Source organism: Lissotriton vulgaris, chromosome 11 (assembly GCF_964263255.1).
Source record: "Lissotriton vulgaris chromosome 11, aLisVul1.2, whole genome shotgun sequence".
Lineage (NCBI taxonomy): Eukaryota > Metazoa > Chordata > Amphibia > Caudata > Salamandridae > Lissotriton > Lissotriton vulgaris.
The window spans coordinates 1072341892-1072476486 of record NC_141699.1 but is presented as its reverse complement, the minus strand read 5'-3'; the positions used below and the strand labels follow the sequence as shown (position 1 = coordinate 1072476486).

The following is a 134595-nucleotide window of genomic DNA, read 5'->3' as shown; positions in this document are numbered from 1 at the left end:
TAGTATTGTTCACAAAAGCATGGTCATTTCTGTAGCCTTACTACCCCTGTTTGGGCGCTGAAGTGATTCCACATGAATAGCACTCTACGCCATATGGAGTTTCTGGTTGTAAGGGTGTTGTCTTTGCTGTGTGCCCATGAGGGAAGTGTTTACACGCTGTGCTTGATGACCATTGAGGTGGGGTTATCATGTTATGGCTCTTGGTGCTTTGTGGTGCGAATTACACCAGGCACATTCCCCAGCAGCTTCTTTTAGGAAGAGGCTGAGCAAGAACAAGGGGAGATCAACCATGGGAAATGCAAACATGGCACAGGTTGACATCAATTAGACCAAAGACCAATAGCTGAACTATCCAAAGGCCACTGCTTTAAATGGGCCGGTACTGTCTGGTACTGAGTACCAGCACTTTTTTATTTTGAGAGGGTGAGTTCCTGCATTTCTCAAGAGTGATGTAATACTTTTTATTGGAGAGTACTGGAACTTCTCAGAAAGAAGCAGGTACTCTGGTACAGAATACCTGCACTTCTATTTTTCCATTTCAAGCACGGCAAAGGACTCTCCTTTGTATCAGCAGCCCAGACTGACTTTGTCCAATTAAAAATAGAAGCAATTGAATTATTTCGCAATATTCAAAGACACGTTTACTTTCATGAAAGAAATAGGATCATCAGCACTGAAGTAACAGGGTTGCAGAAAAAAATCTACATTTGTACCTGTTAATTCTGAAACCTCTCCGAAGATCATTACTTTGGAAACTAAAGTACTGTCAGCTATAAGCCATTTGGAGAAGAAATGGCTTCTCTTCAATCTCTTATTCATGGGGCCGTCCGACGGACCGAAGAGGTTAAGTTCAATTAAAGTTGAAACATGAGCGCCCTCTCCTTACCATTGATCAAAACAATCCTCTTACTATTGTCAACTGCAGAATTTCTAAAAATGACACTATCTGTCGAACATCCAGAACAAATAATTGTATTGTTATTTTATAAATTCAAAAAGATCCTTTAGAAATATATCTTTATTCAGTATTTTGTTAGATTTGAGACTCGACCAATAAAGCCCTCTGGATTAATTAGGGTTTAATTCCAGTTAACTGTCACCTGGGCAATAGCCTACTAATTGGGCATTTAATAATGTGATTCACAAACAGCCACTTTAACCCCTTCCATGCTGATGACGGAACAGTTCCGTCATCAGCGTCGGTTGAGCTGTGCTGATGACGGAACCGTTCCGTCATGACTCCGCCCGCGCAAGGCGGAGTCAGCACAGGCGGGGAATACGCCCCGCACGCAAGGGGTTAAGAAGAACCAAGAATAATATTTTTCATAGTTTGGCTCACCATTGTTAGAACTACATGCATAATTACATATGTAACTATCCCTGCATGTGTAAAAAAAAAATATTGCCATTTGGAAACAGTGGCGGCCGGCACGGATCAGGAGTGGCATGGTGGGAGGCCTTAGGCGGGAGGTGGGGTGGGGTGGGGCTTAGGGGAGCGAAAATAAGAAATAAGACATACATTATTGCAGCGTCTCCTTCCGCGTCAGTAACAGAACAGGAAACACCCAGGCTCCCTGACCAATTACAACACTGCAATGCAGTGTTGTGAAGTGTTGTGATTGGTCTGAGCACCGTGGTTCGGTGCTCAGCCAGGGAATGGGACCCTGGGCATGTTCTTCATCCACGGTGTATTGCAGCCTGGGTGGAGACCATGTAAAGAGCACATGACTGTTTCGCCACCTCAAGAGGACCGGCCAATCAGTCATTGCACACTCACAGAGTGCCCACCTCTCCTCCCCCCTGCTCTGAGAGCAGAGCATCCCCGTCCCGCATGGATGCAGCAGCAGGAACAAATAAAACTTTGAGTTATTATAATTTTATTTTTCCTTTATTTCACGGCTAAAAAGCCATTGCAGAGGAGCCACCACTATTTGGGAAGAGGGGGAGCAGCATAGACCACTGACACAAGGGTTGTGTGAAAAAGGCTTCTTTATTGAAACAGGTGCACATCACAAAACAACCTGGGCCTTTGCCTTAAAAACCTATAACCTCACTATACAGCTTATCTAACCTATGTTAAGCTACCCCCTCCCCTAGAACCTCTCTCCCCTACAACAACTTAACACAGTAATGGTGTACCTGCTCCAGAGCTGTTAAACTACAACAGTGACCCTTAAACTCCCCAACCCCTTTCCTACAACTCTTATCCCATACTCTTTTCTATAATATGTTTTTATTAGTTTTCATAACCCAGTTCACATCAATACACAGAGCACGATAGATAACATATGTGTCTTCAATTAATCGGTAACAACTGCTGTCACATAACACAGTAGCAAGATAGCGTTACAGTAAGGATGAAAAAAGGATAATATACTCTGGAGCGATAATATTACAGTCTGCATGATTCACTAGTCGGAGTGCAAGCAATTACCATGTAGGATATACAGCTGTCATATTCTTTTTAAATCAATACTCATAGAACTTATTATTTTTTGGGTCTCCCCCGTACAACCGTACAACATACATTCATTCATTAGCCACACTGCCGCCTTGTTTTACCACTACATATAGCTCATATATACCTGAAAAACATTTTGGATGACTTTTGGGGGGCATCAGCTCATTATAAACATCTGACTGGGTGTTACAGTAGAGCATATCCTTCTCCCATTCTGTCACAGTAGGTATAGTCTCCTGACTTTCTTATTCAGAGGTTTCATGTAACCAAAAAGCACTAGTAGGGGATCAGGGGAAAGGGATTGACCTGTAATATCATTTAATGTCTGAAAAATGTGTTTTCAAAAATTCCGCCACTGACTGACACAACTATGGCACATGCAAAAAATCTGCGTCTGCCTCCCCACAGCGTTCACAGCTGTCTGTATCCCTAAGTCCATATTGAAATAATCTCTTCGGTGTGTAGTGTACTCTATTAAGATACTTGAAATGGGCCAGTCTGTGCCTTCAATTAACCTCATAGATGCTTGTAAACATCCGTCCCCAGTGCTGCGCTGTCCATTGGAACTAGTGCTGAATGGACGTCCAATGGTCGTGCGCAGCACTGGGGAGGTAGTGCTGCCGTCGGCCAGCGCCCCGACGCAGCACTTAAGGGGTTAAGGGAGATCTTTTGCGTAGCTTCACAGCAGTCAATCAATCATAGGCATTTATATCGCGCACTACTTACCCGGAGGGTCTCAAGGCGCTTGGGGGAGGGGGGGGTCTGCTACTGCTCGAACAGCCAGGTCTTGAGCTTCTTCCTGAAGGAGAGGTGGTCTTGGGTCAGGCGTAGGTCGGTCGGGAGGGAGTTCCAAGTCTTGGCGGCCAGGTGGGAGAAGGACCTTCCTCCTGTTGTCGCTCTGCGGATGCGGGGGACGGCGGCGAGGGCGTGACTGGTCGAGCGGAAGTGGCGTTGGGAGCGTAGAAGTTGAGGCGGCTGTTGAGGTAGGTCGAGCCTTGGTTGTGTAGGGCTTTGTGTGCGTGGGTGAGGAGCCGGAAGGTGATTCTTTTGTTGATCGGGAGCCAGTGCAGGTCTCTCAGGTGTCTGGAGATGTGGCTTCGTCTGGGGACGTCGAGGATGAGTCTCGCCGAGGCGTTCTGGATCCGCTGGAGTCTCTTCTGGAGCTTGGCGGTGGTTCCAGCGTAGAGGGCGTTGCCGTAGTCCAGTTGGCTGGTGACGAGGGCCTGGGTGACCGTCTTCCTGGTCTCGGTGGGGATCCACCGGAAGATCTTACGTAGCATGCGCAGGATGTTGAAACAGGACGAGGAGACGGCGTTGATTTGTCTGGTCATGGAGAGGGAGGAATCCAGGATGAAGCCCAGGTTGCGTGCGTGGTCTGTCGGTTTGGGTGCGTTGCCCAGGGCGGGGGGCCACCAGGAGTCGTCCCAGTGACACCAGGTATCATCAGTGAGGGATACCCCAATACCATGTTGCCACTTCAATCTAGCGTTGGTGTATTGCTTATGCATAAATCCTTGTGAATTGGCATAAATGTTGGAAAGTAGCTTAATGGGGGAATCTGAACGTATCGCTAACGAGAGAGCAGGTAACTCCGGAGGTTCTTGTAGTCCGTCTCCAAGTAAGGCCCTCGGTGCATGGCAAACACTAAAAAAATCAAAATTGTGTAAGAGGGGTAAGGTTGGGTATGCCCTCCACTGCCTCCTCCCAGGTGCACATTCTTCCCTCCTCAAACAAATCGCCCATCACGTGTATCCATAGAGATCTCAGCAAGTGGAGTGCCCCTCTTTCAGTACTAATACTCAGCCAGTGGCACCAGCCCACTGGCATTAGCAGGGAGTACAATAAGTCACCTTTTCTTAGCAAGACGTGCAAGGCGTGTACAGCAGAATTAACTGAATCCAGCACACTGCAGCGCCTAATCAGCGCCTGAAATAGACAACGAGAGAGGGATGGGGCAGATTGTGTGGACTATGGATCCAATTGTGAGAGTGCAAGCTTTGCGCCACCGTAATATAGCTCCAGATACGGTGCCCCCAAACCCTTGCCGAATAGGGCAAAGTTAGTATGTCCAGTTTAACACGTGGAGTTTTATCAGCCCAAGCCAATTTACCTAACAGTGTTCGTCTTGTTTTAAAAATATGTTGGGGTACAACCACCGGCATGTTAAAGAAGAGAAAAAGGGATCTGGGAAGTATTATCATTTTCATCAAGGAAACACACCCCACAAGTGAGAGAGGAAGGTGAATCCACCTTTCTATATCTTCTTCCAATTTATTAATAGTCCTGCCATAATTTGCCCTGAGTTCTTGTTCCGCGTCAGAGTGGACCTGTATACCCAGATATATGACTGGTTCGGATGTCCATTGAAGGGGATATTCTAAGGCCGTCTGCTTTGTGACCTGGGTTAATGGGACGATTTTAGATGTATCCCAATTAATTTTAAGGCTCGACTTGCTGCCAAATCGCAACACCTCTCGTATAACTGGAGAAAGATTAGTGTCCGTATCCCTATGTACAATAGCATGTCATCCGCATAAGCAGAGACAAGGAGATTATAGCTGGGGAAGCGTATGCTTCTGTTGCCATGATACTCACAAAGAGCACTAAGTCAGGGATCCTCAGCCAAGCCACATAGCAATGGTGCACACTTGTCTTGTGCCTCTAGAAATCTGAATGGGAGAGGAGACAGTGCATCCAGCAACTGTTGCATGTTCCGTTTCTTATTTTCAGATTGCCTGGCTTCCATTATCCCGGAGTCTATTTCGATTTTCAGAAATTAGATAACTGGTGTGGGCCCTACTGTCTTTTCAGGTGCCAATGGCACTTCGAGGTCCCCCATGAGCTCCTGGAAACTTGACAGTGCACGCCGACAGTCTGTAGAACCAGAGGTCCCCACAAAAAAGAAGTCATCTAGGTAAAATGTGACATGCTTGTAGCCCATACAGCTGATAAACTGCTAGTGTAAAAAGGTACTGAAGCATTCAAACAGGGCACACTAGATAGAGCAGCCCATTGGTAGTGCTTTATCCACTTACCATTCACACTCAAACTGTATTCCCAACAGCTGAAATTCAGCATGGTGTACTGGCAACAAACGGAAGGCAGATTTAATGTCACTGTTTGCCATAAGTGCCCCCGTTGACCTTCCCCAACTAGAGACAAGGCCAATTAGGCCATGTCCACTGATGATTAAGTGACCATGACCTGATCCTCAGAAATAAAGTCATTCACTGACTGGCCTTCCGGCCAAGACAAGTGTTGAATCAGTCTGAACTGTTTCCTGATTCTTTCTTGAGTGCCACCTGATGGGAGATACAATCAAGTCAGTCATTGGCCAATCGTCAAAAGGCCTGCGATCTTACCGTCCTGAATTTCTTTGTGCAACTTGTCGCACACTGCCTGCTTGTGCTCAGTAGCTGATTTCAAATTACCTACCCAACGTCTCATCCTTGGGCCCTTGTACCCCAGTCTGAAACCCTACCTAAACCCATGCAGCAAACTGCTGGCATCATCCTGTTTGTCATATGTCACCAGACAAAAAACCAATCCACCTTAATTTGGCTTACAAGCACTTCCCTGTAGGTCCTTGACCTCCCCTCCCTGACCTGTAGCCCTATGCATGTGTCTGCTAAGCCCCACTGTACCCCTGCTGCTGACCCTGCCATGCAATGTTTCGGGCTGACCCCCACCCCGAAACAGTTGGTCAGTGAGTGTCTGCCTGTGGAGCACTGATGAAGGAATTTGCAGTATTCCTTCACGCAGCTCCCTTTATTGTAGTCCCAGTAAGTGCACCATTGGTTGATCTGACCTCTACCTGCTCCCCCACCCCTTCTCTGGTGTGGTGCCCCTGAAATGGCCGATACACTATCTGCAAACCGCTTGCCATGAAAATTGTTTTACCAAACTTGGCAGGCCCATTGTAAGCTGCCAAAGGTCCATATCAATCTCACCCCATTAAGTTTCTGAATCAAATGCCATATGGACCTAGAGCCCCTCATGGTACTAGATCCATGTGTATCCCGCATAATTTATTTGTGCCTTTCTAATAACGTCCATGTATTTAAACACTGCGACTGACCTCTCCGGATACTTTTCACAATACACGCTAGTGTAGATAAGGAAAGCTGCCTTCCAATTCTCAATAGTTACAGGGACCTTCAGACGCATTGACAGCTCAAATTCTTCTTCCTTGGACACTTCCTTTCACCATAGCTCTCTGTGCAGCAACTTCATCAATTCATTGAACTCTTCCTTCCATATTTTCTCTTTTGTGGATGCCATGAGATGTGCTCCCCAAGGGCTTCGATGTCACCACATAAGGCAATTTATTAATTTTCAACTCCTTACTCTCCAGCTTATTTGTCTTCCCACTTCCTTTGCCTTAACAACTTGTTTGTCGTCCTTTTTCCCCCACAGACTTTTCAGACCCTATAAAGACAATCATGTTTGTTCCTTGCCCAGCTCTGTCACCCCTACCCCACATACACTGCCCTACTTTTTTACCCCTGCCCCTGAGCCACCTGCGCCTGGTGTGTGGTCTTGTGTACCCACTCCTATATCCTTCACATAGCGACCTTTGTTCAAGCGGGCCTTCCCGCTGACCTGAGGATCATTTGCCTTTACACTAAGCCTGGGTGGAGTTCGCAGAGTTCTGCTATGCGAACTCCGCAAAGTGCAAAAAAACTGCTGCGCTAAGCGTAGTCCCATCAAGTGGCTGAGTTTCTGTAGATAAACGCCAACAGTGATTTTCAGTGGCAGTTGTCCGCACTGTGCAATCATCGTGAATGGCACCATGCACAGTGCAAGCGGGCGCTGCATCCATTCTGCTGCTCGAGTACATTTTTACTTAGGTGGCAGCTTTCTCAACACGAACGGGCGGTTTCTCAACACGAGCATACGCGACCACTCGCAATAAGAAACCTGACCACCCGCATTGAGAATTCTCGCCGGGAGGTTGATTTTCCACGCTCAGGCTCGCCAACTTTAAGTTGACGATCGTGAACGAGGAAAAATCTCTCCAGGAGGTGGATTTTCCTGGCTCGTGCTTGTCAACTTGATGTTGATGAAAGTAAGGTGGTAAAGCACTTGAAAACGGGAAGGAGTCTTCCCCTTTGTGGATGCATGCGCAAATATTTTTTAAGGGCAAAAATGAAACGGAAAAGTTTAATTTTTTTTTTAAATGCATCCCGGTTTCCTTTGAGGAAAACGGGCTGCATTTTTTTTTTAAACTGCTTTTTTTAAAAGCAGTCCCAGACTTGGAGGTCTGCTGACCCTAGCAGGCCACCATCCCTGGGAGTGCTAGTCATTCCCAATGGTGTCACAAATTGCGACAGCCTCATTAATATTCATGAGGCATGCAATTTGCTACCCCATTGGGAATCGCAAACAGTGTCTCAGACACTGTTTGTACATAGCATTTTGCGACTCACAAATGGCGGGTCACAATTTGCTGTGGTCGTACATCTGGCCCTACTACTTTTATTTTGTGCTAGTGATAACGATACTTAAATATTGTAGGCCTGCACGTAGTTAAAGTGCTGAATTAAGTGAGCCTAACTGCTGATGCCATGTTAAATGCAAATAATGTATTGGCACTGAAAGGCCTGGTTTCACATTAAATATGTTTGTGCAAGATCTTATTTTTCTCTTTTGCTGCAGCTGCTGCAACTTCAGAACCCACAATGTTATCTAGTGAATAGACATTTGTTTTGCATTAGTGAGGTTCTCACCAGGAGGAGATGAAAAGGACAGGAAGGATGATTCATGGGAAGACGTTTTGGACCACAAGAAAACAACGCTGTATCATTTCAAGGACTAATGTCTGAAAGTTGATTATGCTCTGGTAGGAGCATGGGGAGTGAATCTGTTACCAGGAGTCTGCTGAATACTATTGGTGGATGAAGAAGCTGAAAGAAAATAATGTTGCAACATTACATTTGTGTTTTTATAGAAATGTTATTTCCTTGCATTCTGACTAAAGAATCATCTTTGATCTCTTAGACTTCTCTACATAAGAGGTAATTTAGTTTAATTCTATATGTCTGCCGAGTTATGAATGTGAATACATTTTCAGTCTGATTTGCAAAAGCGGTATGCTTACACATTGATCTCTCACTCTCATCAGAACTCTTTGTGGGTATCTGAACTGACACCTTTCCTCTCATAATCCCAGTTTATATAGAATAGGGAGCTTTCCTTTATGGAATACACTTGTATTATTACTATACTGATGGTGATTCTAACCAATATCCTAATCTATATTATAATCAAAGATCGATTGATGAATTATATTAACTTTTAATGCTGGAATTTGCCTAATGAATAAATAGATAAACAACTAAAATGTTTGAAAATAAAACACTAGCTAGATCATAACCCAATTTCTATTACTTTTGAGATTACACCTGAAGATTCTTCTCCACGACTTTTCTCATTTCCTAGATTTTTATTTTCTGACAATGGATTTGTGAGTCAACTTAAAGAACACCTGAAACAATTCATTGATATCAATATTCAGTCTAGTCAACCCTTAATAGTATGGGACGCCTGTAAAGCTAGCATACGTGGTTTTACACAGCAATATATATGGCATCAAAATAAAGAACACCGAATTCTGAATGAGAAAAGGCTTGGTGAAATACGTGATATTGAACTTCAGTTATCAACAGCTTTGTCTGATGAGGCACTGATTTCAGATATACTCAAAGATCTTCTTAGAACTAAAAGCATTAATAAATTAAAAAAATATCAGCTTGATCAGTATGAAAATGCAGATAAAATTGGTAAACTTTTGGGTTATAGAGTTGCCGAATATCGCGCACAGAACATAGTTAAAGAAATCAAAGGAGACAATGATCAACTGGTTAGCAATTCTAAATCTATACAGCTACAATTTGCTTCTTACTATCAAGCTTTATATACTCCAGAATATGTAACCTCGGAAGATAGTGTTAAAAAGTATATAGAACTTAACACAGTAAATGTCTTAAAACCACAACAAACAAAACAACTAGAGGAAGACATCACAGTAAAAGAAATTAGAGAGGCTATTAACTCCTTAGCAACAGGGAAAGCAGTAGGGGAGGATTCTATTCCTCTGGAACTATACAAATGCTGTGCTGAGGAATTAATACCTTTATTATTGGAAGTGATCCGGGCAATTGGTAATGGACAACAAGCACCTAAATCTTGGAATCTAACTCAAATCATTTTTTTCTTAAAAAAGGGTAAAGTACCTCATGAGAGGGGATCATATCGACCAATCTCACTTATTAATAGCGATGCCAAGATTTTTGCTAAAATATTGGCCATTAGGCTTGCACCAGTTATGTCTCAACTAGTATCTTCCCAACAACATGGATTCATACCCAAACGTGATACAACAGCGCACATTAATATGGCCATTTCTGCTTTTGATGCTGCACGGATACAGTCCGCCCCACTCGGTATGATCTTACTAGATGCAGAAAAAGCATTTGACCGAGTTGGGTGGGGCTTTTTATGGCCAGCCCTACATGCATTTGGCATTAATGGTCAATGTTGAGGTGGATTCAATCACTCTATGACAACCCAATGGGTAAAATATCTTACATGGGGAAATACTCTCCTATGTTTCCAATCAAGAGGGGGACAAGACAGGGGTGTCCTTTATCACCCCTGCTTTTCGCTCTGGGTATGGAACCTTTTTTAATTGCTCTCCAACGTCAGACTTTAATTAATCCATTTTTTAATGGTTTAAATAAATTGGATATCACGGTATATGCAGATGATGTAGCAGTGTTTTCCTCGGATGTACCTCAAGCTTTGAAAGGTATTTCTATCGAAGCAAATAAATACGGATCAGTCTCTGGTTACAAACTTAACATTATTAAGACTCAAATTGTTGCAAATCATCATCTTCCTACCTCTATTTCAGGTATCTGTAAGGTCGCAACATATGCAATTTAAGAAATGGCACAAACTTCCCCTTAATATTATCGGACGTATAAATCTAATTAAAATGAAAATTCTACCTAAATTTCTATATTTATTTCGGGCAATTCCTCTACGTGTTAATAACTCTTATTTTGTCAGATTAGAAGGGATTAGTAGTAGCTTTATATGGGGATATAAAAAGGCCCGACGGGCAATCTCCTCACTTAAGTTTCCTTTTAGTCAAGGAGGTTTGGCTCTTCCAGACTTCAAACTTTATTATTGGTCGGCTTTCCTAACTCGTTTTCGTAGTTTAACAATTCTGGATAAATGTTTGTATTTTCATAAATTTCTGTTAGGACAAGATGCCACTATGTTTATTTACAGATTAAATGACCCTAATATTTTAAAAGGGTTAAGTTTAAGACTATACGAGATACTGTTAATATTTGCCGCTCCATCATGATGAAATGTAATGCCTCTTACTTTCATTATAAAACACCTCTTTGGGGTAATCCAGGATTTCCTTCAATTTTTCATGAATCAATATGCAGACTATATTCAGAATCTGGTATTAGATCATTGGGAGACCTGTATGATCATCAAGGGTTTATGACATTTGAAAAATTGAGGCAATGCTATAATGTATCTGAACTGGCTGGGTTTAAATATTTTCAAATTAAGGATTATTTAGTGAAAAAATTAGAACTTAATATGATAATAGATTCAGACTTTTGGGATTGTATTTATAGAGAATCAGACCAAGCTTTGATTAGTATAGGATACAAATTATTTGCGGTCTTTTATACTAACGATTTAATAAAATTAACTGCGAAATGGAATACAAGGCTAGCTGCAAATATACCACCTGATCTAATTACCTTATCTTTTAAGAGCTTAGATATGTCAGTTCATTCCTCTAGCCTTAAGTTGCAAATGTTTAAATCTATATGCCAACTGTATCATACCCCAGAGAGAATTCTTAAATGGACAAGGAATAATAATTTTACTGAACGGACGAAATGCCCTAAATGCGATCTAAGCGGTGGTTGATATCACTCACATGTTTCTATTTTGTCCAATGCTTAAAGATTACTGGAGTGGTATACTTAAGGTGGTTTCGGATAGACTTAATCAACCAATCTCTTTTTCCTCAACTGATGTACAGATTGGTACATGCGTGGGTCAAAATGAATTTAATGATTTGTTGAACATTTTAATTTTGTGTGCAAGACTTATTATTGCCAGAGCTTGGATTCAGAAAAATACACCAACTGTTATGGAATGGTGGAGCTTTGTTAAAGAAATCTATGCTATGGAGACCACTCTTGCCAATTCAAAGGGCCTTCGGGCTAAACAAAAAATGGACAAAATCTGGGGAACATTTATGTCGTAAATTAATGGCATCTTTTCTTTCTTTTTCTCTTTGACAACTCGACTTGACAATCTCGACTTGACAACAACGCCCACAACAGCAAGGAACTTTTCAACATCGTCAAGGAATTTTCCAACCCCTCGGCCAACTCCAACGACATCACCCCCTCTCAAACCCTCTGCGATTCCCTAGCCTCTTTTTTCCACAACAAGATTGCTGACATCCACAACAGCTTTGACAACCAACCCGGAAGCCAACCCACCCTACCATCAGCTGACCATCTTCCCCCCGTTAACACCCTTAACGCCTGGAACCCAATCTCCACTGAGGACACCATCCGCCTGATGAATTCCATCCACTCTGGATCCCCCACAGACCCATGCCCTCACCACATCTTCAACAAAGCAGACTCCGTCATAGCTCCGCACCTCCGAGACGTCATCAACTGCTCCCTCAACTCCGCTACCTTCCCAGAAGACTGGAAACACGCTGAACTCACCGCCCTTCTGAAAAAACCAACAGCAGACCCCACCGAACTCAAAAACTACCGCCCCATCTCGCTTCTTCCATTCCCGGCCAAAGTCATCGAGAAAGCTGTCAACAACCAGCTCGCCGCCTTCCTCGAAGCCAACAAATCACTCGACCCCTCACAATCTGGCTTCCGAGCCAAACACAGCACTGAGACCGCCCTCATCGCAGCAACAGACGACATTCGAACTCTACTGGACAATGGAGACACAGTCGCCCTCATCCTCCTCGACCTCTCTGCAGCCTTCGACACAGTCTGCCACAGCACCCTTTTACAACGCCTCAGAAACATCGGAATCCAAGGAAAGGCACTGGAATGGATCACCTCGTTCCTCACCGGAAGAACCCAGAGAGTCCGCCTCCCACCATTCAAGTCCGAGGCCTCTGAAATCATCTGCGGCGTACCACAAGGATCATCACTCAGTCCCACCCTCTTCAACGTATACATGAGCCCCCTCGCGGCCATCGCCCGCCAACACAACCTCAACATCATCTCTTACGCGGATGACACTCAACTGATCCTATCTCTCACCAAGGACCCCAGCACCGCCAAAACTAACCTACACGAAGGAATGAAAGAAGTCGCCGAATGGATGAAACAAAGCTGTCTGAAACTGAACTCAGACAAAACAGAAGTCCTCATCTTAGGTAAATCCCCCTCTGCATGGGACGACTCCTGGTGGCCGGAAGCCCTCGGAAATGCACCCATCCCGACAGACCACGCACGGAACCTTGGCGTCATCCTGGATTCTTCACTCTCAATGAACAGACAAGTCAGCGCCGTATCCTCTTCCTGCTTTAACATTCTTCGCATGCTCAGAAAAACATTTCGCTGGATCCCCTCCGAAACAAGGAAAACAGTCACCCACGCTCTAGTCACGAGCCGACTGGACTATGGAAACACCCTCTACGCAGGTACCACCGCTAAACTCCAGAAGAAACTACAACGAATCCAAAACGCCTCAGCCAGGCTCATATTAGACATCCCACGCAACGAACACATCTCTGGTCACCTTAAAGACCTCCACTGGCTACCCGTCAATAAGAGGATTACTTTCCGACTGCTTACCCACGCACACAAATCACTCTACGACATCGGACCAGATTGCCTCAACTCTCGACTGTCCTTCTACACCCCCTCCCGCCAACTTCGCTCTTCCAGCCAAGCCTTCGCCACTGTACCTCGCATCAACAAGACTACCATGGGAGGCAGATCCTTCTCATACCTGGCTGCCAAAACATGGAACTCACTCCCCGCTTACCTTCGCCTCACCCAGAATCACCTAGCGTTCAGAAAGCAGCTTAAAACGTGGATATTTGACAAATAATCCTCCTCCCCTTCCTAAGCGCCTTGAAACCCCCTGGGTATGTAGTGCGCTATATAAATTTTATGACTTGACTCCTCTTTCTTTTCTTTTTTTTTTTTTTTTATATGACCGTATTTTCGTTTGGGATTAATGGAATGCCTAAATGTGACTTTTGTATATTTTTGATTTGCTTTTTTTGGTTCTTGTGTACTTTTGATGCAAATAAAAAATACTTTAAAAAAAAAAAAAAAGAAAATAAAACACTAGCTCTCTTTATTGACTGAATTTAGAGTCTTTAATAATGTATTATTAATGTAGATGATTGTTCCTCATTTCTCTTCATCGACCATGAAAGGTCTATATGACTAGTGGCTGGTGTTATTTAATGATTGCACCCAAAGATTGAGAAATAGAAAACGTTTCTCCATCAGACTACCCATGAAACCTTGCCAGCATCAAGCATCAAGCAAGACGCACATGTTCCAAATAAGGGCTGATTGTGAGCACTCACTATAAGCAGATTTATTACCAGCTGACCACGTAAAGAAATCCAGTAAAGAAATTGGACATCTCTCAGTCCAAATCACACAGATGAGTACAACACACAATTTGTTTTTAACAACTCAGCCAGTCCGCTTTTATCACACCATCACTGAGATTTCCACTCTCTATCTCCAATTTAGACAGCAGGGCCCTGCGAAGGTGAGACCAGCTTGTGGTTTGGTCTAGCATGACTTGCACCACCTTGCTATCTCAAACGCACTCCTGACTCTCTTTTTTGATACTTGCAAGCTGTACTAGGACCACTTAGTTTGATTAGACGCCTCAACTGACCTATAGAGTACCAAGTATGATCATTACTTGGGCATGAACATATTCACTTACACCTTCTCCTAATCGGACTACTCTCACACTCTGATTACTAATTAAAGAACCACCTTTTTCATCCAAAGAAGGCCCTCATTTAACAGGAAGGAAGGAAGTAAAAAAACATTGAACATTCCCCCTTATGTTTATACACACTGATGAAGTGATTGTTTAAATGTTATCCCCTAATCCCAACACAGAGACATCACCAGCCCCTGTCCGGAGGAGACCTCATCAGTATAGATCGATACGTGTTTACACCCAGATGATCAATGGAACAAGACCCACAGAATGCACAAGGAAATTTAAATCAACACAATATCCTAACGACAATAACCATTGTATAATATGCTCTGGGTGGGATAATCCTCGCCTCCGTGTCCTTAAGTTAATATGAAGAATTCTGATGCTAATATGAAAAACGATACATTTAAGTGTGAGAATGAAATCAAATTTTTACTAACAAATTCGCTGTGAACTCCACATCTATTCTGATTCGCAAATATGTAGTTATTCAGGCTCTGAGACCTAGGCCCGAGGTCATTGATTGATAGGTGACAGGTGAGGTGGAATGTAGCCGGCAGACAAAAAGGAAACCCTGGATCAATCCCACAGACAGGCGCAGCAACACTACAATGGTCCAGGGAGATTGGCCCCCATAAATCACACATGGCCGGAGGGGTATGCACGCTCCCAAAAACACCATAAAGTCAGATGCCACATGAGGTAGGAACATATAGCCAATCAGGACACAGCACACACAGTGATCACGCACTCACTGTGTCAGACATCTGGACATATTACCCACTGGCCACATTGTGTCAACGCAAAATTGTGGCCCACTGATACTTTCATTCAGACAATTAAGTTGTAACTCTAAAGGCAGCAGCTTACATTCCTTACCATACATGGACCTCCTGAAATACTTTATTGTCCACGAGAAATTGTATAAAAAGAGACCACAGACCGACTGTAAATTGATTCAGTACTCAGACCCTGCAACTGTAACTTTTCTCCCGGACGCTTTGTTAAATTAAACAAACTGTTCCACAAACCCTCTTGTCTCTTGTTTTTTCAAGGTGTTTCATGTTCAAGCAACACTTAACAGACTTAAAAATTCTTGATGCACTAGCTAGAAAATGTTTTATTCTATGGCAGGACCGGAAGCTTCTCATTATGCTTGTGTAAACTTTGCAACCACTGTTGAAGCCACATCCTCAATAGGTTTATGATAAAATATTTTAAAAGTGGAATCAGATAACCAGTCGGTGGCCGCCATAATATCCTCCAATCTAACTTACGTGGAGAAGGCCTGGGACGCCATGGTGTCATGAACCGAATGGGCAACAAAGATGGACACATTGATTCCTGCTGCAGCTAAGAGCCACCAGGCCAGCATCGCTAAAGAGACCAGACCAAAGGGCTGTTGGGGAGAAATAAGCAACTGCTCAGCATTGTCCCTGAAAACTTTGTGAGTACAAGCTTCATAGGCCTTAATACATATGGCCATGTCTGAACTGGGGTGGTGGAGTGAGCTAAAGAACGGTGATGGATTAAACTCAGATCAGTTGACTGGGGGTGAGTGTTTGTATTGTCAGCGCTCCGTCCATCATCCCCTTTGGTTTTTCTTTGTTCACCCTAAGTTGGCAGGGTATGCTCAGACGTGAGTCCCTTGCTCACTTTGCCACTGGATTCAAGCAAGCCCGGCTGAAGATGGCTGTAATGCCAGAAACCGGTCCTGGGAAGCTTGATTCCGGTCCAGGGAAGACATGGCTTGGCAGTTTGGGCTGGACTGTTCCCATGAGGCACAGGGTCAGACTGATTTGCATATGGCCATGTCTGAACTGGGGTGGTGGAGTGAGCTACAGAACGGTGATGGATTAAACCCAGATCAGTTGACTGGGGGTGAGTGTTTGTATTGTCAGCGCTCCGTCCATCATCCCCTTTGGTTTTTCTTTGTTCGCCCTAAGTTGGCAGGGTATGCTCAGACGTGAGTCCCTTGCTCACTTTGCCACTGGATTCAAGCAAGCTCGGCTGAAGACGGCTGTAATGCCAGAAACTGGTCCTGGGAAGCTTGATTCCGTTCCAGGGAAGACATGGTTTGGCAGTTCGGGCTGAACTGTTCCCATGAGGTACAGGGTCAGACTGATTTGCATATGGCCATGTCTGAACTGGGGTGGTGGAGTGAGCTAAAGAACGGTGATGGATTAAACCCAGATCAGTTGACTGGGGGTGAGTGTTTGTAGTGTCAACACTCCGTCCATCTTCCCCTTTGGTTTTTTCTTTGTTCGCCCTAAGTTGGCAGGGTATGCTCAGACGTGAGTCCCTTGCTCACTTTGCCACTGGATTCAAGCAAGCCCGGCTGAAGACGGCTGTAATGCCAGAAACCGGTCCTGGGAAGCTTGATTCCGGTCCAGGAAAGACATGGCTTGGCAGTTCGGGCTGGACTGTTCCCATGAGGCACAGGGTCAGACTGATTTGCATATGGCCATGTCTAAACTGGGGTGGTGGAGTGAGCTAAAGAACGGTGATGGATTAAACCCAGATCAGTTGACTAGGGGTGAGTGTTTGTATTGTCAACGCTCCGTCCATCATCCTCCTTTGGTTTTTCTTTGTTCGCCCTAAGTTGGCAGGGTATGCTCAGACGTGAGTCCCTTGCTCACTTTGCCACTGGATTCAAGCAAGCCCGGCTGAAGACGGTTGTAATGCCAGAAACTGGTCCTGGGAAGCTGGATTCCGGTCCAGGGAAGACATGGCTTGGCAGTTCGGGCTGGACTGTTCCCATGAGGCACAGGGTCAGACTGATTTTCATATGGCCATGTCTTAACTGGGGTGGTAGAGTAAGCTAAAGAACGGTGATGGATTAAACCCAGATCAGTTGACTGGGGGTGAGTGTTTGTATTGTCAACGCTCCGTCCATCCATTTAACCACACACAATTTCTGATTGTCAGGGAAAGCTGGGTCATTTACACAATGGGAATTCGTCTTAGTATGATACGCCACCTGCATATCAAGGGCCTTGACATCGGATGCTCGTCAACAGGAAATAAGACACCGAAGTAGGGTTAATTTAGCCGATAACTGCTTCCTTGTGTGATCTTCATTTGCAGGCCATGTCTGTAAAAAATGAAGAATCACATCAGCATCCCACAGGACATAATACTTTGATTTGGGAAATAAACCATCCTAAAACCCCTTAGAGCTAGCATACCAACAGATGTTTTCCCACCGGTTTACTTGATAAATTTGGGTGATTAGCTGAGATGGCGGATCAGGAATTGTGATTCGACCTGTAGGCCAAGCTCTGTGCAGCAAGATGAAATGAAATGAAATGCAAAAGCATTTCTTAAACAGTAGACACCCCAACCACATCAGGGGAAGAGCAAAGTTTTTAGAAGTTTACGAAAGGCAAAATGATTGGATTCCCTGCGTAATGGGAGTGGAAGAGTATTCCACATCCTGGCGACATTTTATTAGAACAGGCAGCCCCCACTTCTAGTCTTGTTGATACGGGGAACTACTGCAATATGCAGGTCGTCTGAACGCAGGCGTCTATTCGCAAAGGTAAGGCAGGACAATGGAGCGGTTGATGGATGGTCCTTTCCCTGATAGCATCTTGTGGACAATACACATGGCCTTAAAATTAACTCCCTCCTGGATAGGGAGCCAATTAAATGATTTCAGGGATGGTTTCGCAGATTGACGATTCAAGATCCCAAGCATCCACGCTGCGCAATTTTGCACAGTCTGGAGTTTTGAGATGGTAGCCCATGGGGCACCTAAAAACATTTCCATAGTCCAGGTGAGAAAGAATGAGTGACTGGACCATAAGCCTTCTTGCAAGTAGGGGAAGAAGAGGGATGACTTTCCGAAGCATCCTTAGGATGCCGCAGCAGGAAGCCGCCACATTCCGCGTCTGTACCTTAAAGCTCAGATCTCGATCAAGCCAGATACCTAGACTTTTTATCTGGTGCTTGAGAACAGGCAAGGAGCCCAGGCAGGCTGGCCACATTACTTCTCCTTAGAAAATGGAAGGATTCATAGAAGCATCATCTCTGTCTTTTCTCCATTCAATTTCAAATATGAGTGATTCATCCACTTGGCTACCTTCTCCAGGCAAGGTCGAAGGCCAAGAGAGAAATTGTCAAAATGATTCAGTGCCACAACCAGCTGAGTGTCATCAGCATAGGTCACTATGTGAACCCCAAATGGAAGCACGATCTCCGCTAGCGGGCTCATATAAACATTGAATAGGGTGGGACTTAGGGACGATCCCAGCGGAACCCCGCAGCGGAGGGGCATACATTTGAAGGTCGCATTACCTTCGAAAACCTGGAAGAATCTAACTTCCAAGAATGATTGCAGCCATACTAAGTCTTTCCCAGTCACCCCGAAGTTTCTGAGTCTGTGAACTAAGATTTGGTGATTAACGGTGTTGAAGGCTACACTGAGGTCCAAAAGGATGGCGGCAGTGGTGCCTCTGGCATCCAGAATTTTCTTGGTCTCTTCAGCTACCACTAGAAGGGCAGTTTCTGTTCCCTGTAGAGGTCGAAAGCCAGTCTGTGAAGGATGGAGAAGATTGTGGGACTCTAAGAAAGCAGAAAGTACTGAATTAACGCGCTTTTCCACCATTTTACTGATCCCTGGGAGAAGCGAGATGGCACAATAGTTTCCCAGGAGATCAGGCTCAAGACTAGGCTTTTTTAACAATGCCTTTACCATTGCACATTTCCATGGAGGAAAACTACTCCAGTAGAAATGGAGGCATTAATCAACTCCAATATAATAGGGGTGACAGTTCCATATGCTAGTTTTAAAATACTAGGTGGAGCTGGGTCTCTAGGCGACTCCGACTTCACGAGCGCCAAGATGGTTTTAAATGACTCTGTCCATCAAGGGAATTACCTCCAAATAGTGTTCCCTGCTCTGAGGACTGATATTCTATGTTTGATGTTTGCAAGGGGAATGACGTATAGATGGTATGAATTTTGTCATAAAAGAAATCTGCCAGATTGTTACATCATAAGCCGGTAGCGCCAGATATAACTGGAGATAGGGGGGCTCTAAGCAGTTTTTTCACAATGCAAAAGATTTTGCGAGGAGAATTAGCTGCCAGGGAAACTTTTTCTTCATAATACAAGGCTTGGGACAGTTTGATTTCAGCATTATACATTTTAATGACATTCCCTATATTCCACTTTCTTGATTGAGGAGAAATCCTTTCGCCAACTTCTTTCGAGTCTGTTGCAGGTTTCTTTTAGCTCACGGAGCTTAGGAGAATGCTGTGCCATTCTATTGATCCCTACTTTAACCTGTGTCCATTTCTTCGGGACATTCCGGTCTAATGAACTCTCCATCCATTTAGTAAAGTTTTCATTAGCAATAATAGGATCTGAATCAGGGACTGGCTTGGTATTTTCTAAGACCAAGATCCACTTTTTTAAGGGGAGTTTAGGTAAAAGACGGGACAGGATTCTGACCGGCCTGGTAGATGGGGTAGCACTAGTGGGGGTCCAGATAAATGGAAAAGGAAAGTGATCGGACAAGGGCACTTGAATGGGGTCCCTTCCTGGTAATTCATCCATGTTGCAGAAAATAGGGTCTAATAGGTGACCTTTCGCATGGGTTGGATGAATAACCTTTTGTTTAAACTGATACGCCGTAAGATCATTAATGATCTCCTCTGCAGCCACATGTGAGGGGTCATCAAAGCGAAGGTTAAAATTGCCTAGGAATGTAAAATTTGCAGGGGCACTGGATAGGTTTGTAGCCAAATCAGGCAATAATTAGCAAAATGTATCCAATGCCCCAGGAGGACGATAGATTAAAATACCTGACAAAGTAAGCAAGGTTGTGAAGCCTATCATAAATGAGAGGCTCTCACAGTCTGGTAGTGGGCCTATGGAACTACGGCAGGTAAGTTGGCTTTTATAAATGATGGCGATCCCGCCCCCTTTACCTGAGACCCGGTCTAGCCTCTGGATAAGGTACCCAGGAGGAAGGGCTTGAACAAGATTGGGATCGGATTCTGTATTGAGCCAAGTTTCTGTTAAAAACAAAACTTCTGGACGTTCTTCCTCTAACACAATAGAGATTTCCACTGCATGTTTAGGCAGTGACCTACAATTTAACAAAAGCATTTTATATGATTTCTGATGGGGCGGGAGATATGAGAAAACAGTGAAAATTTGAAGGAGCAGTGGGAACAGCCGATATCCATACTACAAGGATCAATAGAATGTGAACAGTTGTCCTTAATTGGACCCTTTAGCTGTCGGAGATGATCTGAGTTATAAAAGTAATTATTTGTAGAAAAAGATCCAGGGGTTGTGGCCCCTGGCCCCGAACAGATGCAGACGGGCGCAGACGCTCATGCAGCTGGAGCGCCTTTGACATGCCAGCAGCGTGCCCACTGTGCGCTTCCGCTGTGCGGTTGCATCATCCGCCCCTTATGTAGCTCCCGAGTGATGGTGTAGCTACTAGAGCGCTGACCAAGACGGCTGCCTAAAAAGTGCAAGTGCAGAATTAGCGTTGTTTTTAAAAGGAAGATAATCCCCCTGAGCTTTAACACAGCTCACACTAGTAATATAACAGTGAATTAAAAACAATTCCACAACAGGATCATATTAGCAGTTTTCAGCCCTCAGAGCCTTCGCAGTGCTCGTAATGACTAAAGTTGTCTTCAGTGCGGTTGCGTCATCCGCCCCTTATATAGCTCCCAAGAGATGGTGTAGTAACTAGAGTGCTGACCAAGATGGCTGCTGAAAAAGTGCAAATGCAGAAATAGTGTTGTTCTCAAAAAGAAGATAGACCCCGAGCTTCAACACAGCTCACACACGTAAAATAACAGTGAATTAAAAACAATTCCACAACAGGATCAAATTAGCAGTTTTCTGCCCTCCGAGCGTTCGCAGTGCTTGTAATGACAAAAGTTTACCGCAGCGCGGTCTGGTCATCTGCCCCTTATGTAGTTCCCAAGAGGTGGTGTAGCTACTAAGGTGCTGACCAAGATGGCTGCCTAAAAAGTGCAAGTGCAGAATAAGCGATGTTTTTAAAAAGAAGATAGCCCCTTGAGCTTTAACACAGCTCATTCAAGTAAAATAACAGTCAATTAAAAACAATTCCACAACAGGATCAAATTAGCAGTTTTCCGCCCTCTGAGCCTTTGCCATGCTCATCTGCTCGCTTATCTCCAAGGGATCCACACTCATTCACTACACCTATGGGCACAATAGCGTAATGTTGCAGCATGCCTTCTATGGATACTGGGACCCAGGATTGAGATAAGAAGAAAAGAGCCTGCCACGGTCCCCTGAAATTATCCACGCCATTAAAGGCAACCACTCCTCGACCACCAAAGGGTCAGGAATCCCCATTGGGTTAGGAAAAAATTCATTGAAGGACTAAATTTGCATCTGAAGTTAGCACAATAGCGACATCGCTACAGGGAATCATGACTGCGCCTTCAAACAAAGGGTCACCAGAACTACCTCCACAGCGTGACGACGCACTTGGGAGAGAACACTCTGAATCTTCACAAATGGTGAAAAGGCATAGAGAAAATTCCCGTTCAGGACTACAGAAAGGCATCCAAAGTCACTGCCTGTGAGTCTGGCCTTCAGCTGTAGAATAGAGGGAGATGTGTGTTCAGGTGAGATGCAAATAGATCTATCATACACAGGACCCATACCTGATTCAGAGTCTGCAACATGTGAGGCTGAAGCCTCAATCGCTGGAATTGCGAAGAAACTGAGAGTTCTAGTCCACCACAAGATATTCGGCAGTCACATTTATTTGACGTTCCAGACAGTAATGCCAAAAGTCCTTTGACATTTCTCCTAGGAGCCACAAGTACGTTTTTCCCCCAGCGTGTTGATATATCTTACTGACAAAATATTGTCCATTCAGAGTAGTATGCAACATTTCACTCTGCAGGAGCAGCGCCTTTACCAGCAAATGTCCCGCTAGAAGCTTGAAGCAGTTGATGTGAAGGCAAAGCTCTTCTGGAGACCATCTGCCTCCCACTTCCACCGAGCCCCACCGTGTACCCTAGCCCCATCTGCTGGCATCCAACTCTTTGACTACCTCCGGAACAGAGGTAAATATGGGCTTGCAGTTCCAGGCAACCTTATAACTCAGCCACCAGGAGATCACCATCCTGTCTTCCACCCACAAAGGAATGCATTCCAAGTAGGACCGCCTTTGCAGGAGATGAAAGATGTTGAGCCTCTGTACGGCACTATAATTGGTAGGGCCCAAAAAAATAGCCTGAATGGAGGATGCAAGAAGACCCACAAGTCTGGCTAGAATCCTCAAGGATGCTGTCAGAGAAACAAGGGCTCACCTCAACTCTCTCTTGATGGCAGTACTTTTTGTAGGGTGAGCTGGTCTAGAATAGAATCCACTTAAAACACCAGAGCTTCAGCTGCTAAACTGGAATCAAGAGAGACTCCTTGGAATTGATGATAAAGCCCTAATACTGAAGGAGGTGAACCACCCAAGAGAGATGAAGGAGAACAGTGTCTTGATGTTGTGTCAAGATGAGGGTGTCATCTAGATATATTATTAGATAGCCTTCCCTCTCCCTGAGGTACATCACCACCGGTCGTAAGAGCTTGGTGAAACACCATTGGGCCGAAGAGAGACTGAAGGGAACAGTGGTAAATTTGTACCACTGTTGATGCCAACAAAACTAAAGGAACCTCATATGAGGCAAGAAATTGGAACCATCAAGTAGGTGTCCTTCAGATCGAGACACACCATCCAACCCTCCTCCTGTAAGAGGTCTCTAAGCAGGTGAATGCCCTCCATTTTGAAGTGGTGATAAACTATTCAAGAATTTAACTGTCTGAGGTTCAGAACTAAGCGGAAATCTCTGCCTTTTTTCTGAATGAGAAATGTAGTACTAGCAAAACCCCTTGTGTGAGGAGTTGTAGGAATGATCACCTTCTCCGGAATAACTCCTGAGTTTCAGAATATATAAAATGACTTTCTGACTGGGGAAAATTAGATGAAGGGGGACCCTCCTAAGATGGATTCACATATAAATCTAGCTTGAATCTCTGCAATGTCTCCAGTACCCAAGCATCCTGCATTATTAACTTTGAATTGTGAAGATAAAATCTTATTCTGCCCTCTATTGTGACTTATAAATATGGAATAACCTTTACCTGAGTAAGAGGACACCAATTCATAATTTTCCCCATGGTAGGAACCCCTGTGGGATTGTCCTCAGCCCCTTTGAGCATGGTTTGGGTAGGAGGTGTTGGCGTTAGAGTAGGAAGCAGCTCCACTTCCTAGGTATGAGTAATCTCTGGTAGAGGCATGAGAGAATCCTCGGCCCGGTGCATGGCCCCTTTAGAGCCTGACCATTGCACAAAGGCCACTGTATGTCAAGCTACCCACGTCGTCCCTTACCTTGCTTGAACAGATGCCCTCTAGGATGACGCAGATGATTCCGCAGAGACGCAAGGGACCAACTTCCCTGATTACTAACTAAAACTTACTGGTTCTAAAATAACAGCAAGAATTTAACTAGAAATTAGGGAGGAGGGCCGGTACTGGACGTTGAAGTGAAGAATCTTGATTCTTGCTGTCGACCTGCGAGGCAACAAGCACAAAGACTTTACTATTCAGGTCCTATATATTTCTCCTATTCTACTCTAGATCTTTTAACTAATCTAGTCTAGGCACCTAAGACTCTGTTTGGGTGTTTTGATGTTCCCCTACCTGCGATCAGTAAGAAGTTGGCCTTCGTCCAGTATTTCTTTATAGGAAGCGAAGATGAAGTCGTCAGGTGTCTTCTAGGATAAGTGGTCAGCTTGTAGGCTTGTATGCTCAAATTGGATTAGGCTGGAAATTAAAGAGATGGATTACTTTACATTCATTAAAAGACTTTCGCAAAACCTTCCTAACAATTCTACCACTTACTGGCAATAAACTTCTTGCTTCCTAGACTTGGGGTTCTTGTAAATTTCCTCTAAATTCAGGAAAGATAAGCTGAGACCGAGACCAAAAAATGTACACAAATCCTATACCTAACAACAAGTGTTAACTAAATTAGCAATCTAAATATAGCGCTAAATTTTACACACAAGAAATCCTAAACAAAGTTCTTCCTTTGTAAACTGAGATACAAAGAATCAGAATCAGAAATGTCCAAGGTCTTTTCCTTGCGTTTTCTTCTGTGAGTTAAAGTTCCAAAAATTATTGTTGACCTTTCTTGCGAAGGGCGCCTTTTAACAAAAAAATGAAAGTACTTAGCTTTCTGCCTCTTTGTCTTCTAGGGTCATCATTGCGGTTGCAGAAGAAGCGCCATGAAGAGGAGCAATGAAGAAGTCCTGCCGGTAAAGAGAAGCCTTCAGGTAGGTCCCAAGTCCTGACGCGACCTTCTTCAATGGAAGTCTGAAGGCAAAGCGCCTTCCAGAAAAATGGGTGCGGTTTAAGTACAGGACCGCACCCAGCCCCACCCGGTTACGCACACAGAACGTGCGCGAGATCGAAGTTTCCCGATCCCTTCAGAAGCGCACCAAAAAGGCGCGTGCGAGGGATGTGGGGAGAGAGCGCTTCTCAGAGCGAAGGCTTGGTTCTTTGATAGAGCTGGTTTCGAATCCTGAAATACAACACATGGGAACACAGAAACCTGCACAAAGCATGCTTAACCTGCACAAAGCATGCTTTTAAAATAACCACAATAAGTTATAATAACGCTGGTTCCAAATCCTGAAATACAACAAATGGGAACACAGAAACCTGCACAAAGCATGCTTGAAATGACCATAATAAGTTATAAAGCATGAAAAGGCATGAAATACTGTACACCTAAACACACTGACTTGAAGCGTGCGGGCGCACGGGACAGGGGTGGGTTTCCAAAAGGGAAATACTACATATGCCTAAAGGGGATATGTAGTCTTTAAGGAAGGGCAGTTGTGGAATCATGACAGTACTCCCTCCTCAAGATCCCCCCAAGAACTGTGGAAATGGGTTTTGGTTTATCAGGGTGTCTTAAATGAAAGTTCCGAATCAATCTGGGAGCATTTTTAAGTTGTTCTAGGGGCTCCCATGATCTTTCCTCAGGACCATAACCCTTCCAGTCTATGAGGTAAAACAGCCTTCCCCTAACTCTCTTGGAATCCAAGATTGATCTTACTTCAAATTCTGAGTTGCCTTCAACAATGATAGGAGGCGGAGATTTGGAAATACGAGTTTGGGGATGAAAAGACTTGATTAGAGAGACATGAAAGACTGGATGTATCAAATACTTACGAGGGAGAGTCAATTTAACACAAACCGGGTTTAGTACCTTTTCAATGGAAAAGGGGCCAATGAATCTTGGATTAAATTTTCTGTTCCCTTTTAATTTCAAATTTTTTGTACTCAACCACACTTTATCACCTATTTCATAAAGAGGTTGTTCAGATCGATGTTTATCCTTGGCTTCTTTTTGGGATTCTTTTGCTTTGGCCAAGTTGAATTTAGCATCCTCCTGAATGGTGAATATCTTGGACACATAGTCATAAACTGTGGGTACGGAATCATTGATGTCGTTGTTGGAGTTTTCGGGAATGCTTTTTGGATGAAAACCGAAATTACAAAAGAATGGGGACATTTTAATAGAATGATTAGGATTATAGTCGTGCACAGCTCAGTGGTAGTCTTTGGGTTAAAGGCGTGAATCGTGCTCCTTCGTCTACTCCCTGCTTTGGAGTATGTGCTATAGACTGAGGAAAGCACTAGCACTGACCAGTGCTAGTGTCACAAAGGGCACTGATTATTTGTGCTGGATAGTCCAGCAAATTTTAGTCAATAAAGTTTTCCAAACTTGAAGTTGCTTTTCATTGCAGTATTTTATTCATACTTATGAAAATATGTTCATGGAGATATTCAATAGTTAGTATTCGATGTTCAATTCCTTTTTACAACAATCCATATGTTCCCAACAATCTATATATTCCAATGCATTTCGGCCCACTGGCCTTCGTCTGGGAAATCTATGAAACAAGAAGTGGTATCTGTCACTACTCATACTTTAACAACAACCATTTTTAAATCACTACATTCAAGATATATATTGTCTGACATCATCATGTTAAAGTTCATACTTTGCTGTATTCGACAGTTAAAACAACCCTTTATATGCGCACATTTGGAATTGTTATCCGTTATTGAAAACCTATTTGCACGTATTTTTATCTACTAGTAACTGAAACATGGTAGCATTACATATTAGTCTCACAGTTAAATTAGCTAGCATCGTGCGTTAACAAACAGACATCCATTAGCGTTATAAATCAAAAGCTCAAGGTTCTAATGATGACGAAATTAAAGTCTCCTAGAACAGGCTGAGATTGTTAAGCGTGGTACGATAACGTTACTGTGTCACCTATGTGACGGGTTAAGTAGCGCGGTGTTCACGAGCGTTCGAAAGCTCTTTAAACAAATGCTCGCGGTGCCAATATTAAGTGAATATGTGTTGCTACGAGTGAGCTACCAGCGTTTGTGCTAAATTCCTTCTACATTTTAATAGAAGAATGCTCTGCGTTGTTGTAGGCAAACTCCAAAGGACTTAACAGATCGGACCACTCTTCGGAAACATTAGGTAACATACAACGAAGATACTGTTCAATAGTTTGATTAGTTCTTTCAGTTAAACCATCGGTTTGGGGATGGTAACTAGAGGATAAACGAACCTCCATATGTAACAAAGAACTCAGCTTTTGCCAAACCTTAGAAACAAAGTGAGATCCCCTATCCGAAATTACAACTGAAGGAATTCCGTGTAGTCTTATCACATGGATCATGAGCAAGTGAGCAAGCTCCAACGCAGTAGGAAGCTTTTTTAAAGGAATAAAATGGGCCATTCGGGTGAACTGGTCTACAACAGTCAAAATTGTATTGAATCCCTTCTTGGTTTCAGGTAGTTCAACTATGAAGTCTAATGATATAGTGTGCCAGGGTTGAGGAGGAATAGGTAATGGCATTAACAACCCACTAGGAGCCTGATGGGAGGACTTGTGCTGGATACAAATGCTACAAGTTTCCACAAATTGTTTGATGTCTTTAGACATAGAAGGCCACCAAAACTTCCTCTTGATGAGTTCCATGGTCTTCAAAATGCTTGGGTGGGCTGACAGAACCGTATCATGATGAAGATGAATTATGGATCTTTGAATCTTCTCATTTGGAACAAAGATCAAGTCATGGACCATCAACAAATTGTCTTTCTCAATTAGAAAAGGATGATCTTTTTTCCAAAGCTCCAATTCCTTTTCTTTCAGAGCTTCTTTGATGTCGTTAATGATGTCACTAACAGTTAAACTTCCCTGAAAACAAGAAGTTGGGATTACAGGGTGAACTACTTCCGGTTGATCTGGACTCTTTTCTCCTAGTCTAGATAAAGCATCCGCTTTTAAATTCTCCTTTCCTGGACGATATGTGATTACAAAATTGTAGTCATTGAAAAACATGGACCAACGCAGTTGCCTAGCAGAGAGAGCCTTTACAGATCTCAAAGCTTGGAGATTCCTGTGGTCAGTGTAAATCGTTACAGGATGACAAGCTCCTAATAGGTAGTGACGCCATTCTTCAAACACTGCTTTGATTGCTAACAACTCCTTGTCAGCAATTGCATAATTTTGTTCGGCTTCTGATAATTTTCTTGAGAAATAAGCTATAGGGTGCATTTGGCCGGTATCAGAATTTCGTTGTGAAAGAATGCCTCCCAATGCAAATTGAGAGGTATCTGCTTCCACAATAAAAGGTAGATTGGGGTCTGGATGACTTAAAATTGGAGCCATGGTAAATCTCTTTTTTAGGTTTTGAAATGCTTCATCAGCGGCTGGGGACCATAAAAACTTGACTCCTTTTCTCAACAACTTGGTAATGGGTGTTATAACCTGAGAAAAGTTCTGAATGAATCTGCGGTAAAAATTTGCGAACACTAGAAAACTTTGGATTTGTTTCACAAAAGTGGGACTTGGCCAGGTTGTTACTGCTTCTACCTTTTTAGGGTCCATTTCTATTCCCTCTGGGCTAATAATATAGCCCAGAAAATCCACTTTGGTAACGTGAAATAGACTCTTTTCCAATTTTACGAAGAGTGAGTTCAAAAGTAGTCTTTGAAGAATGGCGCGAACCTGTTTTACATGTTCTTCCTCAGAATCAGAATATATGAGAATATCGTCTATGTAGACTACACAACAGATGTCAATGAACTCATGTAAAACCTCATTTATAAAAAACTGGAAGGCTGCAGGAGCGTTGCATAAACCAAATGGCATGACTTGGTATTCAAAGAGACTGAATTTAATACGGAATGCTGTCTTCCATTCGTCTCCTTTTCTTACCCTAACTAAATGGTAAGCTCCGCGTAAGTCCAGTTTTGTATAAATTTTAGCCTTCTTTATTTGGTCTAATAGTGTAGGGATCAAAGGCAAGGGGTACCTGTTCTTAATGGTCACGGTGTTTAAGGCTCTGTAGTCAATACACATGCGCAGCTCCCCTCCCTTTTTTGGAATGAAAAAAAGAGCTGATGAAACTGGAGACTAGGAGTGTCTAATGAAACCATTAGCAAGATACTCATCTAGATATTCTCTGAGATGAGCGTTTTCTGCCTCCGTAAGAGCATAGATTCGACTGCAAGGTAAGGTAGCTCCAGGCACCAAATCTATCCTACAGTCAAAATCTCTATGTGGTGGAAGGGTGTTGGCCTTCTTCTTGTCAAATACATCAGACAGATCATTATATACTGATGGTACCCCTTCCAGAATTAGTATATTGGGTGATTCCATACCAAAGTCAAAACCTTGAACCACATCCTTAGATCTCTTAGTAAGGAAGCAATGATCAGTGCATGTAGGAGATTGAAAAGTGATCGTCTTGGTCACCCAATCTATGGACGGGTTATGTTTTACCAACCAAGGCATTCCTAAAATCATTTTGAATTGAGGAGCATCAATAATGTCAAATTGTATTCTCTCCCTATGTATAGGAGAACAATCCATTTCTAATACCTCAGTCTGTCTATTTACTGGACCCGAAGTCAATTCTTTGCCATCCACTGCTCTGACGATTTCTGGATGGTCCTTTGACAAAGATCTGAAACCTAACTGAAGGAAGAAATGAGAGTCTATAAAATTGCCGGTAGCACCAGAATCTATGATGGCTTCCACCTGTCTAGAGTAAGATTCAGGAAGCAGACCTCGAAGTTCTACAAGAATTGAAAAGTGTCTACAACCAATGGGAGGAAGAGTTGAGGCCAAACTAGAGAACAAACTCGATAAACCGACCTCTCCTTTTACCGAGTTTTCTAGTTTTCCGACTTTTCTTGTGTGACAGCTAGGTTGGATGATTTAATTTTAAATTTGTTTGGTCGTGTGGGACATTCTTTCACAAAGTGTCCTGTCTTCCCACAGTAGAGACATTGATTTAATCGCCGCCTCTTTTCTTTCTCTTCCTTAGACAAGGGACCTCGGATAGAACCTATCTGCATAGGTTCTACAGAATCAGACTTGGAACTAGGTTCTCGGTTAGGTGCTGATGTGGATCTTTCCTTAAAGAAAACTAATTTGTGTTCTGACTTCCCTCTTTCTCCCTTTCTTTCAGAAATACGATGATTTAATTTCACAACTAGGTCAATGAAGGCACTTATCTCTTCGGGGGGGTCTAAAATCTGGGTAATCATGTCTTTTAATTCGTCCTTCAATCCCCTATAGAAAATTGAGATTCTTTTGTCGTGAGGCCAATCTGCTTCTAACACCAAACGATTGAAGGTAGATATATAATGTAACACATCTGATGAGCCTTGCTTTAAACCTAACAGCTCATTGTCTGCAGACTGAACAAATAGATGTTTAGCAAACATCTTTTTTAAAGCCCTCTCAAAATCTCTAAAGTTATACAAGATCCGATCGTCACTTTCCAATAAGGGGACTGACCAAAGGGCAGCGTCTCCACCCATGTAGGATAACATGAATGCTATTTTGGAAGAATCATCAGGAAAAGCTGTGGTCTTTGCAATGAAGTGCAAATGACATTGTTGCAAAAACACTGACAACTTATTGCAATCCCCATAAAATCTCTCTGGAGGGGCTAAAGGGGTGGGAACCGGAGTCACAACATGGACTTGTGTTGGAGAACCTGAACTGGAGGAGCCCTGAAAGGTGGCTGGTTTCAAGACTGACTTCTGCTGCACCGAGTCCTGGAGAGAGGATAAATCCCTACGTAAAGCAGCGTTATCCTGCCTAATTGCTTCTAACACAGCGGCCAAATCCTGCATAGATACCTGATCCATTGCGTCTGGGCGGAATTATCAACGTGGGCTTTGCCTTCTGTCAAGCTATCCACGTCGTCCCTTAACTTGCTTGAACAGATGCCCTCCAGGATGACGCAGATGATTCCGCAGAGACGCAAGGGACCAACTTCCCTGATTACTAACTAAAACTTACTGGTTCTAAAATCACAGCAAGAATTTAACTAGAAATTAGGGAGGAGGGCCGGTACTGGACGTTGAAGTGAAGAATCTTGATTCTTGCTGTCGACCTGCGAGGCAACAAGCACAAAGACTTTACTATTCAGGTCCTATAGATTTCTCCTATTCTACTCTAGATCTTTTAACTAATCTAGTCTAGGCACCTAAGACTCTGTTTGGGTGTTTTGATGTTCCCCTACCTGCGATCAGTAAGAAGTTGGCCTTCGTCCAGTATTTCTTTATAGGAAGCGAAGATGAAGTCATCAGGTGTCTTCTAGGATAAGTGGTCAGCTTGTAGGCTTGTATGCTCAAGTTGGATTAGGCTGGAAATTAAAGAGATGGATTACTTTACATTCATTAAAAGACTTTCGCAAAACCTTCCTAACAATTCTACCACTTACTTGCAATAAACTTCTTGCTTCCTAGACTTGGGGTTCTTGTAAATTTCCTCTAAATTCAGGAAAGATAAGCTGAGACCGAGACCAAAAAATGTACACAAATCCTATACCTAACAACAAGTGTTAACTAAATTAGCAATCTAAATATAGCTCTAAATTTTACACACAAGAAATCCTAAACAAAGTTCTTCCTTTGTAAACTGAGATACAAAGAATCAGAATCAGAAATGTCCAAAGTCTTTTCCTTGCGTTTTCTTCTGTGAGTTAAAGTTCCAAAAATTATTGTTGACCTTTCTTGCGAAGGGCGCCTTTTAACAAAAAAATGAAAGTACTTAGCTTTCTGCCTCTTTGTCTTCTAGGGTCATCATTGCCGTTGCAGAAGAAACGCCATGAAGAGGAGCAATGAAGAAGTCCTGCCGGTAAAGAGAAGCCTTCAGGTAGGTCCCAAGTCCTGACGCGACCTTCTTCAATGGAAGTCTGAAGGCAAAGCGCCTTCCAGAAGGCTGGGTGTGGTTTAAGTACAGGACCGCACCCAGCCCCACCCGGTTACGCACAAAGAACGTGCGCGAGATCGAAGTTTCCCGATCCCTTCAGAAGCGCACCAAAAAGGCGCGTGCGAGGGATGTGGGGAGAGAGCGCTTCTCAGAGCGAAGGCTTGGTTCTTTGATAGCGCTGGTTTCGAATCCTGAAATACAACACATGGGAACACAGAAACCTGCACAAAGCATGCTTAACCTGCACAAAGCATGCTTTTGAAATAACCACAATAAGTTATAATAACGCTGGTTCCAAATCCTGAAATACAACAAATGGGAACACAGAAACCTGCACAAAGCATGCTTGAAATGACCATAATAAGTTATAAGGCATGAAAAGGCATGAAATACTGTACACCTAAACACACTGACTTGAAGCGTGCGGGCGCACGGGACAGGGGTGGGTTTCCAAAAGGGAAATACTACATATGCCTAAAGGGGATATGTAATCTTTAAGGAAGGGCAGGTGTGGAATCATGACACTGTTAAATATATTTTTAACTGAAGATTGTGCTTTATCCAACACCGAGAATGTGGCAGCATATTTGCCAAGGTCTTTTGCAAACTTATCACCAAAAAGGAAGCCGTTAATCAATGGACTGGCCTTGATGGAGGCTAACTAAGTGAGTTTTGGATCAATTCAAGTCAGGAAGGATTAATGCCTTTGAACTAAAATGGTGCAATTGGCATTGCCGAGAAAACACAATGCATGCTGGGGCCATTCTAGCAGAGTATCCGGGATTATTGGGAGGGGGGTTGTACCTTTGGCGTGAATAACTAGTTCCTGAATGTTTTGCGATTGGTCCTGAGAGGTCCAACAACTTGTCCTGGCAGCCATGCCAGGAAGAATCTATGCTTTTTCTGTAATCTTTTGCTTATTTCTTAAGGAATGTTGCCATATTAGGGTCGAGCTTTGGTGTGTTGGTGACTTTTTCCTGGACAGATGGTCTAGGGCATTCCGAGCACATGTTGTGCACCTCTTTCAAAACCCATATGCAATCAAGACTACACGTAATCTGCCACATCATGGCAGGATGCACATTCTGAAGAGCGTGGGAGGATGATATCAACAGGATTGATCTGAAGATTCTTAGCGGGAAGCCCAGCCGGGTTCTCAATGGTATTGGAATATGTCTGTACGTCTTACATGGATTGTCCGAAGTGGATGATTGCGAGGAAGAGTCCTCCATGCCCTGGCCCAAATCATGAGAGAGTGCCTAAACTGCTGGTGCCTCGCAAGCACCATATTTGGGGCCCAAAAAACTGATGAGGCTATTTGTTCCAAAACCTCAGCAAGAGGCCATCCAGCTGCCCCTTTGAGAGGAGGTCCAGAGTCTGAGGAATTTACTCCCAGTGAGGGTTGTTCCCCGAAGAGCTGGTGCCTAGTTCCCTCTTGCCATAGCATACTAGAGCTTCAGTACAGGGGAGGACGGCTTTGATCAATACCCTTTTGACAGAATCCTGCACATGGTCATCTAGTACCTTTGCCAATCGTTCCTCCACCTGGGGCCATATTGTAGAATACAGTGCACTCTCCTTGTTAGTGCCAAGTGCACCTTTTTAAAAGGTTCACTCAGTGCTAACAAGGAGAGTGCGCTGTAATATGTTAAATGCGCTACCCTCAGGGCAGCCGCAAAGTCACGCTACCTGGGAGCAGCGCATTTAAGTGAAATAGGGAGCAGTTTTGAAGTAGCCACACCGTGTTTTACTGTCCCCGACGGCGACCCAGCTGCACTTTTAAGGGGGATTAGCAATCCGATTACAGGCGGGTGCAGTGAGTGACTGCACCCACCAGCAAGGGGATCTCTTGGGGTCCATAGGACCTCCTTTGCCCTCTTTAGAGGGTTGTCATCAGGGGGCACACTGCCAGTGCACCACCTTTGAGGTGAGGTACTGTCAGTGTGCCCCCTGACAGCTTCTTTGCCTTTGCACCTGCAACTATAATACGGCGGGCACATAGGCAAAGGGATTCCCCCATGCCCCCATGCAAATGAGGGAACACCCTCTAGTGATAGCACTGGCACTGTGTGCACGAGCACTATCTGTATTACAGAAAGGGTAGCACAAGCATCTGCTGCCTTTTCTGTGGTACCAAAGTGCCCCAGGGTCGCGCAAAGCTGGCTCCCATGCCAGTTGCGTCCCCGGGGCACTTTGTATAATATGCCCACTGGTGTTCATATGGAATGTCAATGTACTCCCCAAAGGTGTGGGCCATTCAGAGCACCAATCCAGTAACTCCAGAGAGGTTTATTCAATTAGGAGGATGTTGGAGGAAGGGGGGGGGCAGCCCCAGCCAGATGAAAAATGGCAATATCAATGTCAAGGCCAGCAAGTCAAAGTGGAGGGAGCCTTCTAGTTAAATTCTCCCTAGGGCAAGGCCCTGACTTGTTTAATCAGTCCCATCGGACGTAATATGTGAAAAAGGAGCGAGTACGTGCAAGCGCTGCCTCGCAAAGCGATCCGGAGACTGAGCGCATTTGCGGAAGGCACTCAACAGAGAAAGAGGACTACGTCATCATTGCCAAGCACCGTGTTTTCTTTGTAGCCTATGCTCCTGCTCCATGCCGGCTGGTAATCATCATAGGGATTACGATTCCTTGGTACACTTCTGAAGTTGCAAAGCAAGCCTTATTGTGTCAAATATAAGTCAAAATGAAAACTTATGCAGTAGCTAAACATGCAGTACGAGAATGTCACACTTATCTGATGTTGTGCAGCAGCAAAGAAAGAGGAAGGACTGTGGACTCATGGTGTTTTATATGTACTGATGGGACCTGATTGGTGGAGCTGTATGGAGGATGGGCGTGAGGCTCATTTCAAATGTAGTTTGTATTTCTGGTTGTTTGATTGGCTGCTGTGCTTAGCAGTAGTAAAAGAAAAGGGAAGCATAATCCGAAGCCTCTGGTCCTGCCATGGAATCTGGCAACAGTGAACAAAAACTGCAACCATGTGAGCACCTCACGCCCTTATCTATTTTTCATTTCCACTACAACTGATATTGCAGAAATTAAAGATGGACAATGGTGTGTATCTCAGTCGGACTTTGAATGTATATGTGGCGGTTGTATGACGTTACAACACATGCTTTTACCCCGCATGCCATTACAAAGCAATTGTTTACCCCGACTTGCTGTTGGGGGTTGCGCTGGAGGTTAGAATAGTATCATTTACTATTCCAACTCCAGTCTGTGAAACAGTAGGGAAAGTGTTGGAGTTAAATCCAACACCTTATACCCCCGACAGCAAGCCATTTTCGTTGTAATGGAATGCGGGGTAAAAGCACCAAAGACCAGAAGAAGGGCTTTGCCTCCGCCCACATGATGGCCCATGATGTACATGCTTTGATCGGGCAAAAGTTGTGTGCTTCTGCAAAGAAGTGCTTGACCTCCACACAGCTGTGTAATCATTTTGTACATGTATCCAGCTGCCTGAGTTTGAACTTTCAGGGGCATACAAATGGCATTGTAATGCTATTAAACTCTTCTAGGTAACTAGATAATTTATAGTGCTTGCCTTTCTTTTGCAGCAGCACAGGTGCAAGGAGGTCAATCATTAACTTAGGCATCAATTTAAAGACTATAGGCGTTTAAGCATGGATTGTTTTTACACTGTGCTAAAGCCTATAGGTAAGTATTTCACAGATTACCATACTAGGCAAGAGTTTTGGTGTTGGAGAACCACCCAAACTAAATGTGAGGATAGAAGATATGCAACACAATAGTCCAAGCTGGGCTCTCTCGGGAGGGATTGTAGTTTGCTTTGCCAGTTGTAATGTTGTATGCATGTGTACTTTTATGACTACATGTGGAATGGTTGTCATGTAAAACTTTCACTGAGTACAATGGGCTTTATTTGGTTAGCTCTCCTGTGCAAGCTGCATCGTCCTGCTTCCTCCCAATTTTTCTGTGTGCTTTTCCTGCTTTTGTCTACTTTTTAGTTTCATATCAACAAGGAGAGAGGTAGGGAGCGAGCAACACTCTTATTCCCCACTTGACATTATGAACAACAATGAAAGAGTGTTACTAGTTTGAACACACAAGGGTATTCAAGCACATAGGGAAACAACACCTATTTGGTGTGTCTAGAAAGACCTCACTCACCGACCTAGTCGGTGACATGCTTCATCATTGGACCCCACTGGGAGTGACCGAATGCCACCCCAGTGTGCTTCAACGCCAAATTTACTGCGGAGCGGGTAATGTGAAGATGTGGGAGCTAGGTGACAATCTAAGTGACTAAGGAAAGTGTAAAGTGGTGAGTTTAAAAATGTCTTTATTGTATCAAGAATTGTTTTAATGGCTGATCAAAAAAGACATATTAAAAAATGTGTTGGAGAACTAGACCAACTAGGTCGAATGGTCTGTTTCCAATAATATTAAGTGACGGTCAACATGTTTCTGCCAATGTCGGTTTAATTTACCTGGCATTCGTCAGGACCTATGGTGAATTATACCCCGGCGGTATGGACACGCTAAGTCCCACCCTACCAAAGGACGTGAAAGTTAAAAAGTCGTCTGAAAAAAGTGCAAATGAAAGGGACCACACGAAAACAGGTTTGGTGGTTGATTCCCTTTAGAGTCTCTGGATTCTAGAGACCACAAAAATTAAAATGCACCTGTGGAAGCAAACAACACGCACAAACATGAAAAGGCAAACAAACAATTAGTTTTCTGCTCAGAAGCTTGTGAGTAGTATACAGTGACTTGTGCTCGAAATGTCCAAAAAACACACACATACTCCCACTAGCTATAAAGTTATTGGCTCCGCCTGAGGGTGTGTGCTGAACTGCGTCATAGACTGCAGGTCGGTGCAATGAAGATCAAAGTAAAATACCCGTGCCGGTAGGCATCATCAAAATGTCCACAGGTGCGTGTGCGTGTTACGGTGTGCCAAACGGGGGGGCCAAGGTAATAAGTGTTACTATGGAGGACAAACAGACTATAGTTGTAAGCCCTTAAGCAGCGCAAGGCGTGCTACGTGTATGTCACAGGCGGATCAATGGGCCAAAGGCCGGTGACCCCTCTCCCCCACACACAATGATAACAAAGGGGTGATGGTTCTCACTTGCGCGGTAAGAGAAAATCACCACATAGACCTCAGGAGGGGGGTGATGGCGTATTTGGCACACCCTGCAAACAAAAAGGAAAAAGGGGACAAACTTTAAAAAAAGCCGTAAATAGTATTTAGCTGGTTGAGATAATGTGGACTCAGATGTACTCATGCCCGCGACGCCAGGCACTGCTACTCACTACATCGTCACTGGCCATTGGTTAACATCACGCCGGTGCTCTGTAGCCCCGCCCACCCCAGAAATGCGAGCATTCACGCCCTAAGCTTGCTACTTATTCTGCTCACTAGACTCGGGCTCCCATCGTCGAGACCCGGTTCAGATGGAGCGTGCAGGTTTACATTCGGGTGCCTGGCGTCCGGGCGTGAGTCTGTCTGTCCTCCATAGTAACACTTATTACCTTGGCCCCCCGTTTGGCGCACCGTAACACGCATGCGCACCTGTGGCCATTTTGATGATGCCTACCGGCACGGGCATTTTACTTTGATCGTCATTGCACCGACCTGCAGTCTATGACGCAGTTCAGCACACACCCTCAGGCGGAGCCACTAACTTTATAGCTAGTGTGTGTATATGTGTGTTTTTTGGACATTTCGAGCACAAGTCACTGTATACTACTCACAAGCTTCTGTCTTTTCATGTTTGTGCGTGTTGTTTGCTTCCACAGGTGCATTTTAATTTTTGTGGTGTCTAGAATCCAGAGACTCTAAAGGGTATCAACCACCAAACCTGTTTTCGTGTGGTCCCTTTCATTTGCACTTTTTTCAGATGACTTTTTAACTTTCACGTCCCTTGGTAGGGTGGGCCTTAGCGTGTCCATACCTCCGGGGTATAATTCACCATAGGTCCTGACGAATGCCAGGTAAATTAAACCGACATTGGCAGAAACATGTTGACCGTCACTAAATATTGTTGGAAACAGACCATTCAACCTAGTTGGTCTAGTGCTCCAACACATTTTTTAATATGTCTTTTTGATCAGCCATTAAAAATTTTTTGATACAATAAAGACATTTTTAAACTCACCACTTTACACTTTCCTTAGTCACTTAGATTGTCACCTAGCTCCCACATCTTCATATTACCCCTCCGCAGTAAATCTGGCTTTGAAGCACACTGGGGTGGCATTCGGTCACTCCCAGTGGGGTCCAATGATGAAGCATGTCACCGACTAGGTCGGTGAGTGAGGGCTATCTAGACACACCAAATAGGTGTTGTTTCCCTATGTGCTCGAATACCCTTGTGTTTTCAAACTAGTAACACTCTTTCATTGTTGTTCATACTTTTTAGTTTCTCCTTCCTTTCCCCCTTTTCTCTGAGTGCTTTTCCTGCTTTTTTCCTATTTTTTCCTGCTTTCTCCTGCCACACCTTGTTCTTCACTGCTTCTCCTTGGTTTTTCCCACATTTACCACTCCCGCCTGCTGCCCGTTTTCCCGCCTCCCACCTAGCCTCACCCACCCCCTACATGGAACCTCATAGATTTGTTTATTAGGCAAGGGGGTTGGTGCTGGTTTACCCCTTCAACAAACTACAACTATTGAACATCTGTACTGTGAGAAACTCTGCTGAACCCTATTAGGAGCTATAGTATTTAGCCATGCTAATTGTAATTGGCCATACATTTCCAGTGTTATGACTGTATGCCTAACAATTCCCTTGTGGTAAAGCGTATGCTCAGTAGAGTAGGCCTGAGTTGGTTTTGGTGTGCAGGGAAATGTTGTGCTTCATGACATAGGTCCGGCCTGTTTATTATGAAAAGTTATTTGAAAGGCAGAAGTCCTGGATTATTTATTGTGCAAGTCATATGGTAAAGCCAATACCCCTCTAACAGTGAATTGTTATCACATTATGTCACAGGCTGTGAAAAAGTAGTGTGTTACATCTAATATCACAGAATACCATAGTATGCAGTGGGTTTTGATGTTGGCCAGCCATTCTGACAAACACTGGGAGTAGAATTTCACTGTGATAATTTTTTTGGGGTTCTATTGAGAGGTGTTGCATTGTATATTTTTTTGCCAACTGCAATTTTGTACATATTTTTAGTTTTAGTTTAGCCTGATGGCTGCCAGTTTATGTTCCCTACAGTAGGCTGTAGTATATACTGTCAACCCATCGGCATTGGCCATTTCCCATTGGCATTCGCAAAGGGTCTTATTGGTTCCCTGGGAAAAGTTATGTCAGATTCCTTAGGTGTGATCTTTTTATAATGAAAAGTTATAACAAAGCAAGTAGGGCCTGTTTAATTATTGTGAAAAGCAGTTTGATAAGGGCAATAGGCTTTTAAGGTGGATTCTTATTACACTGTGGGTGGTTGTTGACTCCTTTACTTTTGAATGTTTCTTCTTTTATAGTTCCCTTTTCTTTACTTGTCCTCTTTTTATTTTAATGTTTCCTAAGAGGACACTACAGTGCTAATGGATTGTTTGCTTGCCGCTCATTTCATCTGCAGTGCATCGTATCCCGTGAGTCCGGTGGCTCTGAATCAAGTGGTTGGTTATAGTATTAATGTTTCTAACATTTAAGAATGTTGAACATGTTTGTTCTTAATGTGGCAAACATGCTTGAACTTTACAATAACAATAGACAATTTAAATGACCTTTACAAGAAAGACACCTGCTGCTTCGGTTAGCTATTATAAGCATATGTCTGCCGTGTTCAGATGACAGCATAATTTCTTTTTTCTACTTCTGTTCTTTTAATTTATCTTGCATATGTTGTTGAGTTTGTGTGTGTTTTATTGTCAGAGGGTGAACACAAGAAAGAGTCAGTGAACTGATGAAAGGATGTATGAGTGGAAAGAGTAATATAGTGCATGTATGATCACACGTTGAGTGCCTGTAGCCATCAATACCACAAAAGGCACTTTCAATCATGAGCCAGACCTATTCCATTGCCAATGCTTGTTAATTTCGGACTCTGACATAGTCATTTTGACAGGAGGTGTGGGGATTTCGGGTTTTCAGTACAATGGTCCTTCCACCTATCAATAAATTTCCCATAAAGCAACCAATGTGAACCTTCCATGATTTTGGATGAATAGAGGATTTAAATAAAATGGGTATTTAAATACAAATGATGTTTAACAATCTAAATACAGATGCTTCAGGTATGTCTCTGGCAAAGCTACAAAACTCTGGAGCACAGTTCAGGGATGTTGTTCTTTTATTGTCAATACATCTGTATGCACTTAGGAGAGGTCAACTGATAGTAGGGCAGTGATGATGCAGCAAATTCCACAGGGGATGAGCCAGTATGTGTTGTAAAAAGACCAACTGGAAAATAAACCAACACTAATTGAAATGCCTGTGATGACCTCTTCCTAGGAATACCCACAATGAACATCCTTTGTTTCTGAGGAGCACATTTATATGTAACTAGTTTTTACCAACTTAAAAGCACCCCCTTGAGCTGCCTGCTGTCAGGGCTTATGGCACAGCCTCCAAGCACAGGGCACGTGCCTGGAAATGATGGTGTGTTTATTGGCAGTACAAGTGTATGTCCTTAGGAGAGGTCAAAGGAGGGTATGACAAAAACGCCATGTCCCACCGTAGAGAGATAAGCTTGTGTGTTAATATGAAGCAACTAACGTGATCAAAAGCCTAGAAAGCAAACACCAAAGGTAAACATCTCAGTTCTAGTTGTTGCAATCAATATAAAAGGGAAAAAAGTGGGACAGAAGCAGGGGAGCGAGGGGAGCTTTTACTGAAACAGGGAGAGTAGAAGAGAGGTGTATGGGAAAAGCATATATACTGAAGAAGATAGACATTGAGGCTCGACGTAAAGGTGGAAACGCTGCTTACAAATAAGGAATTCAAAGCGCTTGAAAGAAGGTGTAATTGGGAAAGGGATGTGTTACTAAAAACGCGAGCAAGGAGAGCAAGCATGTTCAGGGAAGAGAGGGGGAGAGAGAAATACTAAGGGATATAATTACAGGATTAGTGAACGAGAAATAAAGGACACTAGGTTTAGAAACAAAAATAGTGTGCGGTTTGAATATAGAAGAAGAGGTCCATTTCGCAGAAGAACATCTAGGAACGGAGACAGGTGTGCAACATGCTGCTACTCACTCAGCTGTTAAGTGCTCTGCTTTTCACTCTCCTCATTGCACATTACTTCAAGCTTCAGTGGTTAAGGAGAAGATACCCCCCTGGACCGACTCCGCTGCCCATCATCGGCAACCTGTGGACCCTGAAATTTGTGCTTCACCACGAGACTCTCATGCAGGTACCATAGAGCTGGTTGCAATGTTGTTACTTCTTTTGAATATTTAGCCATCACACAGACACACGCACACAAACACACACACTGATACTTGAACCCAAGAGAAAATTGAAAGGCAGCTCACTGGTCACAGATTTTTTGTTTCTCTGTCTATCACAGTGGCGTACACCAGAATTTGTCTCTGGCCATTCATCTCCTGAGCCTGGCAGGAGAGTTTTTTTTACTTCTTTTTCCTTCTTCACTTATCATTACCAAGCTGAGTCACTCACCTTTTTTTAAATCTTCCATTCACCATGGGTAACGACAAAACACAAACATACACAGACAGTTTCAATTGCAAAGTTTCATAAACTACTCTTGTCTCAACAGAGTAATGTTGCTCAATTATAATAGTACTTTTACTGCTGCATGTTTTCCAATGAGTGCAATTTTAAGGCCTTCAGTGTACCAAGTATAAACGTCTCCTAAACTAATCAATACTAACTTTTACTACGCAATGCCCAATGCATAAAGTTAATTTCTCATAGGCCTTGTCCAAGATGACCAAGGATGCTGATTGCTTGTCGGTTCTCTGTGTTGTTTTAAATTTCCCCCTCCCCCCAGCACTTCAAAAGTGAGCCAACTTATTACAAGAGCAAGAAAAGTTCCCCATTTGCTCGTTCCACTGAGCTTTTCAAACCCTTTTAGAGTAATTACTGAACACTAACACTAATTTGCAAGGTGATGGCTGTGCTTAGGTGCAAAAGTATAGACAGTGTTTTGCTTACAACGTGCTTCATTGGGGGTAAGTATTCCTGTTGCTGACTGTTCACAACTAGCATTCATTTATTCAGCAGACTGGATTAGAGTAACTCTCTGGAACCACTTTCAAAAGTTATATTTCTGTTCAACTTTGATAAACTGTACATATGGGTTTCAGGCCAGCCAACTTTTAGATAAACTTCACTGTTTGAAAGGTGGTGGAGCCTTAAAGGCATTAGGTCTGTGGAGGGGGTGGGACCATAAGCCATTGCTTTTATGAGCCACAGGGGTGCGGGCCACGGAAAGAGGCTGGTACTGACCCTATTTCCCTATCTCCTAAAACAAAATCTTACACTGCTGTGGCTAATGTCCTGGGGAGTTTGCAAAAACACCTATAAACATTGCCAGTATATAGCCTCCAAACATGAGCTGGAAATCAACACTGCACTGGGGCTTTTAACCCTACACCTGCCTGATGGTATCTGTATATTCAGTATACAATCGGCGGTCAGCAATAGGCAAAATGGCGCTCTAAGGCCTATCACAAGTACAAATCAGTTATGGCAGGTAATCTGGTAATCTGGCACGGTTCATAAGGTAGGGAAAACCCACCAAATCTACACCTGTGGCCATCAATAAGCCTCAAGATCTTGAATTAAAGACATCTGAAAATACAAAGACAAGCATCATTGTGATATTTTACGTATTTACTTTTAAACGTGTGCAGAGGATTTGTATATATGGTATCTGTATATATCTACATGTTCTCAGGGACCAGAACAATGGCTGAAGCACAATATATGTCACATTAGCCCCTTCGATGCTCATGACGAGCTCAGCTCGTCATGAGGTACACCTCTCGTACGCTCATGACGAGCTCAGCTCGTCATGATTGCTTTGTTTTCTGAGTTCTTCAGCACAGCAGGGGAATTGCTGCAGCAATGATGGTGTTAAATTCAAGACAGGACCTGCTAGTTCGCACACACCTATCATCTTTGTCATGTGCTGTTTTATTAACAATGAAGTCCTAATATATATTAGAGTAAGTCTTTACTGTGTGTTCTCTCCTCTAACCCCTATAAGTATCTGAGAGGGAAGGGTGTGCCCCTTTCACACAAGCACATTAGGTCTAGCTGAGGCAGATAAATAGACTTAATTGCTGAATATGCTGCTTTCTCCAGCCTACCACTCGATCATCCTACCATATTTTACTCTTCTGTTGTTGTGTTGGAACATTTCTGACAAAAGTGCTGATGCTGATATGGTGAATGCACTTTTGTCAGAAATGCAATACTTGGTGGGTTTCCATGTCTGGTGGGAAAGCTCAACATTTAGGCACACCTGAGGGATTGTTTCTGCAAAACAAAAACAAATGTTCACCCACAATAGGCTATAGCGTCCAATGTCATTGACCAATGGTCCTTTGACGGTCAAAGATTTCTGACAGAAGAGTTAGCTCCACTACCAGAAACCTGGTGGTTCCTCTACCTGTAAGTAAAGTGGAGCAGCTGCTTGTTTGGTGAGGAGGGAGTCTGAGTCCGTTGCCCAATTTAGAGCTGGGAAAACTCTAGATTGACCACTGGTGCAGACTTGGTGACTCCTCTACTGATCAGTCATAAACACAGATCCCTTGCCCTTTATGTGTCAGAATTTATGCCCTGTGTAGGGCGTACTCCTGATGCAGAATATCTCTGTCCGGATCTGCCATTCAAAACATGGCAGACCTAACAGCAAAAACTCTCTCTGACACTCAGGGAAAAAACTCTCTGTGCATCTGTGTTATTGTTCTTGTTTTGTTTTGTATAGCATGAAAGAGCGGAATAGAAGAATTTCCTGTGCACAAACATTTTTTCATGATTAAACCTGTCATACTCCTTGACATACATTGATAGGCCTCACATAGGCATGGAGGAAGTCACAACTACTCACATGAAATTGTGACTCAAAACACCTTATAGATTGCTTCAATTAAATTAGGGCTTGATAGATGTACACTATTACCAGGGGTACAAATAGTTCCATTTTAGAAAGATGGAGAACATGGTTCTTTAGAAAGATGGAGTGTGTAAAAGGGAAATTTGCAAAGTGCAGTGTGTAAAGAAAGATTTTGGGGCATTTATTTGGATCAGATGCTGTCCTTTTTATATACATGAACTTGAAGATGTACACCTTTCAACCTGTTCAGATCTTACTTAAGTAAGAAGATTTCTATTGGAATAGATGACTGATGGGACCTTATGTTCTGTATAAGTGGTACTTATTAAGGGCCAAGTAATCAGTTTTACTACCCTGTGTATCCAGCTTTGTGTGGGCAGCCCTAACTCTGAAATGCATATTAGTGACCACCCTTAAAAGAGACCGCTTTTTAGCTGCCCCACCCCCCCTCCTCCTGATTCCTATTCACTTGTTGAGTGTTTACTTCTCATCTCCAGCTTGCCAAGACCTATGGGAACATTTTCACTGTGTGGCGTGGGCATCAACCAATAGTTGTGCTGAATGGATCCCAGACTGTAAGAGAGGGTCTAATCTCCCACTCCGAGGAACTTGTTGGACGCCCTAAAATTCCTTCTACTGAAGAAATTGCAAAGGGAAAAGGTAGGTATTCGCATGGCACAATGACATAGGTACACACAGCATATGATAAAATCTTGTTTTTCTATTGGTCTTTGACTGCAGTTTTACAATTTATAAGTCCTATGAATAGCACTTGCCAATACTTTGCATTATGCAGTTTAGTAGTATTCAATTTTGCAACCTTGGATGAATAGGAGGATGAGTTTCTTGCCAGGGACAGAGTATCAAGAGTTTTACTCACTAAGCCACTCACTGAGTTCTGAGGCTATCAGAAGGCAAAGAGAGGAGTGAGAAGGATGTGACGTTCACTGGGAGATGAACTGATGGATTACCTCAACATTTAATGCAGTCATCTATCGGCAACCATACCACTCTGCTTTCCGGAATGGTAACTCAATGCCTTGTACACATGTACAGTTGTAAATCACTTGTTGCATGTCTTACGTGAACGTTTTGCTGATCATTACGACTGTAACACTGTTCCACATTGCCAAGTCACACACTGAACTTTCTGTAAAATGGTGGGAATTACTCCTGAGTTATTCCTACTGATGGAAACAATCTTTGCGAATCTTATTGAATGAAAAGAATGATGTATGGATGGGCGGTGCAACAATGCTAGCACAGATGGTGAAGAGCTAGAACAACCTGTGTACACTGTGCGCTAGTTACACCATGCAGTGCTTCTGCCATACCTGGGCACTCTTTGTTGCTGTGTGTGTCTAATGATACCTTATGTGTGGTCTCTTTTTCCAGCAGGATACCAGTCTTTGGTATATCTGTCCAAGCCTCCGCATTCTGAGCTGTTGACTGATGGTGCAGACAGGTGTACTATGCTAGGAGTGTCTGAAAACTGAGCTAATCACAGAAACCAACCAGAGCTCAGACGTGGTGTGGATGGAGCTGCTGAAATAATAGGAATCAGAGGGACATATGTTCAAGCCCCTAGTGCCACCGGAGCGTCACTTTTTGTTGACGCTCCGGTGTCAGTAAACCTTGCACCATATTTACAAAGTGGTGTTAAGCCACTTTTTGCGACTTACCCCTGCTTTGTAAATAAGGCACCCTTTCACGCAGGTATCTGTGTGAAAGGGGCCTGCAATTGGTGTTGCTGTGGGCGTTCCACCCCAACACCCATTGCTTTTTGACGTTACCACAGATTTACAAGGAGGTGTAATTCTGAGGCAGCGCCAAAATCTAACACCATGAAAGAGCAGGCGTTAGAATGGCAAATGAAGAGAAATGCTTTTATTTCTCCTCGTGTTTGCTTTGCATTCTGCAGCACACATAGAAATAGCAAAACACCATTAATGATTGCCTATCTGCAGGAAAGTGTGCCTTCCTGCACATAAACAATCATTACATAATGACGATTTGCCACTTCTATGCGTGCTGCATTCTGCTGCATGGATAGAAGTAACAGATAGTCATTATGGATTGTTCATGTGCCGGAAGGAGCACCTTTCTGCACATAAACAACCATTCCCTACAATGCAGGCACCCTTGCACTGTGTTGCAAAGGTGCCTACGTTGGTGCTAGGCAGCCAATTTTAGCACAAGCTCTAGGGAATACACAGGGGTGTGTCGTATTGGGTAAATATGGTGCATCCCGGTGCTTTAAAAATGTTGGCACTGCCAAATTTGGCGCAGCTCGTGCTCTGACTTTTTCTAGTACATATGCTCCAAAGTGTTAGCAGGCTATACATGTTACAAAACCGAGTAAATCAACTATGGTTAAAAGGATTCCTGGAATTGAAAGAAAGGAAGTGACTGTGCATCCTCCAGCACATCACTTCATCCAGCTATACTTAGGGCCCCATTAGGATGGCGGGCGGGCTTTGCCCGCCCGCCATCCTATCGGAAATCGGGACCACCCGCCCTAAGGGCGGGGGTCCCGCACGCAGCATTAGGATGTGCCCGCCACTGTGGCGGGCACATCCTGTATTTTTAGTATTGTGGCGGGCGGAGCTCTGTGCTCCGCCCGCCACAATACTAAAAATGCTGTGCAGCATTTACATAATCAAAGCGGCAGGCACCGCGCGGTGCCTACCGCTTTGATTATGTAAATGCAGGGAGTACCACAGGTACCCCTCTGTGTGCCACCCCCCTTTGGCCTTCACTCTGGGGGCCCACAGGGGGCCCCCAGAGTGAACACCGCATGCCTTTCAGTGGCGGAAAGGCATTGTAAAATGCCCATTGTAATAATGCGGGCGGTGTCTGACAGACACCGCCTGCATGTTACTCGTTTTCCGCCCCGGCCGCAAGGCGACCGGAGCGGAAAAGTGGCGGGCGGTGTTTTGCTCCGCCGTGGTCCCCCCCGCCATTCTAATAAGGCGGGGGGAATACAGTGAAGGATGGCGGGCGGATTTCCCCCGCCAGGCTGGCGGTGGCAATCCTCCCGCCATCCTAATGGGGCCCTTAATTTCTTTTTCCACTACAATTGCGGCCTAAAACAGAAGACTGAGTGGCAGAGTGATGGGGCATGATGTTTGTACCTCAAAATGAAAGTTGATGACAAAGGAGTCTTTTTGTAGGCTTTTGCATCGGCCACATTTAATTGCACAAGCAAAAAGTTGGAAGAAATAGAAAAAGCATCCTTCAGCAAGGCCTAAAGTGAAACATGCCTATTTATTATAGAGGTAATTCACAAAACAACACTAACATACAATTCATTTCGTAGGAATTTCATTTTCTTCTGGACACAACTGGAAGCAGCAGAGACGTTTTGCTCTGACAGCCCTGAGGAACTTGGGACTTGGGAAGAAAAGTCTAGAAGTGCGGATCCAGGAGGAGGCGCAATCCTTGGTGGAGTTTTTTGCCATACAGAGAGGTAAATTATTTGAGGCTTCAGTGCTGCTTCTGAGATAATAAAACTTCTGATTGCCATATTACAAAGTTAGAGGGACACTCTACTTCAGAGACTGTAATGTGACTGGTCCATAGACATTTGGACCAACCAAGAACCATTGCATACCATGATTTTCACAGGCTGGTCAACACCAATGGATGTTCTTAATACAAATATGATGACAGGTACTTGATGGCAACAAGGGATGGAGGGAGGGGCATCAGAGAGTTGGGAAAGAGAACAGTAGAAAGCTGTTTTCATCCCATTCAACCAACAATCCAATTTATCACATCTAACAACTTATAAATAAGCCTAATCAATACATACCATCCACAAATAAGCATTTACTCTCAACAGGAACTTCTGTCAAATCTAGTTTCTCACTCGTATGAAAAAACAGACCAGTCACATTCAAGAGCTTATCTTGGTACATCTTAATTGCCATTTTAAAACACTTATTTCTATCATGGGTTGGTTTATTCGTATATTTAGCCATCTTTGGATTTAATTCTGGTGGCAGACAATTTCTGTCAAAATAACAATAGAACATTACTCACTTCTGACCCATATATCGTTTTCAATTTGGCAAGTAAACACTTAGAAACATAACCCAATAGCCAGCAGTCTCTAGGTCTTGGATGAACATTGTTTCGCATTGTTGATTCCTCACCCCGTCCTCTTCTATCTTTTCATTTAAATAAATATCCCTGGCTATAGTGACAAACTTCCTCATCCGGCAACTGATAAACAGTTCTCTTTTTTTGTTCCTAAGATACTGCTCATTGGCCTAAGCAACCTTCTTCACCTGGTGGTGTCTACTTTCCAGAACATGACTCCTTAAATGGAGAAACATTATACTGCCTTACCTCCGTAGATAATATTTTAGCTAAATCTAGAAGGTTGGATTCTCCCATAAACATAGAAGGTTGGATTCTCCCATATAATTTCTATGTTACTAACACATTTCCTCTTTTTAATTGATTACTTTTAAGAATCTGACAAAGGCCAACAAAGAGTTAACCTTCTCTCAAGGCTCCTCCCTATCTAAAATGTCCTCCTATAACTAGAGTCCACGTACTAAAAAATATTCTTCTACCCAAACATAAATGCCCCAACTCCTTTCTTGCAGGAATTTATACACCAAGCCTATGATGGTGTCCTCATCCCTTGATGGCAGAGAACAATATATCTGCATTATTTGAGCAGCTTCTCTTGTGACATCACAGAGATCTTTCTTCATGATGTGCCTGCACAAGGCCATCTAGCATTTACCCAGATAATCAATTAATTTCCACAAAAGGCCCTGGGCCTTTGATTGATGTCCACATATCTTGCTCTCCACCTGCACTCCTTTTGCCACATGAACTCAATTGACAGTTGCGTTAAAGAACAGTGACCCACAGGTTGCATTGAAAAAAATTATCAAAATCCTTACTTAAATTTACATTTCTACTTATGGCAAGCCACGTTTCTATCAACACTCGTCCTACTTTTAAAATGGTTTAACCTAGCCTTAATATTGCCAACTGTTGATATGACTTACACCTTAGTTACAAATAAACATTCACAGGTAAAATAGTTTTTTTTTTCAGTTTAAGAAACTTTTATTTGATTTTAAGATAACGCAATACAAAGCCTTTCATCAGTACAAGTGAAAAATCACAACAATATAACTCATAAGGCAAATGTGTAAGGAGAAGCGAAATAAAGAGAGGGTAAAAGGAAAGAAAAGATAGGAAGAAGAAAAGAGAGAGGAAGGAAAAGAGGGAAGGAAGGGGCAAACAGGAGATAAAGATGAAAGGGGATCCATGTTAGAAATAAAAGAAAAGGAAAGAAGTGAGAAAAAAGTTAATGAGGAAAGCAAGTGGGTGACGTAGAGGAAAGATAAGAAGTAAAGTGAAGCCAAAGAAGATCAGATTTGATTTTGAGGGATACAGAGGAAGAGGAAGCAATAGCAATCCTGTGTTCATCACATATGAAGTTCCACCAGGAAATAACAGTGAGCTTTGAATTATCTTTCCAACAAGATAAAATAACTTTAAAAGCAAGAGCAATAAAAAGGTCAAGTAATCGAGTTAATCTGTTTGGAAACAGCATTACACTTTTTCTGCAAGGAGATCAGTGTTTTACTGATTTGTTTGTATTTCTGGTCTTTGGTAGTGGGAGCAAAGGGTCTTGCAGATTATTTGACTGTCAGGTTCTGATCTTGCTATAAAATCGACATCTGATACATTGGTGAACAGGAATTTCACCAGGAAAAACTCTAAATCAGCATCATAGTCCTATCACTGGTGTGTGTGACTCTGCCTTTCACCCTTTGGTGTTTCTTAACATTATTACTATTGAACTTGGTAATAATAAAGTGGGGGATTTGTTGGCTGGGAGTGGAAATGCAGAATAGTCAGTCACACGTCTGACATGTGATTTATACTTACGCAGCTCTACCTACCACTTAGAAGAACCGTTGTGATGATAGTCATCTTGTTAACAGTATCAGTCAATGTCCTTCGGTAGCAGCTGCATTTTTGTATATTTTCTATATATTCATTTCTAGTGTGGTCATTGCTAATATAACAACTTGAGTGACATTCATCTTGCCTACCTAAACACCATGACACTGAGGTACAGCAATAAACAACCTCTGGTTATATTTCACTTATGGGCAACACATTGGTAAAACCAGAACACAATGTTAGGTATGTCAGCACAAGAGGCTTAAGTTTCTTAAAGATAGGAGTGTTCATAGCGTGGAAGGAATTGTGGCCATGAATGTCCAAGCTAAGTAAATTATGCGAAAATAAGTTGACTATGCTTTGCAGTCTTGTTTTGCAAAATAGCATGACTGAGCTTCACCACTAGAATAAGTGGCAAAATCACTATCTTTCTAGACTCAACTGTGATCTCTAACTTGGTTAGGAGGAGAGCGGTGGCTCCTTCCGATTGGCAAGAACTCTGCCTTCACTGAAGCCCATTGGCTGGAGCTTGCTTGAATAGAATGTTGTACAATCGGCAATGCAGCTACAGGAAGAATGGCTTTTGTTTAGGAAGACCTTGGGTCAGTTTAGGCTGTGCACCTCTCCAGTGAGGGAAAAAGGTGAGAAAAAATAACTTATGACCCTCAGGTTTCTCAAATATAGAAAAAGGATTAAGTCCACCAGCAAACACTGGTATCTTAAAAGGAAGAAAATGTTATCATTTGTTAAAACCCATGTAATACCACCCTGGTTGACTACTTACTTTTCTTCTCCTTAATTACTGAATTGCTGTGAGAATACCTTTCATTCCTGTTTCCTAACTGCAGCAATGGAGAAAAAGGTCCTCAAAACTGAAAAGCATGTGCTATCTCTGGTAGCATAGCACTCATGATCATGCTACTCTTTTTAATGTGTGAGTGTCCTAAGTTCATGGACAGTTCTTCTAGAGGCAGATGATGAAAATGTACCTGAAACAATGCCCAAATAGAAGCTTGAACAGTGACATAGGCCTGGAAACAAAGTATTGGCTCTTCTCCAAGTTGCCCATATGTAAACACTTGAATCACAGAGGCCAGAAGTTCTGAGTGTTCTCGTGTCCCATTTTAGTAGCATGCAGATGTAAGATGACCCGAACAGAATTGGCCTAGTCATACTGCACCACAGGACTACAGTTCCTGACCCTTATCGAGGAGGCCTCATCCGTTGCATTAATTTGCACCGGCAAGACAGACATATCCTGTAACAACCACTACGAGCATACGTGAGCAAGCTCGCATCTCGCATCCCGCATTCCGCGTATTACAACACACGGGGACCTAAGGATCATTTCTCCCCACCATACATAAACTTACCAATCCCCTGAAGAAGTTTATTACTCAATGAACGAAACGCGTTGGCTGGAACTTTTTAATATTGGATGACATTGAAAATAAAGGATTTTTAGGTGGATACAACAAAACAAGTCAACATGATTAATTGAGAATATCACCTTGGCAGTGCACCACTCCATCTTTGGTGTAGATGTAAGATGTTATATGTTGCACCCTTTTGCAAATAATCTGAAAGCTTTAATTGTTTTAAAATGTGTTAATCTGGTAATATTTTGCATTGTTCCTTTTGTATATACCCTTTGGGCAGTACACACTACATTGATGAGGTATTGTTCTAATACTGATGATACCTACAAATGATTCCCAATTGGATAGTCTTGTACCTATATACCTCCACATGAAATGCATTAGTTCTCTGCACAGCCCCCTCAGAGACAAATAAGAAGTATTTCCCAAAGCCAGGTTTAGTTTTTTTGTTTCTTTGGATCTACAGTCTGCCACTGACGAACCAATGCACTCTCAAAATCTGATTGATGACATTGTTATTTTAGAGGTTTTTAATTAAAGAAAAACTGTTTAGAAGTTTGACAGATTGGTTGATATACCATTTACACAACTTCCTTCAAATGGCTAGCATTTCATTAATGAAGATCTTATTAAGACAAGTGTGAAATACCAGGATATTGCTGCTGTAAATTTCAACATTTTTAAATAAAATCATAAGCCAAACTTTACAAAGTTTGCATGGCAGAACCCCTTTCTGATCGTTAAGGCCTTTTACTTCTGTGTCCCGAGGCCTGACCTGCTATATTGTAATACTTGTTTTTGAATGAAGTATTTTAGTTCTAACTCTATGCCTGCAAAGGAATAACAAAAGAATGTGTTCCGAGCACACCTGTTTTTTCAAGATTGTAGAAGTTAATTTGATGAGTTTTTTGATCCGCGTGCTACAATTAATGGAGTATACCCTATACTCTGAATTTCAAAAACAAATGGCTGGTCAACAAATGTTGACTCAGACTTAACTGTGCACAGCCTAATTAAATTTATTGATATGACAATTTTTCTCTTTGTCAACTTGTTTTATTCTCTGAGTAGATATAATCAAAGATTTTAACGTTACATTATTAAACTTATAACATTATTCATGCTTCTAGCACTTCAAAACAATACAGTATTCAATATTTCACTCAACACAAAAATACAAATATATCAGTTTAGTATTGGTTAAGTTGGCATTCGCCCAATGCATTTCGGGGCGTTGAGAGAGTCCCTTCGTCAGGGGCACCACTGTAAAAAAACATAAATATACAGGCACATCAGTTGAACAATTCACGAAACAAGCTAACATGTTTAGAACATACTGCACCTTCACCAAAGTCACCCAGTGCAACCTTATGTGTAAAAAAACTAATAACTTACACCAAATGACCAGGTTGTTGGAATCAAACAAATAACTAACTGGTATCTGCGGACACAAATAAACCAATAAATCACGGTGCTTGCCTAATGAATGTCTAGTATCTAACGATATGAAGATCAGCAATATGCATACCTAACGACTCGGTTCTTCGAATGGAAAAAAATAGTCCAGTTCACCCTTCTGTATTTCAAACCAATGTCGACCTACAACAAGTTAACATAAACCGTTACTAGCTTGTACTACGATTGTGACCTACACGTACTAACTACGTGTCTGTTTAACATACCTCGTGGGAGCTTCAACACAGAGCAGTAGTTCTAATAATCACGTTCTTCAGACACCATGTCTGTCGCCGAACCTGTGAAGGAATCACAAGAACGCCATCACGCTAATGACCGTAATCGAACTTAGCCGCGTTATCACGGGACACTACAAATCCTTACCTTTTCAAAAGCTCACACAATCAAGAAAACGCCACTACCACCGGTCTCCACTCCTCTTTCCGAACAATCCTGTAGCTTCCGCTATTTAGATTCCACGCTTGCCGCTTAACCTATTAACAACGTTCCTTATTGGCTACCGCATCAAGACATCTACTAATCCTGTTTCGTCACTTATCCCTCCTCGCCTATTCAACCTCAATCTTGAAAAAACAGGTGTGCTCGGAACACATTCTTTTGTTTCATAAACTACCCACCTTTTTCTAGAGCACCCATAGATAAACGCTGAGAATGTCTTTTGAATCCATAGCTTCATTGACTGATAACAGAGCAACAACAAGAGCCTACACTACAGAACAAGCAGCTGATGTTTATGGGCTAATAAAGGAAGTACGTGATCTACAGGCACACAGTGGATCAATCAGCCATCAGCTCAAACAACTTGAATTCATTGCTAAACGTGAGTTAAACCAACGATTACACGCGTCAACTTTGATTCAGTACCATAAGGTCAAACGGATCCCTAGGGGACTCAGATTATCCATTAAACCCATGTTATATCGTCTACAGAACAACGCTCAATTTATGGAGAAGTGGTATCAAATTCTGAACAAATGCTCCCTGGATTTAATTCTCCTTATTATAGAGGAACTAGCGAAAACAATTGATGAATTAAAAACTGAGATTTCGATTATAAAAACAGACCTTTCTGAGAGAATGACAGAAGAAGACCTTGGTAGATTCTTGAGTGATCTTAATATTAAACTGGATGAGTATGGAAAGGAGCTACAAGAAACAAAGCTCAGGAAGTTTAAAAGAGACACCATAGACTATAAACTTAATGAGGCATATACCTGGGCAGAAGTATATGCAAAAAGACGCTTCACACGACGTCCAACAACTTCATCTGAAGAAAGTTTGGCAACAGATAAGGATATAGACCCATCAAGAGTATCGGTTAAAATCACATCAACCGTCAGCAATATACCGAGCCAGGATAAAGCAACTACTTCAGGTGCACAGGTGTCTTTTTTATTGGAAACTTTGGAAACAGATCGTCCTCCAGACCTGGACACTACAAAAAAACAAGGAGAGGAAAAAGAAAAAGAGAAGGAAAGAGTGAAGAAGGGACTAAGGAGCCAGGGGAAACCCTCATAATTAATATCTCGCAGTATTCTTTGACAACACAAGAGGAGTCAATCCTGAATAAAGGCATTACTTTTGTCCCCACACATACTGGTTCCTTGTTTGAGGATGAAATATCTTTCTACAAATTTATGAGGAATTTGAAATTAAGGCATTTTTTGACAACATTGTCCAAAAGGAGGAAACTGTGGAAAAGAAAGAGGAAATATTTCGACCAAAAAGCACTTTTGAAGCCCCTACATCTCACAAAACTCTGGATTTATTTGAGGCACTTGTAAGTAAAGACCTGAAAAAACTGAATTACAATAATCCTCAAAAGAAAAACTTGAGCAGGAGAGAAATAAGTATACTTGTTCAATTAGGTAGAAAGACGGAGTTAACCTTCCAGAAAGCAGATAAAGGTGGTGCGCTAGTCCTGATGGATTCTGAGTTTTACAACAACAAAGTACAGGAGCATGTAAATGATACTAACACTTATCTACTACTGGAGCAAGACCCAACCTGCGAAATACAGAACATACCACAAACACTGATAGAAAAAGCTGAGGAAGCACACTGGATTACAGAAAAGATGGCGAAATACCTGATGGTTAGGAATCCAAAAAGACCTAAACTTTATATGTTGCCGAAGGTGCACAAATCATTGGAAGATCCGCCGTTTAGACCCATTGTGTCTGGATCAAACTCTGTGTTTGAGCCAGCGGGAAAAATAATCGATCATTTCTTACAACCATTCATTCAAAATTGGCACACCTACATTCAGGACACGACAGATTTTTTGCTCAAGTTGGCAAGAATCAAACTCCATACCGGAAAAAAGTACATCCTATGTACCATAGACATAGTATCATTGTATACTTCAATTGGTCACAGAGATGGTTTGGAAGCAGAAGAATGGATGTTCCTGAAATTGAGTTAAATCCAATATTCATACTAGAGTTGACCCAATTCTGTCTGCAAAACAGTTACTTTAAATGGGCAGACAAGTTCTACATGCAACTAAATGGTACCTCAATGGGTTTTACTGGGGCCCCAGTATATGCCAATACTTATATGGCAAAATTCGAGCAAGATCATATTTTTTCACATAATGAATGGACTGAGAATCTTGAATTTTTTTGTCGTTTTATCGATGATATCTTTTTGATTTGGTCAGGATCTGAAACTACATTGAAGGATAACATTTTGAAATTAAACACCAGGAATCCGAGGATACAAGTGACATACAGCACGAGTAAGTCAGAGATCGCATATCTAGATGTGAAGGTAATGCTTGAAGGTAACCAAATTGCCACCACCCTACACCGGAAACCGACAGACAAAAACAGCATGCTGCACTTTCTTAGTTTTCATCCACCCAACCTATTGAGGAATCTACCTTATTCCCAAGTCCTGAGACTGAGGAGAATTGACACCAATCATGAGAGAAGCATTGAACATATAAGTGAATACAAGGAAAATTATAAAAAAGAGGATATCCATCAACCTTATTGGATAAAGCACAGACCAAAGCATTGAAGGAGAACCGAGAAACACTACTGATGAAGAAACTGAAAAGTGATGAGAAGCGAAATGTATTTGTGTCGAAATTTTCCAGTAATTCACAAAAGATTAAGAACATTATCAAAAAAAGATGGGAACTCTTGGAACAAGAGCCGGACTTTAACCAAATCTTCAAGGACAAACCACTCTTTGCTTATACACGTTCAAAAAATATAAAAGAGCTGTTGAGCAACAAAGAAAAAAAACAGAAAAACTACAGAGGGATGCGCAGATGTACTAACTGTGTACACTGCAATAATGTGATCCTAGGCAATGAACTCAGACACTCACACTCTGGTAAATCAATAAAGTTATCGTATGATGGTGACTGCAATACGAATCAGGTTATTTATTCCATCAAGTGTCCTTGTGGATTGCTGTACATAGGAAAGACTGAACGCAAACTGAAAATTCGCATCTCAGAGCACGAAAGCAGGATACGTAACAAATCACTAACATCTCCCTTATCAAACCATTGGCTAGAGAAACAACATTCTATTGCCCAGTTAAGATTTCAAATCATTGAATATGTACAGAGTAGGGAAGGTATAGATTTGAATAAAAATCTGCTACAGAGGGAAACTTTTTGGATAAAAAGACTTGGAACTCTGACCCCAGGAGGTCTGAACGACGGTATTGAATTAAGTAGATACTTGTAAATAGAATTGATTAATCAAGCTGAGACTGTATAACTGCATGTTGTAATTACATGAAAACAAGCGAACAGGTTTGTTTATTTTTGTTGTAAATTATCTCACTTTGGTACACTTATTATTTTCTATTCACGTTATTTTTGTTTTATTTATTATTTATTTTTCATCTTCTCTCTGAATACTGGGGCATATGAGAACACGTTGTTTTTGTATATTGGCGTTGAGCTGTCAGGATGAATAAAGCTTAGAATGCAGCGGCTTGTCAAAAACAACAAAACACGTAGGTGTCGGATGATAGGTTGGCATTCCGGAGGTTGAACCTATGAGAACGTTTGTACGAACGAGCAGGTTGAATAGGCGAGGAGGGATAAGTGACGAAACAGGATTAGTAGATGTCTTGATGCGGTAGCCAATAAGGAACGTTGTTAATAGGTTAAGCGGCAAGCGTGGAATCTAAATAGTGGAAGCTACAGGATTGTTCGGAAAGAGGAGTGGAGACCGGTGGTAGTGGCGTTTTCTTGATTGTGTGAGCTTTTGAAAAGGTAAGGATTTGTAGTGTCCCGTGATAACGCGGCTAAGTTCGATTACGGTCATTAGCGTGATGGCGTTCTTGTGATTCCTTCACAGGTTCGGCGACAGACATGGTGTCTGAAGAACGTGATTATTAGAACTACTGCTCTGTGTTGAAGCTCCCACGAGGTATGTTAAACAGACACGTAGTTAGTACGTGTAGGTCACAATCGTAGTACAAGCTAGTAACGGTTTATGTTAACTTGTTGTAGGTCGACATTGGTTTGAAATACAGAAGGGTGAACTGGACTATTTTTTTCCATTCGAAGAACCGAGTCGTTAGGTATGCATATTGCTGATCTTCATATCGTTAGATACTAGACATTCATTAGGCAAGCACCGTGATTTATTGGTTTATTTGTGTCCGCAGATACCAGTTGGTTATTTGTTTGATTCCAACAACCTGGTCATTTGGTGTAAGTTATTAGTTTTTTTACACATAAGGTTGCACTGGGTGACTTTGGTGAAGGTGCAGTATGTTCTAAACATGTTAGCTTGTTTCGTGAATTGATCAACTGATGTGCCTGTATATTTATGTTTTTTTACAGTGGTGCCCCTGACGAAGGGACTCTCTCAACGTCCCGAAATGCATTGGGCGAATGCCAACTTAACCACTACTAAACTGATATATTTATATTTTTGTGTTGAGTGAAATATTGAATACTGTATTGTTTTGAAGTGCTAGAAGCATGAATAATGTTATAAGTTTAATAATGTAACGTTAAAATCTTTGATTATATCTACTCAGAGAATAAAACAAGTTGACAAAGAGAAAAATTGTCAGATCAATAAATTTAATTAGGCTGTGCACAGTTAAGTCTGAGTCAACATTTGTTGACCAGCCATTTGTTTTTGCAAAGGAATAACAACATTCATAAGCAACAACACACTCCCCTTGAGGTCAGGGCTCTAGTGTTTTGCAGTCAGATCCCTGTCCCACCCTTTTCCCCGCAATGTGATCAGGGTTATTACCCTTTCACTGATGGCCACAAACAGGGAATGTCCGCTAGTAGGCTGTACTCAAGAGTTTGCAACGAGGCGGTACAGGTGTGGTGCTCCCCACACAATGCTCGATGCACAGGTCATTTCACAGCTGCCCTCTCCTGGCATAAAGGGGTTGCTGAATCAATCCTGCACATAGGTAACAACCCGATCAGTGCAAAGATGTATCTTACCACCTTGCACAGGGAGTTCTCTCTGTAGTTCTCCCCACAAGACCTCACTTCCTCCAACACTCTTTTCTTCTGCACAGGGCACACTGGTCTTGGCAAGCAGGCAGGTACTGGTGCTCCCTGGGTGATGTCTCTCACCTAGAAGGGAGACTAGAAGACCTTGGCCCCTAGTCCTGATCACAGGCATGCAAGTGCATGATCCTTCTTTGCCTATGACAACAAAACCTCAGCATTAGAGATCCGAACAACAGTAAAATTGGGCACTCAGGGCAGGGGTACACGCCTTTTACCAAGCAGAAGACTTTTACATCCCAACATTGCAGAATTTAAAAAATATTAGTATTCTGAATAGCCCCTTAGAGGATAATCTCAAGAAGTTTTGAATGCCTGATTGATCATTACTTTTAGTTAGTACTTTTGATCTGTATTGGTGCTAGCAACATTCCCATCATTGCTGTAACTCAGTTAATACCATTGTTTTCTAGGAGGTTTCTTACATTTTTTAAAACAGTGGCTCGAATAATATTTGTTTAATTGTTCAATATTTTGGTGATACATATCTGACACAACTTAATTTCACTTATTTCCAATCAAGATTGTAGTTAGTGGTCTGAAAATTGCATGACTTCTCCAAATGTAAAAATTTTTGGGCCAGATGTAGGTAAATACTATTTACCGATTCTAAAATACTGAATGTTACCGATTCGGTATTTTAGAATCGGTAAATGATATGTAGCTAATGATTCAGTAAATTTTACCGAATCGGTAGAATTCAGTAAATACCGATTCGGTATTCCCCATTCATTGCTATGGGCCTGGAGGCCCATAGGAATGAATGAGAAATACTGATTTGGTAAATACCGAATCGGTAATAGGGGGTAGACCTACAAGGGTGGCAGGGTATCACATTGACACCCTGTTGAACCCCTGCATAGTGCATGGGTGAACATGTGGCACACATACATGCCCTAAGGGCACGTATGTCTGCCACATGGCACAGTTGAAAAAAGCACAAAATTGCTTTTTCTAAGGTTATCGATATTTACCACCAACTATTAATTGGTGGTAAATAACGAATCCTCACATGTGAAAAGCACTCACTTGAGTGCTTACTACATTAAGGATTCTTAATTTACCGAATCAGTATTTAAGAATTTGGTAATTTACTGATTCCTTAAATTACCGAATCCTTAAATTAGGCCCCATACATCTCAAATGCCTAATACCGGTCGGTAACACCAGTACATCTCAATGATTGCAAAATGTAGAAAGAATCTGGTTAAAAACGAGTTACAAGTAGATTTTCTCAGGGTAAACCTTAGAAAAAAACGAAATGTAGCAGGACAATTCTCACATAAAAAGGTTTTATTCAGGGAGATTACCCAAAATGTTTTTTATTACTGGAAACGTTGCCTACTGATGAGGATTTCTGAAATTGACAAACTTCATAACTTCACAGTAAGGAGTTCACATCATTGTGAGATTTTCTGAATGTAGGAATGATAATGCTAACCTTAATATGCAAGCCATTCATGGTTGGTAAATACAGGTACTTGGTTGGTACCTTCAGACCCTTGGTTGGTACGTTCAGACCCTGTGTTGTTGAAAACTTCTCTCAGCCATAGTGAAATTCTCAGTATACAATGCATGGACTCCAGAAGGTGTACCTGACCAAAGGGAGTCATAGTTTAACTTTAAGGGCAAGGATGATGTGATTGTGGATTTTGAGGTATAGTCTCTTTCTCGCGGCGCATGTATAGAAGCTGAAGTTTGTGTAGCAGGACAATTAGAGCTCTGAAGTACGGTTCATTGATATAATCTAGCCAGGCAATAACTAGAGTGATGACCAACTGATTCATGTGGGTGTTTTGGTGTGATTTATACCATTCATGACTGCTTAGTGACTATGAACAAGGTTTTAGGAGTTACCATGTTCTGGAACGGTGAACACGGTCCCTGATGGCCTGTTTTGTTTACGAGTGACTCAGTGTTGGTAGCCACTTTGTAAATGATAACAGTGTGCTTTGTAACCTGAGTGATCTATGTTGCCAGATCATGTTTTGTATTATTTTGTGCTGTGAGCTGTTTGGTTGCTAGTCTGAAGGTACAAGTACAATACAATTAAAGTGTTATTGGTTTATGCAAACTAATTCTGGCAAACTATTCATCATTATCTCAACTATAATGATTGTGTTGTATTATATCTAAGTTCACCCTTCACACAACCTCCTTTAAACTAGGCCTTGGTAGCTCAGCCAGGTTGCCTGGAGAGTCAAAGAGGCTTCCAATACCAACTTTCCATCCCAGACCGAAGTACTCATTGTCTTGGTTAGAGGGGACCTTTGCAATCTCACCTTTGATATTGCTCGGTTGCTCCTGTAACTGAAACAACCAGAGAATCACCATGGCAACTATTGGTTAAGAAGAAGAATAAATTAGTAGACAGAGTGCTTGAAAAATCTGCACAATATTCCTGTCCATAGTTTTACTCCTATTTTGCAAGGTGTTTCAAGATGTGTATCCACAGCTGTCCATAGTATGTTCCAGTGATTCATTCCCTCTTTCTTCCACAGGGAAAAGCCTGGATCCCACTCAGGCAATCGTACATTCTGTAACCAATGTGATCTGTTCAGTCATTTTTGGGCGCCGCTTCTCCAGAGGTGATAAAGAAATCCATGATCTCATCGAAGCAAATGAACTTCTAGTTAATAATCTAGGCACCAAGTGGGCCCTGGTGAGTCTCTCAAAAGCCCCATGTTCTATGTTATTTGTCAATCGTAGGAATACTTTAAACAAAGATATTTGTACGTATGAAGAAAGGTAAAAATTAGGCATGTAAAAACAAGACATGTATATTAGACATGTAAGGGCTAGTTCACATATTGCAACTTGTAGCATGTTTATTAGTACTAGAATAGTATATTAAAGTACTACAATGCTGTTCACAAACCTACCAGAGTTACCTCCAACTTCCCCATCCTTTCTATGGTGTGAACCTCACACATGGAAGTTTACTACTTAGTTGTAAATGTGGGGGGCTGAAGAAAGGAACGCCCTTACGCTATATATGAGGGGTTTAGTAAGGAGTGAGGATTGGTTTTGAGGAGGTTAGGGAGGGGTTTAGTGGGGACATACACCCGCCCACAAAAGAGTAAGCCCATTGCTATTCACAATCTGCAAATTTAATGTTACTACAACCAATAAGGGACCCAAAATAGAAATAAATAGAAGTACTTCCAGCACCACACACTGGTAGGCAAAACCCTCCCAATGAAAAAAATATTGGCAGGGATTAAAATAAAAAATCCATGGGAAATACTGGTAAATTAAATTATATTATTTAAAATAGTTAAAAAATTTAATTAACATAATGTAATGTTAAAAAATCGAAAAACATATTTAATATGTAATTGAAAAAATAACTTTTTTAGATTTATGAATTAATGCACATATATAAAATCAATTAAAACGAATATTAAACATATAAATAAATATGTTTATACTTACAAAAAGGTTCTACATTTTCGCAATACTTTCCAATAGAAAGACTCCAAAGATGGAGTGTAGATCTCCCTTTGATAAAATATAGGGAAATGTCAAAAGGTTTTTAAAACTTTATAATAAATGAGTGAAATTCTTTTTATGATAAATATCGCAGTATATTAATGAATTGTTATGCATTAATAATTATTATAACTGGTGGATAAAATAAACTACAACTAGAATAATAGTGGCTTAATGAAAATTAATGACACAATAATTTAAAACTTGCTAAAACGTTGTTAAAATATTTTCCAATTTAATAATAAATATGGTTTCTTTTTCGATTTTCCAGTGTGAGGCTGGACTTAGTACTGTTTCGTTTTTTGGCCGTATTAATTATACTTAAGTGTTTGGCTCCACCTCCTTTTCACTTTTTAGTCAATTCAATTCAATTCAAAGAATCTTTATTCGGTGATTAAAAAACACCATAAAAGCACATTCATATTTACACAATAAAAAAGCATTAAACATTTCAGAATTCTTTGTGCAATAAATTTACAGACATAGCTGCAGCAGTATGGCCATATTTAACATTAAAAAGAGAGAATAAAAGGTTTCAATCTACACCTCTAGTGAGCCTTAGTCTTAGGGCAACTTTAATAAAATTCATAATGCTACACAGTGTCAAAGGGTCCTCGGCTTTCTGTAAGAAAACTAATGCCTCCCTAGCGTGGACCAAATGAGCTTTTTTCAAGATATTTACAAGGTATTTACGCCGGGGCATAGAGTAGAGAGGGCAAAGTAAGACCAAATGAAGGGAATCCTGCGGAGACCTGTTGTCGCAGCCGCAGGGCCCCTTCTGGTCTATTGTTGTGACAAACCCCGCTGGTGATGCCAACATGAATGGGAGTAAGTTAAGTCTAAATCGGCACATCAGGAACCTATCCTGGGCATTGTGCATGAGAAACAAGTACGGCTCCATACCTTGAACGCTTTTTACTTGGCAATGGGCCCTCACAGTCTTTTTACAACCTTCAGCCTCCTCTCTGCACATGGTTTTCTGTTCCAGGAATATTCTCCCCACTTGCTGTTTGTCTTGGGCTACAATCGATGCAGGGTGAAAGAAGAGGTTCCCAAGGCCTAGCTCCTCTAGGTTATTCTTTACATAAAGGAGCCAAGGGATGCGCATACATTTGTCCCTCTTTAGACAATCTGATAAAATTTCTCTACTTAGTGACGCCTCCGGGTTCACCCAAATTTTTAACCAGGCTATGATTGGTCTCAATTTTATCAGATCTTCTATGTATGGTCTCCCTAACTCACTGTGGGCAATCAAACCAGCAGTACATTGTGGGGCCCTCAGAAGTGATTTCAAGTATTTGTTTTCTTCTCTTTGTATACTAGTGGTGTTAACAAAGCCCCATACCTCTGCCCCATAAATTACCTTGGAGCATGATACAGAGCTATACAGGTTTAACACCTGTTCCGGGGACCATCTTCCTAGCCTCCTGCCATAACTAGCAATTGCCCCGTTAGATGATACCATTTTTCCACAGCGTTCCTCCACCAAGGTATCAAACCGCAAGGCACCATCAAATGTAACACCAAGGTATGGAAATGTTTTAACCTCTTCCAAAATGTGGCTCCCTATTTTGTAGGTAAATTTAGAGGCGTTTTTTTTCCCTGCCAGGAGCACATAACATTTACTGAGATTTGCAGAAAGATCCAGGGCACCCATAAAGCTAACAAATCCGTCAATCAGGGTTTGAAGGCTCCTCGGTGTGCGTGCGATCAAAACCGCGTCATCTGCATAAAGCAGAACGGGAATATGCCGCGACCCCACCCTTGGGCAATCTGCCTTCAATCCTAGCAGAAACTGCTCTAAGTTGTTAACATAAAGGGAAAACAAAAAGGGAGCGAGAATGCAGCCTTGACGAACTCCACTCTTGCAAGGAAAGGAACTAGTCAGCCCCCCCTCCCTATTAAAGCGGACCTTGGCAGTAGTATCACTATGCAGTTCTCTCAAGATGGTAATTAGGCCGCTCTCTATCCCCAAGCTGAGCATCATGCCCCACAGTTTTTCCCTGTTCACGTGATCAAATGCTGCTGCCAAGTCCATAAAACCCATATAAATGGATTCATCACTAGCTATGGTATACTTGGCAGTCAGCATATATAGATTCAAACACTGATCACTAGTCGACCTCCCTGCCCTAAAGCCGTATTGGGTGTCCGAGAAGATGTTCCTTTCCTCGGTTCACTCGGACAATCTATTAAGGATTGCCCTCCCCAAAAGCTTTGCTGACACATCAATCAGGGAGATCGGGCGGTAGCACTTTGGGTCATCCCTACTGCCCTTTTTGAAAATTGGCACAATTACTGCCGTGGACCAGGATCGGGGCAGGCCATGAATAATAGCGGTGTTTATTACCCTTGTCATAAGGGGGGCCCACAGTTCGATGTTACTCAGAAAAAGATCGGGAGGGATTCCGTCAGGCCCCGGTGCTTTGTTTTTGGTCAGACCCTCAATCCCTGCAATTATTTCCTTGATGGAAAATTCCACCAGTGTGGCCTCGATAGAACTGGCCGGGGAGTCTACAGTGGAACCTGGCTCGTGATTATAGAGGCCCCTAAAGTGGTTAATCCACTGCTCTGGGAGAATATTAGCCCCTATGTCCGGGGAGTCTTTTTCCTGGAAGGTTGGGTTATTAATTATTTTCCAGAAACCCGCTAGGTCCTTTTTTTCCCCTGCTTCTCGTAAATCTGCCCATGCTTCCGCCTGCAAGGCAAACTTCCTCCTCTTAATTTCTCTTTTGTAAACGTCTCTACACTCTTTAACTTTGTGGGGGACCCTTGGTTTGGCTTTAAGGCTGCTTTTCAGCTCCCTCAGAGCTTTAGAGCAGGCTTTATCAAACCAACGGGGATTCCCGTCAGTCTTTAGAGGCACACTGGTTTTTAATAAACCGTCGACCAGCTTAGCAATCTGGTCGAAGGCTTCCATTACCCTCGGTCCATGGACTTCGGTGTCCAGGCAATCATTAATAGCTAATTTCCCTGCGTCCACCAAGCCCTTATAAAACTTTTCCCCATCAATTTTAGCCCATTTTAATCTCCTGCCCTGGTATGTTGCTCTCTCAGTAATAGTAGGGTGGGCTCTAGTTCTTGGGCCTGCCAAGTACAGCAGTTCCAGGACAAGAGGGTTGTGGTCGCTAAAACCACTCCACTCAATCCCTACACTAATTGTCTTATTCGTTAGTGCCCTAGAGACCAAGATATAATCTATAAAGGAGGAGCATCCTCTACCCTTAAATGTGGGGGGGAGTGTGCCACCCTCCTGCATCCCTACCATGTTAATGGTATGTCCAAGATCATATTTAAGCCGTAACATCCTCAGGGCTAAGCCCAACGGCGTGTGAGAGAAATGCGGTCCATTCTCCAATGGACATCGGGACCAATCTATGTTTGTTTGGACCAGTGCTGGGCACAAATGGCAGTTAAAATCTCCCATAACCACTAGCCCATAAGGAAGCCCGTTTTTTTGACCTGTTAGTAACTGACTCAACCTGTTATCCAGTTCGAGGGCAAGAGGGGAGTTAGATCCCGCAATCTCATTATTATAGAGGTTTACAGCGACGAATCTAAGTCCTTTCCCGGTGAACCTAACAGCCTGAATCCTGTGAGAGTTGCACTCAAGGCAAGCATATTTCCCCGGTAGGCTCAGGTCTGTATAAATAGCCAAACCTCCCATGGCTCTCCCTGATCTTGATTTTTGCGCAGGCACAACAAAGGACTTATACCCTTCTAGATGAAAATTATTCTCCAGGGCCCAGGTCTCCTGCAGGCATATTATGTGGAATTTCCTGATATATTCAAGCCACTCCTTGTTGTTGACTTTCCCAGCCAAACCGGCTATATTCCATGAAATAATTTTTAGTGCATCCCCCACCTGGACCCCATTTCGTTGCATCCCATCTAGAGGTTCTCGCCCTTCTTTCCCCGGGACTGGTCCTTGCGCATCACCCATGTGAGCATTTTCTACGACCCTCGGTTCATTCATCACCTGGCTCCGGGCACTACCTGTTGATAGGTGGCTGGGAATCTCCTGCTCTACGTTTTGGGCACCTCTGTCCCCGCTATCCCTCCTGCAGTGTTCTGTTTGTCAGTCCACCCCCTCGAGTCCATCCAAACAGTGGAACCGATTAAAAGTTTGGAAAGGTGGTAATGGCCTGTTAAATGGTGGCCTGGGATTGAACTCATGGTGCTGGGCGCCCCTTCGGCCCACCCTTTCCCAGTTGTCATAAGAACGGGTCCCATGTGTGCGAACCGGGACAGGAGGAAAGAAAAAGGACACCTGAAGTGTTTGAATTGTTGTCACTAGTGATCTATTCCTACCCTGGCATATGTGAGCAACTGTTCCAGTATCCCTGAAGCTCACCAATATGCAGTCCCCTATGATGGATTTACGTGTTCTCCCTATCCAGGGTACCCTTCTGACCATTATTATCTCGTTACTTAGGTGTACAGGTAAGGGTCTATTCTGATTTAGCCACTTAATCACCCTAGTTTTTAAAGTGCAGAAATCCTCAGCTTCACCCTCCTTTAATGGTGGGACGCCCGCCATAACTACTGTGAAGTCATTCGCCTCTGGTGGTAAGTTGGGTCTGCGTGGCCTAGGGGGGGGGCTTCATTATTGGGTTAGGCGCAACACTTTCTTTCGGCTGTACTATGGGAACGCTGTTTACCTTTGCAGAGGGGCTAGATCCTGTACAATTGGATGGTTTATTTAAGGCGGGAGTGTTCCTCTGAGTTTGTGGTGGGATGGTCGTAATGGGCGCCTGTGGGGGAGCCAGATGTAATGCACTGTTCGGGGCTTTTGAACTGACAGTGGATTTAAGGGCCTTTTCATGGGATTTGGGCGGGTTTTTAATGCTACTTAGTGTGGCCTCAAGGATGGTTAATCTTATTTCCACTTTTTTAATACTTTCACTAATAGGTAGCAAAAGTGACCTAAGCAGGAATTCCAGGTTGCCCAATGGGGCAACAGAAAGAGGGGCATTGGTGGTGTTACTAGCCATCTCGTTAGGCACAATGGGGGCCCCACCCTCCTGAGCCGTGGGTACAGGGTGTAAATCACCCACCACAGTCACAGTTGGTGGGGTATGTTTAGGTGGCTTCCCAAAGTCGGAGTGGGAGATCTTGGGTTTATTTTTAACCTGGGCACCCTTCGACTTCCTCCTCCGTTTATTTGGAGGGGGTCCAAATACACCCTGCGCAGCAATTTGTTTGGGTTTAGCTTTTCTAGGCTTTGTTTGTGGGGGGGGTTGGGAAATTAGATCTATCGTCTCCCTGGTTGGGCTTTCGCTCCTCACTGGAGTTGAGGTCCTTGGTGTTTCTGGGGGCGTTTTTGTGACATCCCTAAGCAAGATAGGGACGTCTTCCAATAGTGTTAGATCTGTAATAGGTGTAGGGGGATGGTCTCCTAGGGGTCGGCCTTTCAAATTGTCAATAGAGCGTCTCCGCTCAGCCCTAAGACGACTTAGCATGTTTTCCTTGTCCCCTTCTACCCCCGCCCGTGGGAAGTAGTTATCTAAGGTCATGTTTTTTGTTCCTGCCTGTCTTAAGGGGGTGCATTCCCTTGCCGGGGACGGCATGGTTTCTCAGGGTGTAATACAAGCAATGAGGTTGTTTATCAGCTTCAGTACCTGGGGGTGGGCGGCGGGGACAAGAGAATAGGCCCAGCCCGGCCTCTTCCGGCCCTGGATGGCCACAGACGGTCCCGCCCTTGTCCCGGGCTTCTCCCGGCGCGCTCCCGCTCGCTCCCGCTGAGCGGTACCAGCAAACTGCCTTATACCCCGTTACTACGAGAGATTGGTTGGTGGACAGGGGGGTGTGGCCAGTGGGGAGAGCAGCCCAGGTGTGACTGTTTGGGCGCGCAGGGACTCCTGGACGCTGGAGTCCCTGCCTCAATGCTCGCAGCCCCGCTAGCTCGCTCACCTGCCCCGCGTTCCTCTGGTCTCCCGCAGACAGCTCCCAGAGTCAATAAAGCAAGCGCTGCGGGACCCGCGAAGCGGGTCCGGCGAGGCGCTACAGCAGTCTTAAGGTGCAGGGGTGCACGGTCCTCTCCCAGGGCGTCAGGATCCACAGAAGGGCGTCTACAACTCCGTGGAGGGTCCCAGGAAGGCGAGTGAGTGTTCCGCTTTTGGCTCCGTTGGCGGGGGGCGTGGCCAGCGGGGAGAGCAGCCCAGGTGTGACTGTTTGGGCGCGCAGGGACTCCTGGACGCTGGAGTCCCTGCCTCAATGCTCGCAGCCCCGCTAGCTCGCTCACCTGCCCCGCGTTCCTCTGGTCTCCCGCAGACAGCTCCCAGAGTCAATAAAGCAAGCGCTGCGGGACCCGCGAAGAGGGTCCGGCGAGGCGCTACAGCAGTCTTAAGGTGCAGGGGTGCACGGTCCTCTCCCAGGGCGTCAGGATCCACAGAAGGGCGTCTACAACTCCATGGAGGGTCCTAGTCATATTTTGTGAATATCGTAAAATAGTAAAGTTATCTACTTCAGAAACAGGGCTACGTTTATGGCAGCAAGATCGGGGATAGGTGTATGGGCACAAGTATAACTTTCAGACTCACTGCTTAAACATCAGTAGAAAGATGTTTAAGACCCTGTGTGTGGTGTCAGTAGCAAAGGAGTTAAGAGTGTTGAAAGGCAAAGACGTGTCGTAAAAAGGTAAGGGAAGGATAGTGTGATGGGCTAAAATGTGGGTTTGTACTTTTTGGAAATAGGATTATGAAACTGTAGTCTCCATTTTAATATGAGCTGTGGCTGAGTTCTAACCTGGTTAAAGTAGTCAGGCACCTATAACTAAACACTGCAAGAACTCCCAAGTTCGCCCTAGTACATCAGACAGTTAGGCTTTCATTACAAAATATGCATGTTCATTGTAAAAACCAGAACAGAAAACAACATTAGAGCTAATTAATACATTATTATATCCAAAGTAAGGGCCTCTTTAGGATGGCGGACGGACCTGGGTCCGTCCGCCACCCCAGAGTAGGAGGGACTGTCCACAGGGGCAGCGGCGGTCCCTCCGTGCAGATTAGGATGTGACCGCCACCCTGGCGGTCACATCCTGTATATTTAACATTGCGGCGGGTGCTGCTTGAAGCAGCACACGCCGCAATGTTAAATAAAGCATGTATACCAATTGTGCACGCAAAGGCAGGGCGCCCCACCCCCCTCCTCCACCTCTGGAGCGACATATTATTAAGAATGGTTAACACCAGAATCTGGGCTTCTATGGGAATTCACAAGGGCATATTATCAAGCCCATTATCGCCGCTTTAGCTGCAGTTTCCTGCCGATAAAAGCTGAGATAATGTATCGCCCTTTCTTGATAATATGTCCCAGAGTTCTTTCATATCATGGTTTCCTTTTCTTCATGCATGTGGGTGCAGCTTACATGTCTGAGCAGTACGCATCTGGACATGGCTGCTTTCAAGCCCTCATGCACTGGACTTACTTAATGTCATATGTATTATTTGAATGACAAAAATGGGTCCATGTGATATTGTAGTGTATTGTAATTGTATTGTAATTGCATTTATATAGTGCTTCCTGCCTCTGATGAGGCGTCAAAGTAGCATGCTGCTCTGGAACCCACAAGGATTAGGAATTAGTATAGTCAAATATGAAATTCATTTGAGCGGTGGATATGTTACTCTGTTATTTGGATTGGTAGAGGGGTAGAAGAGGGTAAGGTAGCGCTTGCTACCCCTGATGAGGCGTTGAAGCGCTTTTGGGTTAGTAGCACGCTACTCCAGAACCAAAATATTGGCGAACTGAAGTCTTGACAACAGTGTACCATGGATGTTTCTCAGCCCATTTGCTAGGTTTCAGTCAGGCATGCATGTGGCAAACGCTTACCATCGTCTTACATTGTGCATTTTACCTTTAATGCACTTGCACTATTTGCATGCAGTATTTTGCTGCCCTGACTCAGCCATCAAATATACTAATTGGTTTGTCCTAGAACGGTTGCCCTGATTTACTGAAAAACACATGCAGTGGAAGCTCGTTAGCAGCCCTTCAATACCCAGAGAGACAACATGCCAGAACGTTTCGTCCACAAAAATAAAATAATTTGAGGGCAATGGTGGACAAGGACAGGTTACCTGCACTAGGGATGTCCAGCATAGTATGCCTTTGATAATACAGTCCTAGGGCAGAGCAGCAGCTGGGGAGCAGAATGGAAAAGACAAAACATTGTAGCTTCAAAGGGTGGCTTTGGACACCAATAAGAGAAAAGGACCAACCAGAAAGTCGGACTGGGGTGGGAGACAAAGGGAAAATGACACAGCTACAGATGTGGGAGAGTAAGAGGGAGGGAAGGAAGGAATGGTGGATAGATGGAATAGTTGAGTGAAATGGTGGATGGATAGATGCTTGAGTGAAAGGATGGATGTAAGGATGGATGAGTGAAAGGGAGAGAGGATGGATGGATGGATGAATGTATGGATAAGTGAGTGAAATGATGGATGGATGAGTGAAAGGATGGATGGATGAATGGATGGAAGAGTGAGAGGATTGATGTAAGATGGATGTGTGAAAAAATGGATGAATGAGTAAGAGGGAGGTTAAATGAATCGCCAGATGAAGGGGTGGATGGATGGATGAGTAAAAGAGTGGATGGATAAGTGAGTGAAAGGATGTATGGATGAGTGAAAGGGTAAATGGATGGATGAGTGAAAGGTAGGATGGATGCAGAATGAATTGATGGATTAAGTGAAAGGGTGGATGGATAGAGTCAAAGGGTGGATTTATGAGCGGATGGTTCGATGATGAGGAGGAATGAATGAATGATAGGAGGTATGGATAAGGGAAAGGATGATTGACTGGGTTAACGTGTGGATGGATAGATGTATGGATGAGTTTTGATGGATAGGTTTGAAGATGGTTGGATAGGTTTCGATATGTATAGGCAGCTGGATGGATGAAAGGAATGATTACAGACTGAAGGATGGTTGAAAGACTGAATGGATGACAGAATGTAAAGGTAAAATGGTGGATATCGTAACATTACAAAGTAAAATGATGGGCAGAGTGTTAAAACATTTCAAACACTCATTCCCAGTCACAGATCTGGGTTTAAACCATCGTTATTTTGCTCGCCACATCACCCCAGAAATGGTGAATATCAGCCGGTGGATGGAAGGATGATAGGATGAATGGATAGATGCTGGATTGAAAGAGACAAGCAAGCTTTTCTGGGGTGTGCTGCTATGACCTTCTTTACCTGCTTGGTGCCATAAGAGCTTTGTTTCTATGTTTGGGGTACTTTAATTTTCTGGCTACTCCATTGGAACACATGAAATACTGGGAACATGTGGGGCAGCAGCAGGAGTCAAGTGTTGAGCCAGGAAATGGGACTGTGACAGAAAATAAAGAGCTGAGACCAGAGTGGCAGGGATTAGCAGCAGCTGGGATTGCTATGTGTAAGGGATTTGGACACTGGATACAGAGCTACATAACAGAGTGCTACCTGGAAAGAAGAAGTAAATGGAAGGACCCCACCAAAATATAGGGAAACTGGGGGTCACATATTAATCGTGAGTAATGCACTACGTGCAGTTAGTGGATGCAATACATTCGAAATGTGTCAAGTAGAATAGATTGATACCGGGCACTCTGCACTGCATTTACCTATAATCAATACATTACAAGCTTTACATTTCCTTCAAACAAATATCCATGATCAACCTGTGTGTTGAAATTCTATTACAGTAGGAGTACCAGGAAAGGACTCACATTTCAGGTCAGGCACAGTCACAGAGCAGTAAGAGCTGATCTGGATAAGAGGTAAAATAAGGACTGGAGCAATGTTTTAGTACGAGCCCAAGGGAGCAACCCATTTCAGGATGTAACCAGCATCTCACAGTGAAACAAATAATTGAGCAGTTTAAAAAATAAACTCATGGAATATTTCAATATATGAAACATTGTACATCCATCCCCCTATTAACTCTCTCATTCATCCTTTCACTTATCCATATCTCCTTCCATTCATTCATTCATCCATTCTTTTAATCATCCAAGGTTCCGCTCATCAATCCACCCTTTCACTGCATCTATCCACCCTTTCACTCCATCTATCCATTCATTCGGCATCAATCCTACCTTTCACTCATCCACCCATCCTTCATTCATCCATCCACCCATCCTTCATTCATCCATCCACCCTTCCATCCAGCCATCCATTTACCATCCCTTTCACTCACCCATCCATTCTTTCATGCATCCATCTTACACCGATCCTTTCACTCTTCTTTCCATCCATCAATCAAGAATGACTTAGGTAAAGCTCCTTCAGACCGCCTCGTTCTGAGACCAGACCAATACTGATGGTTCAAGAGGGGTTCTTCAGTGATTCATATTATCAATCCAGCCTAAATTACAGTCTTGCGCTCCTTGCTAATACCTCTTAGACAGGTAAAAAAGAAAACATCTCACAGCCTTCTGAACTACCACCCTTACATTGTACTCCGTGTTAGTAGCCAGGTGGGTGCTGCTCCAAGGAAGAATGGGCACCTTCATCTCAGAAGGTGTGTTACCTGTCCATCACCATTTAGTTGTATCTTTGTGATGAAGCCAATGAATAGTATAAACAACAAAGGTATAATTCCCTAGTGTGTGGATATTTACAAGGGCAGGAGAAGGGATTCCTCCTTTCGGAAAAGAGCCAATGAAGGCAATGATCCATAGTGGAATCAAGATGAAATAATGCAGGATGTAATCTTATGTTCTCTCCTCTAGTCTCTGCATTGTATCCACGCTCCTGTAAAGTTCATACCATTACAAAATCCTCAAAATGTTCTATTTATTTGGCAATACACTTGCTAATTCATTTGTCTTAGACATACACACATACATCAATGAAAAAACACAGGGCATGAATGTCTTCAGGGAGAGGGAGAAAGAATGGTCAGCAAGTGCTCTAATAGACTGTCCCCATTGACTATGATAAACTGAAGATATTATCAGAAAATAACATTCTTCTTAACCATGTCCCATGCCTTTCACTTCAGCTCTATGACACTTTCCCCTGGCTGATGCGGCATCTTCCAGGACCTCATAACAATCTCTTTAAAGGCAATGCCTTTGTGGAAGAATTTGTGAAGAAGGAAATCAAAATTCACAAAGAGAATGGAGTGTCTGAACAGCCCCAGGACTTCATAGATTTCTACCAAACTAAAATGTCACAAGTGAGTATTTGCTGCTGCTACATTTACTGATCAGTTGTGGTTCCGGTAAAGTGATCTAGCATATGGAAAACACAAGTGATCATAAAATAAGACATCACACAAAAGAGATTGTTATGATTATTTTCTCACAGTGACAGTTGACTTTATGATCTTCTTGTCTCAATTGTTTTATAATAGATGCCACAGGAATCAATAAAGAACAATAGTTGAAAAACAGACTCTGTGTTGACCTTAATAAATCAGACTACATTTGCTCCAAATCTGCATTTTCCACTCCTAGTGAATCAAAGTTATGTTGCTCTGCACCATTTCCAAAACCTGTAGATGCATTGGTCAGGAATAGCTATTGCATCTAGTTCATCACTATTATCGGGTATAACCCACTATTGGGAAATTAACCTAATATTGGTGGTTATTGCACAAACTTTTGCATGTTCAGTACCAAGCATTATTCACCTTTTACATTCTGAAAGGTTTTACCTACTACAATTCCACAGTGGGTGTAAACTTTGTTTCTCCCGGTAATGTCCATATACTTTTTTATTCCCATCACTGCGCAAACAGGGTTTTGTGGACTGATCGTTATCATCCGGGTCCCATAATGAGAGCCCTTATTTCTGTTCGAAAAAAAATATTGAGGCAAAAGCTTTAGAAATTCTGGTTCGCAACTCTGGAATAACTTCAGTCCCTCCTTAACAAACCAACCGACCGGGTCTTTTCAAGAAGGAATTCTCTCAGCTTTTATTTTATTTTTATTTTTATTTTTGTGTTTTATAGAGCGCGAACATGACCCGTGAGGGTATCAGAGCGCTTTACACGGTATACATTGTTGAGCAAACAAAGGATTAAGGTGCAGGGACAATAGATCAAACATTACACGGTATACAATGTTGAGCAAAAAGATTAAGGTGCAGGGACAAACAGATCCACGAATGGTTGCACTCATTGTCATAGACAGAAACAAAAGCAAGGTTCCAAATGTATTTGTCGTGGGTAGCTTTTGATATGTGAGGCGGTAGTCTTAAATTAGTCCCACTCAATGAGGAGGTTCTGGGCAGACCTTAGACCAGATCAAATGTAAGAATTTCTCTATAACATGAAACTCGGCCACAAGCCTCAGTAAGGTTAGCAATGTCAGGTCCTTTCCTCTGTTCTTAAAGGACCGTTCTGCAAACAAAGCCCCGGCAACCCATTTATAACCTAGAATCCTTGAAAAGATGATATAGCTTTTGAAGGGCAATATATTTTGCACTTTGCAGAACAAACATGAATCAATATATTTTACTCATCAACCCTTTGATTTATATTATCATTCTCTCCTCCTTTTCCTCTTTCATTTTTGCCCTGACTAGTTCAGTTTCTCTTTTGCTGAAAAAGAGATTGCTTTAATCATCCCTCACTAGGATGAAGTTATAGATTCTACTAATTTCTCCCATTGACAAAGACCATGTTGACTTCCATTTCTCTCAAGACAGAGGCCAATTAATCTCACCAATAACTGCAGACATAATCTCTCATTCATATTTATAATCCACCCATGTAAGAGTAGAGAATCTCACCCTCCACCAAACTTCAATATCTAATGTGATCTATACGTACTTTCAAAACAAATCTGAAACTCTACTCATCGTCATTGGAAGATGCTGGTCTTCTCACACAGAAACAATTTCCAGAATTTGATACATTAATGTTCATCAATTCCATTTTATGAACAAGACTAAACTCTTTTATATCATCCATCGGTTCTCAAGGAGGCCTAGCTTCACAATATGTCATGCACTCTCTATATTTCCTATCTACTAAATGTGAATGTTTTTATTGCATCCAGGATTCTCAAGATGTCACCTCTACGTTTAATGAGCATAACATGATCCGCATTGTGGCTGAACTTTTTGGAGGTGGGACAGAAACCACCACCACCACTCTACGGTGGGCAATCCTCTACCTGGTGAATCGGCCAGAAATCCAAGGTGAGACCCTGAATGGGTACAATAGAAAGTATTTTTTTATACACTGTACAATTTGAATTTAGAAGTTCAGGGAAATACCATATTTAATAGATTAACAAATGTAATTAAATATGTTTTTCTGGGATGCAGCAACCAAAACAAGACCTAGACTTTTTGGGCACTTCTGAATATATCCTTCTGTTTTGAGCATACCAAATTTTTGCACTAATGTTGCAAGAAGCCCTTCCCCTGTCATTAATTTGTTGGGATAGTGGGTATAGCTCTGGATGGTGCCTTGTTTAACAATCGCCCATACCAAGAAAAACAGTGCAGTTGTGAGACGACACACACTTACACACCACCAACGGGAACCTGACAGGTACTCACCAGGATTGCCCTGTTGTCATCATTGGTGTTTTCAAGCTTGGAAAAGATAGAGTGAAGTGCCCAGAACACATGAAGAAATTGTGTCCAGAAATATGCAGTGAAGAGAAAGGAAAAAACTCAAAATGTGACTTACAACATGTAAAAACACACATCAACACAAATAAATAACTTTATTCACTCTCTTGTGTTGGGTGTGGGAATCTAAAAATAGTAAGTGGGGTCACTACCTATCCATCCACCACTAGGGGTCCTGCACCCACACGTAAATCGATGGGGAAGGCCTTTTTTGAGTGATATTACCACAACCCCATGAGAAATGTATCCCCCGGCTGGTACGAGTAGAAATGGCCGTGAGAGGTTGTGCAGACTAAATTGTCCATATGCAGTGGCTCGAAAGTATATGACGCCCTGAAGAATTTTCCAAAATCTTTATATGGCAATGAAACATGTCGGCAAGTATAGTAGTGGTGGTTGGATAGGTAGTGACCCCCCTTACTATTTTTAGATTCCCACACCCAACACAAGAGGGTGAATAAAGTTATTTATTTGTGTTGATGTGTGATGTGTGTTTTTACATGTTGTAAGTCACATTTTGAGCTTTTTCCTTTCTCTTCACTGCATATTTCTGGACACAATTTCTTCATGTGTTCTGGACACTTCACTCTATCTTTTCCAAGCTTGAAAACACCAATGATGACAACAGGGCAATCCTGGTGAGTACCTGCCAGGTTCCCGTTGGTGGTGCGCCCGTGAGGTGTTTTCTCGCTCTCACTTACTTTTTTTGTCATTTATGTAGTATCGGTTGACACTTAAGTGTGTAAGTGTGTGTTGTCTCACAACTGCACTGTTTTTCTTGGTATGGGCGATTGTTAAACAAGGCACCATCCAGAGCTATACCCACTATCCCAACAAATTAATGACAGGGGAAGGGCTTCTTGCAACATTAGTGCAAAAATTTGGTATGCTCAAAACAGAAGGATATATTCAGAAGTGCCCAAAAAGTCTAGGTCTTGTTTTGGTTGTTGTATTATGAGTGGAGGGCGACCTATTACTAGCTATACCCTCTAAGCTCCTGTGTGTTTGAATTTCTGGGATGCAGAACATTCCACAAAGAGATGAATGTTGTATTCACTGTTCTGACCTAAGAGTGGAGCTCAGACTGCATGCCACAAGTGTCACAGCTGCTTAAAACAAGCACCACTCGCAAATATACCTGTTGATAGACTATAATTGCCATGTTTACAAAAACAATTCATCAAAATGCCAGGTGTGTCAGAATTGATATCACCTAACCAGCCGTGGCCTGTGCAGGTAAGATCAGTGGGCGGTGGGGCCGGTTGGGGTGGGGGGGGATTCTGACGGAAGATGACAAGGGAGCATTTAATTTATTTTCCCTTGTTGTCGTCTGTTGAACTATGTTGAAATCCTCCCCCACCCGGCCCCACCGCTCTTACCAGCATAGGCCTTGGATGCACCTAACCTTGAAACCTCTTCCATTTACATCACAGAACATTACATCATATTCCCTTTGATGACATTGATGCAGCAGGCGTCTGACACTGGTGAAGTCAGAAGAAGTAACATCAGTAAAATAAATACAAGCAGTGTGAGATTTATTACAAAAAAGTTAATGCAGTACACCAACCTAATACATTTAGATTATTATTGTTGAAATCAGAATCATTCCTTGTGTCTCAAATAGTACCTCACAATGGCTTGTTCTCATTTTAAGATGAGTCAAGATTTCTATAAAGAGGTATTGTCTCTGCAACCAACCACCAGAACCAGTCTGCTATATTCCAAGTTGGCATTGATGTGTTCCAGTCAGCGGCATTATCTCAAAAGAACTAAAGCAACTGGCTGCATTATGACTTCTTTAGCATCCAGTCACATAACAGACCTCATAGCTGCATATGTAACTAGGCAGAGCAAACACTGGCTATAAATGGAAGAGACATGCATGCTTCACATTTGAGATGCATTTTTATATTGGATGTGCCTCCTGGTTTCTTTCATAGAGGGATGTGTAGGGTATTATGATTTCTAGCTGGGGGAGGGACCATACAAACCAATGTTAAGGAATAAGATCCAATAAGGGTGAGGGTAACTTAAACTGCTCTTGCCAGTTCTATTGCTGGCTTTTTAAAACATGAGCCTTTTATATTCTAGCACTCTCGATTGGCTAGATTTCACAAAAAATTTAAGTGACATAAATTGAAAATAATCCATAACATTTCTGAATTGATTATCTGAAAGAGCAAAACACTGGTATTTGGAATGAGGACTTGATTGCAATTGATAAAGCATGTGTGGGTTGACTTGAATTGACATGAGTTGACTTGGGCTGAGATCGGAGGGACTTGGATTGAGATTTTGTTGCCAACAATTGTTCTTATTATAGACCTATTGATATTTCTGGGCTATAATGGTGCCATTCCTCAGATCTATGTAAATGTTTCTCTCCAGAGAAAGTTCAGAAGGAGTTGTCCGCTGTCTTTGGTGAATCTCAGGTCATCCAGTATGAGGACCGAAAGAGGGTTCCTTACACCAATGCTGTAATCCATGAGGTACTACGCATTACCAACATTGCATCCATTGGAATGATTAGGCAGACTACGAAGGATATCTCGATGCAAGGGTTCAACATTGAGAAGGTATGTATGCATCAGCATTGACAGACAAAGGGGCATATTTACAAGAACTGACGCATCAGCATCGATGCGTAAGATTTCTTGTGCCTGCCGCAAATACCCTAAAAACACCATGAATGCTATGTATTTACAATACAGTGCACCATGGCGCTAAGATTCATGGATGCATCTGAAATTCTGACAAATCTTTTGGCGCTAAAGGGACGCATTGCTGGAGTTGGTCATAAGACTGATGCAACTCCAGCAATGCGTCAGAACACAGCGGCGAGTCCTATGTTAAAAGCCTTACATCAATCCTTACACCTGGTTTGAAAAGGCGTAGGGATTTTGACGCAGTCAAGTCGTAGAGTGACACAATGAAAAGTTGTAAATTTCACTGCGTCAGATCTACGTGGCTTTTAACGTGAGAATGCCTACCCTGCATACATTATACCTGGTGCAAGTATAAAGTGGCCCAGGCCTCTACAATCTGATGCATTGGGTCCAATGCATCAGTTTGTAAATATGGAGCACTGTGGAGCACTGATTGCACCACCACTATATCAGAAAAATGATGCTGCTGCAGCGCCATCTCCTTGTAAATATGCCCCAAAGTGTGAAGCATAGTAGGATTTGTCTCATGATAAATTACATATATTACTGTATTGTGAGGTAAGATAACACAGAAGGCAAGGTATGCCGTCATAAAATGTGCCGCCCCACCAACATTCTGACACAGGGTATAAAACGGACACTGAAGTGACTCCCACCTAGCAAGGAAAACAAAACAAATTGTGTGGCAATAACTTTAGAAGACAATGCCAGGCTTATCTCAGGAAAAGGAAAAGATAGAGCGGTGTGTATGCTAACAGCGCAAGGTGGAGTAGGGCAAGTGGGAAATATCAAGAGGAGAACAGGAGAGAAGGGGGGAAAGCGTATTTTGGCAGATGAAATAACCTTTATTTTTCCAGTTCAAAAATATTTCGAGCATGGCATTAGACTTTTTGCCACTCTAGAAACATTGAGTTTTTTTCCAAAGTGTACAGAACAAAACCAAGTTAAAAAAACGAAACCTAACGATGGACCCTTCTTGCTGGCAGCACCTAACCAACTATCAACCCACGTATCTTTCTTCCCCCAAGATTTTAATTGGGGTTTGTTTGCACACTGACTGGCACCCACTGCAACTGTGTCTATTCCCATAGGGATTAAATTCAATGCAAAGAACCGCAAAGGTGCACCACAAAGTATGGCAATAACAATAGTTCATATATAATAAATCGCGAAAGATGATGTTTTCTTGACTTCCAAAATTCTTTTATTTCAAAGATAAGCACCACAAAGCCGACGCGTTTCTTCCCAGATGGGACTTCTTCAGGGCTTATAAATGAAAAAGAGTGCTTTAGAGTAAGTTGTCACAGAAGATTCCATACGCCTCCTCGCACATAAGAGTTGAAGGTATAAACCTTGTGTTCTAGGACAACTAATCACAGTCAGGTCCTGGAAAGTTCTGGGTTTACAATGGAACTCCTGGAATGGCGTGAAACCTTAGGCGAGGGTCTTGCCGCAGAGTGAGAGGTAAGTACATAATGGGTCAAAGTCATCTGCTTCTGCATGTATTGACCTCTATGTCTCCAAAATCATGGCAGTATCTGGTCAGAAATGGAGAGGTAGTTAGCCTGTTAGGTCGGTCAAGATAAACCGTCCTATGGCAACATCTACAGGGAAGCCCCGTCACAACCGCGATCCGTCCTCGGGTCAGCCTGAACAAAACCAAGGTTGATAGTAGAGTAAAAGGCAAAGCAAGAAAGGATGATGATGAAAAGAGGGATTTTCTGTTCAGTGTAGGAAGTGGCACAGGAAGGAAAAAACACAATGGTGTAAATGAAAGGAAAGAAAGTGCCATTAAAAGGCTGAGATCACTAAATTTATGTTTTCAAACTGTACTCTAGGATTAGTTAACAGGCAGATTACTCATGGTAGACATACTCAACTATTAGAATTACAATTACATTAGAGGTATTCAAAATCCCATTTAAAGTTTTGTTTGAAAACACACTTTCATCCCAATGGCTTTTTTATGGACTTGAAAGCTTACTATGGGTTTTGCAGATGTTTCCCTTGCAGGTGTGCTATGGTTCCATTGTCTGTAAATCCCATATTTGAAATTTAATTTGAGCTTCCTCTGTATCCCACCCTAATACTGGAGTGTAGAGAATGTTAATTAGCCATGTTGCTATTCAGTCTTATAACCACAAGATTCCTGTATGTTGTTAAACCTAGTATTGGCTCCCAATGGACAGTTCATTATTCACAAAACTGGGTTTGAGCTGAATTACATGTCCCTATCTTCTGTTATTAATTTTCCTATTTGTAAACAAAGAGCCATCATCATTATTCAAATCTCTTTCTATAGATCATAATTTATGTATCCAGGTTGAATCTCTTTAAAGCAGCCTCAATTCCCTATTGCTACCTCTTCTCTTTGCCTTTCCGTGAGAGATTCACTTAAATGTACATTTTCTGACCACATGTTTACCATACCATTCTACAAATTGATTGGCATTGAGGGAGCAAACCTTGAACTCGGTTCTGTGCTTTGCACCTACAGAAAGAGCTGTTCTTGATCTAGAAAATGGTAATTATGTGCTATCGATTAGGCCATTTGTAATAGTAGTTTGGATGACAAAATACATTTGCAAATCATTGGCTTAAAAACAAGTCATTTTCTTCCAAATATTTTCATTTTCGTAAGCTCATGTATGGGCTTCTGACCTTATTTGTTACTAGAAGGAAACTGTAGTCCTATGGAATTTTTAAAATCATATTCAAGAGATCATTTCTGTCTTTTAAGTAGGAGCATGATAAAGTAGTTAACGTTTTCAGATTTTTTGAGATCCTTCCATCGAGGGCCTCTATGTCAGATACTATGGGCCCGATTCACAAAGGTAAACATACACTTTTGTGTAAATTCACTAATTTAATTTTACTAATTGTAATTTTGTGACTGTGAAGACTCTGCAGTTGGGACTTAGAACCACACACATAAAAGATAGGACAGGCCTATCTTTGTATGTGCTGTGTCTCCGCCATGAGTGTGTAGTGTCCGTAGTCGTAAAATCACTATTAGCACAATTAAGCTCTATTTTGTTAACACCAAAAAACAGTAAATTTGTACAAAATTGTGATCTTACCTTTGTGAATCATACCCTTTATGTATTAAATATTTTATTGAGCATAGGCAAAAAACGCACCTCAGGTACTTCTGTAAGGGCCGCCACCGTTCTAGGGAGGCTGGGGTCAGCGACCCCGCGGATACCCATCATAGGGCCAGCGGGTATATCATCTAATTAACACAGCAAGCCGCCTACAACCCAATGGGCCGGCCGCGTCTTAAGAGGTGCTACAACGGTGCAAGCTGGTCAGTGCTAGTGCATTGTGAGAAAAACGAGAAACAAAGAACTGTAAACAACCCCACCACCCGCCCCACCCCTCCCTTCTCCTTGTCCATGTCCGGAATCCAGCTCTAGGTCGCGAGCCACTCTCAACAGTCAGTGGACGCCACTCGCGTGGGGTCCGTGCGCTTACGGGTATGTGTTTTGGGATCCGGGAGAGGTGTTTCGGCTAAGCGTAGCAGACGCAGGTAGCGCGGGCAGCTCACCTCCCGAAACTCCCCGGTGAGCAAGGCGAGGAATGGTCGCCAGAGTTCCGCAAAGTCCGCCCCCCTCCCTGACGCTGCCAGCGATAGTTTCTCCATTCCCAGGATCGCCCACAGTCTGTGAAGCCACCCCAGTTGTTGCGGAGCTTGGGTCGCCCTCCAGTGTGCCACAATGTTTTGGACCGCAGCCCCAAGCGCAAGTGCAATCAGGCGCCCGCGCCAGGATTTCAGAGGATACATGAGTGCGTTTGGGAGGCCTAGTAGGATGTACGCTGGGAAGCGCGGCAGTTGAGTGTCTAGATGAGCATCTATAAGATCCAGGATAGGGTCCCAGTAGGGGCGCAGCGCCTTACAGCTCCATAGCAGGTGTTCCAGTGTCCCTAGTTCCCCACATCCCCTCCAGCATCTGTCACTGATCCGGGCATCCCAGTGGTGTAGTCTCTCAGGGGTGTGGTACCAGTATGTTGCTACCTTAGTTAAAGTCTCGGTAAGGCCGGTGTGGTGCGCCGAGTGTCTGGCTCTATGGTACACCCCCTCCCATTCCTTCCTAGTGAGCTGCCTCCCCAGGTCCCTCTCCCACCGGACTTGGCCCGCATTGTAGGTGTGTGCTTGCGTGAGGAGCAGCTGCTGATAGAGGTCTGATATCAACTTCTTATCCGAGGTGCGCGTCAGCAGCCATCGTTCGTAGGGTGTGAGGGGCCGTTGGGCTCCGGGTTGGATCGAGGGGTGGAGCACCCAGTGGCGCACCTGCAGGTACTGCAGGCGTTCCGATTCGGCCACGCCGTAATCTGCCTTGACCTGCGGGAACGGCAGAATGCCCTTGGTGTCGAACATGTGTCCTGCCGCGCGACAGGGTGTCGTCCGCCACGTCGTGAACGCGCCGGTGTCCAAGCCCGGTGTGAAGTCGGGGTTCTCAAAGATGGGAGTCATGGGCGAGGGGAAGGTGGTCAGCCCCTTAGCCACGGCTACCCTATCCCACACTCGCAGGGCGGTGCTGGTGATTTCAGAGGCGTACAGGTTAGGGGGACGGTGTCGACGCGGAATGAAGGGCACGCCTTGGAGGGTGCGGCCGGCCACTGCCTGGTCCAGGAAGAGCCAGTGCTTACCGGACTCCAGCTGGAACCACTCCACAAAGGTGCGTAGCTGTGCCGCCTGGAAGTACAAAGTAAGGTCAGGCACGCCGACGCCCCCGTTCGCGGGGGGTAGGGTGGCGAGAGTATGCTTGAACCTGGGTCGCCGGCCGTTCCAGATGAACCGTGACAGTTCCGACTGAGTTTGTTGGAGCCAACCCGCCGGGGGGTTCAGAGGAAGCGTCTGGAACAGGTACAGAATCTGCGGTAGCAGTGTCATTTTGACTGCGGCAATTCTGCCCAACCACGACAGTGTAAGTGGCTTCCAACGCCGGAGTTGCTCCCGGAGTTTGTGGGTGAGGGCCTCATAATTGGCTCGCGCGGTGCCACGGACAGTAGGAGCTAGGCGAACGCCCAGATATGGGACGGTAGCGTCCGACCATTGGAATTGGAATTCAGATTTAATCTCGACCACCACCTCCGGGCTTAGTGAGACGTTCAAGGCCTCAGATTTGGCTTCGTTGATTTTGAAGCCCGAGGCCAGGGCGAAGGTGTGTAGCTCCACAAAGAGAGCGCGCAGGGATCGCATCGGGTCAGTGAGGGACAGCAGGACGTCATCGGCGTACAGGCTGATCTTGTGCGTGTCGGCCCCAAATTTAATACCGGAAATGAGAGCATGTTGCCGCACCCTCTGAGCCATCGGCTCCATGTACAATGCGAATAGGAGTGGTGACAGCGGGCAGCCCTGGCGCGTGCCTCTGCCAATGTCGAACCTCGGGGAGGTATGACCGTTCACTCGTACCGTGGCGTTGGGCCGGCGATAGCAGTTGAAGATGCGGTGGCGAAGTTTCTCCCCAAAGCCGAAGTGGCGGAGGGCCTGATCAAGGTACGGCCAGTGTACTCTGTCGAAGGCTTTCTCCGCATCGATGGTGAGCAGCATGCAGCCGGGTTTAGTGCGTGATCCGGCCTCAATGAGGTGTAGCACCCGCTTAGTGTTGTCGCTGGTCTGCCGTTGGGGGATAAAGCCCGCTTGGTCGGGGTCTATCAGTTGTTGCATATAGGGGGCGATGCGGCTCGCGAGTATGCCAGTGTAGAGCTTCAGGTCTACGTTCAGTAGCGATATGGGTCTGTAAGAGCCGCAGAATGCCGGGTCACGGCCCGGTTTGGGAATAACAGAGATAGACGCCTCCAGCAGATCCGGGTGTATGGCGCCAGGTGTGTCAAATGTATTGAATAGGTCGCGCAGGAGGGGGGCAAGTTGCTGGCAAAAGGTCTTGTAGAACGCCGCCGTATAGTCGTCGGGTCCCGGGGATTTCCCGACTTTTAGGCGGGCAATGGCCGAAATGACCTCTTCCAGGCCTATGGGCCGCTCCAGGAAGTCCGCCTGGGCTTGGGTAAGGGCGGGGAGGTCCGCGCCTCGCAAATAGGCTGGACCGGCGTCAGGGTCCAGGTGATCTGCGTCGTAGAGCGCCGCATAGTAATCGCCAAACGCTGTCGCAATTGCTGCGTTCTCTGTGACCAGGTCGCCACTGGGCAACCGGAGAGAGCTCACTTGTTGCCTCTGGGTCTGCGCCCGAAGTCTACTCGCCAGCAGTCTCCCGCAACGGTCGCCACCGGTATAGTAAACGTGTTTGAGGCGCATCGCGGCGTATTCCGCCACATCTTGGTCCAAGGCCGCTAGCATTTTCCGCTCGGCGCACAGTTGACGCCACGCTCTGGACGCCCCCGTGCGCTGGTGCATCTGTTCTAATTCCGCCACGCGTTGGGAGAGCTCGGCTCGTTTCAGCTCCCTCTCCTTGTTGTTGGCCGTGGCAATGGAAATAATTTCCCCGCGCAGGACCGCTTTAAGGGCCGCCCACTGGGTCGCCTTGGTGGTGTCGTCGTTGGCGTTGTGCTCCAGAAAGCGGTCGATCGCCAACGTGAGCCGGGTCTGGGTGTCAGGCAGCTGTAAGAGACCGTCCCGCAGTCTCCAGTGCCGTTGTGGTGCTGGCATGGCACCCACCCGAAGCGTCGCCGCCACTGGGGAGTGGTCTGAGAGCGAGGCCGGTAGTATCTCCACGCTCTCTACATGTAGCGCTAGCTGCGAAGAGCCCAAGAAATAGTCTAGCCTCGCGTATGTCTTATGAGCAGCCGAGTAGTACGTGTAGGCGGTGGTTTGGGGGTGCGTGTGCCGCCAGAGGTCGATGAGGCCCAGGTCCGCCAGGTGTGCGTGACCTGCCGCTGTGAGCGCCCCTACTTGACCTGATCTCTGACCCGAGCGATCCGCCGTGTTATGAAAGACTATGTTGAGGTCCCCCCCTAGCAGCAAGTGAGTGTGTGTGGTGGCTGTGACGGTCTCCAGAGCTGTGTGCAGGAACTTTTCTTGGCCCTCATTCGGACCATAAACTGAGCCCACAAGCAAGGTGTGACCCGCGAGTTGGAAGCTATAGAGTAGGAGCCGCCCTCTAACTTCGGCTTCTTTTTGGAGGACTTTCCCCTCAAAGGACTTAGCCACTAGGATCGCCACCCCTGCAGACTTCTTCGGGGAAGAGGAAAAGAACTGCCACGGGAACGCGCGGGATTTGAGTCTATGCTGGTCGCTGCGCACAAGGTGTGTTTCCTGGAGGAGGCAGATGTCCGCCTTAGAGCGCTCGAGATAGGATAAGATCGCCCTGCGTTTGTTCGGGCTGTTGAGACCCCGAACGTTAAGCGTAAGCACTATGAGGTGTCGTGGCATATCTGGGATCGTACGAGTAAAGCCAAGCCTGCCCGGTGGCCGTGAGTGTGGGCCCGCGGGTCGTGGAAGACGCTGCGCTAGGGGCCGCGGTAGGGCGACCCTCGGCGACCGAACCTTCTGGACAAGGAGAACCCTCCCACCCCTCCCCCCTCACTCCCCAAGACCCCCCCAACCCAAGCTGTCCCCCCAGGTCCCCGCTCAACCGGAGCAATTGGAGCAACCCCCCCACCTGGAACCCCCCCTCATTTAGTGCAAACATTTCCCATCCAACTCCCCGTGCCCACCCCCCTACCCCATCCACCTCCCCAACTGGCAAAGAAATATGGTCCAATATTGTCCCAGGTCCAGACTCATGGCTACTGGACCCGTGGTAAGGTAAGTCCGTAGAATGGGGGCCGTGGCGGCGTCGCAAGCAGGTCGGCCTGCTCGAAGCACTCCGCCACAGACGAAAAGACAGAGTCGCCATCAGGGAAGACCTAGGAGCGCTCTGCACGCGCCCCCGCCGCCGGACTAGTTTAGCCCGAACCCATCATGGCTTGTGGAACCAGTGCGTCGCTCTCCCAGCGGTCAGTTATTGTTCGTCGGCGCCAGGCCCTGCGCCACCGTCTCCACCGCAGCCCTCTGGCCCTCTTCTATCTCGGTTGCCGCGGGGCGTTTCGGCCTGCGTCTGCGTCGTTGCTGCTGCCAGCGGCCCGGGCCAGTCTCAGTAGAAGTCTTTTCTCCCGGTGACCCATCGTCGACCACCGGCTCCTCCAGGCCCAGCACGCGGCAAGCTCCCTGAGGGTGCGTGGCTGATGAAGGACATTGCCGAGCCGAAAAACCAAGCGGAAGGGGTGCCCCCAGCTGTAGGAAATGTTGCGCAGTCTCAGTTCCGCCGTCACTGGCCGAAAGATGCGCCGTTTCTCGAGGGTAAGTGCAGCCAGATCCTGGTAGAGCGCCGGTGCATGGTCGCCGAAGATGATCCTCTCCATGCGGCGTGCCTTGTTCAGGATCTCCTCTTTCGTCCTGAAGTCCTGCACGCACACCAAGATGTCTGGGGGGTGCGTTGCATCGGCTCTCGGCGGGCCCGTTCGGTGGGCTCTGTCCAGTTGCAGGGGGGCATCCGCCTGTCGGCCCAAGATGTGGTTGAAGAGGCCCTGCGTGAACCGAAAGAGGTCCTCCGTGTCCGGGGCCATTTTCACTCCTCGGATCCTGATATTATGCCGCCGGGAGCGGTTCTCCAAATCTTCGGCATGTGTCTGGAGATCCACCTGCTGGTCATGGATGCGGGCCAACTCCTGCCTTAGGGCCTCTATTTCGGCGTCCCGGGTGTCGCTCTTCGTTTCCAGGTCTGCCACTCTCTCCCCTATGGCGTCGGTGTCGCGGCGGACCTCCTTGATCTCGTCCTGGAGCTCCTTCTTTAGGGCGTGGATGTCTTCCCTCAGCCCCGTGAACAGGGACTCCAGAAAGGACCGCGTGACTGGAGCCTCGGGGTCCGCTCCCCCAGGGGGTGATGGGTCCACCGTCTGCTTGTCCGTGTCTCCTCGGGGGTTTGACCCCCCGGGACCATTCCGCTTCCCCACGGTGGGGGGGGTGAAGAGATCCTTGATGGTGCGATCCTTCCTGGGCCTTCCGCCGGACATACTGCCTCTGAGACCCCAGCCGCGTCCGCCGGTATCACCTTCAGCTGGCCGCAGACTGATCTTCAATCTTGGTGGGCACCGCTCCGGCCCTGGGACAACCAGCGCAGCGTGAGTGGCACCCCCGTGATCCTCTCAGTCTTCCTCCACTCCGGGGGAGCAGTGCGACGTGGCCTCTCCACCCGTCTGTAGCCTGGTTCAGGGGGGGCCGTGTGACGCTCCCCAAGTCTGTAGCCGGGTTCCGAGGGGGCCGCGTGACGGGTGCAGGAGCGCCGGCTGTGGAGGGCAGGGCGAGGAGCGCCGGACGGGCCGGGCGGGAGGTCGCCCAAGATGGCGCCCGCGGCACCCCGCGGAGTACTGTCCTGGGGGCGAGAGCCCAGAGTGGTCGTCGAGGCTTCCTCGCGGCGAGGGGGGTCCGCTCACCTCCGTTGGGGGTCGTGGTCGGGGGGGGCTTGGCTGCACGTGTGGGTGTCTTTCCGTGTCCGCTCAGGATGAGGGCCCTCGCGCTGCCCCACAACGTGCGCGGCTCCTATGGCTCCTCTCTGCATCCCCCACACCGACCGGCCACCACCTCCCCCGGCGAATGCCCAGGTGCGCAGATGTAGCGAGGGACCGGGCAGTGCCGCAGGCAGGGATGGGCGACTGCTGGGGGCCTTGCCAACAGACCCCGCGTCGGCCGAGTGTGCACACTAGTGTCCCGGCCCGCCGTCGTGACCCGCTGCCAGTGGATGGGACCGTGGGGGTGTCTGCCGGTCCCCGCCGACTCCCGGTGATCCCACGTGGAAGGGGGTCTGCTGGGCTGGGGGGTGGGGGCCCCCCTCACCGCCTCTCCTCACCTCCGTGATCAGGGTCCTCCGCTCGACCCAGGCCGAGTCCGCCCTCAGTCGCTACCAGCCGGCACTCCGGGTAGCAGCAGGTCCGCGTGGCGAGCCCGCAGAAGCCCCCGGCAGATGGTCACGGGGGCCTCGCGCTCGGTCGCGCGGGCCGGGCTCACCAGTGCAGCAGCTGCCGGGCACAGACGCCCGCGACTCGGCCCGCAGGCTCCGCCCCTCGCGGCCTCGCTGTCGTTCCGCGCTCCCCTCAGGCCGTCAGTGCCGCCAGACCACCGGGCCGGGCCCAGCCGGGGTTCTGCGCCGGGAATCGCCCACACCGCCGTCCAGCAGTCCCCCGCAGCAATGCCGGCCTCAGCCCGCCGGGGAAGTGCTCGGGTCCGGGCTTTCTGCTATAGTAGACGCTGTGGATAACGGCCGGCGGCGGGAGCTCCTACAAAGCACGTCTGCTCACGCCGCCATCTTGGCCACGCCCGAATCATACCCTTTAAGTCTAAAGGTAAGGTTATGGGTGTGGATGTTCGCCATAAAATCAATCAATAGAAAATTGTAATATTGACATTAATCATCATTGAGTATAACTGTTCAATATACCATTTTCTAATAGTCAATATAATTTAGTTTTACATCTTTCAGTGCTTCACTCCACTCTTGGCAGAAAATGTTTTCATCCGTTGAGTCAAGGATTTCTAACATAATCTATACAGTTAAAAAGCACAAAATTGTCTCTGAGCTCATTTTCCTACTATGGCAGATTTATTGTCTTTCAAACTTTAACTATTTTCCCAATATTTTTTACTCCTACTCAGACTATTAAATTACAGGTGTTCTAAATCCTGTAAAACACATTTATGAAATATAATGACTGGGTTTGTATTAGGCAGTTTGGGAATGAATGATTATTTCAATTGAAACCACTGTCTGTAGAGCGAGTGCCTTCAGTATTCAAAGGCAATATTATTTTGATTTGAGTCCGACAACTCTTTTTGAGGTATTAATGTTTGCCCATTCTTTTAGTTCTGTCTGATAAATCCATGTGCAGTTTTTTTCTCATTATCGGGATCATAGATGGTTCAATTAAAAAAAGGAAGTCTTCAATTTCAGTTTATTAATTGCAATAGGTAAGTTGCAAATTAAAGAAACTGACATGCTGCAATGGTGTGGAAGCTATACCGTCATTAAGTGTCAGTGCTTTTTTGCTAGTTAGGATTTTGTAAGACAAATTAAGGAAGCTTTGGACTCGGGGGCATGGCCTGGCAAGATGGCCGAGTAGACATTTCTCTCGGCTCTCCGGTTGGCCCAAATTATTTCCGTCAAAATCCCAACTGTCCTGGATAGTAATTTCCCTCCTGACCCGAAGGAAACGTCCAGCTATGTAGCAGGCAAACATCTGCTGACAGGATCCGTGATCCCTTATAGTGCTAGAAGACGACGAAGAGACAGGTGTGGGTCGGGTGCCATCTTCCCTGCAGGGCTCCGGCTACAAGTGTGGGCTAAGAATAGCCTGCACTGGATACCGCCCCAGGAGATAGTGTGAATAGTTGCCCTCCAGCTAGGAGGCGAGAACACCCCCTGCAAGTAAGTAGCACATAGAGAAATTTGCACGACGCACCCGGGAGATCGGTCTGGGGAGCCGACGTCGGCGGTGCAGCGTCACTGTGTATCCTGGGGCTGAGGGCGATACTTCGGGCCACGGAGGAAGAGCATGAAGCGCCCCTGGTAACTCGGAAGAAGAGCGACTGGTGTCCGGAGACTGTGATGACCAACCTGGGGGCCTGAGTGGTCGCCTGGATCACACAGCATTCCGCATTATCCTGGGCATGCCTGTGGGCCATCTGAACCTGCATGCAGTCTTTGGGAGACACCGGTGGCGGCCCGAATACAAGATCACCCCTAAAACTAGCACCAGCACGAGTCAAATGCAAGCCCGCATGTGTCGACCTCAGGTGCAGGAATTTAAGAAACTGAAGTTCACTAGGTGAGTCTCTGACCTGCAGCGGGGAGCGGCAGAGTCAACGGAGAGCATACAACATAATGCACCAATAGGACCACGTGGAGCTGATGGTGTCGAGCAACTATCTATGGACACTGTACATTGGGATAAAGGGGAGGGGTGGGACGCAACCCCCAGATCAATGAAGTCCTCAAAGTGCAGCCTCAGATACAGGAAGATACGAACAGGACACCACCGGAGAATAGGAGAAGAGGATCTGAAGAACCTGGGACAGACCGGGCAGTCACCATATGGTCAAATAGTGCACACCAACTAGCCAGGCATCTCCAACGAGTAACTTGTGAACTACCAGTAGCTCTCCAGCTACCTGTGGGTAGCTCTCCTGTGTGCAGTCCAGACTACTAAATTAGAAGCTTTTGCTAGGTTAAATTATTCTTTGTGTACCAAAATGAAAAAGCATGTGTTCAAGACGAAAATGTGTATTTTTTCAGACTTCATAAGATGACGATTGGAGAAAAAATAATTTAAAGATATAATTTGAGTTAGAGAGATGTATTACTCATATTATGAATTTAGGAGGTTGTAGCTATGGATGTTTTCTATTACCAGTGGAAATGCATTCAAAGTTGATAGTGCTGTGTTACTTTATGGAAAGCAACCATGCCTAATGCACAGATGTGATCACTTGATAGTGTGCACTCCATCCAAGACTATTATATCACTAACATCAGTAGCTCAGGATGACTTTAGTTGAATATAAGTAGCTCTTAATACAGAAAGGGTTGAAGACCTGATCTGGAGACCTGACATTATGGACAGAATAGACCTGGGCTTGGCATTGACGAACCTGCGTCCAGATCCCATTGGGGTAGTGGATTATATACTCATTGTAAGGGGAATCTGGAAGGGACGCTGACCTACAGGATATCTTCTAACAGGGAGTACCGTGAAGTGTGCTTGGACTCCCAGTCTATACCCCTTGCTGCTTTGAAACAGTGCACTCCTGGAGGGACAGAGATTGGAACACGACTCCCTAGCAACATTAATAAGTACAAACTCTGATGGCATGGCCATAGACAAAAGAAACCGTGCACCTCAAACCAACAAAATGTCAAAGTACGCTACCCTCTCCTATCAGACCATGGAGCGCAGGCAGCGCCACTAACAGGACAACCAGGAAACATGCAAACTCTGGTGAACCTGGCTCCTTCTATGGCGGATGTACCTGAAGCTATACAATACCACCCGTGACGAGATAGTACATAAAATACACACAGTCGCAATTGAGGTTAACCTGCTCCGTTGTGACCTCCGCAAAGTCACTGTGCAGGACACAGTTATCGATCTCCAAAAAAAGATGATCCATCTGGATGAACATGCAGTGGACTCAGAAGGGAGGTCACGTAGAAATAATTTATGCTTTATAGGATTTCCTGAAAAAGCGGAAGGACCATCTGCTGAACTCTTCTTGGAAGACTGGATCACCTCCACAGTGGCTCCAAAAAAGTTGTCTAAGTTCTTCACTGTTGAGCGGGCACACAGGGTACTCGTGCCCACGCCCAGGCCGGGTGCAACACCACGAGCCATTATTGAGAGACTCTATAACTTCCGGGACAGTGATGCTCTCCTGCAAATGACACATATTCGTGGCCCGCTGCTGTTAAAAGGGCACCCGATCTCAATCTACCCAGACTACACACAGCGAGCGCAGGATCAAAGTAAATCATTTTTAAGGGTAAAACGGAGCCTCAGAGATTTGAATCTCAAATAGAGCCTCCTCTTTCTGGCAAAGCTGCGGGTCGAAAGCAATGGGAAAGCTGTGTTGTTCTCAGCGGCGGAGGCCAGTGACTGGTTGGATTCCCGTAGACAACCAGAAGTGGGTGTATTCCCCTCAATGAACTAGTCCCAGGCTGCAAGTACGGTATGCCCACCAAGGGACAAGGAAACACAGAACACGCAACAGCACAGTGCCAAAATGCATAGCCCAGGAAGAATCCGGGTGTGCCAGGACGGCACTTTGCAGATATCGGACACCGTTCCTGACTCAAAGGATTCCTCCCAAGCACAGCTGCTGAATAATGATCTATACGAAGATAACTAGGGAGAGATCTCCTGTCAAAACAAAAAACAACACCGGCTGGATGTTTGGATTAGATAAGTATATGGCTGTTTACTGATGGGAATGCCTAAGACTCTTATCAAATGCAGGAGGGTTATTGTAATTGTGCTTTTATGGTATTTGAAATTTGGCAATCTTAGACTCAGGATATAGGCAACCAACAGAGGGCCTAACCCCCCCAGAAGTGGACAACTAGGTAGGGAGCTGGAGGCGTGTCTTCGCACCACACTAGCATCGCAAAAGAATGTTGACAAGTTTTCCTTTTTCAATAACGGAAAGCAGAGGCACTTGGAAAGTTAGGATACAGATTGCATATTACTGTTTCATTGTTTTTATATGTTTTATGTTTTGTGGGGGATGGGGTGGCAAAAGCACATCTTTACATTGTCTCATTTAAGACTGGGGGTGGTGTAACATTGCCCTGGGAGAGGGGGTTGCCTATTGTTGTTGGGGTATGGTTGGGGTTGTTTTTCCTGCCCAGCTATGGAGTCACTCAATATTATATGTTGCCACGGTTTCATAGGAAATGAGTGGAGTACGGTAATGCATGGTTGTGAAACAGGGGAGGAAAAGGGACGTAAGCATTATGGCAGCCCAGTGAAAAAACTGATTAAATGGAATAATCATGGGATAGCCGCCTTTGAAAAATGCAGAAGAGTATGTGAATATCAGAAGAGCTATATAGTAGCCATAGCATGTCTGTAGGAGACACATGTCTGGGGGGATTCCCTACCCAGTCTGAAGAAGCGCTGGAGAAGGCAATTGTATGCTACCTCGTATTCTGGGTTTACCAGTGGGGGTCCTCATCTGGGTGGCTCCTGGGGTCCCCTTTCAACATTTGAATCACTCTGTGGACCCAGTGGGTAGGTATGTCATCCTGCATGGCAGGTTTGAGGGCAAAGAAGTATGCACTTTTAGGGGCTCATTAGGATAGCGGATTTTCCGCATCCTCTGGGCCGGTGGAAGCCACCGCCGGCCCGGAGGAAGCGGAAAATCCGCTGCGGACCCACCAAAGACCCACCGCCATATTACGATGGCTGGTGGGTCCTGGTTTCAGTCCGCTGCTTTTCCGCCGCGGTTGGCTTACAACCACGGTGGAAAAGATCTAATATGGTGGCGGTGTCTCTCAGACACCGACAGCCATATTAGGATGGGTTTTAAAACATGCTTTTCCACGGCGGGTTTTCCGCCGTGGAAAAGCATGTGGAACTTCACTGCAGGGGACCATTGCGGGCCCCCTGGGTGAAGGGGGTTGGGGGGTGCACATGGGAGGGACCTATGGTACCCCCCTGCATTTGTATGCAGAAATCGGCAGGCACCGTGCGGTGCCTGCCGCTTTCTGAATACAAATGCAATGTATGCATTTTTAACATTGCGGCGGGTGCAGCTTGAAGCCTAACCCGCCGCAATGGTAAAAATAGAGGATGTGACCGCCAGGGTGGCGGTCACATCCTAATTTCACAGGAGGGAACTTCGCAGGTCATGCGGAGGTTCCCTCCTACTCTGGGGTCGCGAACGGACGCAAGTCCGTCCGCGATCCTAATGGGCCCCCAAGATTCCCCCAATGATGACTGTCCATCTTTCTTTCCTGACCTGATGAGGGTCACTGCCCCCTATTTGGGGTCATCTATGCTGCTGGCAGGAGACGTTAACTGTGTCCTGGATGGTACCATAGATCGTGAGCACACCAAGGTCCTGCACCAAGCCCCGGATGACGGAGACCCTTCGGGATATTATAGAAGGCATGCAGTTGATTGATTAACTTTTAGTTGGTTAGACTATTGGTTCCTCTCTGCTTACCTAGATTCCTTACTGACCACTCGCCCGTACGCCCTGCTGTCAGACCTAACCCCGGGCGGCGAACTCAGGCTACGTGGCATAACCGAGTTAGGCCCTACGCCGAGCAGAACAGGAAATAATCACTTACCTGCTCTGGCATCTACGGGTTGCCCTCCTCCTCGCCGAGGTCTCTCCATCTCACCATACTTGCGTCCTCGCTAGTCACAAACCCCTATTTTGTACATTTTGGGAGGACTGAACATGCACACGTGTATGGGAATGCACACTCCTTGCAAGACGTACAACCATGATACCAAAACCAGATAGGGTCCCCCTGTTAGCCAATTCCTACAGTCCGATATCCTTACTAAATATAGATGTAAAAATAGTTAGTGGGGTCAGGGCTGCGCGCCTGCTCCATAGGGTCCCCCATGTTGTTCACTCGGACCAGGCCGAATTCATACCTTCGCGCAGTACCACCCATAACCTGAGTAGATTAGCCCTTGTTTGGCACTCCCCACGCTTAATGGAAGATGATTATGCCTTAGCACTGTTAGATATAGTACAGGCCTTTGACTCAGTGGAGTGGCCTTATTTGTGGCAGGTCCGCCGAAGTGTGAGGCTAGTGGGGAGTTCCCTAAATAGATTAAACTACTTTACACACCTCCTGTGGCAAGAATTAGAATAGGGAACTTGGTGTCGAGACAGTTTGAGTTGTGTAGAGGCACTCATCATGGTTGCCCACTCTCTCCGCTGCTGTTCACGATGGCCATAGAGCCGGTGGTGGCGGCCCTGCAAGGCAGACTACAAGAGTGGGGGTCAGGCTAGGTGAGACCAATCAAGTGGTATCCCTATATGCTAATGATACACTAATCTGTCTACGTCAACCAACAAACTCAGTACCACTGTTATTGGCAGAGTTGGGGAGATTTGGAGATGCATCCAGACTTCGGATCAATCCAGGAAAATCCAACCCCATTCCCATTGGAAGATTAGAGGGTGTACCACAGTCTGAGCTCACAAAAGGAGAGCTATCATGGTGGGTGAGGGGGCTAGATACTTGGGAATAAGGTTGACAAACACAGCCCCCGCATACTTCAACCTCAACATTGGTAGAGTGATAGAGGGGTTACGTGGCTCCATAAGGTTCTGGCTGGGCTTGCCATTATCCCTTATGGGTCAAATTGCAATAATAAAAATGATCATTCTGCCCAGATGTTTATATATGTTGCAAAACTTGCTTTAAATCATCCCCTAGCGCTTCTTCCGAACTCTTGTTATGTGTGTGGGCGACCACGGAAGGGGTGCGAATGAAGCTTGTTTGTAAAGATGAAAAATTGGAAGAAGATCTCCAGATGTGGAATCAATTAGACCTTAGAGGGGAACAAAATTTGGGAACCCAAGAGTCTGCGAGTGAGGATGGGAACCCGGGGACAGAAGTGGTATGACATAGCTAAGCGCTAAGGAATAGTATACATCAACCATGTATACAGAAATACAGAAACTATGACTCTATGTTTGAAGTGGAAGGGGGGAACAGAAGTGGGGGAAGGGTAATATGGGAGTTGGTATTGGCAAGATTCATGTAGACCTTATGAAAAGTAAATGAAATACGTGATATACCACAGGAAAGAACAAGCGAATGGGAAAATTGACTTTCCCTTGTTTGTTTTCCTTAATTTGTTAAGTCAGACTATTATGAATGATGTTGGATGGTATGATCAACTCCTGTATTACGATCTGGAGGGAGGATTGGGGAACATGTTGCTATTTTAATATCTGTCTGCAAGTGATGTCTATGTGTTGTACAAGTCCTAATAAAATTATATTAAACTCTATCTCCTTGTTCCTTGGTTGCTCATTGCAAAAAATACTTTTACACATGTCCTTAAACCAATTGGCAATTTGATTAGGTATAAAAAGCCTAAATCTGTTGAATAAATACAAATGGAGTGTAGTGATTAACAATATTTATCATTGGGGACTACAGAAACATGTCAATAATCAAAATGGCTTTCTCATATAGTTATTATGTGAATGGCTAAGAGGGACCTTCATCTACGTTTTTTGACCTTTAATGTGAAGATTTTGGTCTTGATGCTGTCAACTATGGGAAAGGATAAGGTTTTCCCACATTTGATTTGGCCAGTGCATTCCCCCATGTAGATTTAGATGTGAGGTTTAAACATCAAACTTCACTTATAGAGGTGGGTGAAATATTTCATTTCATCTGGGGAATTGGTGGAATTTTGGTAACTCCATGTTACCCTTCTAATGCCGAGTTCCAGTCAAATTCTTCCAATTGATGCTTGGTTGACTTTTTTCTTGCACGCAGATCCAGGATGGTAAGTTGGTGAGGGCGAGCAAGATTTAGTGTCCACTAGCAAACTTTCAGCGTCCTAGGAAGATATCTGCCGAGACTTTTTAAGGCGGGCGTCGCAGGTTGTCACAACCATTTACAGTCAGAGGCTGCCGCACCTCGAGTAGAAAATGTACATGAGCGGCAGCAGAATCAAGTCAAGTAGCTGTGCCCTCTGGCGTGCCGTGTGGTGCCATTTGCACAGATATTTCAGCATGGAACCCATTGGCAGAACTCCACAGAATCCTGCATTGTTTTATATAGCTGTGCAGAATCCCACAGAGTCATATTCTGCAAGTTCTGCCCACCCACCCTCTAATCTTACATATGAGGTAATTTATATTCCTTTCAGTTTGGCAAGCCAGACATATGTACTCCAGCAATTAATGTTCAATATAACACACATGTCTTCCAGAAATTAAAAACTGCATTCAAAATTATATTAGTTATTTGTATTTGGTTTTTGTATGCATGACCCTCAGGTGAGAGTAAAGGAGCAGTTACTGTAAGGAACAACATATTTATGTTTGCACATATGACTGTGTTTCACAATGGTTGAGAAGTAAGTTTAAAATATTATTAGTGATGTTGTAAATAGGATAATGGAACAAACATAAACATCCAAGCAGAGAGCAAGTTCATTTTGTCTCTGATATGTTCAGGAAAAACAGAGAGTTGCTATATTTGGATATGAGTGGCCATAAAGTGAACCAAGATTGTTCATAGTGAGCAAAGGAATAGTGTTGCGTACGATAAAATTAAACATAACATAACTGTAAAGTTGTGTCCCAGGAACTGAAGTGCATGATCTAAGTTTAAAGAAGATGTAGATTGCAAAAACGGACTTTAAGTATTTGGGACATATGGCCCGGGAAACAACTATTACAACGCAGTCATTACAATGCACTACCTTTACAACGCATCTCTTTCAATGCGACTGCATTCACACTGCATGCCATTACAACATAGACATTACAACGCATACCATTACAATGCATGCATTACAATGCATACCATTACAATGCATGCCATTACAATGCATACCATTACAATGCATGCCATTACAGTGCATTATAAGGTAAGTAATGGAGTTTTTTTTTTTTTTTAGGGTGGGTATGGGTTTGGGGGTACATGGGAATAGTAATTTTTACCCCTACACTATCCAACCCTTACCCTACTGTTGCACTCACTGGAGTGGGAATAGCAATTTTTACCCCTACACTATACAACACTTACCCTACTGTTGCACTCACTGGAGTGGGAATAGTAATGTTTACCCCTACACTATCTAACACTTACCCCACTGTTACCCTAAATGTATTATGCATTGTAATGATATGCGTTGTAATGGTATGAGTTGTAATGGAATGTGTTGTAAAGGTAGTTTCTAAAAATACGTTGTAATGCATGCATTGTAAAATCATGCGTTGTAATGGTAGTTGTGATGTAAAAATTGCGCGTTGTAATTGTTTGCGTTGTAACATCATATATTCTATGGCTCAAATGAAGATATGAAACTTACAAAGAATCTGTTGTCGTTGATAGAAAAAGCTTCAAAAATGTGGTAAAAATGTGTTTTATTTCCCTTCTGGGGTTTTTCAGGATATTACTCAAATGTTGTGCTTCATTTTGCTGATAAGATGAACTTTACATTTCAGATTTCATAGGTCTTACAACTTTATATTGTTCATGCTGCACTAAAGTTGACAAAATATTTGTATTCATTTCAAAAATCCTTCAAAATTATTCTATTAGTTTATTTCACATGTAATTCAAAACTCAGAGCAGGAACATCATATTTCATTGTCTTGAATTCACTGCCAACACCAAAGATAATTTTTGAAGCATTGTTTCAATTGATCCTATACTTTTGCCAAGAATACTTTTAACGGAATTTTGTAATCAATACAATATTTAGGCAATGCAATTATTAAAGTTATCAATTGATAACATCATTATGGCAAAACATGATGTCCGAGAATTCAAGACATAAAGTCTTATTATGATTTTGGTGGTCTTGGAGCGGGGTCGCCACGCTGCCACCCTGCTCGGTCACCACCAAAGCCATTAAAGACCGCCCACCAGAGTACGACTTATTTTTAATCTGGCAGCTGCTTTTTTGGCGGTCCCACTGAGGTGCCTTTGAAAAAGGCACCACAAAGAGAATGTCAAGGGCACTTCCTGTAGGGCCTGGACTGTAAAGTCCATGGCCTGCAAGAACTTGGGATGGCCCCCTGCATAAACCCCATGGCGCAGAGGCAACAGGTGGCCCTGTAGGGCCCACTTTGTTTCCTCACTGCCACACTTTTCATGACAGTCACACAGCCTTGAAAAGTGTGGCAGTGAGGAAACTCCTAATATGCCTGGTGGTGCCGCAGGGGCACCGCAAGCATATTAGGGGTCTCAGACGGCTGCACCACTGCCAGATGTCCTGTATCCCTGGCGGCAGCAGCGGTCCCTTTGAGGTTGAACCAAAACAGTCCTAATGCCGTGGGTGGGTGGGCCGCAAGTCTGGTGGTCCGCAGACCGCCACCACCGCCTAACTTGGAATAAGGGTCACAGACATTGAAACTATGTTTCAACTGCTGTGAGTTTTAAACTGTATGAGAAATAAATAAAGAAGTCCCTAATTTTTCACAAACATTTGCACTAAAGGAATTCATAGCTACAAAATAATAACACCCCATGGTTGCATGAAACTAGAATGATTTATTTATTAAAGGTTTACGCTAAAGCATGCTCGATATATATATACATACATATATATGTGTATATATATATATATATATATATATATATATATATATATATATATATATATATATATATTATTATTATTATTATTATTATTATTATTATTATTATAAACCATTTTATAGCGCGCTCTGCTACTGGGGAGTATCCTGGCGCGGGGGAAATAAAAGAGGCAGAAAGCAGACCCTCACAAAGGTAAGGAACTCCTACATAGCACTGTTAAACAGATAAGTCTTCAAATGTTTTTTAAATGCGGCTACAGTGGGTGTGGAGCGCAGATGAAGAGGAAGAGCATTCCAGGCGCGAGCCACGACCACCGCAATCGACTGGCCACCAAGTCTGGCGCGCTTGAAACGGGGGAGGGACAATTGAAACATAGTGGAGGATCTCAGAGTCCGTGCGGGCACGTAGCTGATGAATCTTTTTCTCAGATATTGGGGGCCTTGATCATGGATAGCACGAAACGCCAGAACCAGTGACTTAAACCGGATGCGCTGTGCAACCGGGAGCCAATGAAGTGTGCGCATCTCCGCACGAACGCTCTTCCATCTAGGAATGTTAAATAAAAGACGGACTGTCGCGTTCTGGATGATTTGCAGGCGTTTGACCAGGTAAGAGGGGATTCCACTGAACAATGCATTAGCATAGTCCAGCCTGGACAGTATAAGTGCTCGCGCAACAGACTCCTTCGCTTCTCTAGGAAGCAAGGGAAAGAATTTGCGAAGCATTTTTAGGGTCGCAAAACAGGTGCCAGTAAGTTTTTTAATGTGGTGTTTAAATCTTAAGTCCTCGTCGAACCAAATGCCCAGGTTTTTGGCGGGTCTCCCCATCTCTTTCGGGCCTGGGATGTCAGGGGGCCAAAGAGTGCTCATAAACGAAGGGGGAAAGGAACCATAAAAGAGAACCTCAGATTTGTCCTCGTTGCACTTCAACTGGGCCTTCGTCAGCCAGCGAAATACCGAGGACAAACATAAATGGACTATAGAGGTATCCAGGTTATCATCAGGCCAGGTGAACAGCAATTGGGTATCGTCTGCATACCCAATTATCTTAGCCCCGAACTGTTCAGCTAGATAGATCAAAGGTGTGATATAGACATTGAACAGAAGGGGGCTGAGAGTGGAACCCTGAGGGACACCTGTAAGCAGAGGTTCCGGCTCAGAGGCATAGGGAGGCAGCCAGACCTGCTGGGTCCTGTCCGACAAGAAGGAGGACAGCCAGTCTAACACCACCCCTCCAATACCTATAACCGCCATCCGGCTAAGGAGGAGCTCATGGGGGACGGTATCGAACGCGGCAGTATGTATATATATATATATATATATATATATACATACATCTTCCATGTCCTTCCAATGCTTGAATTAAGTCTAATGTGGACCTCCAATGGGAGGAAGGATTACAGGCTGTTTGGACTGTAACTTGCTGGGATACAATTTGGGCTAAAATACACAAAATCTCTAGAGTTGTTTACACCAATCAAACATTATATTTTGTATATAATAGACTAATAATAACTCCGTTGTCTTTATTGAAAATGGAAGCTTGCATCACAGGATAATTATTGGTCATGTGTTGCACCACATTGTGACTTGATCCCTATTTATTTAATTGGTTTCAAATTCATATGTTTTGGTTGCATGTTTGAAAATAAATGACAATGATTTTCAATGCTAATATTCCTTATTTATTGTCTAATATATATTTAAACAATATTTTATCTGACTGACATATTTTACCTTATCCACCTAAAGATTTAGACCTTTTACTTGCTGTAGCATTTCAAAGGATTACTTCACATTGTAAAAATGTTTTTCCTCAGATGACTTCACATTGGAAAAATGATTCAATTGTTACTGATAAAGCTTGGTTGAATGCTGTTTGTTTCAGTCATAGTTTATATAGAGCTTATATTAATACTATTGTGTTAATACTTAAAAGGGAACATAAGTGGTCACCTTTAACAACATTCTTTAATAACCCTAGATTCTGCAGTAAGTCATGAGATATCATTGCTGAAGAAGTTACAAAACCTCCTCAAATATATATATTTTGAATCTCTATTTATAATATTTTAATCATAAAGCACTTCTGAGATTTAATTGTTGTTACATGTTGAACTTATGCAATTTCCTATACTACCTTCTACCTGCCTATCTCATATTTATGCTTTATCCTATAGATTATTTTTTCACTTTTACATTCTTCATGTAGATTTAATCAACAATTTCTGTTGCTTTTTGTATGATAATGTCTATCATTCTTTGTATGCATTATAGATGTCAAATACATTTCGTTATCACTTTTTTCTATATTTCGGTAGTTATGCTCATGTTATGGTTTCACTTTCTCAATAAACGTTTTTAAACTTAAATAAAATACAAAGGACCATTTTTAAAAGATTTGTGTAATTGATACAATGTTGGCAGCTTCAGTGTAGTGTGAATGATCTAAAACTGTGTGACTTATCGGCTTAGGACTTAGCAGCTTTGGAAATTATTGTTTTTCAAAAACTCGCTTGTTCACAATAGCACCATGGAGTGACACATCAAGAGTCTGTATTTGAAACTGAGCAGAGTGGAGAGTTGTAAATTTAATTTGAGTACATCAGATGGAGTTTATCAAAGAATTGTTCATAAGAGGAATGGCATATGTGCTGGATGAGAAACAAGGAATTGTCTTCAAGCAAATTAACTACAAAATTGTGGAGGCTCTGTCTTTACTTTCAATTCTGTAAGACACTGTGTGACAACTGCAGAATGTAGTGTGAATGTAGTAAGAGCAATCTTGTCTCAGATAAATTGTTGAAAGGTTTATATGGTTGAATGTCGCTCAAGAACATTAAGCACCAGTGAGAGGATGTTTTTAATTTCTTGCAGGGTTCTCTCGTCATAGCTAATATTTACTCTTCTCTGTATGATCCTGACTACTGGGAGACACCGAAACAGTTCCATCCTGGCCATTTCCTGGATATGGAAGGGAATTTCATTCAAAAGGAGGCCTTCATACCTTTCTCTGCAGGTTTGCCTTGCCGTGGGTTAGAAAATGTAGTAGGTTATGATGTTTGTTCTCTTTACTTTTTGTTGATGATATGGTAGGTTTACTGATTTAGCAGACTTTTGATATTAAACTTATTCATGATTAGTTTGTGATTAGTGTTTTTTAAATGGACAGCTGTTTAGACCACAGCCCCACCAGAAATAGTAACAGAGGGGTGCAATAGAAGTAATATCATAGGACAGGCTTGTTTATTCATGCAAAATACTTATATAACACATCACACAAAAAGTAAAATATAAATGAAAGGGGCTACTGAACCTATCACTGATGGTCCTGATATGCCTACAAGACGAAGTTTATTATATGTGCTTCACCCACCCTTGGGGGTACAATTAATGGGTTTGTTCAGACCTTTGTAGGGGCCAGCCTGTGTGCAAGTATAGGTTATAATGTGTATATGGTACATTTAAAAGGGTTCATTATGCCCAGTTGTGCCTCTATAACTAAGGTTGACTCCTCCAAGGAAATTCCTTTTTTGCACCTATATTAACTATATACCCTGTGTCAGATTTACAAGCCCCTTGCACCCCCAGTACATCACTTTTTGTGATTCACTCGCAGCGCATTCCACTGCCCCATATCTACAAGGACAGGAAAAGCCACACTGTGTGGCTTTTTTTATCTCCTTATAAATAAGGCCCCTTTACACGCAGCACTTTGCATGAAAGGGGCGTTCCCTGAGTGTTGCTGTGGGTTTTCCCTCGCAACACCCATGGAACCTGACACATTTCCAGATTTACGAGGATTCAAAAACCTGGAAATCCGCCAGTATGCTACGCCACCCTAGGAGTGGCGTAGAGAGGCGCAACGAGGAGGTATGTTTAAATTTCTCCCCATTTTTTCTTCTTTCAATTTGATGTTAGGGGCGGATGAACCTCTGTTCCTACGAAGTAACAATCCTCTGATTTCAACATTCTATCATCTACCAAATTTGCACAAAGATAATAACAAGCCGCCGGGCAGGCCCATTGTGTCCTCTATTGATGGTCTAATGGAGCATATGTCTATGTTTGTGGACAATTATCTGTTTCCATTTGTGATCCAACTTGAGTCATATACCAGAGACACAAAAGATTTTTTGAACAAGATCTCTGACTTGGTATGGGATCCTAGCTACTTATTAATGGTACTCAACATTTCTAGTTTGTATATTAGTATCAAACATGAACATGGGATGATTGCCATAAAACACTATCTAGAAAAACGGCAGTTGAGATTTGCACAACATAATGAGATGTTGATGGAATTTGTCGAGTTTTGTCTGACAAATAATATCTTCATATTTGAGGAACAATTGTTCAGACAAGTATCGGGCACGGCAATGGGCACCGGCTTCACCCCCAGCTATGCAAATTTATTCGTAGGCTGGTGGGAGGAGCGGGTGCCCAGGGTGTCCCAAGGGCAAGGAGGTGGGAGAGTCATTAGCTGGCACAGGTACAACGATGACTTGTTCATTGTCTGGCAGAGGACGGTGAACACGGCCTATGGCTACATCGATGTCCTGAATGACAACGAATACAATCTACACTTCTCGGGTACCATTAGTCTAGTGGCAGTAGACTATTTGGACCTAAGGGTGTTCGTTGAGAATGAAAAATTACAAACAGCCCTTTTCCGCAAACCCACTGCGGGAAACTCAATTTTGTGTGCCAACAGCAATCACCCACCTAAACTGGTCCAAAGTATCCCCTATGGGGAACTTTTGAGGCTGCGTAGAAATAGTTTGAGAAACCAGGATTTTGAGGCGGCTGCCTCAGATAGCATCAGTAGATTTAGGATGAGAGGGTATGATAGCGAGGCTCTCAGTAAAACTCTCAACAAAGTCAGAAAAATACCTAGATCTGATCTCTTGATAAACAAATCAAAAAACAATACGAAGGAGATCGGCGGTAATTTCCGCATGATAACTCCATACTCCTGAGAAGCTCACCATCTCAGGAAAATGCTACAAAAGAACTGGCATATCTTCAAAACTGACTCCGCCATTAGGGATGATATTCCAGCATATCCCCTAGTCACGTTCAAAAAGGCGAGGTCCTTACGTGATATGTTGATAAAGAGTCATTTAGATAAGACAACTGCAAGTACAAAAACTCTTCGGGAAATGAAGGGTTTCTTTCCTTGCGGTCGCTGTAAGGCGTGTGCAGGAAGTAAACACGTGTTAACGTATAAATTACTTGATACCAACAAACTGAAAGATACCAAGAAATGTATAACATGCAGCACACCCTACGCTGTCTACTGTTTGGTTTGCCTGTGCGGCCTACGTTATGTAGGCAGCACTATACATCAGCTCAAGATTAGAATTCTAGAACACTTGTGGTCAATAGACAAAGCAGACCAAGCATACCCTGTCGCAAGACACTTTGCAGAGTGTCACACCAGTGACAGAAATAAACTACAATATTTTGGTCTGGACTTTATTCCCTTGAACATCAGGGGGGGGGGGCGACAGGTTGAAAAAACGTCGCCGCCTTGTATCGAGGGACATTGTGGACCTTATGTCTAAACATCCGAGGGGCCTGAATAGTGGAGAGGAGCTTACTGTACATTTAGGCAAATAGAGGGAGGAAATAAATTAATGAAATGATCTAGAGCCATAATAATTCAGGGATAATAAGGTTGTTGACTCGTTGGTTAAATGATGAGAAACCACTTTATGTGTGTAGATACTGTGTAACTAAAAGTACTGTATTCTAAATGAACTGTTTAATATAAACATATCAAGATTAAGGTGTATTTGTACAGGTAACTGTAGGGGTTAAATTGATTGAAATGATTTCACAGCTATTATTAGTTGAAGGGACCTATGCCGATACACGGCGAGAGAACATTACCACGCCATGCATTCCTCAATAATATAATTTTGAATCATGTAAATTAAATAAGGAAATGTGCATGACGAGTGGATCCCTACTAAGACAACTGATAGGGTTATATGCCGATATACGGCTTAACGAATGTATTGCCTATAGGTACTAGGAAGCCAAAATAGAAATTCAATAATTGAAAGCTTGTAATTCAGAGTAGTATAAATATACTCTGCTACATTCAAAGATGGGGCCTATGTTCCTTACGGGCAAGACTGTCCCTTCTTTATGTTTATTGTGAAATGTTGTGATGTGATGCTTTTTTAATGCCTGTGATCCAGGGAGTCATGGACACCGAGGAAGGCTTGACGCCGAAACGCGTCTGTTCCATCTGCAATAAAGAAACTCTATGTTTGCATCCCCTCGTGAGTGCGTTTTTTTGTGCTGGATTGCGCAAAAATTGAGCGTATATATATATATATATAATATATATATATATATATATATATATATATATATATATATATATATATATATATATATATATATATATAGTTACCATATATCCTTTGACTGGCTAATAACTTTAGTGTCGCTTCATGAATTTTCATTAAACTTTCCATAACAAAAGTTCAGCCATCTCAGCTCCTTCATTGAAAGTTCCAGGCTGATTCATCGAGCAGGGGGGAAGGTCGAGAAAAAGGGTGGTCCCAAAATGCCATTTCCTAAGGGATGGCCCTGCCATTTCTAACAAGGCTTCAGCTTAAATGGGAGAATTAAATCACACCAGATCTGGCAGAAATCTGTATCTTGGTCCAGAAAGCACGCTTTTTGGGATTTGGTGTAAATCTGTTCAGTACATTTTGAGAAATTAAGTTTCAAATATATGTACATCTGAATGCAAGAGTCCCACAAGCATTCAACTTCAAATATTAGAGCAATCTGATTGACCGAGAAGAGCTCTTTTTCCATCGGCAGTTTAGCTCCCACTAGCCCCACATGATTGGCTGGCTGCTCATGTAAAAATGGGGAACGCAGGAACCAATATATACCATTGGTTTACATATGCAAAACAACATATATTTGTTGCCAGTCACAAAAATAAATTGCATCAAACTAAACCCAGTGTGCATTTTTTTTTGTATAATGAATTTGGGGTGTTTTAGTCGTGGAAAAATGTAAAATACATATACACAATCAAAAATAGACAAAATTAATATTTACAAGCAGATTAACATATAGTCACAAATGACATAGACACATTATGTGGTCATTTCTTCCCTCTCCCAACCGCAACTTTTGAAAATAATAAATGGTGTTCATAAATGTCCTTCAAAAAGTACATAATCCACCTGGAGGTTGCAAGAGAAATAAACAATTAGCGTCTTTCTGTCTCAAATTGCGCATTTGCCCAACATGGAAAATTATGAAAGTTCCTCTTCTGTTGGCTCCCCTAAAGCAATAGTTGATTGACGAGTTTCAGCCTTTCTAGAGTTGCTGGCCTCATCAGGACCGTCCATGGACAAGTGACCAATTACTTGGAAAAAAGCAAGAGACTTCTTGCCTCTTCATATAATGTTATAGAATGGAAGATATCCGCACAATCCTTCTCTGTGTGGTGGTAACCCAGTCACCAGTATGAACTCATTTTAAGTCATCGGCTGGTTTGAATGAAGGCGACTGGTATTTCTCGCACTGTGGAGCTCAGTACATGGTCTCCTCTCCCTGTCAGGAAAACTGGCAAGGCTTCTACCCAATGTATCAGCCGATTCGATGGCTGCAACATGTGGAGAAAGGTTGCAGCTGCTACTTCAGGACTGTGGCAGTCCCTGTGTCCTGAATTTAAAAGAAAAATAAGGTAAAATAGGGCATTGAAGAGGTAGCCTGACCCTGGTGCCAAATAAAGGCAAAACTTTTTTGGGTTGCTGAGACCATTCCAGTCTCTCACAGAAGCCAGTAGTACTCGCTTGCTCCCATGAGAGTCCTATATGAGCACAGGGGACGCACTGCCTTCCACAATAGTCCCACTGGGTGGGTAAAAACGGGCAGGTATGAGTTCCTGTGGTGCATTGGGTACATACAGGCAGTTGTCTCTGCAGCTAACCAAAGGCCATGCGTAGTGGCCGCCTACCAAAAGCCATGTGAGGTGGAGGTTGAGTGCCCGCAGCGTGTAGGCAGCAGGGCCTGAATACTTGTCAGGCCCTGCTACCAACCTCACGCCATGCACGGCCAAAGGCTGTGGTATATGGTAATAAAAGTTGCTCTACATTAAAAAAACTCAAAACTGCACTGAACTGAGAAAAAACTAAGGTTATAACATCACTGATGACATCTGAAATTATATCATTGATGAAAATGCTGTGCATTGCTGGGGTGCAAGTTACAGTTGCTTGAAATAACTATAACTGGTGAATATCAGTATTTTGTTAAGTATAAAATGGTACATTTAATGATTTAAACTGACATTTTCACCTCACTATAACATTACTTTACGTACAGTAATAAAATATTACTTTATGTTAAAAAAAACTAGAAATTCACTGAAAAATCCAAAAGTTAAAGTGACAGTCTAGTTAGGTATGGTACTATTATCTTACTGCTATCCTGGGTGCAAGGAGAACCGGCTCTATTAGTTTTCTCCCACCCGGTCCACTCAGCACACCCGGGTGGTAGCAAGTTTTTTTCTCTGTGTTTCCTGCCCCGGAGAGTGTGGGCAGGGAGTCAATTTTATATTCAACACCTGCACTCTCACAGGCAGGGAACAAGTCAGTGTCCCCGGGTTGTGGCCCCAGGATGCTGCTTTCTTCAGGCCCTGGTAGAGGAGGTCCCAAGAGACCTCTTATGGATCAGGGAGGGGAGACACATGTCATCTCCCCATAACTAAGTCACAGTCAAGGGATAGGATCCTGCAGGCATTTTAGTGGAGGTTGCTCTCCCCCTCCGAAAAGCAAGTATGCTGTACCCGGGGGATGGGGTTCCCCAGGACCTTTTTAAAGCTCATGGAGTGTGTCTCATGACCGCTCCCCAAAATAAGTATACCAGCCCCGGGGATGGGATTGCCAGGCCTGTAAATGGGTTGGTGAGGTGAGCAACACACCCCTTGACAAAATAAGTAAATTGGCCTGGGAGATGATGTCCCTGGGGCCTTCAAATGCTTCAGGAATGGGGGCATAAACTCCACTTCCAAAAATATTCAAACATCCCGGACCTTGGCCCAACCCAGATAGAGAGGGGGCTTCATATTCAAAATGGCAGGAGCTCAAAATTTTTCTCATTTTTTTCTGCCGGTACATTGGACAATTTAAACAAAGAAAATCACTGAAATTGACCACTGAAAGGAGTTATCTCAAATAACTATAACTCGTGCCCTAAAGTGACTCCCGGCATGCACAGTGTTGTCATCAATGATGTTTATTTCAGATGTTGCAGTGATGTTGTCAATGATGTCATAAAACATGCCATGTGTGTTGTAATGTGTGAGGTATTTACTAGTCCATGGGGAGGACTAGAATGTTAGTTACTTAAGATAAACATGTTTTTAGAAAAAGAGAGTATGTTTTCCAGGTTTATGTACGTATTATCTTAAGGTTGAATCCTGTGATCATTGATTCAAGTTTCCACTCAAAAAATGGGGTCGATCCAATTTTTAGAAAAGATAGATTTTTATTGATGCAGAATCGAACATTAACAGCCAACACGTGTTTCGCCCTCTGTGGCAAATTGCGCCAGCGCTTTCTCAAGGCTGTAAAGATAAAAATGATGTGTTTAAGCGAAAGGTTGCACTAAGGAGTAGCGACCCCAACCAAAAAGAGTGAATTGTGGGAAAAAACCCGAAAAGTGCAAGAAAAGTGATTGAAAAATAGAGACAACGAAAAATAAAGGTGTTCTCTTTTAGTGATGGTATTGGTTAAACTAGAAACTCAATAACAGAGTGCAAGTTTTTAACTTAGGAAGTGAAGTGTAAGAGAGTAACAATATTAACAAGAGGTACATTGATCATGCAGAAGTAGCGTGTTTTGTTGATCTTTAGGAAATTCAAGAAGAATTACCGAAAAAGAGAAGCTGGTAGGAGAATAGAAGAATAAATGAAACACCCAAAACCCAAAGTGTATCAAACAAATCATGTGTGTTCTTCAACAAAAGGGTAAAATAATACCTAAATTCAATTTCTTAGTGACATACTAGTAGAATCGCTAGTATACATCATAGTGGATATGTCACACAGTAGATTCCTTAAATATTTCAATCTGTAGCAAAATATAACATTTATCAATTCAGTATTTTTTTTTAAAGATTTTTTTTCAGCATTTCAATTTATAATAGCATCATAATGCCAATATTTTAGAGATATATATAATAACGTCAGACATTGCTAAGTATACCAATTTTAACAGGACTTTCAAATGGTTCATTATTCTGCAAAATTCAGCATACCATTTTGAAACATTACTTTCCATGACAATTTTAGTAACAGTACATAACATTTGTTTCACTGGTCTTGTTCTCAATATTAATAATAATAATCGTCAAAAATCATTGTTCTTGTGTGCTACTCAAAATTTCTTGCGCTATTCTATTAAAGAAAAAGGAGCACTATATTCCATTTAAGTTTTTTTTGAAAATTAAGTATATGTGCTATTTTGAATGCTTATTACAAACCGAAGATTTGGCCATGGGTGTATTGGAAAGTATTTATTTTTGACGTATAGATCATACATTATTTACGAAAATAAGGTGGGAAACAGTTTTCGCATTTTGGATGTTACTATTGTAAAAGCACGTTTATACCAACAGACACTAGTTTAAGAAACGATTTGAATTGTGTAAAAACACAGAAGGGACAGGCAAGCAAAGGTATCTAGGGGTTCTACAGTTCTTAAAAAGGAGAATGCTTAGATCAATAAGGACAATACGGAAAGACCAGGTGAAAATAACCTGAGTAAGAAGACTTTATATGTGGCCCATTTAAGCTCAATCCAGTAAGAGATCTAAAAAATGCCGCATTTTTCATGAAAAGTATTTCAGAAACTATTGCTAATTTGCAATTTGTGCAGGCCAGTATTCTGGTTGTATGTCAGTAACTGGACTCGATTATATTGCGCGTCGCATTCCCATTGACAAAAACGGAAAGTCACAACAGGCAGCGCACTTCCTCGTTTTAGCTCATACAGAACAAATATAACCATCGCGTAACGTATGACAAAATGGAAGCCACTCTATGACCGTATTGCTTTAACACACATTAAAGAAGCGAAGGAGGGCTGAATCCTAGGCGCAATTACTTTAAATTTTAAAACTCTAAAACGTCCAGAGTTTTTGAGTATGTTTCCTCCATCTTCATAAAAACCTTTGTGAAAACAGATATGGTTCTGGAATCCTTGGACCTTCCCTGCTCAGTTGTCATGAACTTAAGATAAACATAACTGGTAAATTACAGTGATTTTGTTAGTTAAAAACATTATGTTTAACTGACATTTTCGCCTAACTATAACGTACCTTTAACCTGCGGCCAGGCCGCGTGCCCAACCCCCTGCATGTTGCTAAACCCCCTCTGCGCACGGCCTTTGGACAGGCATGGCAAGGGTGGCTGCAGCACCTGCAGCTAGGCCTTGCATCCAACCCCCCTGCAGGCAGTGCATAGGATTCGCACAGTGCTGGAGTGATAAAAGGTGTTTGTCATTTTTCAGCTTGGCATGGAAGACACTTGCTAATACTATGGTTAAAAACATATATATATATATATATCTATATATATATATATATAAAGCAAAGGGCAATGACAAGAGTATCAAAATTCAAGACAGGGGTAGCGGTTGCTGCAGCCCGTGCCCTCATCTGCTTTAATGAAAGAAGATGCAGCAGTGCAAGTGCTTACTACTGCTTAAACGTACCCAGGAACTCAGGGGGCATCCCGACTGTAGCCTCACCCCTGAAGGAGGCATCCCGAGTGTAGCCCCACCGTTGAAAGAGGCATCTGGTGTGTAGCCATCCCAGAAGGTGTGGGAGAAGATTTTTGAAGCACTGTATCTAGGACTATTTAGAGGTGCCGCAGAGCAGACACACCTGGGATGGGACAGTAACACTTGCTCTAATAATGCACACACGTGGAGTGGTTTGTGTGTAATGGGTACCCTGACCTTTTTCCAAAATGCCTCTGATTGCAAGGACTGACACAAAAAGATCAAGCTTTTTATTAAGTCATTTAAGAGCATGGGGTCTCCCTTGGAGGTTTCTCACTTTCTCTAGCAGGCAAAGTATTTATATTAGATACTAAAATACGGCGCACTTATGCTCACTAAATGCGCTGGCACACTTCTGGCGGCCTAGCGCCGATGCAGGCAACCTTGCCCCAAGGTTGCTATGTGTGCTGCAGATTGAAGCACACATAGAAAGAGGAAATTGTTGCGCCATTCTCTGGGAGGTGTAGCGGTTTTGCACAATACCAGGTTTATAAAACTTTGGAAATCTGGGATAGCGTAAAATTCATGGGTGGTTTGCAAGGGAACAGCCATGTTCCACCCATAGAGCGCCCTCCCAGAATGAATTGTAACTCAATGCAGCACAAGCTGCTGCACTGAGTTACATGTTTCTTTATAAAGGCACACAAGGTTAATCGCCTCTTGCCTTGGTTTGTAAATATCTACTAGCATTTTATGTCAAGGATGCAACACGACAGTGGTGCAACCATGACACAAAATGTTAGTAAATCTGGCCCATAGTTTTATGTAGGCTTTTGCGGGGAAAGGGTAGTAAACCCTACTGTTAACAGGATCGCAACCCTGAGGAGGCCAAGGAAAAGAAACCAAAACACAAAGGGCCTCATTTAGGAGTTTTTGGCACAGGGCAGCATAGTAAGTCACTTTGCTGTGCTGCCCTGCATCAAAAGGAAAGGGCATGAAAGTGCTGTATGCATGATATATGGCGCATTTCTGTTGTTTCCTGGTGCAAATGGTTCCGTGTTGTTGGCCGGATTGATTTTGTGCAGGAAGGTGCATATTCCTGCACAAAAATATCCAGTGAGGCATTTTACTCATTCTATGTGTGCTGCAGAATACAGTACACATGGAAAGAGGAAACAACGAGGAGAAATGAAAACATTTCTCATTACGCCTGCTCTGGGGAGGCGTAAGGTGTTGAAGCTGCACCAGGGTTACATGATTTTGTAAATCTGGGACAGCGTCCAAATCCATGGGTGTTGCATGGGAACACCCACCGCAATGCCCATGGAACACATCCTTCACGCAGTGTAAAGCAACGAAGCGCTTTGTGCTGCCTTGCCTTACTCCATATCCATGAGGCCATGCAAAGCCAGATCATCAAAAAAAGTGTAAGGTGCAGGCCTCTTGTAAATAAGCTTCAACATCTGGATGTGGAGAACTTTGTAGCCTCTCTGTATTCAAACCTGGGATCTGGATTCATTGCACTGTAGTCTCACAACTCTGAGCTCCTATTTACCCACAAGCCCCACATGCAAGGGCCTTCCTGCCATATTACCTGGCAAATGATGCATCTTAAGCATTAGTAAGTAAAGAGACCCATCTCTCCTCTTCTTCCACCTGCAGGACACCGTGTGTGTTTGGGGGAGACGCTGGCCAGGATCGAACTGTTCATCTTCTTCACAAGCCTCCTCCGGGCCTTCACCTTCCGGCTCCCCGATGGAGTGAAGAATGTCAACATGGACACCATTTTGGGTGGCATAGTGCAGCCACATCCTTTTGAGATCTGTGTTGTACCCCGCTAGATAGAGGGTGCCCCTGGATAGAAGAAAGACCTATGTATGATTTAGAATTATTTTACAGTATTATTGCCCTCTTATACCTACCTATAATAGCTCATTGGAGAACATTTTAAGTAACTTCTGCATTAATGTTAGTGAGTGCATTATGATAGTCATCTAATGGAATTATTACTGTCTGTAGTACTGTTGTAAAATAGATGTGTTCATTTACATTTCATATTTTGCCTCGATCTGCCTTAAATTATAACTTGGCAAAATATACTGGCAAAGCGTCAGAGGATGTCTCAAAATCTTGTTGAACAGCAGACCCTGGAAGCTTGTGTGTGACTGCTCTTCTTCTGCTATTGGGCCTTTCTTTGGAGTTCTGATCCTGAAGGGGATTTAGGGGGCGGGATACAGCAGTCTCGCATTGGCGCTATAAGCAACGCACCCATCAGGAAGACTCTTACACACCATCAGGAAGACTCTTACACACCATCAGGAAGACTCTTACACACCATCAGGAAGACTCTTACACACCATCAGGAAGACTCTTACTGCGGCATACCGCCACCGGTAATGCACAGTTATCAGGGGTAAAGATAGTTAGTGCAGCAGGTGCAGTGCCCAAAGGGTGGTTGGTTTGCCTAAAACCAAAAGAAAACATGTGCTGGGCAATCCCAGCGTAAAATTTAAGAAAAGCCCTTTTTTGATGGACCTTCAAGGATTTGTAAGTATAAGTAAGCATGCAAGAAAATAGCTAACCACCTATGTCTGTCTGAGAAACAAGCCAAGTCTTAGGCGTTGGCTCATGACCTCAGGGACAGAGGCTAAGGGCAGATTGACAGAAACGAAATTACTAATTAAGAGAAAGTCATATATGGTCTGTAAGATTTGCAAGAGGTCTTCAACACAGTATGAGGAGCATTCATAGACAAGCTAAGTTCTTATCCTGGGAAAGATGATGAAAAGGATTGGGCTGAAAAGGATGGCCCTTTTCTAGATGAAAGAAAGAATGAGAGATGGACGCTGGGGTCAGAATAAGGGCATTGACATCGCCTAATATTTAGGTCACTGCTTCACAGCGTTTCGGCTGATAAAGTAGCGTTGGCCAAACTTGGTGCAGTGTTTTTGTTTTATGTACATATACTTTTTTGTGTGACTTGAACGTATTTTCAATAAAATACTTAAATATATTAATCCCATTTTATGTCAATATTTTTATCACAAAGACCATCACTATGACCAGTGTTGAAAATAGAAGAAATGTATTGTGAGAGCACAGTAAAAGCAACATGGACAAAGCCTGGGATGCGTGTTTCTGCTATTGACGGGGCAAAGTGGGATGAGTCTCTGTGATCCATGTGCCACTCATTAGATATTTATTTAAGAGTGGGTATATAGCAGAAACAAGACTCTCAAAAAAGAGTGGCAGAGTGTCCTAAGGGATACATAAGTAGGTATTCTACAGAGGTAGGTATATGTGAAACAACATAAAACAAAATGTAAATAAACTGCGAAACAATAGGGAGCCGTGGCAACCAGTAATTTTAGGAGGAAGGTTGGTGGATGGGATAGACACTCACTCACACCCATACCTTCACACAAGCACATGCATACACACATCCATTCACCACAACACTCATTACCAAATATTCAAACATACACGCACCCACCAAACATTAATTTAAAAAAAACCACACACACACTTACATGCAGCCCTGCCTCGGAGGTCCCAGGAGGGTTGGAGGTGCTACCTTCCCTCATATGGTGAACTTATGTCAGCCAATGAGGAAAGGCAGCAGTCCCAACCTGGTCACAGAACGGGATTGAGTCAGTGAGATTGCTGACCCCACCCCACTCTGTGACGAAGTGTTATTGATTGAAACTCAGCTCTGAGCACTTCAGGGCTTAAAACTGAAGCGCCCAGGTCCATGCAATGAGTGTCGCCCCCCTCGTCAGGAGGGGGAGGGCCTTGAGGACCTTTGCTGAGCTGAGAAGGTCATGGCCACAGGAGCTGTGGCATCCTCAGCTAACAAAGTTCAGCTCAGGCAGCCAGGAGCCTGCGCATTTAGTACATGTCTAGCTCCTGACCTGAAAATGAAAAATGTTTGTCACGCAGACCTTTGCTCAGCCTGACAGACACTCTTCTTGAGGGGCCGCAGCTGATAGGGAGATATGAGGGAAAATTCTTTGGGGAGAAATATATAGGAAGGTGACACCTCAGGACACAATAAATACCGAGAAAGAGTGGAGAGAGGTGGAGAAGTAGGAGGGAGTCGTTTAAGTTAGGAAATAATTTAATGGCAAGTTCAGGGGAAAAGTGCTACTTCAGGTAAAAGTGTACATTTGGGGATTAATGAGCTCAATTGTCACATAGTGAGGTCTTTAACCCCTTCGATGCTGATGACGAGCTCAGCTCATCATCAGCCACGGGGGGCGTGTGCGGATGACGAGCTGAGCTCGTCATCTAACGCGGCTTTTTGAAAAAAGCTGCATAGCGCAAAGATATGCGCCGCAGCGATGAGGTTAAGGCGGCTGTCAGCCCTCCCTTCCATTTTGCTGAAGGAAAATCACATTTAGGAAGTGTGTTGGCCAAAACATTGCCTCCCACAAGAGATGATCAACGTTCCTTTTAAAATGTCCTGCTCCTTTATTTGTAACCTCCTTTCTGTCATTACATCACCAGTGCACCACAAACATGGTCATCTACTGAACACCTACCCATCAATAGTAAATAGTAATGTTCACAAGAGCCCTGCTCTGTGCACATATCTGCTTTAATATGAGAGCAGGCGTTAGGCGATGAATGCTATGGCTATTTTTGTGTAATGGCAGAGGAGCATTATAAAGAACATATTGTCAATCGTCAGTTCGCCTGACCCATGTGACTTTTAAGTTACATACACATTTTGACAGAAAAGAAGGAGTACCATTTCAACTTACAGACCAATTGAGTTTTCCTTCTCGAAGAAGAACATTGTATTGTACTGTAACATTTGTATAGCCTTGTAGCCTGTTTGGGGTGCTGAATCACTTATCCACACGGATAGCACTCTACACCATATGGAGTTTATGGTTGGAAGGGTGTTGTCTTTGCTGTGTGCCCATGAGGGAAGTGTTTACACGCTGTGCTTGATGACCATTGAGGTGTGGTTATCTTGTTATGGCACTTGGTGCTTTGTGGTGTGAATTACACCAGGCACATTCCCCAGCAGTCTCTTTTAGGATGAGGCCGAGCAAGAACAAGGGGAGATCAACCATGGGAAATGCAAACATGGCGCAGGTTGAACAAGAGGTAACACAACCAGTCCACAATATATCAGACATCAATTACTCCAAAGACCAATAGCTGAACTATCCAAAGGCCACTGCTTTAAATGGGCCGGTACTGTCCGGTACTGAGTACCAGCGCTTTTTTATTTTAAGAGGATGAGTGCCTGCATTTCTAAAGAGTGATATAATACTTTTAATTGGAGAGTACCAGAACTTCTCAGAAAGAAGCAGGTACTCTGGTACAGGGTACCTGCACTTCTATTTTTCCATTTCAAGCACCGCAAAGGACTTTCCTTTGTATCAGCAGACCAGATTGAATTTGTCCAATTAAAAATAGAAGCAATTGAATAATTCGCAAAATTCAAAGACATGTTTACTTTCATGAAATAAATGGGATCATCAGCACTGAAGTAACAAGGTTGCAGAAAAAAATCTACATTTGTACCTCTTAATTCTGAAACCTCTCCGAAGATCATTACTTTGGAAACTAAAGTACTGTCAGCTATAAGCCATTTGGAGAAGAAATGGCTTCTCTTAAATCTCTTATTCATGGGGCCGTCCAACGCACCGAACAGGTTAAGTTCAAGTTAAAGTTGTAATATGAGCGCCATCTCCTTACCATTGATCAAAACAATCCTCAAACTATTGTTAACTGTGGAATTTCGAAAAAATCCCACTATCTGTCGAACATCCAGAACAAAAAATGTTATTGTTATTTTAATAATACAAATAGATCCTTTAGGAATATATCTTTATTCAGTATTTTGTTAGATTTGAGACTCGACCAATAAAGCCATCTGGATTAATTAGGGCTTAATTCCAGTTCTGTCACCTGGGCAATAACCTACTAATTGGGCATTTAATAGTGAAGTAGTGTGGCTCACTGGTTAGAGGCGGCAGACCCGAGAGCAGAGGACGGCCCGGGACCAGGGTTCGATTCCCGACGCAGCAGGTTTCTGGACCAGGGTCAGCGGACTCGATAATTCTCTCGCCTCGGTGCCCACTCTGATCAGCGATCACACTCGGCAACTCTGGGCATTAGCTTGCCTCATCTTCACTAACGGCCCCACCAGACCGCCGGGGATGCCTGGTCTCACCCTGGAGATACCCATTAAGGGACCATCTCTCAGGGAAGCCAGGAAGGGTTTCGCAGCGGTCGAAGCGCGGAGATACTCCTCCGGGAGTCGATCCTAGCGCTATATAAACCTGCAATTAATTAATTAATTAATAATGTTACTCACAAACAGCCACTTTAAGAAGAACTAAGAATAATAATTTTCATAGTTTGGCCCACCATTGTTAGAACTACATGCATAATTACATATGTAACTATCACTGCATGTGTAAAAAAAATGTTTTGCCATTTGGAAACATTGGCGGCCGGCACGGATCAGGAGTGGCAGGGTGGGAGGCTTTAGGTGGGAGGTGGGTTGGGGTGGGGGGAAGGGGATCGAAAATAAGAAATAAGACATACCTTATTGCGGCGTCTCCTTCCGCGTCAGTAACAGAACAGGAAACACCCAGGCTCCCTGACCAATTACAACACTGCAATGCAGTGTTGTGAAGTGTTGTGATTGGTCTGAGCACCGTGGTTCGGTGCTCAGCCAGGGAATGGGACCCTGGGCATGTTCTTCATCCACGTTGTATTGCAGGCTGGGTGGAGACCATGTAAAGAGCGCATGACTGTTTTGCCACGTCAAGAGGGCCGTCCAATCAGTCATTGCACATGCACATTCACAGAGTCCCGCATGGATGCAGCAGCAGGAACAAATAAAACTTTGAGTTATTATCATTTTATTTTTCCCTTATTTCACGGCTAAAAAGCCTTAGCAGAGGAGCTGCCACTATTTGGGAAGAGGGGGAGCAGCACAGACCACTGACACAAGGGTTGTGTGAAAAAGGCTGCATTATTGAAACAGGTGCACATCACAAAACAACCTGGGCCTTTGCCTTAAAAAACTATAACCTCACTATACAGCTTATCTAACCTATGTTAAGCTACCCCCTCCTCTAGAATCTCTCTCCCCTACAACAACTTAACACAGTATTGGTGTACCTGCTCCAGAGCTGTTAAACCACAACAGTGACCCTTAAACTCCCCAACCCCTATCCTACAACTCTTATCCCATACTCTTTTTTGTAACATGTTTTTATTAGTTTTCATAACCCAGTTCACATCAATACACAGAGCACGATAGATAACATATGTGTCTTCAATTAATCGGTAACAACTGCTGTCACATAGCACGGTAGCAAGATAGCGTTACAGTAAGGATGAAAAAAGTAGGATAATACACTCTGGAGCTATAATATTACAGTCTGTATGATTCACTAGTCTGAGTGCAAGCGATTACCATGTAGGATATACAGCTGTCATATTCTTTTTAAATCAATACTCATAGAACTTATTATTTTTTAGGTCTACCGTGTACAACATATATTCATTCATTAGCCACACTGTTGCCTTGTTTTGCCACTAAATATTGCTCATATATATTCCTAAAAACATTTTGGATAACTTTTGGGGGGCATCAGCTCATTATAAACATCTGATTGTGTATTGCAGTAGAGCATATCCCTCTCCCATTCTGTGACAGTAGGTATAGTTTCCTGACTTTCTTATTCAGAGGTTTCATGTAACCAAAAAGCGCTAGTAGGGGATCAGGAGAAAGGGATTGACTTGTAATATCATTTAATGTCTGAAAAATGTGTTTTCAAAATTCCGCCACTGACTGGCACAACCATGGCACATGCAAAAAATCTGCGTCTGCCTCCCCACAGCGTTCACAGCTGTCTGTATCCCTAAGTCCATATTGAAATAATCTCTTCGGTGTGTAGTGTACCCTATTAAGATACTTGAAATGGGCCAGTCTGTGCCTTCCATTAAGGGAGATCTTTTGCGTAGCTTCACAGCAGTAACACCAGGTATCATCAGTGAGGGCTACCCCAATACCATGTTGCCACTTCAATCTAGTGTTGGTGTATTGCTTATGCTTAAATCCTTGTGAATTGGCATAATTGTTGGAAAGTAGCTTAATGGGGGAATCTGAACGTATCACTAACGAGAGAGCAGGTAACTCCGGAGGTTCTTGTAGTTCGTCTCCAAGTAAGGCCCTCAGTGTATGGCGAACACTAAAAAAATGAAATTGTGTAAGAGGGGTAAGGTCGGGTATGCCCTCCGCTGCCTCCTCCCAGGTGCACATTCTTCCCTCCTCAAACAAATTCCCCATCACGTGTATTCGTAGAGATCTCAGCAAGTGAAGTGCCCCTCTTTCAGAACTAATACTCAGCCAGTGGCACCATCCCACTGGCATTAGCAGGGAGTACAATAAGTCACCTTTTCTTAGCAAGACGTGCCAGGTATGTATAGCAGAATTAACTGAATCCAGCACACTGCAGCACCTAATCAGCGCCTGAAATAGACAACGAGAGAGGGGGTCAGGGCTTGCAATTACCTTATCTATTTAGAGATGGGACAGATTGTGTGGACCATGGATCCAATTGTGAGAGTGCGAGCTTTGCGCCACCCGTAATATAGCTCCAGATCCGGTGCCCCAAAACCCTCGCCGAATAGGGCAAAGTTAGTATGTCCAGTTTAACACGTGGATTTTTATCAGCCCAAGCCAATTTACCCAACAGTGTTCGTATTGTTTTAAAAATATGTTGGGGTACAACCACCGGCATATTAAAGAAGAGGAAAAAGGATCTGGAAAGTATTATAATTTTCATCAAGGAAACACACCCCACAAGTGAGAGAGGAAGGTGAATCCACCTTCCTATGTCTTCTTCCAATTTAGTAATAGCCCTGCCATAATTTGCCCTGAGTTGTTGTTCCGCGTCAGAGTGGACCTGTATACCCAGATATATGACCTGTTCCGATGTCCATTGAAGGGGATAATCTAAGGCCGTCTGCTTTGTGACCTGGGTTAATGGGACGATTTTAGATTTATCCCAATTAATTTTAAGGCTCGACTTGCTGCCAAATCGCAACACCTCTCGTATAACTGGAGAAAGATTAGTGTCCGTATCCCTATGTACAATAGCATGTCATCCGCATAAGCAGAGACAATGAGATTATAGCTGGGGAAACCTATGCCTCTGTTGCCATGATACTCACAAAGAGCACTGAGTCAGGGATCCTCAGCCACGCCATACAGAAATGGTGCACACTTGTTTTGTGCCTCTAGAAATCTGAATGGGAGAGGAGACAGTGCATCCAGCAACCGTTGCATGTTCCGTTTCTTATTTTCAGATTGCCTGGCTTCCATTATCCTAGAGTCTATTTTGATTGTCAGAAATTAGATAACTGGTGTGGGCCCTACTGTCTTTTCAGGTGCCAATGGCACTTCGAGGTCCCCCATGAGCTCCTGAAATTTTGCAAGTGCACGCTGACAGTCTGTAGAACCGGAGTTCCCCACAAAAAGAAGTAATCTAGGTAATATGTGACATGCTGGTAGCCCATACAGCTGATAAACTGCCACTGTAAAAAGGTGCAGATGCATTCAAACAGGGCACACGAGATAGAGCAGCCCATTGGTTGTGCTTTATCCACTTATCATTCACACTCAAACTGTATTCCCAACAGCTGAAATTCAGCATGGTGTACTGGCAACAAACGGAAGGCAGACTTAATGTCACTGTTTGCCATAACTGTCCCCGTTCACCTTCCTCAACTAGAGACAAGGCCATGTCCACTGATGATTAAGTGACCATGACCTGATCCTCAGGAATAAAGTCATTCACTGACTGGCCTTCCGGCCAAGACAAGTGTTGAATCAGTCTGAACTGCTTCCTGATTCTTTCTTGAGTACCACGTGCTGGGAGATACAATCAAGTCAGTCATTGGCCAATCGTCAAAAGGCCTGCGATCTTACCGTCCTGAATTTCTTTGTGCAACTTGTCGCACACTGCCTGCTTGTGCTCAGTAGCTGATTTCAAATTGCCTACCCAACGTCTCATCCTTGGGCCCTTGTACCCCAGTCTGAAACCCTACCTAAACCCATGCAGCAAACTGCTGACATCATCCTGTTTGTCATATGTCACCAGACAAAAACCCAATCCACCTTAATTTGGCTTACAAGCACTTCCCTGTAGGTCCTTGACCTCCCCTCCCTGACCTGTAGCCCTATGCATTTGTCTGCTAAGCCCCACTGCACCCCTGCTGCTGACCCTGCCATGCTGAGGCCTGACCCCCACCCCGAAACAGTTGGTCAGTGAGTGTCTGCCTGTGGAGCACTCATGAAGGAATTTGCAGTATTCCTTCATGCAGCTCCCTTTATTGTAGTCCCAGTAAGTGCACCATTGGTTGATCTGACCTCTACCTGCTCCCCCACCCCTTCTCTGGTGTGGTGCCCCTGAAATGGCCGATACACTATCTGCAAACCGCTTGCCATGAAAATTGTTTTACCAAACTTGGCAGGCCCATTGTAAGCTGCCAAAGGTCCATATCAATCTCACCCCATTAAGTTTCTGAATCAAATGCCATATGGAACTAGAGCCCCTCATGGTACTAGATCCATGCGTACCCCGCATAATTTATTTGTGCCTTTCTAATAATGTCCATGTATTGAAACACTGCGACTGACCTCTCCGTATACTTTTCACAATACACTCTAGTGTAGATAAGGAAAGCTGCCTTCCAATTCTCAATAGTTACAGGGACCTTCAGACGCATTGACATAAGAGGTAATTTAGTTTAATTCTATATGTCTGCCGAGTTATGAATGTGAATACATTTTCAGTCTGATTTGCAAAAGCGGTATGCTTACACATTGATCTCTCTCTCTCATCAGAACCCTTTGTGGGTATCTGAACTGACACCTTTCCTCTCATAATCCCAGTTTATATAGAATAGGGAGCTTTCCTTTATGGAATGCACTTGTATTATTACTATACTGATGGTGATTCTAACCAATATCCTAATCTATATTATAATCAAAGATCGATTGATGAATTATATTAACGTTTAATGCTGGAATTTGCCTAATGAATAAATAGATAAACAACTAAAATGTTTGAAAATAAAACACTAGCTAGATCATAACCCAATTTCTATTACTTTTGAGATTACACCTGAAGATTCTTCTCCACGACTTTTCTCATTTCCTAGATATTTATTTTCTGACAATGGATTTGTGAGTCAACTTAAAGAACACCTGAAACAATTCATTGATATAAATATTCAGTCTAGTCAACCCTTAATAGTATGGGACGCCTGTAAAGCTAGCATACGTGGTTTTACACATCAATATATATGGCATCAAAATAAAGAACACCGAATTCTGAATGAGAAAAGGCTTGGTGAAATACGTGATATTGAACTTCAGTTATCAACAGCTTTGTCTGATGAGGCACTGATTTCAGATATACTTAATCTTAATCTTAAATTAATCGAACTCAAAGTTGCACTCAAGGATCTTCTTAGAACTAAAAGCATTAATAAATTAAAAAAATACCAGCTTGATCAGTATGAAAATGCAGATAAAATTGGTAAACCTTTGGCTTATAGAGTTGCCGAAGATCGCGCACAGAACATAGTTAAAGAAATCAAAGGAGACAATGATCAACTGGTTAGCGATTCTAAATCTATACAGCTACAATTTGCTTCTTACTATCAAGCTTTATATACTCCAGAATATGTAACCTCGGAAGATAGTGTTAAAAAGTATATAGAACTTAACACAGTAAATGTCTTAAAACCACAACAAACAAAACAACTAGAGGAAGACATCACAGTAAAAGAAATTAGAGAGGCTATTAACTCCTTAGCAACAGGGAAAGCAGTAGGGGAGGATTCTATTCCTCTGGAACTATACAAATGCTGTGCTGAGGAATTAATACCTTTATTATTGGAAGTGATCCGGGCAATTGGTAATGGACAACAAGCACCTAAATCTTGGAATCTAACTCAAATCATTTTTTTCTTAAAAAAGGGTAAAGTACCTCATGAGAGGGGATCATATCGACCAATCTCACTTATTAATAGCGATGCCAAGATTTTTGCTAAAATATTGGCCATTAGGCTTGCACCAGTTATGTCTCAACTAGTATCTTCCCAACAACATGGATTCATACCCAAACGTGATACAACAGCGCACATTAATATGGCCATTTCTGCTTATGATGCTGCACGGATACAGTCCGCCCCACTCGGTATGATCTTACTAGATGCAGAAAAAGCGGTGTACAGACAAAATATCGACTCCAAAATATCGACTGGCCATAATATCGAGTTTTAAATATAGACTGGACAAAATATCGACTGGACATAATATCGACTACAAAAATATCGTTTTTCAGGTAAGTGAAGTAATATCGACTGTATAAAATATAGATAGCAAAAATATCGAATTTTTAATAATATATAATATTTTATAGTGTATTTTTATGTAATAATATGTGTGAAAAGTGTTTATTAATGTTATAAAATATTTTATTAAATGAATTTTGTTTTTATAATAATTGCGTAATGTAATTCTGTAGCGGGTTGTGGGTTTATAGGGGAATAGGGTGGGAAATAATTTAATAATAATTAATTAATTAATATATGTTTGTTAATATTTTTAATTAATAATTAATTGATAATTAATTAATATTAATTAGTTAATTAATTAATATAATTTTGAACATATTTTGTATTAGTAATTAATTGGTAATTAAGGGGGCAGAGCTTGCTGGCGTCCATGCAAGACGTGTGAGAGCTGAGCTCCTCGCCTGAGCCCCCTTAATATTCGTCAAATTGATCCTTTTTGGCGCCTCACTATCCCCAGCGAGGACGGAATTCGCTTCTACGACCCCTAGAGCTGCTGGGTGCACCTTCCCTGATCGAAATCGGTGGTGGCATCGATCACCGGACCGGCGGAGTTTGGAGTTGCGGACCAGGCCGCAATCCGCGGACTATCCTTGGGGGCTATCCGCCCTACGTAACACTACGTGCGGCGTGAGGTTCCTGTGTGGCCCTGATCTGCCGGACTGCCTTCTGCCTGGTGCTGATTCTGGCCCGGTCCTCACCAGTGCGGGTTCATTCTGGCCCCTCTGCCCCGTGTGTGTTTGCTGCAACCCTCTGGGTGGAGACCTGGGCTGCCCGGAGTGACCTGCGGACCGGACCGCGGGAAGCAGCGCCCTACGACTGCCGGTTGGCGGGCTCCGCCGATACTCTGCTCGGCCTGAGGACTAGAAGGACACTGGTATTGGGCCATGTGCTTTGGTGTGTACTGGCACTTCTCGGCACCCGGTGCTGTGACCTGCACCGTAGCGTGAAGCCGGAGTTTGGATTTCCCCCCCTGGACTAGTCTGTGCCACGAGGCTCGCGGCCGCCATCTTTGGCTGCCATCCCTTGCTGTGCTCCGGACTGCTTCGCGTAGTTCGCTCCCCAGGCACTCCTCCTACGTCGAGCCGCCTCTTGCTCCTTGCTTGGCACATTTTCTGTGATCTCTGCCATGGGGAAAGGAGACAGAAATCAGCCGAAGCTCACGTTCGAGCAACGGAAGCCGAAGGGCGCGGAGAGCGCTCCTCCGGAAACATCAGCGCAGGCGGCGGAAGGTTCGCTCTGTGCGGACATCCGTGAGATGCTCGGCGCCATGGAGAAAGGCCTGCAGGACAGTATGTCTGCGATCGGCTCGAAAATCGACGCCCTATCATTCCGTATGGACCGGATGTCCGAAAGGGTGGACAAACATGCGGAACGTTTGGACATGGTGGAGCGCAGGCTGACGGAGGCGGAGGAGGCCCAAACGGAGTGGGACAAAGATCGTAAGCAATTCAGCCGTCTTCTCCAGGTCATACAGGACAAAACGGAGGATTTGGAAGCGCGTTCACGGCGTTCCAACATCCGCATCACGGGGGTTGCGGAATCCACCACACCGGAAAGATGGAACTGTTTGTCGAGAAGCTGCTACACAGGCTCCTGGGGGAGGACGTCTTCTCCCCCATGTTTATTGTTGAGAGGGCCCATCGCACTCTCGGTCCCAAGCCGCAGCCTGGCCTCCCACCAAGACCAATCATTGCAAAACTTTTGAACTACAGGGACCGCGACCTGGCCCTCCGTCTGGCAAGGGAGAAGGGGGACTTGCAGTTTGAAGGAATGAACATCTCCCTCTTTCCTGACTTCACAGCAAGGGTGCAAGAGGAGCGGAAGCGATTCGCCTCCTACAAGAAACAGATGAGGGACATGGGGCTCGACTATGCCATGCTGTACCCGGCGAGACTCCGGATAAATAAACAAGGTCATTCGCATTTTTTCACCGACCCGGCTGATCTGAAAAAATCGCTTAAGGAATGGGCCAAAGAACAGCGCAACAGCCCGAGGGATCAGCGTGCGGAGGATGAGGAAGCTGTGTCTTTGGAGGGCCAAGGCTGAACTGTCTCACGCTGCGTAGCTTGGCCTGGCTACTTCACTGTGACTGTATGTATTGTATTCCAGTTTTCGATGTGACTCTCCTTTGCCTTTATACCATTTTGGTTTGTGACCCTTAAAGTGCCTGGTTTGTGGTGGTGCCACGAAATGGAGCTCGAACTTTTGCTGCTCTTCTTTTGTTGACGAGGGGGGTGCTTCCGGTGGTACGTTGGGACTGATTGTTCACCACTCTGCTTGTTCTGCTGCTGGGGCTTAGGTGGGGTGCCGAACGCAATGGGGGTGGGGCTGGGAGCAACGACTGTATCTGGCCCTTGTTGGAGAGTATTGTAGTCTGGCCAGAACCTCTGCCCCTGCGCTTTCGGCTTTTCGACCCTCTAGGGGGTCCTGGGTTCGTAGTGGGGTGTTTCGGGTGGGTTCAAGGTGGGTAGTGCTATGCTCTGTCTGACCGGGTTGGGGTTGGTCGGCTGTGGGTGGGTGGCTGTTGGATGTGCTCGTGTATTGTTGCTGCTATGCTGTTTGGGGTTCAGGGTTTGCCGGGTGGGGGGTTTGTTTTTGCCGACTACTACACTGTGTCTGTCACTCCAGCTGCTCTGCGACATCTTCCTTTCTAATCTGCCATGTCGACTGCTGAATCACTGAGTCCGGAGTGCTCCCTGGGCTCTCTGCGATTACTGTCCTGGAACGTAAGGGGGCTCAACGATTTTCGCAAGCTCAGGAAGGTCTTAGCCTATTTGCAACGCCACCACATTGACCTTGCTTTACTGCAGGAAACACATTTGCCGCTTTCCAGCCCTATGTTGCAGGTGCGGGGCCTTGGCTCCGCTTGTGTCGCTGCGGGGTTCACAACGCATTCTAGGGGGGTGCTCATATGGGCTAATCCCAAATCCCGATTGTCGCTGACCCGAGTGGCGGTAGACCCGGAAGGGAGGTTTGTGGTTGCGCGCTGTGTTGGAAAGGATCATGATCTTTTGCTGGTGAATGTGTATGGCCCCAATTACGACTCCCCGGAGTTCTATGCTTCACTTGCTGACAGCTGCAGGCAGTTTGTGGGCTCTAGAATGCTGTGGGGGGGGGATTTTAACTTGGTGCTGAACCCGGACCTTGACAGATCTGCGGGCCCCCCTAGGTCCCCTGCAGCTTCCGCGTCCCTCCTTTTGTCGGAATGTGTGAAACTTGATTTGCTTGATGTGTGGCGGCATAGGCACTCGGGGCGGGGTGGGTTCACTCACTACTCGGCCTATCACAACATTCATACACGCATAGATTATTGGTTTGTTTCCCGCTCTTTGCTAAAAATGGTTAAGGGTTGCACGGTTCTCCCGCGCACGCTGTCTGACCACTCGCCCTTGCTCTTGCTGCTTGTGGCTCCTCCCAGGAGTATCCCCCCCTTCATGTGGAGATTCCCCCCGTACTCCCTCTTAGATGAGGTTTTCAGAGGGGAACTCGCCGAAGACATAGAGACCTATTTCGCGACCAATGTGGGCTCAGTGGACAGCGTTCAAGTTCTCTGGGACGCATTTAAGGTTTACATCAGAGGGATGACTATGGCGAAGCATTCTGGGGTGCTCAAAGCTATCAGGCGGCGCCTGCAATTGCTCGAGACTCAACTCGCTGCCCTGGATAGTCAGGCAGTGGACTCGGGGGACGCAGCTGATACGGTCACGCTTAAGTCCTTGCTAGATGAATTTCAGGAGGAGGCGGACAGGGAAATTAAGCATATGGGCAAATACGCGTCGGCACGGGTGTATGGGGAGCGGGATCGGCCTGGTGCACTCCTCGCTAAACTCATGCGCAACAGTAGGCCCCCATTGGTTATCGAGGAGTTGGTGACAGCTGCTGGGGCGGTGGTTACGGAGGAGCAGGACATCTTGGCGGAATTTCATGCCTACTACACTGCCCTCTACTCCTCGAGGGACGCACATCTCGAGGACGAAATCGACGACTATTTGAGCTACATCCGAATGCCCTTCCTGGCTGACTGGCAGAGGGAGTTCCTTATGGCCCCCATTCAGAAAGAGGAGATAACGGAAGCGCTGGAAGGCATGAAATCTGGTAGCGCTCCTGGTGCGGATGGTCTCACGGTGTCCTTCTACAAGACCTTCCAAGAGCAGCTGGTCCCATACTTGATGCTCTTGTTCGATGACATTTGCCAGCAGGGCAGCATGTCGAAATCCATGAGAGAGGCGTTGCTTATTACCATCCCGAAACCTGGCAAGCCCCTTAATCAGTGTGGCTCCTACCGGCCGCTATCGCTGATAAATGTGGATGCGAAACTGTACGCTAAGGTTCTTGCGACTCGTTTGGCGTTGCTGGTTCCGGAACTGGTTGCCCCGGAGCAGGCTGGGTTTGTTCCCTCACGCAATCTCACTTATAATATTCGCACGGTCCTAGGCACGATCCAGCATGTCAAACACGAAAACAAAGCTGTGGCCATCTTCTTGGATATGGAGAAGGCCTTTGATTCTGTTGAGTGGTCGTTTATGCTGAGGGTCCTTCGTAAGTTTGGCCTAGGGGAGCCGTTTCTGCAAATATTGGGAGCCCTATACTACAAACCCACTGCGAGGCTGAAGTTAGGTAACCTGGTCACTGCTCCCATCGAAATTGGGAGGGGCACACGTCAGGGTTGCCCCCTCTCTCCATTGCTGTATGCCATGGTAGCGGAACCTCTCGCCTGCGCTATACGAGAGTATCACCGGTTTGAAGGGATCAACTTCCCGACGTACCAGATCGGTATCTCCACATATGCGGATGACACTCTGCTATATGTTCGGGACCCGGAGGCTAACCTCTCTGCGGTGCTACGGGAAGTGGTGAGGTTCGGGGCTCTTTCGGGCCTCCGCGTCAACTGGAATAAGTCAGTAGCGTTGCCCCTGACTCCGGTGACGCTCCCTTTCGACTCGGAGTACCCCTTGCAATGGACCACGGACTCTATCCGCTATTTGGGGATACGCATACATACGGACCCGGAGGTCCTGATACGCGAGAATTATGGTGTGGCCTACTCCAAACTGGTGGATGATGTCGAGGTGTGGTCCAGGCTCCCGCTTTCGCTCATGGGCAGGATTGCGCTCATGAAGATGGTGGTGCTCCCCAGGTTCCTTTTCCTATTTGTGAATATACCAGTAGTCCTTTCCAAAGCCTTTTTCCGGCAACTTACCCAGACACTTGTCCGCCTGGCGTGGGGGGGCAAACAGCCGCGGGTGCAGTGGCAAACGCTCACCCTTCCATACGACCAAGGAGGCCTTGGGGCTCCGGACCTGGAGCGATACTACAGGCTTGCTCAGGGCGCACACCTACATATGTGGATTCATGGGGATCCGGGTATCCCTCATGTGAAACTGGAGAGACTCTTTGCAGACCCCGTCCCGCTTCCGGCGACAGTGTGTTATCCGCCTGATAGGAGGGTCGGCAATCTGGACTCTATAGCTGCCACGAATCATGCTTGGCATGCGCTGATTGGCTGCCGTGGGTGCACGCTGCTGTATTCTCCTTTGCTCCGTGTAGAATGGGCGGCCTGGTTGGCTCCACTGACGGAGAAGGGCGTCCTGAAGGCGCTACGTGACCTAGGCATTCTTACCATGGGTGATCTCTTCTCAAAAGGCACTCTGAAAACGCTGCAGCAGGTCCTTCAATCCTGTCCTGGGGCAACGCTACTTCATAGTTTTCAATATCACAGGGTTCGTAGAGTGGCCCTTTCCGTTTTAGGCCCGGACTTGGCTGAACCGCCGGAAGTGCCGGAACTCACCTATGTCATCAAGACCCCCTCGGCTCGCAAGCTGGTCACAGCTCTTTGGTCCCTGGGTGATAGACAACGGCAGTATCCCCCCTCCAAGGCCCATTTGGCCTGGCAGGCTGACCTCCAGTCTCCCATCTCAGACGACATGTGGCGTTATTGTGCAACTAATACCAGGAAAATCTCGCTCAACGGTAGGCACCGACTGGTACATTTTAAATTCCTACAGCGAGTCTACTACACGCCCGAGAGGTTGCATAGGTATGGCCTTAGAGAATCAGCGGAGTGTGAGCGTTGTCACTTTCACACAGCAGACTTTCTCCATATGGCCTGGACTTGTCCTGCCATACATAAGTACTGGGTAGAGGTCTTTGCGGACCTCAGTGCTATCCTTGGTGAAGTGATCGTACCTAACCCGGCGCTCGCCTTATTTGGTTTTTCAAAACCTCTTCCTGTGGCTATGCGGCGACTTGCGGACATGGCATTACTGACGGCAAAGCGGCTGATAGCACTGTGCTGGATGCGGGGACCAGTCCCTACTAGAAAACGGTGGGAAACAGACTTGCTTTACTGTTGCACGCAATCGGAGGTGTATAGTGAACTCCTGCCTCCAAAGAGTAGACCCAAAAACTTTTGGGGGTTGTTTCGAGCGTTTCAAAGTGCGAAAGAGGATGGTGAGTCGGACCCAGAGAGTGTGGAGCTGGATGTGCTGCAGGAGGAGGGGGCTGCGTCAGCAGTGGATGAGGAGTGTGTCGGTTGAAGGCCTTACCGTTGTGACAGTGTGGTGAGTCACGCCTGACTTTTGAGATGTTTTGAGTTGTGAGTTGCTTGTGACGGCTGTTCTGGTTCATGGCGACCGCAGTCCCCTTCCCAGAGCGTCATCCTGCCCTGGTGGGCATTTGCTTATCTCCCTTAGCCTAGCTGAGGGGCTCATGGTTGGGGTGCAGAGTGGGGAGTGGGTGGTGGGCACGGGTTTAGGTAGTCTGGCTTGTTCTTCTTTTGGGGTGGGTGGGTTTGCTATTGTCTGGGGGGTTTCCTCCCCTTTACACACCTTTCCCTGGGTCCCCGTTGGTCTTGCCCTCGACTCTGGGTTTCTACGCAGTTCTTCCCAAGTGGCTATTTCGATCCTGTCAATCTGGCACGCCACGCTGCCCCTGGGTCTGACATTGTCGGCGTTGTGGGGTGTGCATCCTGCCTATATGCTATGATCATCCGATGGTAGATACTACGAACTGTTGCTTCTGCACACTTGTTCCACACCTGCAGTCTCGCTGCCAGGCCCTAGGACTGTTGGTCTTTATGGCTGTGTAACTTACCTGTACCCAGGGATTGGAGGGTGTTTCTTTTTTGGATGCCGCCGGCCTCCGGGTTGTAGGCGATGTTGGCTGTGTATGTAACTTGTGAGTGCAATAAAGTAAAATTTAATAATAAAAAAAATTAATTGGTAATTAATTTATTGTAATTAGTTAATTACATTAATTAGAGTAAATTTTTAATATATATAATTTTGTGTTATTTTTAAGTAATTCATTGGGAAAAAATAATATTAATTATTAAAATAATTACAGCTAATGTGCTAATATATTTACTTTATTGTTATTGTTAATTAATAATTAATTGGTAATTAAATAATATTGATAAATTTTGGGTAAAGGAGCATTTTTAGGGTTCAGGGTCAGTTTTCAGTTTTAGGGTAAAGGGGTATTTTTGGGGTTCAGGGTCAGTTTTCAGTTTTTGGGTAAAGGGGCATTTTTAGGGTTCAGGGTCAGTTTTCAGTTTTAGGGTAAAGGGGTATTTTTAGGGTTCAGGGTTAGTTTTCAGTTCATGGGTAAAGGGGTATTTTTAGGGTTCTGGGTCAGTTTTCAGTTCATGGGTAAAGGGCTATTTTTAGGGTTCAGGGTCAGTTTTCAGTTCTTGGGTAAAGGGGTATTTTTAGGGTTCAGGGTCAGTTTTCAGTTTTTGGGTAAAGGGGCATTTTTAGGGTTCAGGGTCAGTTTTCAGTTTTTGGGTAAAGGGGTATTTTTAGGGTTCAGGGTCAGTTTTGGGTTTTTGGGTAAAGGGGTATTTTTAGGGTTCAGGGTCAACAAATAAGATTTTAAAAAATTATTTTTATTATTTTCATTTATTATTTAATTATTATAATTTAATTTAAGTATTTTTAAGTATATTTTAGTAATTAAAATTTAATATTAATTTAATTTAACACTGTTTTTAATAAAGTCGATATTTTTTACATCTATATTATTGTTAACGATATTTTGTACTCGATATTTTTGTACTTACCTGTTTGTAGATACAAACTCGATATTTTGACTGTCGATATTTTGTCCACGATATTTTGGCAAGTCGATATTTTGTCCCTCGATATTATTTCAGTGATCCAGAAAAAGCATTTGACCGAGTTGGGTGGGGCTTTTTATGGCCAGCCCTACAGGCATTTGGCATTAATGGTCAATGTTGAGGTGGATTCGATCACTCTATGACAACCCAATGGGTAAAATATCTTACATCGGGAAAGACTCTCCTATGTTTCCAATCAAGAGGGGGACAAGACAGGGGTGTCCTTTATCACCCCTGCTTTTCGCTCTGGGTATGGAACCTTTTTTAATTGCTCTCCAACGTCAGACTTTAATTAATCCATTTTTTAATGGTTTAAATAAATTGGATATCACGGTATATGCAGATGATGTAGCAGTGTTTTCCTCGGATGTACCTCAAGCTTTGAAAGGTATTTCTATCGAAGCAAATATATACGGATCAGTCTCTGGTTACAAACTTAACATTATTAAGACTCAAATTGTTGCAAATCATCATCTTCCTACCTCTATTTCAGGTATCTGTAAGGTCGCAACATATCTTGGTGTTAAAGTTTCCTCAGATATTGATTCTGTTGTAGCTCTAAATTACGAAGTATTATTAAAAGAGACTGCAATGCAATTTAAGAAATGGCACAAACTTCCCCTTAATATTATCGGACGTATAAATCTAATTAAAATGAAAATTCTACCTAAATTTCTATATTTATTTCGGGCAATTCCTCTACGTGTTAATAACTCTTATTTTGTCAGATTAGAAGGGATTAGTAGTAGCTTTATATGGGGATATAAAAAGGCCTGACGGGCAATCTCCTCACTTAAGTTTCCTTTTAGTCAAGGAGGTTTGGCTCTTCCAGACTTCAAACTTTATTATTGGTCGGCTTGCCTAACTCGTTTTCGTAGTTTAACAATTCTGGATAAATGTTTGTATTTTCATAAATTTCTGTTAGGACAAGATGCCACTATGTTTATTTACAGATTAAATGACCCTAATTATTTTAAAAGGGTTAAGTTTAAGACTATACGAGATACTGTTAATATTTGCCGCTCCATCATGATGAAATGTAATGCCTCTTACTTTCATTATAAAACACCTCTTTGGGGTAATCCAGGATTTCCTTCAATTTTTCATGAATCAATATGCAGACTATATTCAGAATCTGGTATTAGATCATTGGGAGACCTGTATGATCATCAAGGGTTTATGACATTTGAAAAATTGAGGCAATGCTATAATTTATCTGAACTGGCTGGGTTTAAATATTTTCAAATTAAGGATTATTTAGTGAAAAAATTAGAACTTAATATGATAATAGATTCAGACTTTTGGGATTGTATTTATAGAGAATCAGACCAAGCTTTGATTAGTATAGGATACAAATTATTTGCGGTCTTTTATACTAGCGATTTAATAAAATTAACTGCGAAATGGAATACAAGGCTAGCTGCAAATATACCACCTGATCTAATTACCTTATCTTTTAAGAGCTTAGATATGTCAGTTCATTCCTCTAGCCTTAAGTTGCAAATGTTTAAATCTATATGCCAACTGTATCATACCCCAGAGAGAATTCTTAAATGGACAAGGAATAATAATTTTACTGAACGGACGAAATGCCCTAAATGCGATCTAAGCGGTGGTTGATATCACTCACATGTTTCTATTTTGTCCAATGCTTAAAGACTACTGGAGTGGTATACTTAAGGTGGTTTCGGATAGACTTAATCAACCAATCTCTTTTTCCTCAACTGATGTACTGATTGGTACATGCGTGGGTCAAAATGAATTTAATGATTTGTTGAACATTTTAATTTCGTGTGCAAGACTTATTATTGCCAGAGCTTGGATTCAGAAAAATACACCAGCTGTTATAGAATGGTGGAGCTTTGTTAAAGAAATCTATGCTATGGAGACCACTCTTGCCAATTCAAAGGGCCTTCGGGCTAAACAAAAAATGGACAAAATCTGGGGAACATTTATGTCGTAAATTAATGGCATCTTTTCTTTCTTTTTCTCCTCTTTCTTTTCTTTTTTTTTTTTTTACATGACCGTATTTTCGTTTGGGATTAATGGAATGCCTAAATGTGACTTTTGTATATTTTTGATTTGCTTTTTTTGGTTCTTGTGTACTTTTGATGCAAATAAAAAATACTTTAAAAAAAAAAAAAGAAAAGAAAACACTAGCTCTCTTTATTGACTGAATTTAGAGTCTTTAATAATGTATTATTAATGTAGATGATTGTTCCTCATTTCTCTTCATCGACCATGAAAGGTCTATATGACCAGTGGCTGGTGTTATTTAATGATTGCACCCAAAGATTGAGAAATAGAAAACGTTTCTCCGTCAGACTACCCATGAAGCCTTGCCAGCATCAAGCATCAAGCAAGACGCACATGTTCCAAATAAGGGCTGATTGTGAGCACTCACTATAAGCAGATTTATTACCAGCTGACCACGTAAAGAAATCCAGTAAAGAAATTGGATATCTCTCAGTCCAAATCACACAGATGAGTACAACACACAATTTGTTTTTAACAACTCAGCCAGTCCGCTTTTATCACACCGTCACTGAGATTTCCACTCTCTATCTCCAATTTAGACAGCAGGGCCCTGCGAAGGTGAGACCAGCTTGTGGTTTGGTCTAGCATGACTTGCACCACCTTGCTATCTCAAACGCACTCCTGACTCTCTTTTTTGATACTTGCAAGCTGTACTAGGACCACTTAGTTTGATTAGACGCCTCAACTGACCTATAGAGTACCAAGTATGATCATTACTTGGGCATGAACATATTCAGCTTCAAGCAGCACCCGCAGCAATGTTAAAAATGCATGCATTGCTTTTGTATGTAGAAAGTGGCAGGCACCGCGCGGTGCCTGCCGCTTTCTGCATACAAATGCAGGGGGGTACCATAGGTACCCCCCCATGTGCACCCCCCACCCCCCCTTCACCTAGGGGGCCCGCAACGGCCCCCGCAGTGAAGTTACACATGCTTTTCCACGGCGGAAAAGCCGTCGCGTAAAAGCATGTTTCACAGCCCATCCTAATCTGGCTGACGGTGTCTGAGAGACACCGTCACCATATTAGAGCTTTTCCGCCGCGGTTGTAAGCCAACCGCGGCGGAAAAGCTGCGGACAGAAACCAGGACCCACCAGCCATCCTAATGTGGCGGTGGGTCTTTGGTGGGTCCGCAGAGGATTTTCCGCATCCTCCGGGCCGGTGGTGGCTTCCTCCGGCCCGGAGGATGCGGAAAATCCTCCATCGTAATAAGCCCCTTAATGTGAGGATAGAAGATATGCAACACAATAGTCCATGCTGGGCTCTCTCAGGAGAGATTGTAGTTTGCTTTGCCAGTTGTAATGTGGAATGCATGTGTGCTTTTATGACTGCATGTGGAATGGTTGTCATGTAAAACTTTCACTGAGTTCAAGCTCTCCTGTGCTGCTGCATCGTCCTGCTTCCTCCCCATTTTTCTGTGTGCTTTTCCTGCTTTTGTCTACTTTTTAGTTTCTCCTTCCTTTCCCCCTTTTTTCTGAGTGCTTTTCCTGCTTTTTTCCTATTTTTTCCTGCTTTCTCATTCCTTCCCCTCCTGTTCTCTGAGTGCTTTTCCCTTGTTTTTTACTGCTTTCTCCTTCTTGTACCCCCATTTTTCTGAGTGCTTTCTCCTGCTTTCCCTTGTTTTTCACTGCTTCTCCTTGGTTTTTCC

The 134595-nt window shown here is 44.0% G+C and overlaps 1 protein-coding gene across 1 annotated transcript; it reads left to right on the top strand.

Annotated features, from left to right (window-relative positions):
• Window positions 1–40600: 40600 nt before the first annotated feature.
• Window positions 40601–113408, top strand: LOC147684120 (cytochrome P450 2J4-like). The gene is made up of 9 exons (XM_086944498.1): window positions 40601–41151; window positions 44322–44484; window positions 47144–47293; window positions 60636–60796; window positions 72621–72797; window positions 74626–74767; window positions 77600–77787; window positions 101501–101642; window positions 112054–113408. The coding sequence occupies exons 1-9, from the start codon at window positions 40981–40983 to the stop codon at window positions 112230–112232; spliced, it is 1473 nt and encodes a 490-aa protein (XP_086800624.1). The 5' UTR covers window positions 40601–40980; the 3' UTR covers window positions 112233–113408.
• Window positions 113409–134595: the final 21187 nt, after the last annotated feature.

Bases quoted from the DNA above. Each gene is read 5' to 3' on its own strand.
- LOC147684120 (XM_086944498.1), top strand. From the start codon at position 40,981: ATGCTGCTACTCACTCAGCTGTTAAGTGCTCTGCTTTTCACTCTCCTC. The intron at 72,798-74,625 runs GTGAGTATTTGC...TATTGCATCCAG, and splicing joins ACCAAACTAAAATGTCACAA to GATTCTCAAGATGTCACCTC. The intron at 77,788-101,500 runs GTATGTATGCAT...AATTTCTTGCAG, and splicing joins AAGGGTTCAACATTGAGAAG to GGTTCTCTCGTCATAGCTAA.